The sequence below is a fragment of the Sceloporus occidentalis genome, unplaced genomic scaffold (genome assembly GCF_023333645.1).
Source record: "Sceloporus occidentalis isolate IW3139 unplaced genomic scaffold, rSceOcc1.0.p SCAF_5, whole genome shotgun sequence".
In the NCBI taxonomy this organism is placed as follows: domain Eukaryota; kingdom Metazoa; phylum Chordata; class Lepidosauria; order Squamata; family Phrynosomatidae; genus Sceloporus; species Sceloporus occidentalis.
The window spans coordinates 34806756-34928651 of NW_028316985.1; the positions used below are offsets into that span (position 1 = coordinate 34806756).

General features: G+C 39.5%; 5 protein-coding genes across 20 annotated transcripts; 2 read left to right on the plus strand and 3 right to left on the minus strand.

The window, feature by feature from the left end:
- Positions 1-23191: 23191 nt before the first annotated feature.
- KDELR3 (KDEL endoplasmic reticulum protein retention receptor 3) lies at positions 23192-33059 on the plus strand. The gene is made up of 5 exons (XM_089528184.1): positions 23192-23740; positions 28675-28775; positions 31099-31257; positions 31444-31696; positions 32731-33059. Exons 1-5 carry the CDS (start codon positions 23650-23652, stop codon positions 32769-32771), a joined length of 645 nt encoding a protein of 214 aa, XP_089384310.1. The 5' UTR covers positions 23192-23649; the 3' UTR covers positions 32772-33059.
- A 4726-nt stretch (positions 33060-37785) lies between these two features.
- On the minus strand, positions 37786-60785 carry DDX17 (DEAD-box helicase 17). Its single transcript, XM_089528167.1, has 13 exons — positions 60325-60785; positions 57355-57493; positions 53953-54052; positions 53608-53741; positions 50753-50818; positions 50495-50636; positions 49365-49525; positions 49110-49282; positions 48347-48457; positions 47497-47558; positions 46259-46318; positions 42152-42388; positions 37786-40632 (listed from the first exon to the last, which is right to left on the minus strand). The coding sequence occupies exons 1-13, from the start codon at positions 60366-60368 to the stop codon at positions 40118-40120; spliced, it is 1944 nt and encodes a 647-aa protein (XP_089384293.1). The 5' UTR covers positions 60369-60785; the 3' UTR covers positions 37786-40117.
- A 1377-nt stretch (positions 60786-62162) lies between these two features.
- On the minus strand, positions 62163-84113 carry LOC149311924 (meiotic recombination protein DMC1 homolog). Of its 10 annotated transcripts, none has more exons than XM_089528179.1 (14): positions 83993-84113; positions 78810-78900; positions 78196-78240; positions 77363-77509; positions 75897-75979; positions 74919-74971; positions 73123-73164; positions 72220-72292; positions 70975-71066; positions 68334-68407; positions 68103-68217; positions 66481-66541; positions 64609-64725; positions 62163-62640 (listed from the first exon to the last, which is right to left on the minus strand). In XM_089528179.1, exons 2-14 carry the CDS (start codon positions 78864-78866, stop codon positions 62571-62573), a joined length of 1029 nt encoding a protein of 342 aa, XP_089384305.1. In that variant the 5' UTR covers positions 78867-78900; positions 83993-84113; the 3' UTR covers positions 62163-62570. The 10 variants fall into 10 exon arrangements, with proteins under 10 accessions (XP_089384305.1, XP_089384304.1, XP_089384307.1 ...); XM_089528178.1 differs by lacking the exon at positions 83993-84113 and adding an exon at positions 83712-83814; XM_089528181.1 differs by lacking the exon at positions 83993-84113 and adding an exon at positions 82833-83119.
- Positions 84114-84506: 393 nt separating this feature from the next.
- FAM227A (family with sequence similarity 227 member A) lies at positions 84507-114628 on the minus strand. Of its 6 annotated transcripts, none has more exons than XM_089528191.1 (18): positions 114501-114628; positions 112938-113150; positions 111944-112065; positions 110697-110844; positions 109037-109122; positions 106910-106985; positions 103918-104006; positions 103611-103757; positions 102306-102407; positions 101274-101374; positions 98796-98860; positions 97397-97504; positions 96080-96150; positions 94685-94778; positions 91990-92120; positions 89474-89632; positions 88114-88262; positions 84507-86818 (listed from the first exon to the last, which is right to left on the minus strand). In XM_089528191.1, the coding sequence occupies exons 4-18, from the start codon at positions 110815-110817 to the stop codon at positions 86686-86688; spliced, it is 1632 nt and encodes a 543-aa protein (XP_089384317.1). In that variant the 5' UTR covers positions 110818-110844; positions 111944-112065; positions 112938-113150; positions 114501-114628; the 3' UTR covers positions 84507-86685. The 6 variants fall into 6 exon arrangements, with proteins under 6 accessions (XP_089384317.1, XP_089384315.1, XP_089384311.1 ...); XM_089528189.1 differs by having other exon boundaries at positions 98796-98919; positions 101274-101378; XM_089528185.1 differs by having other exon boundaries at positions 98796-98919; positions 101274-101378; positions 102276-102407.
- A 460-nt stretch (positions 114629-115088) lies between these two features.
- On the plus strand, positions 115089-121620 carry CBY1 (chibby 1, beta catenin antagonist). Of its 2 annotated transcripts, none has more exons than XM_089528192.1 (5): positions 115089-115188; positions 116037-116139; positions 116689-116794; positions 118464-118579; positions 120403-121620. In XM_089528192.1, the coding sequence occupies exons 1-5, from the start codon at positions 115154-115156 to the stop codon at positions 120481-120483; spliced, it is 441 nt and encodes a 146-aa protein (XP_089384318.1). In that variant the 5' UTR covers positions 115089-115153; the 3' UTR covers positions 120484-121620. The 2 variants fall into 2 exon arrangements, with proteins under 2 accessions (XP_089384318.1, XP_089384319.1); XM_089528193.1 differs by lacking the exon at positions 115089-115188 and adding an exon at positions 115204-115297.
- Positions 121621-121896: the final 276 nt, after the last annotated feature.

The window sequence follows — 121896 nt, forward strand, 5'->3', positions numbered from 1 at the left end:
ATGACTGGAGGTAATCTCCACTGGGAGGGGCCAACTGGCTCAATCCTATACAGTACATTTTTATTCAGATGTAAATTGCATTTTATTCAGGGGTTCACAGGATTGCACCCCTAAGCAGTGATTTCTAGGGATGGAACACAGCATGGAAGGGGGCAGAATGGAGTATATCATGGGTGCTTGTATGGGGCCATTCCCTTTTATCCTACTCTCTAAACTGTCTCACTCCAAATTTTATACAGGGGGGAAAAACCAGGATCCCAGTTGTTTCCAAACTCTGTTACACCAAACAGAATCCAAAAAGTGTATATGTAGATATTGGAGAGAAAAAGATGACACAATGCAGTATCATGTAATATATGCATCCTGTTCCTAGCACAAGCTTTGTGCCTGCATACATCAGACATTAGCTGTACTGTCCATTGTACGCTGTCATTGCATTCCTATGGACTGCCACCAGATTTGGAAGGGCAATCCATTTTGAGTCATATGGCTGAAAAGTTTATCAAGAAGCAGACAGACTTCCATCTACATTCGTATCTCAAATGTTAGAGAACGTACTTTCTTCTTCTGCACCAAACCATTTGACTTGATTCTCTTCTTATACAGGCTGGCTTACACTTTGCAAAACTCACCACCATGGACTTCATCTTACAGTACAGTATTCCTCATGGTGTCATGCATGACTGAGCCAAAAGGAGATAGATTTGCTTATACTATACTGTGTCACCAACCCAACTCATCTTTAGGCCAAATTCCCTCTCACAGAATACAAATAATTGCAGTATTATCATTACACTACTATCAAATGTGTGCATTTGGCCCTATAAAATGTCCTCTAGGCTTCATTGACTCCTAACTGGATCACCATGATCAATAATTCCAGATTAAATGGTTTGTGTCTGTGAGGCTCTCTCATTTAATCCTATATATGCAACACTAATAATTTCTAATTAGAACATCATGGTGTCATAGATTCTTTCCACCCCGTCACCATCACTACCAGAGTCAGCCATTGCAAGCATGAGAAAGGTGATACTGCTAGTGTAATGGACTTTTACACTAGTGTAGTATTTCAATAGGATACTGGCCATTGTTAACAAAACTGGGAGGCAGAAATGCTTGCTGGCAAGCGGCAGATCTCCTAAAGGTCTACTAGTACATCTAGGACCCTTTCACATTGCAGTTATAGCACTTTGATTCCACTTTACCTGACATGATAACATCATGTGGAATCCTGAGGTTTGTAGCTGTAGTGTACTGGCTTGAGTGTTAGACTAGGACAATGGGAGACCAGGGTTCAGATCCTTGCTTAGCCAGGGAAACTATTGAGGGACTTTGGCAAGTCACACTCTCTCGGCCTCAAAGGAAGGCAATGGCAAAGCCCCTCTGAACACCTTGCCAAGAAAACCCTGTGACCCATGCATAATAGCATATGTATGGAGTACATAATTTTCCACTGATAGAAAATCCATGTCCCTCAGCATTTTTATACGTTGTAGTAGAGAGACTTGGGTCTGGGTGGATGGGAGGCAATCAACCACCTTTATTCTGGATTTTCTCCAGCTTGTTGGAGTTGGAGAAGGCACTTGTTTTGACAGGCACTTTTGAAGCAGGTGGCCTAAATCTAAATGGCCTGACTTTGGTATTTAAATGGTCTTGGTCACCCTGACAGATGACCTCTTTGGGAGAGAGAAAAAGAAAAAGGGATTATGAACCTGTACATACAGTACTCCTTGAACTTTTTGCAGTTGTTTATACCAACAGTATCATCTTGTTGGAATGGTTCTGTGTATTGGGTGTCAAAAGCGTAGTGATACAGCACTTCTGCTCTTCCCTACAGGATCACCTTCAGAAGGAAGCAGTGTGTAAGGAGACAGGATGAGCAATTAGCGTGACATTTCACTACAGAGGCCCAGGAGGGTCCATCTTATCACCCATGACGTTTAATATCTATTGGATCCTTCAGACTGAAGTCATCAAAGGATATGGAATGAGGTGTCTTCAATATACTAACAGTGCCCAGCTCTTATCATCCAAGTCAACTAAGGCTATGCAGGTACTGGGAATGGGAAAGGCAGGGATGAAAAAACTAGGCAAGATTCTAAAGAGTAAAGTTTTAAAGCCCTAAATGGCTTGAGACTCAAACACCTGAAACAGAGCTTACCTCTGCCTTAAGACTGTTGGAGAAATTGTGCAAAAACAACAAAGAGAAGAGCCTTTTGTATGGTGGCACACCATTTGCAGCATAACCTGCCCTTGGAGATGTGACATTGGTGCTGATACTGTGATCTTTCAGAGCCAGCCAGCCTAGAATCTTTTGTTCATGCAGGGATTTTAATAACTTAATGCAGTTTATTGTATTTTCTTCTTTTTCTTGACTTTCTTATATATATATTTTAAACTGTAGATTGCATTATGATCCCTCATCTTGTACTGTGGTTGCATTTTCAAGGAGGAAAGCCAATTTTAAAATACTTTAATAAAGGAATAAAAAATACTTTCACTCTTTGTGTATGAACAAGACAGTCATGATCTTTCCTCCTGGAGAAATAGGCAGTTTAGATACATAGCTTGACACCGTGAATCTGCTATATTCCTCCACATTCCTCCATCAATACCATGAGTACCCCATGTGTTTTTCCTTGCAAATAGTTTCAGCTTCTTAAAGAAATGCTGAAGTTTGAAGTTACTTTATATAGATGGTATAACATCTGAAGATTCACTTCTACTACCACTAAGATACTAAGTTCAACAATCAATCAGGGTAAAACAGAAGGGTACGTGGCATCACTATAAACAGTGACTTTCTAACTACATGGAGCAGCCTGGATAGGACTGTGGGGAGAAAGAGAATATATGACAGACTGAGAGAGAGAGCTGTGCCAGTTGTAGTCCCAGAGACTAGAAATAACTTCAGCACATCTTTTAGGAGGCAGGGTCTTTGACATTTTTAGTTCCATTGTTCCAGAATTCTTTGAGCACCCTGCACATTAGAATACCCCAGTACAGATTCCTCCTACTGAAGTTATTACAGAACCCTCTGAAATTAGTATCTTGAAAACAAGCCTTAGAAGCCACCTTGAGGAAGATTTGTCTAGCCAATTGTCCAGAGGAGAAAGGAGAACTGGGTATTCATCAAGCCGGATTAAAAACATGGTCTGCAGACAAACTATTACCATGAGTACCTAACAAATTAATGCAAGAAAATATTCTTGATTCAGGGGTATAAATTTTAAAAAAGTTCCAAAAGACTTGTGGAAACTGAAATACAAAAAGATATATTGTAGTATAAGATGCTGTAGACTAGAGTCCACAAATGAAGCGATCACTAGAAAAAAATATTTTAGACAGTACAAATATGTACATGCAGACACACATACTTAGGCATAAGAAATGCATCAGATCCAACTTCAAGAAAATACATAGTACACTGTTGTTGTTGTTGTTGTTGTTGTTGTTGTTGTGTGCCTTTGAGTTATTTCCATCTTATGGCAAAACTAATGGGAAACTATTATGGGGTTTTCTTGGAAAGATTTATTGCCGTAGAGGCTAAGCTTATGTGACAAGGTCACCCACTGGATTTCCATGGCCAAGTAGGGAACTGAACCCTGGTCTCCCAGAGCTCTAGTCCAGCACTTACAGTACCATACTACACCTTACTGGTTCTCAGTTACATAGTACATAATAACAACAAATTATCTCTTACCTGGTGTTTGTTCAGCTTGTTTCCTGCAATCCTGCAAATCCAGGTTTCAAGGGAAAGATAAAAAGATGAAATTGCCTGCATGCCTTCCAGCTTGGATTACATCCCCTAAATTTGTTTTGTGCCTTGATCCATCTCTTTTGCCTGTTTTCCACATAGCTCACAACACTCTTGGTCTTGGTCCAACTTTCTTTCATTCGTTTCTTAACATGCCCCTTGGTTCCTCTTTGTTCCTGTACTTTTCTGATTTTAACATCTTGTCTTGGGAACACTTCTCATCCTTAGATTTAGAGCTTAGCTCCAGGGCTTTTGAGACAATACTTTAGAGAGTCTCCTTTTTCTCACTACACTTTACACTCCTACTGTTTCATTAACTCTTCTCTTCCCAGGGTGCTCTCTTTCTCTTTTCCTCTCCCTCTCAAATTGCTTGTTTCACTGTTTTCTGATTGCTCTGCTGTCTGTTGCTGAGAAGTCACTAACTCTGCTAAAATACCACAGCCTTCCACTACTTTAACCCATCCCTGCATGTGATCTCAGAACCATGGATACATGCTGCAGATGCAGTGATGAGGAAAGATGGGAGTGCAATCCAAAGCAATGGAAACATTAATGGAAACACGTGCGTCTGGCACTGCAGAGCCCTAGGCATCTTTGCACAGAGCACGGTGGCCTGCAAAGGTTTGGCATCTGTTCCAGAACACAGTTAAACCCAGGTTCAGAAGTTTAGTCTTTCCCTAATGATTGTACCTGAACCTATTTCAGAAAAGCACAGTTAACTCCCTTAGATTCCACCATATTCTAAAAAATTGTCTCCATGAGTCCATTACTGTGACACAACAAATACGAATAACTCAAGACTGTCTTCCAAAATTTAAATGGCTCCCCAGTCTTAATAATAAAAATGAGGCACAATCAACCAGTATGTTCTTCAGTATTAGCTTCATTAACATGAGCTGTAAAGCAAGCACTTCACTTCTCCATAGCCAGCAATTGTCCCAGTTTGGCAGGGACAATCCTAGTTAATCCCCTGTCATCCCTCTTTTTCAGTTGCTTCTAAAGCATCCTAGCTTCTCTCCTCTTCCCACCTCCCTGCTTTGTCCCGAGCTTACTTTAATTGCTGTAAACTGAATTCAAATGCAAAAGTAGTTTTCACTCAAGCAACTCAGTGTAGGACAGGAGGGGACACCATGAATTTCATACGATCAGGCAAGGAATACTCAGAAATGTTTTTACCACTTCCTTCCTCTGAAATACATTCTACAGCACCTGTTATTCTTTGACAGTCTCCCATCCAAGTACTAACCAGTGCTGACCCTGTTAGTTTCCATGTCCAGATGCAATCTGTTGCCTTTAGGCTGCCTTTCCCAGTAGGCTCCAGCAAAAGTTAACTGTTGCAGCCTCTCCTAGCTTGTGTGTTCTGCCTTATTTATATAATTTTTGCCATTTTGAGCACACTCTGATGTTACTTGGCCAAACGCGTCCCAGTTTTCATCTGTGAAACGTTAAAGGATATGCCTCTCCTAAGTCCAAGCCTTCATTACCCGGATGACCAATTTGGCTTGATAAGACTGTGGGGTTGGAAATTTTACTTTTTTGGACTACAGTCCCAAATATCTTGAGCCAACATGGCCATGTCATGTGGAGAATAAGTAATCCAAAGAAGGTTAACATTTCCAAGCTCTGGCTTTTAAATGGTTTGTGTAGTTTGTGCTAGATTGATATTCTGTTCACTGCTGAGAGAAGATGATAGAAGTGGATGAAGCAACTGTTTAAAAAAAAAGAAAAAGAAACCTGGTAACAGTTTTAAACTGTTATACCTGGTTTTAAACAGCTTTGTTTTAAATTAGCCAATTGTTTAATATGTTTTAGTCTGGTTTTATTTTTATTTTTTCTAAAAAACTGTTTTCATTTGGTTAAATTGATTTCACTGTACATGGTGCCAAGAGATTTAGATAAAGGACAGGCAATAAATACAGTATTTTAAAATAATACCTCACTAGAAGCTCAGCTTTATGTAGAGCCAGTCAACCCTCCATCACAGGCTCCACAAACTGATTTGTTAACATAACTTGACCCTAGTCCTATTTGATAGTGATTACAAGTGGTGGTTAGCCAATGTGTCACTATATGCACATGCCAAATACACTCATCTCTCTATATTTGCAGATTTGATTATTCACAGATTTGATTAATATGTTCTCTCTAGGAATATCTAGGTCCTCCAGTGCAACTCCATGGTCAACTTTAAAAGGTGCACTGAAAGATCTAGAGATTCCTAGAGAGAATACTCTACTAGGCATTTGTAGCTTCTTCTGTTCAGTTCTATGGTCAGTGTCTGTTGGACATTGACCACAAAGTTGCACTGGAGGATCTAGAGATTCCTAGAGAGGCGCCTCTTAAGTAAAAACATGGTGTTTTTGTTATTTGTGGTTTTCCCATATTCATGGGGGTCTTGTGCCCCTAACCCTCGTGAATATGGAGGGGCAAGTGTATTTCCAAACCAGAAAGGACTCAAGACATTTTGCTGCATAAGGCAAAGTACTAGTGACCTATCTCACCCATGTCTGAGTGCATGCTATCCAAATCCAGTCAAGTTATTTTGGCACTGACAACAGAAAATCACTTCATTCACTTCTCCCATCTCTAGCAGTAAGAGTATAATGACTAAGTAACTAGCAAGTTGCTATCCTTTCATAACAACTAAAATCTGCTGCTTTGCTCTGCCTAATGATACGTCCAGCACTGATCCAACAAAATGATGATGAAGAATGGAAATGATAAAGGGGTGTGGGATTGTGGTTGCCTCCCATTCTGTGTTTCCTGAGCTAAATGTTGATTGTATCATTCATATTTATCTCTCTTGTTTTTACACATTCATGTGCCCTCACATGAACACATGTCCTTTTAATTCCAAGTGATTTATATATGTTTTCTTTTTAAAATGTATTTTAATCAAGCATAGCCAAAGAACCCTCACCATAATCACATACACAACCACATAGATCATCCCTGATAGACACACTCTCTCTCTCTCTCTCTCTCTGTCACACACACACACACACACACACACCTGCTAGAGGTTGGAAATCTAATTATTTTGGACCATAACTTCCTGAGTCTGGCCATGCTGGCTGGTGGAGTAAAATACTCCAAAGACAACTTTCCCACGTTCTGCCATATATAAGGCTCTGTAGTCCCATGCACAGCTCTGTTTATACTCGCACCCCTCTAACTCTATTTACACATAAACTGACTATCTGCAGTTATTGTTCTAGTGCAGTGCAGGTGGGGGACCATCATCCTGTGGTCCATGGACCCCTAAGGGGCCATGATGTCTTCATAGAAGGTCCTCAAAGACTTGAATGCTGCTCAACACACCCCATCCCTGCAACAGAGTGGCCACATGATAGAAGCCAAGGCAAAGGCTGGTTGGCTCTGTACATTTCCATTCAATCCGCTCCAGCCGCAAACTGGCAATAAGAAGCAGGAGAAAAGTATCCCCACTGCCTCCTGTACCTCTGAGGGAAGGTTTAAGGGATGGTGTAATTGTTAATCGTTCAGGGTTTTGGCATTATTATTATTATTATTATTATTATTAGGTTCCAAATCTTGAGTAAAGTCTTAGGGATCCATGGCAACAAAAGATATTTAAAGGGGGTCCCTGGGAAAGAAAAGGTTAAGAATCACTGTTCTAGTGTTTGCATTTTCTAATGTGTCATTTCTATTATGTCTTTACTGAATATAAATTATTACATAAAATTTAATAAGCGCATCTTTTGCTCTTATTGTAGGTACTCTCACACATTTAATTCTGTCATTTCATGGATGTATATATCACCTTATAGAGAGATGCTCATATCAACACAGTATGTCAGGGCAATATAAACAATTTGATAGATCTTGTCATACCATTTCCCATGTTCTGGAGCAGAGGGTGCAAAGAAGCAGAAACACATAGGCTAAAATTAAATTTTAAGGGGAATGTATAGTCCTTCAATAAACCCATTTCCCCCATACAATGGATGTTCCTCAGAGATGTGTGCCCAGCAATCAGACTTGTAAATAAAGCCCATATATGCCTTCCATTGACCAAAATCCAAAACAAAGCATACTAAAATGCAGAATATGTAAATGAAGACTATCATGTATTATGGCAAACAGACATCTTTCATTACTTGAGAGAGCACCTCTTTGAAAAAGTGCTCTAGATCTTATCTAAATCTACTTCTAAATCATATCATATAGCTTGACCCACAGACATACAAAAAGATGATGTGCAGTCACAGCTTTAAAACAGTCCTTGAACGAAATTTAACACCATGGAGAGCTAGTCTTCTACAGGCACCATCCATATAGTTCACCAAGCTTTGCCACACCACTTGCTGGGAGTGTAGAAAAATCCCTGTTCAAGAAGCCTATCTATGACACAACTGACCCACAGAGCCAGGTGTGTTTAACAAACAGCCATACAGAAAGTAGATCTTCCGGTCTTTGTTGTATTTTATCAAGGCCACAGCAACGCAATGTGAAAGCATTTATTTACAGAAGTGTATTCATGTTAAGGGAACAATGGCAATGAGAGGAAACCAGTCTAGGCTCTCTTTTGATATTATACTGAAATTAAAATAAAGGAGGTTTTTTTGCTTGCACAAATCTTTTCATTTTAGTTTTTCAGAGGTTGCCTTTATGCTGGCTTTGTGTTCTGCTCTGCTGTGACCTTCTTTCATTATTCTCTTTTTTATTTTTGTTGTTACTGGTGGTTTTGTAAATCAGCTTGAAAGCTTTAACTAAATATATCTATTTCAAATAAAGAAATAAAATAAATAAGCCACATACAAAATCAAGAAAGTTGTGAGCCGAGAACAGCTCTTATATTACCTTTTAATCTATCATATTACCTTTTTAGCTTCAAGAAATAATTTTGAAAAAGGATGGCCCAGGCATTGGCAGGGAAAGAGGTGTATTTTACTAAAGTTCAGAAATATGAGGGAGGGTGACGGTCTACCCAAATACTACAAAGAAAAGAATGATGATAAACGATCAATCATGGTTGAAGATCTTTATGAAAGCGTACTTATTGTTTAGATCATGAACAGTTTACTGGAGGTAATCCTAAAAACATTAAAACAGAACACAGAATGTTTTGGTTAGTGAGTGGCTGGTCCAAGTCCTTTAGAGACAAAAAGATTTGGCCTTCATTCAGTGACATGTTTTGTCAAAAATTGCCTGCATCCTTTGTGCTTATACAAAAAGGAAAGATTGATGTTAAGAGAGGCACAGCATCAGTATAATAAGGAACACCGATTGCTGATCTAGTTCTTTATTTATGCTGAAACCACTATGCCACACTGGCTCTCACAGTTTTTTTTAACATAGTTAAAACAAAACCCCAAGTATCCCTCCCATATATACAGTTTCTGCCAAGGTTATATAGAGTAGATCTGCTCATCTTTCATTGTGATTGTGTCAGATAGCATGGTGAGCAAGGCAAAGTGATTCCATTCTGATTTTAAAAGGAAATATAAGTTAAAAAATATTGCACTTACTCTTTCTTTCAGTCACATCAAAAGTGATGTTCACTCACATCAAAAGAGACACCATGCCTATTGTGCCCAAGTCTTCACTTTTGTTCAACAGTTGATGACTTGTAGTTAAATGCACGACTTGAGACCAATGGAGAGCACAATGATAAAGTGATGCAAGGTGATATGAACCTTATCCATCTACAAGTTGTTTGATTTGTGATAACTTTCATTTGTGAAATGGCAATCTCTTGATTTCCACAAAAGGTGTGGGTTAACTCCACTAAAGAGCTCAGTGTTCAAGTGATGTGAGGTGACATGAAAGTTCTCTGTAGAAATATTTGATCTGCAATTACTCATTCCCACATGAAAACCATCTCTTGATCTTGCAGTCCATTAGATGATAATCATGCATGTGCAGACAAGTCCAGAAATTATTTTTAAAGTTCTGAACTTCCTAAAAGGTTTAATCTGTGGAGGTAATTATGGAGAAGTCTGGAAGAGTATAGAACTAAGGAAAACATAATTCACTTTTGTCCTCATCGCAATGTTTTTGGAAACTATAGGGCTGGTAGAGAAGGCCCTAAAGGGGCAGCTTGCCAATGTCCATTTGATTGTCAGATCAGGGCCACAGCAACCACACGTCACGGCCCTGATCCAGCATTTTTCCAGCCCCAAAAGAAGTGGCAAAATGCCACTCTTTTGGTGGGTAGAAAAAAGCTGCCGTTTCTGCCACAGTGGCACCTTTTCAGTGCTTGTGTGGTATATAAACTCCATGCCGCCAGAGCGCCACAATGCTGCCTGTCATCTGGTCAGGGGGCGGTGTGACACCAGCTTGGGAGGGGTATCTGGGCATGTGTCATCTAAACGCCACACCCCCATGCCTCCCCCAAGCCAGCATATTATGCTGGTCTATTTTGCCCCATAGTTAGCTTAAACTTGCTCAATTTTGAATGATTCAGTTAACAGAAATATAGGCACCAGACATTCTGCAGATTGTAATTGTTTTTCCCTTTAAGGTAAGCAGGGCATCAGATTCATTCATTCAGAACAGAAAAGCATCCAGTTTTGACATCTTTCAGTGTGAATCTTTTATGGTCAACAAAACCAACAAAACTTCGCCAGTGTTTAGCAAGAAAAATTAGATAAACCACACATCCAATAGTCATGTATTAATTAATTGTGCATAGAAATTTAGGAAGGAAGATGAACAATAGTAACCCATGCATAGTTCAACTGATGCATAAACTTGAATGACCATAATAAACCTCTGTTCCTTTACTCATTCCACTGTTCAAATATTTTCATATTTTTGGTGGCATCTATCAATAAGTATATACATTTGGCTTATGCTGTTGAGGGTAAGTCCATGGTGGAATTTGGAACATGAAAACTTGGTACTGGTTCACCAAAGGTAGCAACATACCCAGAAGCAGAGACTGAGATGTCAACAAGTCAGGAGCCACAAAACAGGACTAGGCAGAGGCAGGCTCTTCAGTACCTTGAACTGTTCCAAGGGAAGTAATTACAGTACTTGTTCCAAATGCTGGACTTAGGCCCCATTCCCACTGGGCAAAAAAAGCGGCTTATTTCGCTGCGATTCTGACTTGGATTTTGACACGGATTCTGACTTGAATCTGACCCATCCTTCCCATTAAAAGTGGGTGCAAACAGACACGGGTTTTTTTTACCCCTGTTTTCGTTCCCATTGATATTTTCCCTGTGGTAATTTGAAGCGGGTTATTTTGCTCCTCGTTTCCATTGCCCTTCCGGAACCTCTTTTTTAAAAAAGCAGCTGTCAGTCAAGCTCCTGAGTGCTTGATGTCACAGCCAATCAGTCGCTGAGGTGCTTTTCCCCTCCGGGAAAGGAAGAAGGATCCTCTATTCCCCTCAAATCTATTCTCTGGAAGAGAGAAGTAGCCACTATTCCTCCTAAACCCCTCTGCATCCAAGGCTATTCTGTGTCTTCCCATAGTTCCTCTGGAAGAGAGAAAGAGCCTCTAATCCCCCCCAAATCCCTTTGTCTCCCCCATCGCTCCCTGGGATGCCGGGGGGGGGGATCAAGCAGGCATGTACTTCAAAGCCCACCTGCTGCTCAGGTGCTCAGGCAGAGGCGAAAAAAGAAGAAATAATAGTTTAAAATGGTGTTCAATGGGTCTCCTCACACATCGGTCTATGAATGTGGAGCAGAGGGGAGATTGGACGGGGAGTAATGTGTTTACTGCATTTGGAGCTCAGTGTAGCGCGATCACCTTACCATGCTTCCCAGTCCAACGGGGGAAATGCTATGCAAATGGAAGAAAATGGCGCCGGTAATGCAGGAAAGAGAACAAGCGGGTGACACTCCCATGCCAGCCCCTTGAGCACTGCTCCTCTCATCCCCAAGATCCCGAATCAGACACCCTTTTGTTCCCATTCATTTGTCCCAAATCAGACTCGGGAGGCACAGGAAAACTCACTAAAAAGCCACTATTTTTTAAAACTGCTTTATCGACCTATAATTTGTGTTTTTCAAGATAAATTGAATCAGATTCTAATTTCAATGGAAACGATATCAGAGAAATGCGGATCGGATTCACGCTCAAATGGAAACGATGCATCCATGATTTGCATCCTGATCCGCATTATAAGCCAGTGGGAATGGGGCCTTAGAGTATTGGTTTTCAAATGGTACGGTGGGACTCTCAGGAGGTGCAAGAGTTGCTCAAGGGGGCGCAAGACTCGGAGGCCCTGATCCATCCTCCTCTTACCAAACCATTTTATGTGTAAAATTTACATATGCTTTGAATTAAATAGTGAATTTACTTAAATAAACCTGTTCTAATATGAGCAATGTTAGTTCCTTATAAAACGTTAAAATATGGATATACAGGTGGCCCTCCACATTTGTGGCTTTGACTTCTGAGGACTTGATTATTTGCAGTTTTGATTAATATGTCCTCTCTAGAAATCTCTAGGTCCTCCCATGGAACTTTGCCAGATATTGACCATAGAGGTGTGCTGGAGAACCTAGAGGTTCCTAGAGAAAACACTTCTCTAAGCATTTGTAGGTCCTCCAGCATGATTCGGTTATCAATTTCTGGCAGATGTTGGCCACAGAGTTGCACTGGAGGTCCTGGAGATTCCTAGAAATGTCTTCTCTTGGGTTAAAAAAATTGTGGGTTTTTTAAAAATTATTATTTGTGGTTTTTCGACATTCATGGAGGTCCTTCATCCCTAAGCTCAGTGAATGTGGAAAGACCACTGTACATGAATGTGTGAGTGAAAATACACACACTAAATAAACAAATTGTTTTTCTTCATATACTACGTCAAGTGCTGGGGTATGTGATGTCAACATGTACATATAAAGGGGAGGGGCAGAGGTCCAAAGGGTAAAAATACTACTATCTTTAAGCATTCCTCAGCCTGACTGCCTCCCCTTCACTCACTTGCTGGAGAGTAGAGATCCTTAAAAAGCAAACATTAAAGAACTAGACCGCTGGACATTCCTTTGGTGACTCTTGTTGACCACTTAGTGGCATGCAAAAGGAAGGATGTTGGCCATTGGAGAGCTACTTCTAATGGTCTGCAATTACAGAGGTTCCTGGCCCAGGATACCTAGGCTCAGAAGATCCCTGGGTTGTTGGTTCAAGTTGGATATTGTCAGGATCCAGATCCATTGAATCTGTGGGTTGTACTGCTTACCTTTCTCTTCCAACTGGTCAGTGTTCAGATCACTACACAGGTCTTAAATGAAGGAAGTGTTTGCAGTAAAAAGAGCATACTTTTCTCCTAAGGTCACAGTTTCCATAGGCAACAAGATTAGGCCAACATCTTACTTGAATTCAATTTAAGTGCATATGGCTATGGAAGGAAATCCACTTGCACAGCAATACCTGAGTATTATTATTATTAGTAGTAGTTAAATAATAATGCATATTTTATACTGTATACAAATTATACAGTATTTTATATCTTGTGATTTTAGATTGTATGTCATTGGCAAATTTAGACTCTTATCAAATGCTTAATCTTCTCTCCATAGGATGTGATTTGTTTTCTGAGATACATGGGCTATGAATGCAGAACTGAGACTTTTCACCTGTGGGAATCAGTGTGTATGGTCCTTGATGAATGTCTTAAAAGAATTATATTTGCAACACATTTCTACTTAAAGACATCATTCACTTTCTCCATCAACATTCTCCAGTCACAGCAAGCTCTATCAATCCCAGTCTGCAAGACTGAAGCCATTGGGCAAAGCAGCTGGATAGAGCACCCTTCCTGCCACCAACCTTGCTTTTTAACAGATGCTCTCTTTTTAAAGAAGCATTGAATAGTTTAACACCTATGGATAAACCACTACAGATGGTGGCAACAGCTGTTGCTAAGGAAACGTTCCCCAAAATAAACCCATTCCACCAACCTTTCCTGCTGCTAATGTTGTGGGGATGGAGGAGGTGAAAGAATGGAGGAGAAGTGGTGGCTTCTTGGAACATGACCAAAATAATAACAGAAACAAAAAAACTCATATTTAATCTGTCCCTAGTTGAAACCACCAGCTATTGTCCATCTTGAGACACTAGGAGGCCAAAGTTTGGGGGTGGAGAGCAGATGGCTGTTTTAAGAGTTCAACATCTGTGTAAAAGAGGCTACCGGGTATTGAGTAGGGGAGGGGTGGGGAAAGTGATGTCCATGATCCTACAGTCTATTGCACAACCAACATGGAGGCCTTGAGCTCATCCATTGCCTAGCAGTTAAATAGCGCGCCATCCACTAAGTCAAATGTGTGAGAGAAGGCAATGTGTGCACTTGTTGCACAGTTAGTTGCACCGAGCTCCTCACTTATTCTGAGAAAGCACCACCACTTGCGCAACTATTTTTACACCAAAGTAACAGCCCCACAGGATTCCAGTCCTAGCAGTTCCTTCTTCTCCCTGCCTCCTGTCGGGGCCTTTTGATAGTGTCTACAGTTTCCTTATGCCCTCTTGCCTCAAATTATGGAAAACATTCATACAACCTTAAGGTGATATGGTTTAGCTCCAGGCTAGATGTCAGACCTCCCCCTGCTTCCTTGATGAGGAGACTGGATGATGCACAGCCCAAAGCTTGGTTCTGGTGTAAACAGACTGGTTGGCCCAGTCAGCATCAGAAATAGGTTTTATCCTTCTTACCCCATGTTTTGAAAAGTCCCTGTTTGCTCCAAATCTTCCCAGAAGATCCAGAGCCTTCATTCTTGACATTGGGTGGCTGTTTGAAATGTGTCCTGCTGAGCCGCTCAGCCCATCGTTCCTCACTGCTGTCAGTCACTTGCTCTGAGGTCAGAACAAAGCACTCAGCCATCTTCCCGAGGAGCTCCGTCTTGTGACCCTCTTGGATACATTCAAAAAGAAATTAAAAACCTTTCTCTTTTGTCAAGCTTTCCCCCCTGAAGAATAAAGATATTTACGCTGGTAGTTTGATCCTCTGCCTTACCCTGGATATGTATGTTATATGATATGAGTGTGTTTTAATAGAGATTGTATTTTTGTACTGTTTTAGATTTTATAATAGTTCTGTAATGGTTTTATAGTCTGTAACCCCGCTTCAATTCAATGGGAAAGGCGGGGAAACATAAATAAAATTTATTATTATCATTATTATTATTATTATTATTATCTGACCATTGCTGGGTGCCTCATTGCAACCCACGGTGGACGCACAGCTCAGCCTGGTGTCAGAGTGGAAGGCTTTGCAACAGGAGAATATTGGGGCAGCTCTAGAGACAGGATACTCTGGGCTGGACTGTGTTGGTACAGACAGACTATTTCCTCATATTAACCTGCCTGGGCCCAGAGATCCTCAGGTGAGGGCCTTTTCTCAGTCCCACCACTTTCACAGGTGAGGACAAGAGATAGGACCTCTTCGTGGCTCTTCCTGGACTTTAGCACATAATTCCTAGGGAAGCAAGAATGGGACCCCACATGACGTCCTTTCATTGGCAGACAAACACTTTTTAAAAAACAAACAAATCAGTAGGCTTTTGAGAATTGAAGATTTCTAAATAAAGGGCCTTTATGGTGAAAGCTATAAAAGATCATAAAGATATACAACTGAGCATTAAAGTCATAATCATCCAAACCATTGCATTTCTCATCATCATGAATGGATGCGAGAGCTGGACGATGAAGAAAGTGGATAAGAAGAAGATCAATTCATTTGAAATGTGGTGCTGGAGAAGAGTGTTGAGGATACCATGGACAGCCAAAATACAAACACATGGATCCTTGAACAGATTGAGCTTGAAATTGCCCTGGAAGCCAAGATGGTCATCTTGAGGTTGTCATATTTTGGTCATGTCACGAGAAGGTATGACTCATTAGGGAAGACAATAATGATAGGAAAAGTGGAGGAAAGTAGAAAGAGAGGAAGATCACACACTAGATGGGTAGACTCTATTAGGGAGGTCACAGATATGAATTTACAGGATCTAAGAGCAGTGGACAATAGTGAGTCTTGGAGATGTCTCATCCACAGGGCCATCATGAGTTATTAACCACTTGATGGTAGTTAATAACAAAAACAAAAGGATGCTTTACTCTTTTCAATTGTATATTTTAACTGAGTTTAATGATTGTTTAATTCCATTTTGATGTTGAATTTCTATGTGTTTTGACTGTATTGTATCTGTTTTAATTTGTAAACCACCTTGAGTCATAGTTTTGAGCAAAGGCAGGATATAAATAAAGTTATCAAGAATAGCACAGCTGATTTTCATGGACTGAGTGGCTGATGTGACAGCCAATGTTATTGCCTACCATATACTAAAATGAATCAGGGACATTGTTTGGACACTATCACAGCTATAGCTTGTAAAGCACTTTTTAAATTTTAAATTTTTAAAAGTTCTAATGATGTAGCTTTAGCTCAGCATATGGCAAGCAGCAAAGACCGACAGCCATGCTATCAGCTTCCCCCATGACACCACAGGTGAAGTCAGTGTAGACTGACTATATATTCATAGATACAATACTTTTTATATAGGCGTTCCCTCAAACCAGAAAATTATATCAAGGGGTCCTCCAGGGTAAAAAGGTTGAAAAAAGCTGCTTCAAACACTGACAGCTTGATACAGAAAGACAGATCTTTTGTGGTACCGAATTCCTAAGTTATGAAGCACATTAAACTAAGCTTGTAAACTTTCTTTCTTTCTTTCTTTCTTTCCTTCCTTCCTTCCTTCCTTCCTTCCTTCCTTCCTTCCTTCCTTTTCTGTAGTTTTGGACTGCGTCTTACAACAGATTAAATACACTAGATAAATAAATAAATGGAACCAGTTAAAGCATAAACCACTAAACACACACACACACCCCAGCACAACAGTTGGGAAAGCCCAGCACATTGTTTAAATGGCATGGGCTTTTACAATCAACCATAAAATGCCTGTTAAAAGAGAAAAGTCTTTCCTTGTTTGTAAAAAGAAAGCAGGGCGAGTGCCAATCTAACATCTCTGGGAAGTAAGTTCCAGAGTATGGGGACAACCATTGAGAAGGCCTTCTCCTGTGTTCCCAAAAGATGTTATCTCGGAGGATGATGGGACAATCTCAAAGCTCAAGCAGGTTCATAAGGGAGAATGAGTCCTTCAAATAACCTAGACCTGAGACAATTAATTCCTGAAAACCAACACTTTCAATTGTGCCCAGAATAGCATTAATATATGAGAGAGAGATTGAGATGTGAGGTCAAGTCTGTCTCGATTCTTCTTAAGATTTTATGGTGAGCCTATTCAGAATTCAAGGACCCATGTTATACATATTGGTAGCCATCCAACTGGATTGTCTTAAAGTACAGCCAGGCTTCCATATACATGGATTTGTTATCCACAGATTCAAGCAACCACAGCTTGGAAATATTTTAAATATATATAAATTCCAAAAAGCAAACCTTGGTTTTGCCATTTTATATAAGGGTCACCATTTTACTATGCCGTTGTATATAATGGGTCTTGAGCTTCTATGGATTTTGATATCCATGGGTGAGAGGTCATGGAATCAAACCACAGTGAATACCAAGGGCCCATTCTAGTAAAAAGAAGAAGAATGAAAATTAAATTCCCCAGTTTTCTCTGGCTGAAAGAAATGTGATCCCAAGCAATGTTGTTGTAGAGGCATTTCTCAGGGTACCTCCAGATGGGTCAATAGTTTCATGAAATGTGAGAGTATTGTGTTTCTAGAGCTTTGATGGCACAACAAACTACAATCCCCAGAATTCCATAGCATCGAGCCACAGCAGTTAAAGTGGTGTCAAACCAGATTACTACTGCAGTGTGGATGCAGCCTTTGTCACCCCAGTGACAGAGTTTACCATCATGTTGACAGCCCAAGGCATTGGTGGAGTAGGGGACACCATCATGGGGGGAAAAGAGAGAGACAGTAGAAGCATCTCGGGTTATTTTAGGAGGCAGGGAGACACCTGGAGTGAAGATTTTCAGGCTTATTTTGCAGCAAATGAGGAGGTGGGGGAATGAGGAGGTTTATTTTTAATTGTTCCCACTTCATGTGCCAACTTTTCCTTTTTCATTTATTCCAAATTTGGAAACCTCAGCTCCCTTTTTTCAAGTCTGTCCTCACCCACATCCCACTCAGCCATTTTGATTGCTGGCACATGGAGGTCACATTCAAAGCCTTTCCACTGCTCACGCCTTTCGACCCCCCCTTGCTTAAGGGCTTGACCTGATGAAAACATCCCCCAGTAGTTCACAGGTGAAAATCAGGACACATGTAACCTCAGTGTCCACTCCAGATGGGGCAAGTTATTAATGAGGAAAATACAGGCAAGCTAGGAAAGGATGCATTAGTTTGCTTTTGCCTGAGCCTACTGGGAATGGCAAGATTCTTCCCTTCATTTTCTTTTCTCTCTCCTGTTCGGACTTCAGTGGGTATAAACTACTTTTGCACTTTGAACTTAATTTGCAGCAATGGAAGTAAGCTGAGGACAAAGGGGAAAGGTGGAAGGAGAAAAATCTGTGACACTGTAAAAGCTCAGAGAATGTGGGGTGACAGAGGATTGATCAGGATGGTCCCTACCAAATTGGGACATATATGAAAATGGAAGCTTAATTTAGAAGATGTTTGCATTACTTCATCTTACATTGTTTTAATATGTATACATCTTACTTGTTTTTTCAGTTAATGTGTGTTTTAACTGATGTCTTTTAACTGATGTTATTTGTCTGTTAATTGTTGTTTACCACCTCAATCCATGGGGAGAGGCAGGTAAAAATCATCATCATCATCTGGTTCTGAACCTTTATTTTGTGTGAAAACTCAGTAACAATTTTATACACATACAAACACAGCCACAATCGTATTTCTGTCTAACAGAAATTCAGCCAGCTAGTTTTTGCATGGTATGGGCTAGGGCCAGTTGCTGAATACTGTATTTGTTTGTCTTTCAATTCTTTAAGAACCCTCTAAGTCCTACAAAGTACCTAATTTGTATGCACTGCCATCATGGCTTGCTTCTGCACTGAACAAGGAGTATGGGAAAATATGGTTCAGAAGCATATTTCGCAAGGATAAAGAGAGCTACTATAACAATCAATGCAAATGCTTGCATGGGAAATTAATGCTATAGTCCTATAGTTGCTGCTGTCTTTTGTGTCTCCTTTTTGTGTGGATGGGGATGTATGTATACTGATCATTTCCAGTCTGTTACCCACCATTTTGTTTTCCATATTTGTTGACATATGTTGGTTAGCACTAGAATTGATTCTCTGTGTGTGGATTGCAGCAGTTCAATTGGAATATCATCTGTTCATAATCAGTGGCGTTCCTCGGGTTGGCATCACTCAGTGCGGTAACTCATGGTGTCACCCTTCCACTGACCTCCTCCAATTTCACACCATGCAGAATCCTTAGTAATGCTTTTTTGCACTAATGTTACTCGTAGATCATAATTCCCATATACCACTGAATGTAATGCTAATCGTTGTGATATAAACAGCTAGCAAAATTAAAACTATACCTTTAAAGCACAATATCATATGCACAGCTGAAATGCATTTATATATACATAGTGAAGATTTGGCTACAATGTGATGTTTTTAAAGAAAATTTTAAAAGAATAAAAAAATGAAAAAATTTCATTTTTTAAAAAATCAATTTGAAATTGTAATTTTAAAAAATGCTGGGGTCTCTCAGCATTTCTTCTCCTTCACTCCACTCCCACCATCTCTTGAAGAATATTTAAGGGAAGAAGGTGAGTGCCACAGCTTCTTTCTGCCAAAAGGTAGGTACTTGAGGAACAGTGTTGTCACCCCCCTTAGGGTGTCACCTGGTGTGGTCCATACCCCCAAACCCCCTAGTGACACCACTGTTCATAGTGATTTATTTTTTCCAATTTCTCTTATTGCAGCTTCCATCTCACTTTTTAGAATTTGGGGTACATATTCATGTGGATCTTCATTCCATGTTTTTCATTTTTTCATAATTTTTATTTAACTCTTCTGTGTATTTAATCCAACCTCTTTTTATTTCTTCTTAGTCTTGAACTGTATTCTTTTTATTGTCATAGAGCATCCCAGGCTTTGGTTTGAACTTCCCTTTGATTTCCTGGATTTTGTGAAGGAGGTCTCTCGTTCTTCCTTTGTTGTTGTTGTTGTTGTTGTTGTTGTCTTCTATTTTTCTGCATTGATAATTGTCATTTGCCTTTTAAAAAAGACAACAAACCATTTTTATTTTCTTTAGATTGGTCATTTCAAAGCCTGATACATTTTCTGGAGACTGACAAGAAGAGCTTTCTCTCCTATATTTCAGACTGGGCATCATTTTAAAATTTTGTCCAGTTCCCCAATTTATATGTATTTTTTTTGACTGCCCACATGGTTCTATAGCTTTTGAAGGGCTCTGTGTCATCTGATTTTACATTTGTTTGTATGCCTGAAAAACTGTGAGGGGTGGGAGGAAGACTATCTGCAGCGTCTGAGAAGTAGGGAAAAGGTGGATGAGTCTTAAAATAAGGTTTCAGAAGGGCATCTTTGATGTCACAATCAGATAAGCACTACTTGTGTTGCCATGATACCTGTAGCCTAACTCATCTTATGAATTAGTAGGACATCTCCAACTGTCCAGACCAAAGTCATGCTCCTCCAGTTAGAGCTTCTGTAGAACAAAATTTTTCCAGGTCTCTTCTAGAAGGTTATATATATTGGTTTGTTTTAGGAGGTTCTGTTCTAGAAGGTTTTATATATACTGAAGTACAGTTGGCCCTCCATTTTCGTGGGGATCCATTCCAGACCTCCTCCCACGACAACAGAGGCTCACGCATATTCAAACCCAATGGGCTTGAATGGGGCGTGCCCCCATGCGCGCGGCCCAGCCATGTGCACCTGGCATGCATGCATGCCATTGCAAATAGTTGAGGTTGCCCCTCCGCATATATCTCAGATCCGCGAGTTAGGAGGGGCGACTGTAATGGAAAATAAGGCCTGACTCCTACCTTTCAAACAAGTACTGGAGACTGAGTGTCCGATTTTTTGTTTTTATTTTGTTTTTCAGTCATCTTGGGTGGGGGGAAAACTCATCTCTCCTTCTCATCCACCCCATCACTCCAGATCACTTACTACAACCTGTTCTAAAAGAAAACTGGTACAACAGAGAGGAAAGGGAAAAGAGCTGTGGCACGGAGTGGGAGGACAATGTTTTAAGTGTGGGCTGATCATGACTCGCAGCTTCCATTATAGCCACTGCAATTGAGGGCAAATGAGAAACACAACAGAAATGAAACTCTGCACTGAAGAGGCCTCATACTCTATAAGGAAGGGTGAGTTTCAACATTGCAATGTTTCCATCCCTGCCCTTTTTTGATGCAGAGGATATCTATCATGTTGCTGTGTGCCTTGTAGTCCTGACTCCTGGTGACCCTAGTGAACCTATCAAAGGGGTTTTCTTGGCAATATTTGTTCAGAGGAGGTTTGCCATTGCCTTCTCCTGAGGCTGAGAAAGTATGATTTGCCCACAGTCAGCCAATGGGTTTCCATAGCTGAACAAGAATCAAACTCTGGTCTGTCAGTGTCCTAATCCAACATCCAAACCACTGCACCACACTGGCTCTCTATCTTATCTATCATACAGATGCTGTATCATACAGGTCCCTTGATCCTAGTGGTAGAGCAAGGCAGCTCTACCCCACTCCTCCTTCCTTTTGTGAATTTTGTGGTGGTGGTACAGGAACAGTTTGGGGAATAGCAGGTACAATGGAAGGCCACTTAGAGTGAGTACTACCACCTGTTACCCTGTTAGAAGAAAGGATGCAAATATGGACATATATATGTGGATTTCTGTGCCTGCCAGTGAGACGGTGTCAGTGTGGAGTAGTGGTTAAAATGTTAAACTAACCTGGTGACATCCAGGGTTAAATCAGCTCTCAGCCATGAATCTTACTGAACAGACACTATCTCTCAGTTTAATCTATTTCAGGAGAGAAATTAATCTTCTCTGGGTTTTAATTTAAACTTTAAAGATGCTATCCAAGGAACTAAACCCTTGCCTTGCTGACATTGGAACCCAACAGCGGCACCTACCCAAATTAAGGTGCATTATACTTAAAGTCAGTCAGGTTATTTTGACATATGAGCCAGAAAATCCCCTACATGCCTCCCTGACCATGAAAATATACAGAAACAAAAATAAAACAAAAAATAATAACAATTTGCTGCCATTTCATGATATCCCAAATCTGCAGCCTGAGGTGAGCAGCTCACTCTGCATAATGGTACAGACACTGTGAGGAAATAGCTTGCTGGGGCTAAAGAACATTGTATCCCATCATGATTTCCTTGTCTGAAGAATAGGATAAAGTAAAGGCATTAACAATGCACATATGCATAAACATATGTGCACAAATGAGAACATTAAGCCAGAGTGTTAAATCCAGGGTAGATTGACTTAATTTCCACTGAAGTCATTAGTAGTTAAACTGGAAACTAAGTCTAACTGATTTAGTCTTATCTATTTAATGTGTTTGTCATAGCCTTTGGGTAGTACAATTAACTCATAAACTATAAAACTGCCTTAGGCCCAGTACAAATTGGCATAAAGCACTGGCCTGAGGCCGATTTTAGGGCTCGGGAGAGCGGAGCGTCTGCACACTCCCAAGCCTTACCATGCACCGCAGGTGCCATCATTGCTCACCCCTGTCCATATGGGGCATGCAACGATGATGTTGTGCACTGCAGTATCCAAACAGTGCTGTGCCGTGTGGACGCCATCATTGCACATGAGCCGTACCAATGGCGCCTGACACATGATGCAAAAATAACCCAGCGGGAGTGGGTTCTTTTTATGCTTCACGGAGGCTGCAACGTTTGTCTGCTGCGGCCTACATCCGGGACAGAAAGGGGCAGCATTTCGCCACCCCTTTCTGCCCATCTGCATCCCCCCCTTACTGTTGATCTAAGCAAGATATACTGGAGCATCAGTAAAGTGGAGTCAAGTTTTATTAGAGAAAAGTTGGTTTTTGCGTGTGAAAATTTGCCTTTTATTATTCCCTAAATACATACTTTCTTTCCCAAAGTGATGTGAGCCAAGAAAAACACTATGTGACATAAATATATCCTAACAGGAAAAACACTGTAAGGAAAACTCCATCAAAATTAATAAGGGAATCTCCTCAATTCCAGTCCCTTGATTCTCTTTGCACTGCATACTAAATGGATCTGCACAGAATGCGGACAACCTTTGGGACTGGGGAAAACAGCCCCGAAATGGGCAAGATATAAACTATATTATCCAATGGGTCTTTTCCCATTTCCAAACTCCAGAGCCATTTTAATGCATTTTCTCTTGAACTTGGCAAAGGAATATCTGCCTCCTTGCTGTCTTTTCCCCTTTAAGGACATTCTTGGCTGTAACTTGAGAAGAAGGGATTCTGGAGAAAGTTTAACTAGGCCTAGTTACCCCCGCCTCTTCCTCCACCCTCTCTATGCAAGCAGCATCCACGCCACGTCACCTAGTGCTGGTACTGGGAATGCAAAGCTTAGTTTAGATTCCAGTGTTCTTCTAGTAATCTATTAGGAAGATCAGATCACCTTAGTTAGAAAAGGAACTCGCTCAGCAATATTTAACAGAAGAAGTGCACAATATAAGAAGTTGCTCTGATTCAAGCAGAGACCAGCTCTAGTATTACCAAAAGTTTGATCTGGAGGCTCATTGGCAAGCAGTGCTGCAGTTTTCTGATTAACAGAGATTGTATAAGTGCAATTCCACTGAGAGCAAGAGAAAAGGCTATTTCTTAACTATAAGAAAAGAACATCCGATGGAAAGGGGGCAGTGAATAAACTGGTGAAAGAAGAGTAACATCCCGCCTCTGAGAAAGTGTCTATCAAGAACTTCTGTAGGCATCTTCCTTCTCAAGATAATTTAACAATTTTCCTTCAGACTCATTTCAGGACATTCTTGGGATACCATGAATATATTTCGGATCCTGGGGGATGTCTCTCACCTCTTAGCTATGATCATATTGCTAATGAAGATCTGGAGGTCAAAGTCTTGCGCTGGTAAGTTTTTGTTCTTCTACTCTAACTGTACTGCTGGCAAGGTGCTGATGTGACAACCGTGCAGAACGGAAAGAAAAAAGCAGGCAAGCCTATGAAGGAACCTCCCTCCAGAGCACAAAGACTCAGGTTTTGAGTTTACTTTCAGCCTGTTTGGATCACAATTATCTTAGAGTACCGAGAAGCCAGTTGTCTTAACAATTTGCCCTTAGGCTGGCATGACAATAGGATTTTATAATGCTATAATGGATGGCTCATTCCATCTTAGATGGAAGTGTGTCTCCATTATCTTGATGGGACCACACTCCTTATGTGAGCTCCTTTCTTGTGAAACTTGTATTATGTAGGGATGGTCATTTTCACTTGTCCTTTATGCAAATCGCATAGTCATGGATTCCTAAGCCCACCTATTAAAATATCCACATCGTGGTCACTATGATTTCTTTTAAACTGAAATTTGGGGTGGTCTGTGCATTCATCTTACGCCATCTTACATCACAGGCATACCATCTTCTACTTTAAGCTGAGTAGAGATGTCCTCTGTTGAGCAGGTGAGAAAAGTATCTTCATCAGGTATTAAAGGAAATTAGGTGTAAATTTTAGGCTGGCCCTAGACATTTTCCCACTTTGCACAAAGAACAAGATCACAACCCTCCATTCTCTATTTCATGTACAGAAGGCAACTGGGCTGATAACTGAATATTTATTTGACACTGATGATGGGACAGTGACCTCCGCCACACCTAATGATACCTTAGGAACTGCATAGCAGGTTACTCCCTGCCCATAGCATCTGCCATTGGAAGTGACTAACTCATCCTATCTAATGGTAGAGCCAGTCCTGGGTAGAGTACAGAAGGACAACCAAGCAAGTCTAGGTTCTACTAACCCCTGTTTTATTCAGCAGGCATTAAAGCAGACACAGTTTATCTCTACAGCATTTCATAATATTCTCGGTAATCCTGTGTTCTGATACAGAGCTACATGTAAGTTACGCCTACTGAACAGAGTGATGCTTACTTTTGAGGAAACATAGACAGGATTGCACAGTGCGGAAATGAAAATGGGACACAACCAGACAGATATGGGCACTGTGACCAGAAAAAGGAAATACCAAAAGTGCCATTTAGGGAGAGCAGTCATGTATCAGACAATGTATATTTCTGGTTTGTTTGTTTTAAGTACTAAAAAGTAACCTGAATAAAGGCTCTTAACCTTGATCATATTACTTAACAATGTAATTCTGACTATATTCTTGAGCAAACCTCTGAATCTCTCCCTCTGCCTTGCACACCACCAAGACTGCAGTCTGCATGCTAACTTTCATGTTACCCCACCCCCTTTCTGCAGAGGTTCTTCCCTCACCTCCTTTGGAATCAGTATGTAGAGAGATCTTGTAGCACTTTTGAGACAAACTGGAAAAAAGACGTTGGCAACAAGAGCTTTCATAGACTAAAGTCTACTTCCTCAGATGCATATGCATATCTCTCTACATATTGATTCTACAGATTACATGGCTATATCTTTGAATTTTCCTCCTTTGTAATGTCTCCTTCCACTCTTAGAGTAGCTTCCTCCTTGAAAGCCCATCCCATTGCAACTCCCTCATTTGGTGGGTGGAATCACAGATGTGTTTAGGAGTGGTACAGTGATGTGGCACTCACAGCAATACACATATATCACAGTGCTTGATGTCTGTGGGGTTGTATACCCTAGCTGCACCTAGACTGTGGAATGCCCTGCCGGAAGAGATTCGACAGCTGAATACATTGTCCAAATTCAAAACAGCATTAAAGATCAGTCTCTTCCGGCAGGCTTATCGAGATGATTTTTAAACTGTGAATTTTAAATGGTGAATTTTAAATGTGGATTGTTTTAATATGTTTTGTATCTTGCCTTTTTAAATGGTATGCACGTCCTTTTTTAAAATGATGTGTATTTTAATTGATGTATTTCAACTGATGAGGTGAATTAATTGTTGTTGTTCCCTGCCTCAATCCATGGGGAGAGGCAGGCAAGAAATGTTGTTGTTGTTGTTATGAAAATCATCCAGGTAGAATCTGGGTTGAATCTTTGTTTTTTTACATGCATTTTGAATGCATCCAATTAAGTTTTGGGAGGGACTGCCCCCCAAAAAACCCATTAACCCAGTATAACTGATGTCAGATTTGTTTCCAAGGTTTTCTAAAAGATTTGGATACTTGGCTGTGTGAATAACCGACATGAATAGACCTGGGATAAACCCAGATAAAACTCTGCATGCCTTGAATGTTGGCTTATCCTGGGATAGTGATAACTGTGTAAGTTTGGAGTCAGAATAGTTGAAGCAGATCAAACTTCTTTCCCTGTACATAGAATAATTTCTACAGAACCTGTTTCTTCATAAACCATGTTGGGAGTGAAAAACAAGAGATATAGGATTATCCCTGTGAAAGAAAAGTGCAAGACCATATAATACACTGGTAATTAAACTGTGTAACAAAAATAAACACGATTGATGTTTTTGAGGTTTTTTGCCTGAGATGACCTATGACATCTGAATATTTGGACAACAGTTCTTCAATAAGAGACATGCATGGCAATACTGTTTTGCTAACTCAACATACATTTTTATTGGCAAGAAGCAGTTTCATCAAGCAGAGAGTTAGCAGCAATAACAAAATGAGCCCCATCCTTTGCTTTGCTAACTTTCCCACCTGTTTTCTCTCTCTCCTTCCTCCTCCTCCTCAGCTGTTTAATCCTTACTTCTGTACTGGCTACTACAGTGGAGAAAAATTCATAAAAACAAACTATGCAGGTGACCGTGTGGGTTTGTTAAAAGAAAAATGCAAAGAGAGGAGTCTTGCAGTATCTGAAAGAATAACAGATTTCTTTGGGCTTCCAACTGTACAATAAATCTACTATTTTTCAAGGCACAATAAGACTTTCTATTTGCAAGTTGCCACAAACAAGTGTCTTCTTTCTTTCTTGTCAATGTGGCAAATAATCTAATAATTTCAGGAAAAGAGACAAAAAGATTTGTTCAAACTTATAACAGGAGAAATGGAAATTGTGCATACGCATTGAAAACGGCAGATTGATGTCTGGTTGCAAATTGATATCTGGCTTGGTGGGAATGCAGGACATGAATATTTTCTGGCTTTGCTGGAGAATCACACAGACCGTAGAGACTGGAACATTCAACCTGATGCTATAGATGATGTGTATGGAACTATTTTCCAGTGAATACCTTCCCAAGAATGGATGTGTGAGAAGGGTTAACTAGGGACAGTGGGCAGGATTTACTGTTGTTGCCTCTCTGTGGCCAACCCATCCCATTCCATCTCAAACACATTGTCTTTCGTAGACACAAGCATGCAAAAAAAGAAGAGGAAGTGATTCCCAGCATCTGAAGAACTAGATGAAGAACTGAGGGCTGTAAAATTATTGAGATTGTGTAATTCAGTTATGTTATACTAGTGCTTTTTTAGCTCTTAACCTGATTCTACATCCATTTTGAAGTACAGCACATAATCTTCTATCATAGTTTTTTTGTGGATTTTTTGGGCTATGAGGCCATGTTCTAGAAGAGTTTATTCCTGACGTTTCGCCAGCATCTGTGGCTGGCATCTTCAGAGAATACTGGCAAGGAAGAGAGTGGGTATATATACTGTATATACTCCGTGACCCTGGATAGGGAGGAGTGCTTCCCATGTTAATCTGTGTATTGTTCTGTTGTTGATGGCAGAAGGGTGGAAGGAATGCAAAGGGGGAATAGCATTTTCTATCAGCTTGTGATCATGATTCTTGAAAGACTGTCTTCATTACATATACCTATTCTTGCCTTGATCTTCAGAGGCCCTACTCCAGGACCAGAAACAGTCTTTTCTGGATCATGTCCCTCCAGTTGCAGATGTCCTCCTGAGAAAAGGTCACCTTGTGCCTTTCCTATGGTAATTGACACCAAGTAAAAACCTTCACTAAGGGTCTTTACAATTGGTGAGGTTATTGATCTGAATCATTATGTTCCCTGATCTACAAAGTTTATTTCTTTAAAGAAAAACAAAAACAATTTACCTGCCAGGTCTTGTTCAGTATGGACCAGCTAAGAGCCAGTGATGTTTCTCAGGACTACTCTTCTTTTAGTTACTAGCTTCCTCCATGGTCTTCACCCTTCTACAAAGGTTAATTAGGTTCCTGCTCTGTTAACTGCATTTACAGCAGTCTTTATTGTCAAACAATGATTTGCAACAAACACAAAAGATTCTAAAATGTACAGTCGCCCCTCCTTTCTCACGGACTTGAGGTCAGCAGTCTTGAATATTCAGAGGGGAAACCTCCATTATTTTCAATGGGGCATGCCCCCACAGCACATTATCCATGCGCACTTGCGGGCACGCGCTCCATTCAAGCCTGAGGGCCTTGAATATTGGCAAGTCTCCATTTTTACAGGAGGTCTAGAACGGACCCCCCATGAAAACGGAGGGCTGACTGTATACAGCTAAGATGCTAATTTCTGAACATGAATAGACAAACTCTGATGACCAGTAGTGCTTTCCCACTGAGTTACCAGTTAACACCCAGTGCTGGCCTGTGGTTTTCACTCTTCCTTGTCCATCTCTCCCTTTCAAAGAGCATGTTTTCTTTTTTCATACAAGCATCAATATTTTGGTACTGGAAGTATCTTTGTGTGATAGCTTTCTTCACATAATAACCTTGAACCCTTATGCTAGTACTTCCAGTCTACCTTCTGCCTACCAGCATGTGGAACCCGGTGAACACCGAGAGTAGAACAACTGATTCATTCCTGTCTGGCATGCCTTCTTTGCTCGACCGAAGGGTCATTTCAGGTTGTTTCCATGCTACCAGATGATTCATGCTACCCTTTCTGTTGTCTGCCCTGGAATTTGTTGCTTGCAATGTTAGTTATCTGCTTCACTTTATCTTATGGTCTGCAGGTATCTCAGGGAAGAGCCAGATTCTATTTGCACTTGTTTTCACAACCCGTTACCTTGACCTCTTCACAAACTTCATCTCCATCTATAATACTGTCATGAAGGTAAGGAAAGACAAAAGGCTGTGTCCACTTCTTGCATTCCCCATTGAGTAAATCATGTGATAAACAGAAAGCAGCTCAGAAATTGATCTTGGTGGCAAGTATTAAAAGATGTGGCCACTTTTCTGTTGGGAATAGGATGGAAAATTACACTTCTCTAAGGGCCTGCTAGCAAATTGGCCTGCAGTTCTCTCTTCCTTTGCACAAAGCATCTCTATGGTAGGATGCAAAAAGTGAATTATCTGTAAGTCTCTGTAATAGTGTGGATAGATCTATACAACCATGGCCAATCATTCCAGCACATAAATTCAACCTAGATAATGAAGAAATTGAAATAAATATCTTCCATACCTTGGATCAAACACTGATCAGAATGCAGACAGCAGTCAAGAAATCAAATTAGGAATGGGAGGGGCAGCTATGAAAGAATAAAGACAAAATCCTAAGGTGTAAAGATATAAGCTGAATATTAAAGTTAGAATTGTACAAGCCACTGTATTTTCCCTTACCATGTATGGATGTGAGAGATGGACAGTGAAGAAACCAGAAAGAAACAAAATTAATTCATTTGAGATGTGGTGCTGGAGAAGAGTGCCGAGGATACACTGGACAGCCAAAAGGACAAATAATTGGGTCCTTGAACAACTCAAGCCTGAACTCTCCCTGGAAGCCAAGATGACTAAATTGAGGCTGGCCACATCATGAGAAGGCCTGACTCATTAGAAAACACAACAATGCTAGGGAAGGTAGAGGGCAGAAGAAAGAGGAAGACCACATGCCAGTTGGATAGACACAATCAGGTAGGCCACAGGTCTGGGCCTACAGGAACTGAGCACAGAGGATAGGGGGTCTTTTTCATGTCTCATTCATGAATCAAGGTTGACTTGAAAACAACTAACAACAACAACAATACTCTGGATGTCTCTGGGTGTCATGTGCCGCCTTCTGCCACTTCCAGCTCCACTCTTCCTTTTGAAAATGAGGAAGTAGGCCGCTGGGCAACGCTTGGGGTATATGATGACCTTCCCATCTTTGCCAGATATTTGAGTGATGGAATATTTATATTCCAGCTGGCCTGTAAAATGAGTAACCTTTCTTTTTCATGTGGGTGCATGTGGGAGCCCAGGAAGATGGATTAAGCTGATTCCACAATTCAAAGGTTGGGAAAAGGACATTTTGGATTATTACTCCAATAATCCTCAACCGATTGCCCATGTTGGAAACAAGATTCTTAATGTTTTTTTAAAAGGTAACTTTTCCAAGATCTGTTTTAATTCCAGTGGAAAGCACACATCTTGGCCTATTTCTCAACAAACCTCACAATTGAGAGGATTGTTTAACTAATTTGCTGTTCCTTCATCTTCAGTTGATAGTCCAGCAAAAGGGTAGTACTGAACTCATTCCTTGATACCCTTGCAGTATGAAATGACTCTTCTTTTTGCTCGGTAATGCTAAGTAAAATAAAATGACACTAGGGATTTCCACTCTTCTGCCCCTCTAGCTACTCTTTCCACTTGCACTCTTCATCAACTACGTAACAGTTGCAGCAAAGCAATAGTGAAAATGGAATCAGTGGCTGTAAGAGAAAAGGACCACATTTGTACTAATTTTAGAATAAGAGCTTATCCCCACAGCTGCTGCCACTATCTTCATCCAGCTAAGGAGGAAGGATAAGAGTGAAGTACATCTCCCCTTCTCCATCATCTCTTCTCAGAAGGGGATAGCATGGTTCAGTCCTGGTGCTAGACATTATTATGCACTGTTGCCCATGCCCAGTCATGCTTAAAAGAAGTACATCCTCACACGTTGAAACCTACCAATTATTTTCATATTGCCCTTCCTCAAGCATCTTCTTTGGGTCTGAACAAGGCGCTTGCCTTCCCATGGAACATGAACGAAAGTGATTTTAAAGCAGAGACAGTTCAGCAGTTTGGGTTCCATGTAACAATGGGCATTACAAATGGATTCCAGGCCCAGGTCACTTTTCTAGTAGGTCAGTCAAAGGAAAAATGGGATATAGTTGATAAGCTTCATGTGTGTATGTGTATTCAAGTTGCCTGCTAACTTATGGTGGCCCCATGAATTTCATGAATTTTTATCTAAGATACCAAACTAAAATATATTTAAAAGAACCCCAGAAGATAATGAGAACAACTCTGTCTGGACTTTAATCAGCCAAATAGCTACCATCAGTTCCCAAGGTTAGTGAGTTCAACCTGAAAGCATTTCCAGAAGAGAGGATGGCTCTAAAAATTCTAACTTTCCATTCTTGAAGGTTTAGCAATAAGCATTACTTTGGAAGTAACCATTTTATTTTCCTCTGCAGGTTGTTTTCTTAATTTGCGCCTATGCTACTGTTTATATGATCTATGGGAAATTCCGGAAAACCTTTGATAGTGAGAATGATTCCTTTCGTCTTGAATTTCTTTTGGTCCCTGTCACAGGACTCTCATTTTTAGAAAACTACAATTTCACTCCTTTAGAGGTAAGAAAACTATTCATATTATAGAGAAGTGGAGTGGATCACACCATGTCTCCTCATGGCTTAGATGTCTCAAACCAAATGTTTGTCATACACACTGTGTTCCATTTATCAACTGCCCACCCCATCCCCTACCATAGACTACTGACAATTTACATTTACCCAGGACTTACTTTCTTCCCTCCTCAGATCCTTTGGACTTTCTCGATCTACCTGGAATCAGTGGCTATACTTCCACAACTTTTCATGATTAGCAAAACAGGTGAAGCCGAGACAATCACTACACACTATCTTTTCTTCTTGGGCCTCTATCGTGCTCTCTATCTTGCAAACTGGATCTGGCGTTACCACACAGAAAACTTCTATGATCAAATTGCTGTGGTTTCTGGAGTCGTACAAACCATCTTCTACTGTGACTTTTTTTATCTCTACGTCACTAAAGGTAAAGATCACTGACAGCATGATAGGTAGTGTGATGGAGGCACCTTTCACAGCAAGTCATCTGTAACTTTGTCCAATTCTGTGCCCCTCTCCACTAACTTGTGGGCCTTTACGTCTATTTCCTTTAACAACTTGTTAACAGTTAACAAGCCCCTTGTGAACAGCCTCACTTAAAATACAGTGAGCATTAAAGGTTAAATGCATTTTTAAATACGACCCAGGTTATAATGCTCACGTGGTTGAGTGCTGGACAACTCTGGAGACCAGGTTTTGAAATCCTGCTCAGCCATGGAAACCCATGGGTTATTTTGGGTAAGTTCCATTCTCTCATCCTCAGAGGAAGGCAAAGCCCAACAACCTCTGAAGGTATCTTGTAAAGAAAACTCTGTGGCCTTAGGGTTGCCATAAGTTGGAACTGACCTGAAAGCACACAACATAATGTTGATTTCTAAGCAAGAAAAGGAATAGTGCACTTTGCATATTAAAGCAGTACTAAGGAAGCATATTCTTAGGGGTGTATTCCAAGGTGCTCTTCTAACAAGTATTACACCAAAACTTTTTAAAAAGAAACATCCCATCCTTTCGTTTAGACTGAGGCTACAATCTGTCCTTTCAGTGCTTTGGTCTCCTATGCCTACAAGCCCAAACCAGTATGACTAATGATAAGTGATGTGGAGAGCCTTACTCCATCAGCCCACTGCCAATCCTCTATTTACTATGAGCTTCATGATTTCATATTCTAATAAAGACTTTGCTATGCAGATCGCAATCAGTGATTTAATATATGAAAGATAATTTACTGCTTTGACTGATTTCCCACGAAGTACATTCCTTACATAGAATATTATTTTAGAAGAAGTAACATTTTATCCTGAATATGAGTTATCTATAAATGAAAATGCTGTGTAAAAGCACTGCAATTAAAAAGTTGCCATCACCATGAAAAAGGACCAAGGTGTGCACTGACAAAACAGGTGACGTTTCTGTTCCTGTCACAGAACACATACTGAGTTTATTATTATTTTTCCTATCTAGTATTAAAAGGAAAGAAGCTGAGTCTCCCAGTGCCTATCTGAAGATGTGCAGACAAGCCAAGCTCCCAAAGACCCCACTCCCAGACTGCAGGGTGTTTTCTGCTCTTCTGCCATACAGCTCCTCAGCTCAGCATTCAGAAAACCTACCTGTTTCTCTATACACTGTGATTAGCAAACTTCAGACTGTGCTTGAGAGACTGAAGTGTGGATAGTAACACTTCTGGCTTAAATTTCTTAACTATTCAGTGTTGAGCAAGACTTGAGCAATATTTGCATCTTTTGTATTGGAATATTCTTTTGGTAACTGAATCCTGCTTGTAACAAATAAAATAGTGCAAACCTTTTTAACTTCTTCAATACTGATGCAGCAGCAATAATTCCAAGGGTGAAATTTCATTGTCTTGTGCATGAGTCAGCCTAATAATTTACTTAGTTGTGCATGAAATTTTATTTATTTATTTGGGCTAAAACAGAACTGAAGGCTCAGAAAAACACATCTGCCACAGCTGGATCACTTGAGTAAGGAAACTAGGGCTCAGAATTGTATGGTCCGCCAGACGTTGAATTACAATTTCTAGAAGCTGTAGCCCACAGTCAATATTAAAGAATTCTGGGCGCTGTACTTCAATAACAGCTGGAGAACCACACAGTTTCCAATCCTGATCTGAAGTAAAACGTTCTTGGTTTTCAGAATTTTAAAATGGTGGTTCTCAGCCTTTGGGCTTCCACTTGTCTTGGACTTCAACCCCTGGAATGTCACACTGGTTACTTACAGCAAAGGTGTATTCTGGCTTGCTGAGAAGTTTCTCCTATCACTGCCCAGAGACAGGCAGGAAGTCACAGTCTCACGATACCTAAATAAAAAATTGAACTGACTTGCCAACCTGGCCATCTTAGCTTTCACTTCCCAGCCAAGCTTGCAGACACCCCACTAAAGTAATCAGTAAACAGAAAAAAGGATGAATAAGTCCCACAGACCATTGTAACCTGGAGGAAAAGGTCGTCACCAAGGGAGGGGTGGAGTCCTCATCTCAACAATTCAGAACGCACCTTCACGGTAGGTAACCAATGTGGCTTCCTCTGGGTTCGTGAAAAGGAATCCAGACATCTTAGGATTTAGTCAAGTCTTCCAAATTGCGAAGGGAGGGAAACAACCTTGTGTGTATGTGAGTGACCGTCTCTTTAATTACCCCGTAATACTCTCCTGCCAAACATGGCATTCACTGACCTGCATTTGTCAATCTTGAGGTGGCAGATGGAAGTGGGAGGCATACTCTAGGCGGCCACCTTGCAGATGCCACTGATGGGCGCATTCATGCAAAAAACTGCAGAGGTGGCTACCATTCTGTTGAGTGAGCAGTAACATTCATAAGCTGAGGAATTTTGGCATGACATAAGAATACATGCTTTGATCCAAGTTGCTATCATGGATTGAGACATCTTGCATCAGAACTGAGAATCATAGCACTGGATTAAAGAAACAAACTAAGAATCACAGCACTAGTTCTGAATGAGCTAGTTCTGCAGATATAGATCTTCAATGCTCTTTGCCATAGTTCTTCTTGTGGGTGCAATGGCAGGTAACAGAAAAGAGAATCTGCTTTAGAAGCATGAAAAGATGACAAAACCTTTGCTAGAAAGGAAGTCTGGCTGTAGAGAGAAAACATTTTCTGAACAAGAGCAAAGGCACCCTAACTGACAGGGCCACTAGCTCAATGTGGCACAGTAGCCACTAAAAAGGTTATGTGGAGCAAAAAAACACACACAAAGAAACTGTTTTGAGAGGCTCAGAAGGTGTCTGTCAGTTGCTTCAGGACTAGAAGTGGTGAATCACAAAAGAAATAAGAGTTGCTCCCCTAAAGAACCTCCTAAGTAAAAGACATGAAGAGTGTAGTCCCAGAGGCTCTAGACAAGACAGATAAGGCTACAACTTGTCTTTTCTGAGTTTTTGGACTAAGACCGAAGTCAAGTCCCCTCTGCAGAAAAGGAGATGCAAGTAAGGCTGAGTTGTATAGAATCATAGAGTTGGAAAAGACCACCAGGGCCATCCAGTCCAACCCCCTGCCATGCAGCAACTCACAATCAAAGCATCCCCGACAGATGGCCATTCAGGCTCTGTTTAAAGACTTCTAGGAAAGGAGACTCCACCACTCTCCGAGGGATAGAATCATAGAGTTGGAAGAGACCGCAAGGGCCATCCAGTCCAACCCCCTGCCATGCAGGAAATCACAATCAAAGCATCCCCGACAGATGGCCATCCAGCCTGTGCTTGAAGACCTCCAAAGAAGGAGACTCCACTACACTCCAGGGGAGTGTGTTCCACTGTCGAACAGCCCTTACTGTCAGGAAGTTCCTCCTAATGTTGAGGTGGAATCTCTTTTCCTGTAGCTTGCATTCATTGTTCTGGGTTGTTCTCTGGGGCAGAAGAAAACAAGCTTGCTCCCTCAATATGACATCCTTTCAAATATTTAAACAGGGCTATCATATCACCTCTTAACCTTCTCTTCTGTAAACATCCCCAGCTCCCTAAGTCGTTCCTCATAGGGCATGGTTTCCAGACCCTTCACCATTTTAGTCACCCTCCTCTGGACACGCTCTGGAGCTGGGCATTTGATTTGCACCACCAAATAAATGCTTTCCAAGTGGCTTCATAAATCCTAGTGGTTGGCTTTCTATGTAATGACAAAACCATTGAAATTACTGAATCAGAATAATCAAATTTCTTTAACACTCACTGTTCAGCCTCCAGGAAGGTAGCTGAAGTCAAGCCACTTCTGTGTAGTGAAGGAGTCCCTGCATCAGAAGGTCCAAGATACTGGGGAAGGTACATGGATCATAGCCAGGTGTAATACATCCAAAAACTATGGTCTCTGAGGCCAAACTGGGACTATGGGGCCTCCTCTCAACTTTCTCATTACTCTGGTGAGGAAAGGAAAGGGAGGGAAAAGATAAAGAAGAACCTGAGGCAACCTGCATCATAGTTCATCTATGCATGATACAGAATCTTGGTAGCTTGTGAAACAAATATAGCTGCTGTTAGAACATCAAACATGTCCTCCAACTAGTATAACCCTATTGGGTTTAGGCTTCATCCCCCTGGAAACAGAACATATTTGCTGAGAAAATCTGCTTGATAGATGTCCCCTGAACATACTAGGCTGTTATGGATAGATCTGACTGTTCAATCCATTTGCTAGGCCTGCCCCTGCCATCACCACTGGCCTAGGAGTGGCATTAAAAATGTTGTCTGCCTCCTTCCGTTGGGGCCTGAAAGTCTGCCTATTGACACTACAGAAAATGAGACTTAGGTCAATTTGCCTTTTTGCCAACTGAAACCAGCAGGGGGTGGGGGGTGCAGAAAAAACGAAAGCGGTGTTGTTTTTTAAATTTAACGCAAGCAGGAGAGAAAACTAAAGAAACTGAGGATGAAATCTGAGACAGAAGAGCGTGGAGATGGAACTGTGCAGTTTACTGCACAGGCGCAGAATAACCCATGTGTTTGATTCGGAGAGACCATGAAGGAGGAGGAAAACAAAGCAATGGGAAAAATTGCTCTGAGCACTGGCAGGAAAAGAATTAAAGGCTAAGATGGCTGAACTGGGAGAAATCAGTTCAATTTTTTGTTTAGATATCATGAGGCTTTATGTGACTTCCTGCCCATCTCTGGGCAGTGATAGGAAAAACATAGGATGTGCGGATTCCTCCTCCTTTCACCAACCCAGAGAATCTGTGAACACAGGCCATGCTAGTTGGGGCTTCTGGACGCTGAAGTCCAAAACACCTGGAGGACCAAAGATAACACTACTGGGTCAATCCAAAGGCCATTCTAGCCCAGTATTCTGTTCAACAATGGACAACCAGTTGTCCATGGGAAACCCACCAGTAAGGCATAAGTCTTATGAAGACACCCTTCATTTCCTGTTCCCCAGCAACGATGTACAGTGCTATCGTTTCTTTGATGCAGTGGATGATACACATCCATTGCTCTAACATCTATAAATATATAATCAACCATGTTTAAAGTTTGTAACCACCACTAACTATCTTGGATTCTATTAAATTCCACACCAGCATATTTTCTTTTGCAGCGGGTCTTTGCTGTGGATTGGTTCCATGATCCCCCCATGGATTCCAAAATCCATGGATGCTCAAGTGCCATTAAATACAATGGTATAGTAAAATGGTTTCCTTTATATAAAATGGCAAAATCAAAATTTGCTTATTGGAATTTGTATTTTTAAAAAAATATTTTCAAGCCATGGTTGGTCGATGGTTGAATCTGTGGATAAAAAATTCATGGATACAGAGGGCCAACTATATTCATCCTGACTCCTCAGCTTCACTGGAGATTGCCAGTTCTAGCATGAGAAAAACTTCAATACACTATGCATAACTGTTTAGACTTCTTCCTCTTGCCTTTCCCCCCCTCTCAGCACCCGATAATGTAGTATCTTTTTTATAAGGTACATGCTCCAGTTCCTTGATTGTTCTAGTTCTCTCTATATAATTTCTTTTTCCAGGCAGTGACCAGTACTCTTGCAGTCTCGCCACAAATTTATATAAGAGCAGTATATTTTAGGTCTGTCTCCCTTTTTCATGACATCCAAAGGGAGAATATAAATAAAAACAAATATGGAACTGACCTTTTTAAACACCTGCAAACTAGGTCAACATTTTCTTCAAACTATGCCCTACAATTGTAAGATCTCCTTCTTGGTCAGTCATTGCCAGCTCAGATCATTAGTGGGATGTATGTGGATTTTGGGAGGAAGGGGCACCAATATGCACCATTTTACACTTGTTAACAGGAAATCTAATTGCAATATTAATACCCATCTCCTAAATTTGGAGAGACTCTTCTAGAATCCAATGCAATGCATTTTTGCCCTAACCATGCAAAACTGAGTATCATCAGCAGAAGTGATCCTCACTGCTCACACCTAATACCAGATCATTTATGAACAACTTAAACAACACTGGTCCCCATATGGATACCTAAGAACCCCAATGCCTTCCTATATGCCTTTTAAATGAACAAAAAACCCAAGAAACCAACTTTTATTGACAACAGTGTTTTATTCATACCTACAAAAGAAAACAAGATGGTATCAAAAGGACAATTTACAAACTAATAATAACATAGCTTTTTAGTATGCTGTGCCTGAACACCACCGAGCTATGAATCTCTCCATTCAAGTCTTTGTTAATACATAGGAATGTATTCAAATATCAGCAAGGGTTGAAACGGAGCACTGATCCCACCCAAAGAAGCCTCTAAAGTTTAGAGTCTAAATATTTTCAACACAACAAAGCCCAAGGTGATTTATCTGAAAGGAAAGAAATGCTGGATTGGTACTTTTACAAATGTTTACTATGGAAACAATAGACATGACCATGTTGTCAGCAGGACTCTTTAGCTGGTAAGTGGAACTAAGCAGCACCAGGCAGGTCATGGGTAGTATATGCCACAGAGCATTCAATGGTTGACTAATACCCTGACAAAACATGTAAGACTCTGGGCTATAGTTGACTTCATACTATAATAAAGCACTGCAAGACCCAACACAATTTTATGCCTGCAAAGACTGCTAAATACTAAGACCGTACAGCAGTCCTGACTTTCCTAAAACTCCTTTAAGGACAATAGGAAGTATGCCTTCTCCCCACATACCCTATGCTTGTAATTAAATTCCACATGAACTCAAAATTGCTCCATACTGGTTTTTCAGGAAGGAAACAGATTACACAAGTGTTTAGAAAATGAATGTTCATTTCTTATCTTATTAGCATTGATGCTCACTGTCCAGACTTCTCCTTTTGCCAACTTACAGTTACAGAAGAGAGGCAAGAGGAATTTTAAAAACTGGCAAATGTTTCCCTCCCAGCCTGTGGCAACAACCTACCTGTATATTGTGAAGACAAACAACTGATTTATCATCCCCCAGATGGCTAAGGAACCCATATCAAAACCCCATTTTAATAAGCCAGCTCCACATTGCTGTAACAGGGCTGTCTTATTTGGCTAAGCTATTTATTTACCAAAACAGAGGGTAACACTGCATTCACAAACATCTGCGATCTCTTCCCAGGTTCTTTCAACATCCCAGGTGATGCATTACAAAAGCCAATTACTACCAACCCTTCTGCTAAGTCACAAGACATAACCCTTAATACTCAAAAGAGAATCCTGCCCCCACCCAGCCCCCAGCCCACCTAAAATCTTGCTTAGCTTGAAAAAATAACACATTAAGATTGGATGGAAGTGTTTAAAGTTCCATCCTTCCCTAACATTTCCTACAATGCTACCTACCTGTAAAAGCTGAGCATAAAGACAGCTGAAGAAATTCAATTCAAAAGCCAAGGAAAGCCCTATTCAGATCAGGATATGAATGCAGCTCCAAGACATACAGTATTAGCCATCTCTTCCTCCTCCCCAAGAAGAGGGGTTCAGATTCTATTCAAACTAAAAGAAATCTTTAAAATTTTAAACAGAAAAACGGAAATCATTTTATCAGTATAGTGGGATCTTGAACTTGGTCAATACCAAGTATTCTAGAAAGAGAGCACCCAGGTAGTATTCCTTACAAATTTTGCTGAAGTGCAAACTCAACCTCAGCAGTGGACACTTGGAGCAAGATTTCTTTTGTGATCCCGAGTGAAATTCAATTGCTAGTGATTTAAGAGCCAAAGAGAAACCCAATCAACTTAAAAATAAGATCTTGTGATTAAAACTAAAGTGAAAGTGCTTTACAACAGAAAGGAACACTCATCTCCAACACTGTTACATCCCTTTCCTAAAGGGCTGACAAGACATCCAGGAGCTGCAGAAATGCTAGCCAAATTAAATCTATCCTTTGTGTTTTCTGGGGAGTGGATGTTTGGAACAACCACAAATTGTGCCACCAATTCTAAATCCAATCTTCTGTTTGATTATTTTGTAGAAAACAAAGTCTTAAATTTAAATTGAGTAAGCAAAAATCACACCACCTTTAATATTCTGTTAAGGGAGCACCCTTTAGCACCATCTTTCTTGATGATTACAGCACGGAGAAGTTGTCCTCTCTGCAGCAAGTTTTCATACACAAGCCTCAGGCACAATGACAGTTGGACTGGGACATATCTGCTCTGTAAGAATTTTTCTTTTGAGAGAGAAAATAATCATTCCAGATTATGTAACATGCAAGGCTAAAATATGTATAAAGTAACTTTTTCCAGTCAATGCTAATTATAAAAACAAAATTGGTAATGTGGACTGGACTCTTTGTGGGTAGAATTGGGGAGGCGAATTCTACATTTAACCTGCATAGGGAAAACATCACAATGGGGAGGGGGGAGGAAGGAGGTTCTTAATTGCAAATCTTGACTGGTAACCACTAAAGCAAATGGTCTCATTTGCGTGAAGGGGGAGGGGGTGGTGGAGGAGGCGGATACTGATAGTTGGCAGTCTGTCCCATATAGCCCATCACGTTGGTGCCTGGAGGCTGAGGAAACTGTTGCGACATGAGAGGTTGTGGCTGTTGGCCCGAACGGCCCATCCCTGCATACTGCTGTTGACTGGTGCTTTGTGAGTTTCTCCCAGCGTTGGCAGTGCTGGCTCCACCATACCCAGCAGCACTATACTCTGCCGTGTAGCCAGTTGCACCATAAGCAGCTGTTCCATAAGCTCCCTGGGCATAACCATACTGGCCCTGCTGTGCCCCAAATGCAGAATTTGCACTCCCATATGCACTACCATAGCCCTTGTTGGCTCCATTAGCAAAACTGTCACCACGATCACGGTCTCGAAAGCTACTTGAATCTCTTCGGCCATCTTTAACACCCCGGAGCCTCCGTTCACACTCTTCCTGGTACATCAGATTGGGGTTATTGGAAGAATTACTGGTACGGTAACGAGAACGGCCACCTGGAATATACAGGGCTCCATTTAATATAGTGTTAAAGGGCACAGTCAAAATCTCTCTAGGAACAATTTTAATTTGCAACACTAAAACTATTTTTGTCTACACATGTAAACCATTTATTCTTTTTTCACATTATTCAGTCACCAATTCTAATCTCTAAAGATCTGCTTTCTTTTACATAATGGGAAGGGATAATCAAAAAGAGCCAAATATTTGGTGTTAACAGTTATAGTCTAAAAAGGAGAAGAAATGGACCATATTTCAGAGGACTTTGGTCTTTTAAGCAGATGTGGAAATATGCCCATCTGTGAGGAAAGTAACTTGAATTTGAACTTTTTTTTACTATGATGAAAAATAACTCCATAAAATGAATAAATGGTTTTTAAAATAGTACAGATTGGAGATCAGAGTCTTCCAGAGTCCACATGACTGTGATGTCTACTTCGGTGGTGTAATAGAAACTATCAATTGTCCCTCTTCCAGGCTAGTCTTGTAATGGCACAGTATTGGATGGCACAGTATGGACAGCTTGAATGCAGAGGCCTAACAGAACATGAACCGTTCATTAGGCTACCGTCCAGGTTCAAGGAAGGACAGCAGGGATGCTGCCAGGAATCCAAACTGCTACCTCTCAAATTTAGCCCCTTCTCTGATACAATGATGTGTGTGATTTGAAGCATTATCCCCAATTCTTTTTTCTTTTTTTGAATAATTGAGAATTCTCCAAATCATATGGCAACATTTCACAAAAGAGATGAATAACTGAATTTTTAAAGTATCCAAAACACGTTGCAGAAATAATCCAGTTTGAGACTGCTTTAACTGTTCTGGCTCAGTGCTAAGGAATCCTAGGAACTGTAGTTTGTTGTGTTAACAGACCTCTCTGACAGAGAAGGCTAAACACCTCACAAAACTACAGTTTCCGGAATTCCCTAGAACTGAACCAGGCCAGTTAAAGCGGTCTCAAACTGCTTGGACCTATAATACTCTACTTATATACAAAGCATGCCTGACCCATTTACATTTCTTTTGGCCACTAGTACAATAGGCATAACCATATGGAATACAGAGACATAGTTGGGTTAGTCTGGAATTTCAGTACACAATGAGATCATGCACTATCTCTGTGGCTAGCTAGGTGTTAGTCTCAAAAGTACTAAAGGATCCCTTTGCATATGTAAGGAAATTTATTATTATATTTTCTTATATCCTCCTTTTCACCAGTCCGCAGCTCAAGGTGGTTTAATAAAAGTTGAAACAGATACAGGAAAGGGTACAATGGAATGCCCTATAAAAGAAGCTAGCTAGGTAAAGATGAGGCAAACAGAAGCAACATTAAAAAATGATAGAAAAACTGGAGTTGACTGAACTTCTGGAACAGATAAATCACATGAACATATAAATTACCATCATAATTCTCCTTAAGATTTCAGTCAAAGAAGGAATCACTTGATAACACCTTATTTAATGCAACTATAGCTACTTAAATCCAAATAATATATAAATAGCAAAATTTATTACCTCCGCCACCACCACCACCTCTATGGTCTACAAGCTGCATCAGTTTAGGATTGATAGCTTGATTGGCTTCCTCTAATACTTTTATTAGTTCTCTAGCCTGTTTCAGATTTCCTGGTGTGAAGAATGTATAGGCAGTGCCTTTGTTGGTGCTACGGGCAGTACGACCAATTCTGTGCACGTAATCCTCCGAACTGTTTGGATAGTCGTAGTTTATCACAAACTTTACATCTTCCACATCTTGTGAAGCAACCAAGCACAGTGAAGGGTTCAGGAGAGGGTAGTGGAAGGAGGATGTGCCAACAGAAGGTGGGGAGCACAAATGCAAGTGACAGTAACAAAAGAAAAGAAAAAAGTTAGTAGTTGTTAGGAAAAATTACAGTACAGACTCTTCCCAACAGAGCAAAAGGCTAAACTGATATATGTATGCCCATGGGAACCATGAATTTGGGTTCCAAAGCTGACAAGTCAAAGCAGTTCACCATTTTTCTCAAATTCATCCATTCTTTGCTGCATGCACATCATGAAAACACACATTACATCGATGTCTGAACATCTGACTTGTGCAATACAGGCAATTTTACCCCACAACAACAGCCTATCAAAAAATGAAACAAATGTGCCACTCTTTTTACAGACACAGCAAACTGGACTGGGCAAGAGAGAGAACTGCAAATGTCTTTAACTCTGTTAGGAGAAGTCTACAAATCTAGTAACACTTACCTTATTGCCACAAAGTTTTAAGTCACAACATTTTTGTTAGAAAAAACATTAAATGCTAAAATAAGGTTTGCCTTTGCCATCTAAGTTTTAGCTGAGATAACAGTTGCCAATTTGTGACAGTAAACAGCTGGACTGTTTAAATTTTCCCTGTTCAGAGGCTCACTATAATAACTTTTGATCATAGCAATAATTCCATCTCAATTTGACTTCTATCATAGCATTGCCTATAGTTAATTTAACTATAAGGAGATAATCTCAGATACAAATATTCAAAGCCTTAAGGGGAAAAACACCTGAGATTTCAAAAGCATCCAGGTCAGAAAATAATAATGTGATGATAAAAACCTGTCATACAACATTCAGAAAAGTAATTTTACAATAAAAATTACAACTTGCACTTACAAAAACAAATCTGCATTTTACAGAGAATATTTAGATATATCCAAGATAAAACACAGATTGACTTTCCTTTTAAAAATGAGAAACATTCCCTGTTTTGTTACCAGACCGATGCACACTCCCTCCTCCTGTGGGAAATCGCTGCAGCCGATCCCGTCTCTGCCTTTTATTTTTGGCGGCCTCCTTTCGAAAACTCCGCCCTCTGACACGGGACCACTGGAGCGCGGGGAGCATGCATCAAGGGTCCATGGCAGCGAGGAGAAGTCCCCACACACGCTCGCTCTGTGAACTGGCTTAGATGCTTCTCTGTAGCCCCATTTGGTTGTCAAGCGCCTGAGAACCTGGGTTCACGTAAACGTTTCAGGTCCTCCAACGCTTGCTGTCCCCTCACAGGGCTTAAAGGGGGCAATTGTCAAAAATGAAGATGCTAAAAATTACATCCAAAAGATCAGGCTGCATCTATTGCCCAGACTGCATCAATTTCAAATAAAAGGATGGGGACTGGGGGGGCGGGGTGGATAAAAGTGGGTTGCAGTAGTGGCAAATGGGTGTCATGTCTGTTTCTTATTACACTGAGGGGGGGCTCCTCAATCTTTCCAGACTCCAAAGTCCTGAATCACACCAAAAAGTGAGAAGGCAGATTTCACAGGGGCAGCGCGAGTCTCCAGCTAGGGTGCAAGTTGGTGCAAGTATCTCAAAGGGCAAGTGTTAACATAAGGGCAGGATAATGCACTGAGTGCACTCACATCTTCACAGCTAGGATTTAGCTGGAGTCTGACAAACAGTAGGCTATGGGGCCTCAGCAAATCCCATTCTGTACATCCATTAGTAAAGTCGCTACAATGAGTATTATCAGGAAACACATTCTTGTTAGAAAGCACAGAGATCATCAGTTAACAATGAAGGCATCAATGACTGGATTTTCGTAGGAAATCCATGGGAGAACAACAAGGAAGAGAAAGAAGAGGTGAAGGCAATTTCCACCTTAGAAAGGTGTGTTATCAGATCCAGACTATCTGATGGGGGGATGAAAACACATACTAAAAAAGTTACTCACTATCTATCTTGCACTGATGTCAAGCTTCATAATATTTCTTCAGAGCTTTACAAATTCAGTTCTTGATTATTCTAAAGATAAATATATCTGACTAACTGGGGATGCATACCCACTGAGATGCCCCCCGGAAAAAGGACTGAACCTCTGAATATTAACTGGGAGGGGCAGAAAACTAACAAACACCATCATATAGAGAGCTGCTTCGACCACCAATGTAGATATGTCCCCAGACCTGCACTGAGTGATCGGCAGCTGATATCAAAGTTTCTGTTAAAGAAAACAAACAAAAAGAAATTTAATGATTTGACTTTAACAGAGTGAAGCGTAACCAATCTTTTTTTTTTAAAGTAATAACAGTGCAGAGGGGAAGTTCTTCTCGCCTGGGGATTATTCACAAAGAAGCCATTATGAGGGACTCAACTTACCTGGAAGAGTTTTCTGAGACCAATGTTCATTTGAGAAGAAGGAAAAACCCTGGTGACTCATCCAAAAAAGTGCGCGCCCCTGATCTATGTTTTAGGTAGAAGCCTTCACTTTCCAGGAACTTGGAGGAATTCGTCCAGAGTTTTGCCAGTTAGGTATCATAAGGTAGCAAACTCTGGGCCCCAAAACAAGCCAAGATGTTATTTAGTAACAAGAAACAGACTCTGGTACCTTTTCCCCACAGCCTCAGTAAAGTGGAGAAGGCAGAACGGGGAGACTGTTTTCCTTAAATAGTATCCAAAGGAGTTGTTTTGGGGAAATATGAGAAAAGGGCTGATTTTAAGTGTCTAGGCAAGATGCACAAAGAAGCTACCAGCACACAGCAAGCCTGCTTTAAAAAACACTGCCAAGGAAAATCCTTCATTAAAATAAACCTGGCCTCACCCCTTCTCCTAACAGGTCCAAGTTCTACCTGCACAGATCCAGACATGACTCCAGAGGACAGAGACTGAAATCCACATGAACACCTCTACAGAAGGGAGAATTCAAGAGATGGCATGGATGAAATTTACATTATGTGAGTGAAAGCTACCAGCTTTTTTCATATGTTCATCACATTTAAGGGGAACTAAAAACAAGCTGACTTAAGTATTTTTAAAAAACATGAATGTAATAAATTCTCATGTACTGAAAGTCCCTTTGAACAACCTATGGGGTTATTTCACTGATTCTGTGTGAGATGTGCCATGAAGTGTCAACCCACTAAAGTTTAACATTACCAAACAGATCCCATTACTAAACATTACTTTCTTCCATATTTCTCAAGTATCTACAATGACTGTAGGATCTATTCACAATTCTAATAAGGGATGTAGATCTTATTGACTAGGATAAAAATATGAAAGTGGGTTTGTTTATTCAAGCATTCAAGAGAAACAATATTTGTAATACTGAGGAAAAAAACCTTGCAGCTTTTATTAAACCTCAGCAGTCCAGTTTAGGAGGAAAAGTGAGGTACAATACTTATATGTAAAAATACAAAATATGTTCACATGCATGAAGCAGTGTTTCAGAGCTGGGGGAGGATCTGCTTATCTAACATGTTAAGGTGCAATTATGTTAGTAATGCATGTGGAGATAAAAGGGGTTTTAAAAAGCTGTTTGCTCTGCTACCCAGTAATTACAAACAAGAACTTAGTGCTTAGCCATCCAGCCACAAAAGCTGGAGCTGGATAAGGAGAGGGTGTGTTGAAACAATTGGGCTGAGTAATTGGACGTCTCTTCTCCCCACTGGCGATCGATAAGTCATGCCTAGGCCTTGCTGCAGACCAAAGCCTGTTCACTAGGAGCAGGAAGAGATTTTGAATATGAAAGAAAAAAAAGATCAATGTTAAAAAAAGGCATTTCACATGTTGGGGAAAGTCACGCTTTATAACTCGTTGAAACAGAAGTGTCAAGCTAAAGAAATGACCTGAAAAAGCAGGCCAAAGAAGCCCATGTGTACAAACCTAGCCCACGAGATGCAACATCCGTAGCAATGAGGATCGGAGCCTTTCCAGAACGAAACTCTGAAAGAAGAAATACTATCTTGATGTTTACTAGTCATAAAACCATATTTAAAGTCACAGATTTTAAGTTTAACTCAGGGGCTGTCCATATGGGGCAAAAAGTCCATGTTCTCTCTGGACTTGCATCCAAAACCACAGGGCCAGGATCAGGCCAGATTCTGGTAGGCTCGATACGGATACAGTAAACAAGGCTTAATGTGGCCATTTGCCATAGAGATTCCTGGAAACTCAATGGCAAAGCCCAATTGATTATAGACCCCAAACCACATTTTTACCTTACTCTCCTGTTGCCACTACTGAAAAGATCCATCACCACATCTGATGCAGAAACGGGGCACTTGGCCACATGGGACAGCCAGGCGCCCAGTTTCCATGTCAGATGCTGCGATGGGGAGGAGGTGTCTTTTCAGTAGTGGCAACAGGAGCCTAAGATAAGGGTCACACTACAGTATCAGGTCCATGGCATGGGGACAGGCATGAGTGTAAACATCTGCCCATCCCCACACAATCCCAGGAACCAAGCCAGGCTAGCACCCAGGCTTAGCCTGTGCTTTCCTGGCCCATCTGCTCAGGGCTTTGATTTAAGGGTTCTAGAACCAGACTTAAGATTTTAATACTGACACATCTTAGGACAGGGGAAGGCCCAGTCCTCCATTCATCTGCCATGGCCCTGTCCTCAGAAGGAAAGAGAAGGAGCAGGCACAGCTCCACCAAGCCTAGCCCAGGGACAGAAGAAGGGCCTTGTTCCAATCTTCTGCCATGGCCTTGGCCTCAGAGAGAAAAAAGAACCAACTGCTAGACTCCTTCCCCAATGACATTCCCTTCTCCTTTTGTGTCATGTCTTTTTTAGATTGTAAGCCTGAGGGCAGGGAACTATCAAATCAACAATTTGTAAACAGCTAAACTCTGAATGAATGAAGTTAATTATATGGAGCTAGCTCTGAATGTTACTTTTCAAAGCTATGTTTGTTCCTCCCCAATACTATTTCCATCAAAAAGTAGTACAATGTGTATAGCAAAACTAATATTTAAAAAAGCTAATTTAGCTTAATGCTAAGCATGTCTAGCATTTAGATAGAGTCACAGTCAGCTTACATTATACCATTTGCTGATCACACCACCTAATGACAAAACAAAGCATTCTTTGGTAAATCAGCTAGCTTCTTCCTACTACTCACCATTAAGCACCCAATCTCGCTCTGGTTGACTCTTATCTCCATGAATACACATAGCTGGCCAACTAAAAAAAAAAAGTTTTCATTAGTTTTGACTGATGCCTACCCAAGTTCCAGAAATGTTAAAGTATTATAACAAATTGAAATGGACTGATTCAATAATCAGTACTATAATTAATCAATTAACTTAGTGACTTTTAAGAACACAAACAGGGCCAATAATGGAAGACTCTTGGGCACAATGAAAAGAACACTATGAGAAAAACAACTCTACAGTTTTTTAAGAACTAGTGTGCCCTTCCCATTTGCATTTAGCTTTCAAATATTTTTAGTTAATTATCTATCAGTGCACCTTCTTTATCAACAATTTTTTGTCTTGTTTTGTTTTTGTGTTTGGTTCTGCTTTTGCCTTGTTTTGTTTTTGCTTTTGCTTTGTATTTGTTTAGCACCTCTGATTTTCCCTTTTCCCCTTTCTATCTCCTGTTTTCACTAAAAAAATGAATAAAGATTGAATATTGAATACCGAAATAGAAAATAACATAAAGGTTGATAAGGGATAAGGGAGTTGTTTTGATCACGAGATATATAACATGATGATATGTTGATTTCATTTGATTTGGTATGTTTTTTGAATATCTGTGCAATAATTAAAAAAAAAAACGATGTTAATGGACATCTCATAATTAAAAGCTGCCTGTCTTCTCCAGCAGTCCCTACAAGACAGCAGCACCATTTCTTTTATATATGAATTTTCATTACAAATCAAACACACATAGGATTGGGGTTGCAAAGGTTAAGACTTATACATTGTCAGCTGGAAAAATGCTTGTTCAAATTAGGTCCAAGGACCTACCCATCTCTACGCATTCTTCGAGTTAGGTCATCACATCTTCGTTTAGTTTCCACAAAAATAATTGTCTTGTTCTCCTTTTCAGCCATGATTTCTTCCATCAGCTGTATTAGTCTTTTTTCAAAAGTTTTTTTTTAAAAAAAAACACAAATTATACAAAAGAACAGATTAAATACAATAAATTAATTTAATGTCATTATTGAGATAAGGTCATCATTGTTAAAATCCTAACATTCATGGGTATAGTTATGCTGACTGAGGTAAAGGTAGTGGTAGTAAAAAAATGAGAGAAAAGACAACAATAATCCCACTTTTACAAGTCAGATGTTTAACAGGTATATTGGAGCTGACTCTGTTTCTCCTCTTGTTGCCTCCCTGCACAAATGCTCAGAGAAGCACTGCTCATGTAATACATAACACCAGCAGTGTATCACAATAGGATCTTGGCCTTTAATACTATTCAGTCATTTGTAAATAATTATGCACAACATTTAAATGGCATGTTAGAACTACTGGTATCTCAGTCTAGTCAGCTGAGGCAAAGTATCTTGGCTTTGTTTCTCAAATTAATGAACAATGAATATTTCAATGGGTGCCACTGTTTTATGTAGGTGACTTGAAAGCCGAACAACAAAGAAAAAACATGTAAAATCAATACCAAGTTAGATTTGGCACTTGCTAATCTCAACTTAAAAAGTAATACACTTATAAAGATGTGTGTATCTAATTTGCAAGCAAACTGAGCACAATATAACAGCATCCATACTTATGATCCTTCTCGCTTTCCATGCATACATCCACTATTTGCAGGATATTATGATTGGCGCTCAGCTCCAGATTGCCCACGTTGATCTGGACATAGTCATGCAAGAAATCCTCAGCCAACTGGCGGACCTCCTTTGGCCAAGTGGCACTCCACATTAGAGTTTGCCTATCAGGCTGAGAGAAAAGTTGGATTATTTGGATGATGCTCTTTAAAATGAGAATACAATAGAAACTAATACAGTAACGTTTTGCATACCCGTATTTGATCAACAATTTTACGAATCTGAGGTTCAAAACCCATATCCAGCATTCTGTCAGCTTCATCCAATACAAGGTATGTACATCGACGAAGGTTAGTTTTCCCTGCTTCCAAGAAATCAATTAGACGTCCAGGTGTGGCAATGCAAATTTCAACACCTTCAAGGAATATTTGGGCAAAGAGATACAGAAAAGTAAGCATTCAATTAATCTTAGACCTGTCAAGCTAAAAATCTTAACAAATATCAGAACACATATGGAAAACTGTATACACACATGCATTATATTCATCTACACAGTATTAGAAGTGTCTACATCCTATAGCAAATGTGGGCAAAGTGTGATCCATGGGCTGCATGTAGCCCTCAGGGCTCCTATAGATTAAAAAAAACCCCTTTTTACTCCAAAAAGACCCTAAATTAGCTCTACAGGGCATGGAGGGCCTTTTCACCATGTGGGCGAAACAAAATTTTGCCAACCTTTTCAGAAACTTTTTTTCTGCCTCAAATGCACACTAGGGAGCCAGGAAGGTCCAAAATCACTTTGACATTAGAAGGCTGGGGGAGGAGTAAAACGTTTTGATTTTTCGTTTTTTGCAGGAACAAGTGTGCTGGGGTGGGGGTGGTTTGCAACCCTCCAAGGAGTCCTGGGGGTTAATTTAGTCCTCACCCTCCACAGTCGCCCACCGCTATCTTATAGCTTAGAGGTTGGGAACATATAGCCCATATGCCACATGGGGTTCCCTGAAGATCCTGGGCCCACCTTTTTAAAATGTATTCAATACATAGGAAAAGGAGCTTACAAACAAAAAATGCCTCAGAAGCATAGCTTTATTCCCCAGGTCTTGCACTACAAAAAATTCTCTGGAAATCCACTGTTTTTCAGCCAATTTCAAAAACCAAACATCATATCCTATTACTTCCAGTTGTCCTGGGAGCAGGCATGAATGGCCTCAATCCCCACCTTAACTGATCTATCAACTGTTCATATAAAGTTTATCTTAAGAGACCAAGTTTCTATTACTGATCTTTTGTACTTTTTTGAATAAAACATGCACATACAGTACTGGAGATAAACACACTGATCTGATATATCCAGCATGCACAACATCAATCCACAATTAATTACCTCTTTCTAAGTCCCTGATTTGGGGACCTTTGGGTGCTCCTCCATATATACAGGTACTCTTCAGTCTTGAACATTTACCATAATCATCAGCCACCTGCTGGACTTGCTGGGCCAACTCTCGGGTAGGAGCTAAAACCAAGCACTGCAAAGGAAGCCATCCAAAATACCACATGACATTTCACCAAAGGCCCATGTGTGTAGCATGACAGAGCAGAAAGAAACATGTACATAGAAAGGAAAGCCCAAAAAGGTACTCACAATTGGACCATCCCCCCTTTCCAAATATGGCTGATGATTGATGTGAACAATTGCTGGCAATAAGTACTATAACAAAAGAGAAACAAACATCCATTAGAGGAGATAAAAATGACCAAGGCGTTGATTAGTGGCTTTTAACAATGGATATACACTTTTCCCTCCACATTCACTGGGGTTAGAGGCACAGGATGAATGTGAAAAAACTGCAAATAATAAAACACTTATGTTTTTACCTGAGAGAACACTTCTCTAGGAGTCTCTAGGTCCTCCAGTGCAACTCTGTGGTCAACATCTGCCAGACCTTGACCACAGAATTGTGCTAGAGGAGCTACAAATGCCTAATAGAGTGTTCTCTCTAGGAATCTCTAGGTCCTTCAGACCGACTTTTGGTTAAAGTTGACCTAGATATTCCTAGAGAAAACACATTAATAAAATATGTAGCCGCAAATGTGGAGGGACAAGTGTATATGTGCAGGGAGAGGCAGGAAAATACAAATAAAATTATTATTATTATTATTATTATTATTATTATTATTATTATTGCTGTTGTCCATTAATAAACTTTTAATTATAAATTACACCACCTTTTCTCAACCTTTTAATCCTGAAGGAACCCTCCAAAGAGCTTTCAGGTCTCAAGATCCTCTGAATAAAAATTATCTCTATGGCTCTGAAGATCAGCTTAATTGCTATTAGAGACACAGAAAAAATAAATCAGGGTTTGGTGTTGTTTTTTAAATTAGAGTTCCCTAGGATTCCACAAGACATTGCGACTGAAAAGTTTTTTTTATAGCTACATTGATTTTTTTTCAATCACAACTTCTTGTGGAACCCTAGGAAACCCTAGTTGGGAAAAAAAACCTGATGTATACCTTCTATATCTCCAAAGGCAATTAAGCTGATCTTCAGAGGACTGCATTAATGGAGGATGGAAGAAAGGAGAAAAATTTCTTTATTTCAGAGTTCTATGGTTCCTATATCCTCAGATCTACATAGGTTTTGCATCACCTTAAGTTTTAGACCCCTTACTGAATCCAGGTATGTGTTTCTTTTAAGAGGTCACGGACATAACAGCAACACCATCCTTCAGTCAATCAGTCAAATAGATAGACAGCAGAGAAGGACTAATATATGCTCTGTCAGCAAAGAAGAGGATGCTGCTGTTACTGTCATACCTCCGTATGAGGGAACATATTACAATCAATATATATTCAATCATAAAAAGTGATGAATATCATACAATCTGTATTTCATAAGTCAGAAGTGAAAGGGTGCTTCCTTGTTTAAGTATGATACCCGTCTAGGACTGCAATCCATCTGTACTGTCACGGATACAAGTCGAAATTAAAAAGTGGGACTTAATACATATTTGTTTATGTATACAGCATTAGGCCACATGAAACAAAATGGGAGGGGGGAATCATACCCTGCCAGATTACAGACATATGACCAAACTTCATATGAAGTTTCATAGTCAGTATACAAGATTTACAGACATTAGCCTTAGGTGGAAATTATATTTTAGGATACTCTGTGATTTGGCTCCTACAAGTGTCATATTAACTGTAACTGAATGGAATAAACTGGAACTCAATGGGTCCCTTAGAATCATAGAATTGTAGAGTTGGAAAAGATCACAAGGGCCATCCAGTCCAACCCCCTGCCATGCAGGAACTCAAAGAATACCCAACAGATGGCCATCCAGCCTCTGCTTAAAGACTTCCAAGGAGACTCCACTACGCTCCGAGGGAGTTTGTTCCACTGTCGAACAGCCCTTACTGTCAGGAAGTTCCTCCTAATGCTGAGGTGGAATCTCTTTTCCTGTAGCTTGCATCCATTGCTCCGGGTCCTAGTCTCTGGAGCAGCAGAAAACAAGCTTGCTCCCTCCTCAATATGACATCCCTTCAAATATTTAAACAGGGCTATCATATCACCTCTTAACCTTCTCTTCTCCAGGTTAAACATCCCCAGGTCCCCAAGTCATTCCTCATAGGATATGGTTTCCAGACCCTTCACCATTTTAGCTGCCCTCCTTTGGACACTCTCCAGTTTCTCAATGTCCTTTTTGAACTGTGGCGCCCAGAACTGGACACAATATTCCAGGTGCGGCTTGACCAAAGCAGAATACAGTGGCACTATTACTTCCCTTGATCTAGACACTATACTGCCGCACCACACTGTTGATTCATATTCAACTTGTGGTCTACTTGGACTCCTAGATCCCTTTCACATGTAGTCTCGTTCAGCCAGGTGTCCCCCATCCTATATCTGTGCATTTCATTTTTCTGCCCTAAGTGCAGTACCTTACATTTCTCTGTATTTAATTTCATTTTGTTAGCTTTGGCCCACTTTGTAGTTTATTCAGGTCATTTTGGATTTTGATCCTATTCTCTGGGGTATTTACAATGCCTCCCAATTTGGTGTCATCTGCAGATTTGATAAGTATGCCCCCAATTCTGTCATCCAAGTCATTGATAAAGATGTTGAATAACACTTGGTCCAGGATGGAGCCTTGTCACTTCACTCCAGGATGAAAAGGAGCCATTGCTGAGCACCCTTGCAGCCTCCCTACTTGCTACGCCTTGGCCAAAAACGTCCACTGACACTCTCAGGGTGAAATAGAACATTCTGCCCCATTTTGACTTCTGGCTTTGAAACCAGACCTATAAGTGGCTGACAAAGGGAAAATGTGGCAAAAATCCATATCATAAGTGTCCAAAGAGGGCAGAATTGGTTGTTTTTGGCCAGGACTCCAAGAACCTAACAGTGGTGGATATAGTCCTCAGATCTCTAGAAGCCACGAATCCCTGCTTTAAAGAGAAATATAGACAAAATGACCCTACAAAAATACATACTGCCAATGTTTTTCCGGAGCCAGTCTGCGCAATGCCCACCATATCACGACCGCTAAGGGCCAACGGGAAGCCCTGACATTGAATTGGAGTTGGTTCTGTAAAGTGCTGGTCCATCAAGACATCCATTACATATTCTACAAATTAAAACAGATTTGCAAACCAACAGATAAATACAGACAGAACATTTGTTATGAACTATTCTAATCAATTTGTGCCAACTAAGGCCAAAGAGTAGTTTCTCCAAGCAATATATCAAGATAATCTTTGGAGTGAATACATGCAAATTTTTGTCTTACCACCCACCAAACCCAACACTGGAGCTTAGCAATATGGCAAAATACTCACGTGGAAAGTTACACTGGTGGAAGGCAAATACTGGCTTAGGGCAACCATCAGATCCTCGAACTGTAATCTCTTTCTTTCTTCTCAGTTCGTCCACCTCATACTATTTAGAGGAGTGGAAAAGGTCAAGAAAACCTTGTGAGAAGGAACCATTTTTTTTCTTATATAAACACTGGCAAACATTAACAAACAGGTAACTCCCTTCATTTCTATAAACAGAACTGTTTCTCATCCATTTGTGTCTATCATAAACCTTCCACAACAGTTTCTTTGTTCTGACAGCTTCATCTGATACAGATTCTTTCCTCCCTTTTAAGTTTCATTTTTACAAACTTAACAAATTCCTAAACTGGAATTGGAATTCATGTCCAAAATGCCATCTAACACAGGAATGAAAAAACTCATTTAGCAAAAAAAAAAAAAAATTACACTATGAAGCATTATATATTTATTAAACATCATTCTGGTTTCAATTGGGCTGGAAGTTACTTTTCTGAATTATTGCCAGCAAAAGACAAAATTAGTTTTATTTTTATATTGAGACACAAAAGTAGTTCAAGTCACATCCTGATGAAAATTTAGTCAGCTTTTCCCCCTCTATCAACACATGAAATTTTATCCTTTTGCAGCCAACAATCTAAGAATATTAATTCCAAGGAATATTTCAAAATAGACTCTTAAAACCGGTTTGTTTGTTTTTTTGTTAAAGATTAAGTTCAAAAATGCCCTCTGAGTTTCTACACAAGAAGCTTTTTACAGAAAAGAAGTCATGCTAAAAGAAAAATGGATAACATATAGACATCTTTTGAGTATAAAAAATAAAAACAAACCAGGAACTGGAGTCAGAAGTTAATACCGTATTTTCCGGTGTATAAGACGACTGGGCATATAAGACGACCCCCAACTTTTCCAGTTAAAATATAGAGTTTGGGATATACTTGCCGTATAAGATCACCCCTCTTCCAATGCACACCAAATAAAAATTTAAAAAACATCACTGCATTTACCCCAACTCGTTCTCTAATCTTGGCTTGTTTGCTTGCTTATCTCTCTCTCTCTCTCTCCCCCTATCTATCTATCTATCTATCTATCTATCTATCTGTCTGTCTCTATCTATTTCTCTATCTATCTCCCTCTCATCTATCTATTTATCTATCTATCTCTCTCTCTCTCTCAATCTCTCGCTATCTCCCTCCCTCCCTCCCTCCCTCCCTCCCTCTCTCTATCTATTTCTCTCTCACATCTATCTATCTATCTATCTATCTATCTATCTATCTCTCTCTCTCTCTCTCTCTCTCCCTCTCTGTCCATCTCCCCCTCTCTCTCTCCCTCCCCCTCTCTCTCTATTTCTCTCTCTCTCTCTCTCATCTATCTATCTATCTATCTATCTATCTATCTATCTATCTATCTATCTATTTCTCTCTCTCTCCCTCCCTCTCTATCTCTATCTATCTCTCTGTGTCTATCTCCCTCCCTTTCTCCCTCTCTCTCTATCACTCTCTCTCTCTCATTTTTTTTTATTTTTATTTACCCCAGCCTGCCTTGCATGCAGGCAGTGCCCTGGCCTACTATAGGCCAAGTTTAGGGGGCCTGATGCCCACAAACCCCGGCTTCCAAAGGGCTCCAGAGGGCTTTGGAAGCCGGCAGCCAGGGAGGCACCCCCGTGCCAGCTTCCAAAGGGCTCCGGAGGGCTTTGGAAGCCGGCAGCCAGGGAGGCACCCCCACGCCGGCTTCCAAAGGGCTCCGGAGGGCTTTGGAAGCCGGCAGCCAGGGAGGCATCCCCCACGCCAGCTTCCAAAGGGCTCCGGAGGGCTTTGGAAGCCGGCAGTCAGGGAGGCACCCCCAGCGCCAGCTTCCAAAGGGCTCCGGAGCCCTTTGGAAGTTGGCAGGACAACCAGGTAATTGCGCTGGGTTCCTGGGGCTCTCATTACCGGCGTACAAGATGGCCCCCAACTTTTGATCCCATTTTAGAGAGTCAAAAGGTCGTGTTGTACGCCGGAAAATACGGTAGTTTTCAATGGTTTTCATGTAGACTGATATATGAACAATTCAAAATGGATGAAAAATCATTTGGTTTTGACTTGAATAAGTCTGATTTGATGATAAAACTGTATTGATTGGTAAAATGTAAAAAATGTTATTGAAAATGGATATGGAAGAAGAACAAGTAATTAAGGAATATATGATCATGGCTATGAGACTTCTGTACATGCAGAAATGGAAGAACAAGACAATTATGAAATACTGAATACTGAAATTGTTTCATTTGGCTGAGATGGATAGGATAAGCTGACTGGCCTAATTATAGAGAAATCTCAGAATAATTTTAAAATAGATTGTTTTTGTTGTGTGCCTTCCAAGTCATTTCTGACTTATGGCAACCCTATCATGGTGTTTTCTTGGCAAGTTTCTTCAGAGGAGGCTGCCACTGCAATCCTGAGGCTGAGAGAGTGTGATGTGCCCATGTTACCCAGTGGGTTTACATGGCTGAGCTGGGATTCAAACACTAGTCTCTCAGTGTCTTAGTCCAACAAACCACTACACCAAGACTGGGAACCAATAATTGCTTTCTTTCAGAAACAACAGGGGAAATGCGCAATAGTTGAAGATTAGTAGGATTAATCAACAGTAGAAATTTAAGATCAGGACTGATGATAGAGGAAGTCTGATATCATATCATATACAACAATTAGCTGAAAAGTTGGTAGTCGTTATTGCCTTTTCCCTCTTTTACTTTTGTAGATTTAGTAGCATGTTTGTAATTTTATGTTTATTTATGTTTTGTGCACATGTATTTTTTGTTTTATGTATTTCCATTATATGTAGTTTTATATATAAGGTATAAAAGATTTCTCTTAATAATTTTTTTAAAAAGAATATTCTCTTCAAAATACACATTCCAAATGTTCACATTTAGAAAAGTTAAAGCAGCTCAGGAAGCTACCACAACACATTTTGAAATGTGATTTACATATATAAACACAGATTCCAAGCATGAAGTGCAGAGGCAACAGAATCTCTTGTGGGCAAAAATGGGCTTCAAGTGACAAAGCTGTACAGGCCTTGCAAACTAGAACATGTTCTCTCCACCACAGGAAGACTGGGATAGAAATATTTTTTATAAACTTAATAAGTCAGTGAAAAAACCACTAGCTCAATGTGTAGAACGACAAAGCAATCTGTAGAAATAATTCTATTTATTTTTCATATACAAGTCTCCTTTAATTTGAATTCCGAAATATTCCTTTTTTGAAAACATTTTTCATGGGTGGTTGACTTGGCGACACTTTTGCTATCTGATGGTTCAATGCACACAAACCGTTTCATGCACAAAATTATTTAAAATGTTGTATAAAATTAACTTCAGGCTGTATGTATCAGGTGTATATGAAAAACAAAACGTACTGGAGTGAGTCTTGCCACTTCTGGATGTTCAACATAGAAGTTTTTCTCAAATTTGGGCAATTCATTCAAATCCCATTTTTTCTTACGCAGACGTTCTCCAGGGTTGCCAAATTTTTTGGGAGGAAGAGGACTGCCAAACCTTGAGGAATTACATGGAAAAAAGGTTTAAATGTTTGATGAAGACATTTCAGCAGCATTAATCTGAGGGGAAAAGTCTGAAAAATGTCTCATTTCTTCACCATCCAATGGCTGAACTTAAAGAAAACAACAAAAACTAACATTCTCCCTCTAACTACTTGCTTTGCTATAGCTCAAACTAACAAAAACCTAACCTAAGAGGAAACATAAAAATTGTTGTTTATCTAAAACAAGGAAGCTATGCTTCAGCAAATAATGACACTACCAACATATGAAATATCAAACATGAAAATATATTCTTAAATCTTTCTTAATATATCTTTCCAAAGGAAACTTCAAAACAGGCAGAATGTAAGCAACAAGCGTATATGAAAAGTCAATTTAAAAAAAGTTAACACTGTAATCTACACATCTTTTTAATGGGTTCAGCAACAACTTACTGAAAATCTAAGTACTACAATGCATTTGAATAGCAATGGGTGATACTGTCAAAGCCACAAATGCTAATTTTGAACATGTTTACTCTGAAATTATTTTCAATTAGGTTTACTGGATTTATTTCCAAGTGTGCACAGGACTGAAGCCAAACGTGTCGTAAATGGTATGTGTCAGTAAAACATAAGATGGTGCAATTTGCACTGAAGCAAATAAGCATAGGACTGTACTGTTATTAACTATACCAAAGAGCTTATCTGTAGTGCACTTCCTGAAATATGCTCATACTTCTGTAACCAGTGAAATACTGACTTTCGGGCTCCACTGCAGAAGTATTCTATCACTAAATGAGTTACTAACATTATACTCAACTGCCTTGTTTCCCTCGACCCTACAACAGTCCCACAGTATCACAGACATGTTGTAAAACAGGAGGACATCTCAACAGCACCTGCAAGTCCCAATTCCACTTTGACCACTCAAGTTATAATTAACCAGACTCAAAAGGGGGTGCTCTTGACCACCCCCCAACTGCAAAAATACTCTGAATTTAGAAGAGATGTTCCATCTTCTCCATCGCTATTTATCTCACTACAGCCTACAATGTTCACCGGAAAAAGTGCTGGTTACCACTTTGGAAGTTAATTCGTGAAGAGGAAGTGAAAGTTTCAAAATGTCAAGTGAGAAGTGCCTTGGGCCCAAGATGCCATTCTCAAGAATCTTCTCCCAAGACTAATTTTATTGAGTTCTATTTTAAAATTTCATTTTGCCTATTTTCTAAGGAGAATTGGGGCCAATAAAACTGCTCTTATGTTTTATTATTTTTGTTTCAAAATGTTTGTCTGATATAATAAAATAACAATAGTACACACACTTACTCCACTTGATCTTAGCCATACTAGTTATAATTCTGCCATACTCTTTTTGAGTATCAACACGCATTCTGAAGACAGAGGACTTCAGTCATATGTACATCTACCTTGGAATAACCATTAACCACCTTTGGCCATACTTATGAATTAATATGTTTATAAAGTTTCTGTGAAGAGTGCTCACAGAAGTGTTTAAAAATCTGAATATCAAATGCACAAATTAAGCCTGTTCCACATCTACAAAGTACACAAGAACAGAGCTGGGTTCCACCCTAACGGCTGCAAGTTTTGCTGCCAACAAAGCAAAAGCAGTACTAACCCGTTACCGTAAGATCAACAACTATGACAAGTATCTCTCAAGGTACCATAACACTTGAATTGATGTTGTTGTTGTTGGACAAGCTAATCCTATAACTTTTGTACCTCAAAATACTGCAGTAAGATGATCACTAGTGCTAAATGACTGCTGATCCACAGCATATTTACTTAGTTAAACCTCCTCGATTTCAACGCTTGTTGGTGCGTGTGCCTTCAAGTTGTTTCCACTTTCAGGGTACCCTAAACTGACTCTGTCAGAAGGTTTTCTGTGGCTGGGAGTGTGCGACTTGCCGAAGGTCATCCAGTGCATTTCCATGGCTGAGCAGGGAATCGGATCCTGCTCTTTGGAGCCCTAGTCCAATGTTCAAGCCACTCAAGCACACTCTGTATAATAATTTAACATGCCTAACTGGGATAGTAGCAAAAGTAAAACATAAGCAGCAAATGAGATGTGAATTAAACCATTTAGTGTTTCATGATACAAACATGAATGGGCTCCCATCCCAAATAAGACACACAAGAATGGTTTCAGCAGCAGCAGAGCAGAGTCACAATGAAGCCACAGGGCCTTTCCCCATAATCTAAGGCCCAAAACACTCCCCTTTGAGACTGCTTTAAGTGCCCTGGCTCAGCGCTAGGGAATCCTGGGAAGTGTAGTTTCATGGGGCCTCCTCTGTCAGAGAGAGTTCTGGTACCACAATAAACTACAGTTCCCAGGATTAACTGAAGGCAGGGCAGTCAAATAGGGTGATGATGTCTGCAGTGTTTGGAGACCCAGAGCCTCCTGGGAGGCTTTCTAGATCATCCGAGCAGCTAATGGGAAAAACCCAGAGGGCAAGCAACCTTTCTCCCGGAGCCCTTATCTCCCTCCTCCCGAGGCCTCCCGCTTGCTTCCCTCCCGGATCTCTCCGCCCTTCCTGGGCCCAAGCCCTCCCTCCCTCCCTCCCTCCGACCCAGGCTCCCAAGGCAAGGCGCCGGGGAAAGCCTGGCTCTGCCTGGTGCAGCAGTTCCAGCCATGCAGAAATAACCCAGTTCGAGACCGCTTTAAGTGCCTTGGCCCAGTGCTGGGGAATCCCGGGAATTGTAGTTTATTGTGGCCCCAGAGAAGGCTCAACGTCTCACAGAACTACAGTTCCCAGAATCCCCTGGCACTGGGCCAGGGCAGTTAACGCGGCCTCAAACGGCAGCCTTCCCGGGCCGGACTTACCCTCCGCGGTCCCGGTCGCGGCCTCGGTCTCCGAAGCCTCGCATGTCGCCAAGGGCGGGAAGGGGCTCTCTCTGCTGGGGCGGATAGCGAGGCCGAAGGGCCCTAAGAAGCCCAAAAGGAGGCTTTGGCGGCTAAATCTCCACCGAAGCAGCCCAGAGGCCTTATTCCCGGACTACAGAGCCGGATGGGCCCGGTTCCCGAAGCCTCCGCGGGCCGAGTGGAGCCAGGAGCCGCTGAGAGCAGAAGAAGGGCCCTTCTTTCTTCTCCGGCCTCCTGACACAAAATGGCGGCCGTCACCCGAACTCGCCTCTTCTTACGTTAGACGTCTAGCCGGCAGTTGCGTAAGTGACGTCCTTGAATAGCCGGGAAAGGGAGGAGGCGCGGGGTTTGCTCCGTTTGCGCCCCGAACGGCACTTTCTCACGCAATTCTATTCGGCTACGGAAGCTGCGTAAGGAATGCCAACGTTAGCCCTATTCTCCAACGACAAGCAGCGTAACCTCGGCCTACGTAACCTCCGCTACTTCTCCGCCGGTTTTCGCGCAAAGAAGTGGTTTCGAGCAGAGTTACGTAGCCTTTGTAGCGTAAAGTGGTTTGGAGAATACCGTCTTCCAACTGGACAGTGAAGGGGCGGGTTGGTGTGAAAGAATGAGTTCCTTTCGTAGCCGGCCGTAATTTTTGACACACAAACACAAACACACAACGTTTTGCCTTTGGCCTTCCCAAAAATACAAATACAGTATTTCTCTCTTGAACTTCACCTCGTTTTTGTTAACTGCTGAATGGTTCTGGACTTTGATTCCTGTGGAGATTTGTTTGTGAATACAGACACATAGATGTATATGTGTGTGTGTGTGTGTGTGTGTGTGTGTGTATTTAATGCTTAAAAAGCATCCTCAAATACTCTTAAAATGTGCCCATCATAACAGATATAATTCTATGGCTGCATCCGCATGCATAAATAATCCACTTTGACATCACTTTAACTGCCAACATGGCTCAAAGCTGTGGGATTCTGGGATTTGTAGTATGTCGTGGCACCAGAGCTTTCTGACAGAAGGCTGAATGCCTCACAAAGCTATATAGTTCCCTGAATTCCACAGCATCAAGCCATGGCAGTTCAAGTGGTGTCAACCTGGATCATTTCTGCAGTGTGGCTACAACCTCTGGGGTTGGCGGTTGAGACAAAAATATGAGACAGCAGCAGGGATAAAGGTGTTTTTCCTTTCTACCAAGCCTTTAGGAGTGGCAGTTAACGTGGTTTGGGGCAATTTTTGCTGCTCACAATTGGCACATGAGGTGGCTTTGGATGGCCTGGTAGGCCAAAGAAAAGGCCCTCGCAGGTTACATGCCTCTATGGATCAGTTTCCCAACCCCTCCTTCAATCATTGGGACGGCCACTAGCCAAATCCTGAAAACTGTAATTCTCCATCAGTTGGTTGGGTTCAGCTCTAATCCTGAAACAGGTTAGCATTAGCAAACAAGCCCCCTCCCATCTTCTTCACGGCTGTGAGCAAGAAATCAGGGACATCTGCTTCCATTTTAAACTAACTACAGTTTGAACTGGGGACTGCGATTAGTTTTAACTATGATGTAGGTGTGTAAATAAAATTAGGCATGAGGCATGCGCATGTGATGCTATCTAAACCCTTTCTCTGTGTTTGGAGGTGCTCAACATCACCTTCAGGTAACAGTTGTTAGAAGAATGTAGAGTATCATGACAAGGATTAATCTGCTGGTATGGAGTGCAGAAAAGTAACAGGCCACTGGGGAGGATTGCTTGTTAAAAATGAACAAATGGAAGAGATACTGTAGTTTAATGCATTATCAAGTCAGAAAATGTGGCAACGTATTATTTATTAAAAGCAGAAATACATTCCATTCTCAGTGAAAGAAATCTGTCAAGTCTCATGCAATTTAAAAAACTTTACTAAGAATTACTGTTCCTCCCACATAAACGATTTCCATTTTCCCATACCACTCTGGTTTGCCTGGAAACTACAAGTATCAAGTACAGTTCTTAAAATGGTGGTCAACTCATATAAGTTCATTTTGGTAACATTTGAGGCTGTTCATTTTCTACCTTACACACATACATAGTAAAACTGCAAACATAAACAGGGGTGTCCTTATAATAGTTTGAAAAAAATGAAATTCAGAAGGGTCTAAATTTGATACAGTGAACATAAGGAACTGAAAGAAGGCTGAAGCAATGGAAGTGCCCCAGCTGTTCTCCACCAAGGTCTGGCTACTCTTTGGCGTCTCCAATTCCTCCAGCAGTTATTGCAAACGTGGCTTCGTTTTCAGGCATTTCAGGACTGAGAAAATACAGAAATTAATTCCACTTTCAGTACAGATCTAGATATTACGTGCAGAAAAATTAAACTAAAGTCCTGTGCACACATTAGATTTCATTTTTACTCAAAAATGGTATAAACGTGCTTAAAGCTTTTATGGGTGTCTTGAGTCCCTAACCCCAGCGAATGTGGAGAGACAAGTCTAGTAATTACACAGGCCTGCATTGAAATAAAACCTTTTTAAAATATTGTAGCTGTTTTTAATGTATTTTGGGGTGCTGGATTCAAAAAGCAGAATAAGTGTTGTACCACACACAGTTTTTTCCCCCACAAATTTGATATTTTTTATCTATGCTTTGGTTAGGTACAGATGATGATGTTTCAGTGCAATTTCTTTTAGTGCTTTTGAACTGATTTTTGTGTTTCATATCAGCGAATTAAAATGTTTTGGAACTCTATTAGAAGACTCTAGCCCCTTTCTTACTCTGCATTCATTCAGTCATGTATTACTACATAAAAATGTCAAAACAAGTTGTGGGGGAAAATGTATATGATGGAGTAAATCTGACATCGTTTTTGGATTTAGAATGCCAAGTTCCTAAGCATTTTTTAAAAGTTTTTATGACCCTCAATTTTTCAGGCCTGTGTTACCCAAATTTTTCTTTTGCTTTACTTTGACTAAATCACCAGTGTTTAATCATCATACACACTCACAATTAGCTTTAGATTTCCTCAGGTCCAGGTTATTTAAAGGACTGCATTCTCCCTTATGAACCTGCTCACATTTTAAAATATGCCAGAGAGGTCCTTTTCACTGTCCTACTATCTTCATAGTTATACCTGGCGTGAACCTTGGTGGCTGCCCCTGGCTTTGGGACTCCCTTCCCAGAGAGGTTAGACTAGCACACTCCCTATTCTTGTTTCACAGTCAAGTGAAGACCTTTGCAGCCCAAAATGCACAGGCCAAATAAAGTGGCTTCTGGACACTTTGAGGGTGTGGCATTTACCTGACGCACCCCCCCCCCCAAGTGGCTGGAAACTGCTCTGAGGCTGCGCTAAGGCAGCAAGAGCTGGACCTTTTAGGAGCGGATTAAATCCACTCCTGCTGGCTGCCGCTTGGAACTACAGTGGGAGTGGTTCCCCGCTTTTGGTAGAGGGGGATGAGAAATTATTATTATAGTTAATTATTTCCTGTTATTTGAAATGTAAATCTTAATTTCAAAACAAAGTGCCTAATTTATTCACTGTTTTATTTTTTCCATCCATTCAGAAACAAGTCACACATGTAGGGTTTACAGTACTGTATAACTAACAAGAGGGGAGGGAAACACTGGATAAACTGTAATACTAATTGTAAAGAATGTACCGAAGACATATCATTACTTGCAAAATATATATATCTGTAAGGTAAATATTGAATTCAATAGTGGTATACAAATCTTGAAACACATTCAACATGAAGCCAGCTGTAGGAAATAACTCTTCTGAATCTTTTTGAATATAAATAATAGTCCCAACAATAGAAGTAGAGTATCCAAAGTGTCAGCAGTAGCAATATTCTGCTGTTTCACAAAAAATGTCCAATCCAAAACATGAAAGGAATTATTTGTAGTACTTATTGTCTAGGTAGCATGAAGATAAACTGTATATTTTTCAATAGTAGCAAAGTCCTTGACGGCTACCTCCGGAGTAATGTGTGGCCGTTTCGACTCGCAGAAGTCTTCATCAGCATTACAACACCATTCTATGCCGGATTAGTGTCTCAATCTGTAATCCCATGCTTCTAAACCATAGTTCAGCTTGATTTAACAATTGCAAAGTTCCTGGTTGAATTCAATATTTACCTTACAGATATATATATATTTTGCAAGTAATTATATGTCTTCGGTACCTTCTTTATAATTAGTAGTACAGTTTATCCAGTGTTTCCCTCCACACACATGCATTTTGTAACAGGTATTCTAGTATGATACTCAGATTCTACATTACCTATCATATATTTTGGCAATACGCAGCTCTCCTCTTCCTTTACGCAAGCTAATCCTTGTTGTAGAAGCATGAGCAAGGATGTGGCCCCCAATTGGCTTCTTGGGGTCTGCCTGAAAGCTGAATCAAACAAACAAGCAAAACAACTAAACTGTTAAGGTGATTATTGTTGACTGATGATCAAGATCCATTCTGATATACATATGCATTAAAGATCTTACACCATGTAATTTAAGCTTTCCTGATTAGCTGGAACTTTATACAGATGATCCCAGATGGGACACATCCAAAGACTGAGTTCAGAGCAGACTTGAAAGCAACAGTAGTGGGACTCCAGCAAAACCAACATTAGCCCTCCAGCTAGAGATAAGAAGCTATACATAATTTGGAGGTGGGGGAAGTCCATACAAAGCATCTACCAGGGATGGCCTCTTTTCTGTAGAGTATGAATCCTGTCATTATGGGATGAGGTGTGCTTCTGTTTGGATTACAGACTGCCAATGGGTTCTCCATTTTGTGCTTCATGGATGAGAATGTATGAACTATGTGGCATAAACATACTTTTTAATTCATAGATTCCACATACTGGTATATATTGTTGGATTTTTTTAACAACACTAATTTATTATTGAAGAGTTCTCAGAAAAGATCCCAGTCTTTATTCAAACAAAGTATCTCAAAAGAAAAAAGACACAAGAAGAAAACTGTATGCCATTTACTTTTTAGAAAATTTTACAGCTTCTTTTAGTCAAAGTGCTACAATTAGCTTGATTTTCTGAAACTGCTTCAGATTGGGTGTGTTTGTTAGAGATGTTAAAAATACATATTTTCTTCTGATTAGAAACAGCTCACCTTCAGCTCCTCAGCTAAAGCAATTTGAATTTCAAATAATCCACAATTTAAAGTTAACTTTTACATCTTGTGTGGCCCTGACATATATTTTGCCACCTGAAGACTGTTGGCACTCAGCTCACAGACTTCCCCACAATCATTGACAAGTACAGCTAGAAACAAGACTGATGGCAACTGCACTTTCCCCTTGTAACTTGAGTTGACATATTCTGAGAGAAGTCAAAAGATGTTCCAATGCTTGTGTGTGACCTGTCAATTTATGGTGACCCCATGAATTTCATGGGGTTTTCTTAGGCAAGGAATACTTAAGAGGTGGTTCTGCCATTTCCTTCCTCTGAAATCTAGCCTACAAAACCTGGTTTTTGTTGGTAGTCTTCCATCCAAGTACTAACCAGGGCTGACCCTGCTTAGCTTCCAAGATCAGATGCAAAATGCATTTAGACTAGACTAAACCAGACTACAGTATTCATAAAATTAGACTGTATACTATATGGATAAAAAGTAGATTGTGATTTTGCTTATCTGCCAGCTGGCCTCACAGTTCACTTGGTAAATACTGTAAATTATATGAACTGACCTACACATGTACATCAGTATACACCCGTGGTGGTGTGTGTCTTGAAAGCATTTCTGATTTACGCATCCTTAAGGTAACCCTATCACAGGGTTTTCTTGGCAAAATTTGTTTAGAGGGGTTTTGCCATTGCCTTCTTCTGAGGTTGAGAGTGTGTGACTTGCTAAGGTCACCCGGTGAATTTACATGGCTGAGAGGGATTTGAATTCTATTCTGTCAGAGTCTTAGTCCAGCATTCAAACCACTACATCACATTGGCTCATATATAGCCTGACACCCTGTGAAAGCACAAGTGGCAGGGAAATAGGGCAAACCCCACAATGTTTCTTGTGTGCTCTTGCAAGTAAACCTGACTCATAAATTTCCACCTAAATTTCTGCCCAAGAATACCTTAGTTTTTATTTTCGTGGTTTGTAATATAAGGGAAAATAAATAAATAATTTGCTTACGTCATAGTTGCTCCTGGGTCAGCAGTCATCTGATTTGTCATAAACACAGCCACATTATATTCTGCAGGAGAAAAGCCCAAGGAAACAGAATAAATATGAAGACAGAAACCCCACTTAACCAGCATTCTCATCAGGATCCTTCTTCAACATTTTTAGTAATAGTACAACTATTATTTCCTCATGCACCCTACGAATTGGGCTGCAGTCAACAGAAGCTTATGCCAGATAAAACTTGTTACTCTTTAAGGTGCTGCAGTTGACTAATACAGCTATCTCCCTGAAAATAGTAACACTGGGGAAATGTGTTTATGAGAAATTCCATAGCATTGGAAAATCCTGAAAGGCAGTATCTAGTAATCCTGTCAAGATCATTCAGTCAGCTGCTACATTTTATTACATTATATCTAATACATTTTAATGTAAATGTATTGTATTTTCATCCCACTTTCCATCAAATGACTTTCGAACAAGGTCTTGGTGATTATTTATTTATTTAACATGTGCTGCCTTTCAAAACAAAATCTTTCACAAAGTGGTTTACAATCTGTGCAATAATAGCATTCAAAACCAGGAGCTACAAAGCTACAATTCTTTAAATTGCAAGAACCAGAATAAAGCCATTCCTAATTCCTAACCAAAAAACAGCATGACAGTCTGAAACAGAAAGAACCGTTTAATACCCAAACCATCATTTTTAAACACGGGAAATTGAAATAAAATGGTATTCACAGACCATTTAAAAGCAAACAGAACATCGCTTCTCGGCCTTTTGGCTAAGATCAAGTGTAGTAAAAGCAAACAGAAGAGGAACCGTCTATACATCTGTTGGAAGATGATTTCAGAGATGTTGGGGCCATCACAGAAAAGGTCCTATCTCTTGTGCCAACCAGTCAAATTGACCTTACATGCATGGCCTTATTTTATTCTCACATGAGTCCTGTAAAACATCTTAGGCCGAGAGAGTCGGGGTGTCTCCAGATGGGTAAAACTTACTGAGCATTGAGACTTCCTGATATTTTTTCTACCTGTATAAGAATGGGTTTGCATCCAGTTTCTTTCTTCAAGAAAGAAAGGTTTCTTTCCCTCCCGCTTCCCAGTCCCATTCATCATGTGTCACATCCAGACTCATGCAACATTTCAGTAACTTATTTTCAACAATTTCTACTGAGCCTTTTTATTATTCAAGAGTTATAGTCAAAGTGCTAACTTGTTTCAGAAATATTACACTAGCACACATGCAAACACAAATATAATTCATTTTGGAAAGTACAGTACTGGAGAGTAGAAATTAAAATATCAGGGAAGTGGTAATTAAGTCTCTGGTAATACAGGGAGCTCCCAGGAAATAATTTGCAATGAAGAGAACGTCATGTGGATCTCCAAAATAAAGTTGGCTTGTACAGGAACAAAACCTGGAATTTCTAGATACCTTTTCCCCCTTCTGGAGGTACCCTTAACCAATGATTTATAATAACATGGAGATCTGAATATGAATTTTTCACAACTCTGTTGGTATTTAATGAATATGCTGTAGCTTTCAAAAGTATTAATAGACTATATAAAAACCCCTTTTTATGAAGGAAACCATCAATATATTATTCTATCTGTCATATTTATCCTACCTTCTGATATTTTCTGCAGCCTCGACAGCATCTGAGCAAGTTTCTGTTGCCTTTCAGCCAGTTCCCCACGACCAGTGAAGTCCACACGGAACAGGGCCATAATGGAATCTATGATCTGCAGCAGTCATTGTGTGGCAGGAAAACACGTTTAAGAGAAGATATTACTTTCAAAACTCGCAGTATATATATTAAGGATGTAGAGCAAATAACTAAGATGATTATCAAATATACCAACAGTTTGAAGATGCCAGGTTCTTCATGGAATTTGGCGGCAACGTAGTCTAGCAGTTCCATCTGATGCTCACCTTGTAAGGAGGAGTTATCATAGAAGAATATTTTAAAAAACAGGAAAAGTAGATTGAAACCAATGTGAAAGTGGAAGAAAGAACACAAATAATTTGCCAAGAAATACAGCAGCATACCAGTGGCCTCATGGTAGCTTGGGAATTTTATATCCAGACCCTAAAACCCCTAAAACACTATATCTAAACCTAGGGTTGCCATAACCCGGCGGCCCCCGTGACAATCACGGTTTTGGGGGGGCTCTCCCGGTCCCGGTCCGGTTTGGGCCCCCACCCGTGCCTTGTTCCCGGTTAGGGGGCCCGCTCTGGCCATTGCCGCTGCGGCTGCTGCGGCGCCAACCCACCTCCTCCTCCAGCTCCGCCTTCCTCCTCTTCCTCGGCGGCAGAAGCGCCGCCGCCACCGCACCCCCACTGTGAGGGCTTGCGCACCGCCCAGGCCTCAGCAGGGGCCAGTGGCAGCGCGCGCGCCTGCCCCGCTTTCATCCACACGCGTGCGCGCCTGCCCTGCTTCCCTCCGCGCGCGGAGAAGGAGGAGGGGAGAGAGGAGGAGGAGGAAGGAGCCAGAGGAAGGGTGCCTGAAGGCCAGGGCAGAATTGGGCCAGAGGAGGAGGAGGAGGAAAGCTGAGTCAGTGGCCATTAGGTCTGCCTTGGTATTTTGGGGTTTTTAAATTATATTTAAAAATATAAAATACTTATTTTATTTATTTTTTTTAATTTTTATTATTGCTTTTTATTTTTTATTTTATTAATTTTTATTATTGCTTGTTTTTATTTTATTTCATTAATTTTATTATTGCTTGTTATTGTTTTATTTCATTAATTTTTATTATTGCTTGTTTTTGTTTTATTTCATTAATTTTTATTATTGCTTGTTTTTGTTTTATTTCATTAATTTTATTATTGCTTGTTTTTGTTTTATTTTATTAATTTTTATTATTGCTTGTTTTTTATTTTATTACATTAATTTTTATTATCAAATATATACACCCCTGCCTTGTTTTTTATTTATTTTTTCATTATTTTTTATTATTAAATATATGCAAGTGCATTTTTTGTGTATTTATGGTGCTTTGAATGCTAACAAGTCTGCCTTTCTTGGCCAATTATAGTAGTGGTGGTGGTGATGATAATGATGATGATGATGATGGTGATATTGATATCAACAAGCCTCTGAGGCATGGCCAATGTAACTTGCTGTAATTTTTACAAACTCATGCACAGTGAAGAAAAACCACAGTCCCTTGCCCAAGTACACACTTCTGAGAAGTAAAGTTGAACCCGAGGGCAAGTACATTTCTGCCATCTGTCTAAGAATAATGCCAAAATGTCCTCCATTTTGATCATGCCTAAAAACATGCATTTATATTAACATTTTTTTTAAAAAAACTCAATTTTTTTGCGTGTCCTCCATTTTTATAAAATGTGTCCTACATTTGAAAATGTTGCCCTACATTTGTCCTACATTTGTCCCGGTTTGGAGGTCCTCACTTATGGCAACCCTATCTAAACCTTCAAATGGAATGAAAAATAATTTCGAGGTAACCTAAATATCTGGCCAGTAAAAAGTGTTGAAAACAGTGAAGAGACAAGCTCCATGTGCTCTGAGATGGTCAACTGTTTTTATTCAGTATTTTTTAAAGTGCTCAACACATTTTAGCCACCATGAGGAAAGGCCTTCTTCAGCAGCCTCCAAAAGAAATCACTAGTTGAAAACGCTCTCCAAAACACAGGACCATAGAAACATAATATAGAAACTGTGTATTACTTAACATAAAACCATCACATAGGCGGGGTACAGACCGCCCAAAAAGGGCGGCCTGCCAGCGCCTGGTTTTCTGCTGGAGAGAAGCCTCAGCCACCAAACAGCGAGGTTTCCTGCCAGTGGAAAAAGAACCCGCAAAAAGCGGGTTCTTTCTACGCCGCAGTGGTGATGTAACAAGTGCACCACTGGTGTACTCGTTATGCAAGTGCCGTGCAGATGCCACGCGGCGCTTGCATAACAATGGTGGTGCCCGTGTATACAGGTGCCGCCATTTTGACGCCCTCATCATGTGCTAGGGTTGAGGGGCGTGTGGAACCACCACCCCGAGGCAACTCTAGCACGTGACGAGGGTGTCTTAAAGGGTTGGTATGTACTGGATCATACTATCTTAATTCTACTTTTTTCTGGGTAACTTCCATTTTTAATGCTACATACAAAGCCCATAGCTTGATGAATGCTTTGATATATTTTCAGTGGAAAGTGTCATAAAGTTATATCAGTTTTTATGGAAAAATAATACTGCAGATCTGAGTAAGTCTTATATTGTGACATTAAACATACTTGATGAAAAGAGTTCCTCTGGAATTTATTTTCATTACTTATTGGAGTTCCAAGTAAAATAATAGTATATGGAATTTATAAGGACCACTTGCCTTGAGCATAATCATTACAGAAAACACAAAGTGAAGAGTAGTTTTTAATGTTTAAAAACATTATCAGGTTCCTGAAAAACCTTTGGTACTGAACTAGCAATTAGTTAATCTCAAAGCAGGGAGGATTTCCAGGTCCAGTTCAGTTGCAGTCTTACTAGTATATGCCCGTGCATACAAGACATTGTCAAGAACTGCATCATGGTCTGCATTGAAGCGATCAGCGATGTCACGAAGACGGTCTGGACGACTATAATGTTTTCATGTTAAGGAATCTCTTTTCTAATCCAGTTTCTCGGATGTAGTTGGTGGGGTCCAATATACACATGCAAATGTCTTAACTATAAGTTTTTCATGTAGTAAAAATGAATTACTTTTTTGGTCTCCACATTGTTCCTCCCCTCAATAAATCTCGGCTTTAATTTTTTTAAAAATGGCTCTGTTCCTCAAACCTCTGTTCTTCTCATTATAGTCCAAAATACACTGCAGAAATAATCCAGTTTGAGACCACTTTAACTTCTTGGCTCAGTGCTGGGGAATCTTGGGAATTGGAGCTTATTGTGGCATGCATCAGAGCTCTATGACAGAGAAGGCTCAGTGTCTCACAAAACTACAATTCCCAGAATTCACTAGCATTGAGCAAGGGCAGTTAAAGTGGTCTCAAACTGAATTATTCTGCAATGTGTTCTGAGCTATGTCATTGTTGGTTGCCAAGTGCCTTCAAATCAACTTCAAATTATGGTGACTCTATGAAGGAGAGACCTTCAAGTCTGTCCTCTACAGCCCTGTACTGATCTTGCTGATTAAAGGCCCTAGATTCCCTGTCTGAGTCTATCCATTTGAAATGTGGTCTTCCTCTTTTCCTACCCCCCTTATCAAGCATTATCATCTTTTCTAGTTAGTTGTGTCTTCTCATTATATGGCCAAAGTACAACAGCCTTAATTTAGTTATCTTGGCATCTAGAAAGTTCATATCTGATTTGCTCTGTTGTTGTTGTGTGCCTTCAAGTCATTTCCAACATGGTGAAACTATTATGGGGTTTTCTGGGGCTGAGAGTGTTACTTGCTCAATGCCACCCAGTGGGTTTCCATGGCTGAGTGGAAATCAAATTCTGGTCTCTAGGATTGTAGTTGGACACTCAAACCACTACACCATGCTGGCTCTAATTTGCTGTTATTTTTCTTTTTAGCAGCCCACAGTATCTGAAGAACTGTTCTCTAGTACCACATTTTAAATGATTTGATTTTCTTTCTATCAGTTTTCTTTGAATTACATCATAGAAATGGGGAATATGATAGCATGGACCATCCATGGCTATAGATCACTGATTTTGTTGTATTATTAATATTAAAAAAACCTTCTGAAACATTGTTACAATACAATGTCTTAAAAGAAAGGATACAAAGTGTTTTCTGTGTCAATGAAAATAATCTTCCCACCAGTATAGCCATCAGGTCCTGGAAGCTGGGCTGAGACTATATACATAAAATTAAACTAGCAAATCTAACAGACAGGTAACTATTCCACTGAAACTTACAGTCCTATCTCAAGAAATCATAATTATGTATTTGTTATTGTGGCAACATAAGAGATACACATAAAACAGTCCTCAGAGTCAAACTAGATGTTAAGAGGAATGGGAGTGCATTAATGTGTTTTTCTCTGCTGGAACATAGTTCCACAGAAATACATGTCGTAATAAGATTTGAAAATTAAGCCTGTGTTTACAATGATTAATCACAATAGCTAAGTAAAATGCATGCAAGTGAGGGAAGACATGCTGTGACAAACAGACATCTTTCATTACTTGTGGGCTCACCTCTTCTAAATACGTGCTGTGGTAATGGGCTTTCCCATTATCTGGGCAACACAGCTGAGGGTAAAATCTCTCCTGCAGATACACAAAGGGTTAATGAAGTGTTTGCTTAAAGTTGCATCACAGAGAAGCAACAGAGAAATCAGAGGAGACAACTGCTCACTGCTGATAAACAGTCAGGCAGAAGTGTGAAAGCTTCAAGATGCTTCCCAGTGAGATGCTTCCCAATTTAGTCTTCCCTTTCAACAAGCTCTGGTGCCACAACAAACTTCAAATCCCAGGAATCCACAGAATGGAGCCATGGCACTGAAAGTTATTGAAACTGGATTATTTCTGCAGTGTGGATGCAGCCTGAGTTAAGTGGGATAAAGTGGGGGCAGCTAAATGATCTTCAGGGATTCTATATCCTAATCAGGAGCAGGAATGGGACCATTACACATGACAAGCACACCTGGTCTGACCTTCAGTTTGATTGCTATATATACATACCACATAGAGTATGGGCGAGCTGAGTTTTGCCTGTTCGGAATTCTAATAAAAAGAAGTTCAAAAACAGAAATACATTTGAGCACTAAAAAGGCTCACCTAAATATTTTCAACAATCAGTACAACTATAAATAATGAACTACACCTCTGGAGAGTGATAGTAATCCAATGTATAAGTGATCTTGAAAAAGTCCTCCCCATAAAAGGTTTAAGAGCTTATTACGCAAGAGTGTTATATCACAATAGTGATAAGACTGTACTATTTTCAGTTGCACAATGTCTTCTCCTGCTGTTCTCCCAGCAGCAGAAGACTGTTTTAAAAGCACCTATTTCCAACCTGAAATTATCTGATAATGACCTACTTTCCCACTACTTTCTGCTAGTGTCTCTGATGTGAAAGACACATTTCAAATTACAGTACAGGGCTTTTGGATGGTCAGAGTGTTTCTGTAGGTGTGGTTCAGGTGTTTCTAGCATGGATTCCAATTTCGGTCTACAGTATTTGGTTCCCTTCCTCTCCCTATCCACTTTTTTTTTCAGCAATGAGTTGTACTCCACTTTCTCAGTCACTGTTATTCTGCTTAGATTGTCTTTGTTGACTTATGGGGTTGTTGCAAAAAGCTTTGAATTTTGCATAAATGAGAAGTGGCACAGTATTCATACCCTGCAATAGCTGCATTAACAAATTAATGGGGGAGCAGTTGGGAAAAAATAGAAATAATGGGGGAAGTATTTTTAAATTGATTTTAAAAATCTGGCAGTGGAGAGGCAGAGGAGCTAGAAAGGAACAGGATAATGCAACTGCACTCTGTAGGGTGCTGGTATTATAGGAGTTAAGGATATTTATTACCGTCAAAGGTGCTTTATGTCTATTAAGCTACCTGCCTTAGGTCAGGACTCTTCATAGCTCAATCTTCCCAGATGCCTAACACAGTCTTCCTGTGCAGAAAACTCACAGACCCAGTCAATAACAGGGTTTGGAGTAGGCTCCTTAAAGGCACCAGATCCTGTCTCAACAAGCAGGGGCAGCCCTGGTTAGTACTTGGATGGGAGACAAATACTAGGTGCAGTAGGCTATATTTCAGAGGAAGCACCTCTGAGGATTTGTTGCCTAAGAAAATCCTGTGATAATAATAATAATAATGTTTATTTATATACCGCTTTTCCAAATTAGATCAAAGCGGTGTACAACAGGAAGTACAATACAAAGTCAAAATAAAACATAACAGGCCTCTCTCCCCCTCAAGATGGTGGTCAGAAGGAGGGCTCTTAGTCTTTCAGGCCAGGCCTCTCTCCCCCTCAAGATGGTGGTCGGATATTCATGAGATCACTATCAGTTGACAGGCCACACATAGACACATACAGACAAGGCAATTGCAAAGTTACAGCTTCCAGTTTTTAAAAGAGAACACACTGTGCCTGTGCCAAACATTGCCCAGCTGCTATCAATCACAAGAGAGAAGGCGTGATCAAGAATAACCAGAGAGCTAGGAAAGCAGAAACAGGAAACAGCACCATCATGCTGCCATTGCACTGAAAAGTCCTCTTGCCCTCCCGCTGCCTTCCCAAGTAGCATAAAGTGCTCTGCAAGTGAGAGAATGGCTTGTGGGTGAGGTCCTTAAGGCATAACTTAATATGACCTTTCATTTAAAATTATCACATAAACCCTTGTGCTCAGCCCCTCCACAAGTTAACATGGTACATACTATACTAACAGAAATGCTTTAAAAAATGACTCTCAAACACTGCCCAGAAAAACAACAAAGTAAAGCACAGTAAACCCATCCACCCACACTCACCTCCAAAGGCTTCTGTGATTGCCATGCTTTCAATCCCTCCACCCAGGAGTTTACTGAGAACAGATGAAACAAAGAAAAAATTAGCAAAATAGACTATAAAGCCAAAAAAGCAATGTGACATTATTATTATTTTGCTTCATATAATATTTAACTATACTGAAAGTCTCTACATTTGATTTTTGTACTATGTAGGGAATAGCATGTGTTGATATTAGTTGGTGGTCCTTCATACAAGTACTGACCAGGGCTGACCCTGCTTAGCTTTCAAGATCAGACAAGATCTTGTGCATTTATATTAGACTACTATACTATACAGCATAGTGTAGTGGTTTGAGCATTGGACTATGACTCTGGAAACTAGGGTTTGAATTCTGGCTTGGCCAAGAAAACGCATTGGGTGACCTTGTGCAAGTAACCCTCTCTCAGCCTTGGAGGAAGGCAATGGCAAACCCTCTCTGAAGAAACTTGCCAAGAAAATCCTATGATAGGGTTGCCATAAGTCGGAAACAACTTGAAAGCACACAACAATAACAATACTATACCATCAGCCCTCCATATCCATGGAATCTTTCCATTTTAAATACAGGACACTCTTTTACTATGCGATTCTATTTAACGTAACTTGAGCACCCATGGATTTTGGTATCCATGAGTGTCTTAGAACAAAACCCTAGTGGATATCAAGGACCTGCAATGTTAATAAAAACAGATTTTATATTATATTAATAAAAAGTAGATTGTGCTTTTGCTTATCAGTCAATTGGCCTCACAGGTCACTTGGTTAAAAATTTAAATTTCAGCTGGTCCATGTTTCTTATCTTACTGGGTACAAGTCAACATGGCAGTGGCATCTTTAGGTGTTTAACAATTAAACTGCACTTGGAAACAGAACTTATTAGAAAAACAAAACCAACAGAGCAACAACATCAAAAACTTGCACAGAGAAGGTTAAATAGAAAATATTTAACGTTTACTAACTCAAATTCCTGGCTTCCAGTGGTGATATGGAATACCATCTTCCGCTTCTCACTGTACTCAAAAGCAGTTAAAAATCCTGGTTCCTGGGTGGGTGGAGAACAAACCAATTGAAACAGATTATGACCCAAAGGGAAAATATTGTGAGTAAAGAATTTTGAAATTGTTTGCATAATGAAATGTGCGATGACAGTAATGAAACATAACTATACTGGATTTTTAAATCAAAACTTATTATTTTCTTCACAGCTGACTCATGATGCAGCATAATCCTATGCATGTTCACTCAGAAGTAAATCACATAGTGTTCAGTCTGCATGGGATTCACTCCAAACAAGGGTGTATGCAGCCTGAATGTATTTAGAATCAGAAAATCTTGACAATTTAGTTGCTATTTACTTTTTAAAAGTCAATTAAATTTTAATATTTACAGCCTGATCAGAGGTCCACTTCAAATTACTGAACTAGTAAATTAATTATTATACATAGTGGGCCCTCCACATTCGCTGGGGTTAGGAGTGCAGGACCCCTGTTAAAGTGGAAAAGCCACAAATTAAAAAACATTATTATTTTTATCTGAGAGAACAGCTCTCTATGAATTTGTGGGTCCCCTAGTGCATCTCTGGGGCCAGCATCCACCAAAAGCTGACCACAAAATTGAACTGGAGGACTTACTAATGCCTAGGGAAGTGTTTTCTCTAGCCCTCCAGCGTGACTTCTGGTGAGCATTGACCACAGAGTCATGCTGGAGGATCTAGAGATTCCTAGAAAGAACATATTAATCAAATCTGTGAATAACCAAATCTGTAAAAGTCAATGCCACAAATGTGGAGTGCCGACTGTATTTTCCTTGCATGTTTACATGCACCTCAAAAAGTAATTATTCCTGTATTTGCTTCGGAGGTGAACATGCCACGAGATACAGCTGTTTTTACTTCCAGAAAAAGAAAGAAAAGAGGTGTGATTTGGACTTCAGGTCTTTGGGTAGAAAAGTGTTCCACATGGACTGCTCCAACAATTACACCATCAAAAGGAACAGAACCACTGTCAGGGTGACATTTTGGCCATGATCCTGTAGACTTTTGTGCATCTAATTGTACAACAGATGCCATGGCCTTGAGCTTACCTGTTATGCAACAGTAAATTAGTCCTCTACTCATGTAGTAAACGGTACAAGAGAAAATTGTCTTCGTACTCACAGAATTATCAACTGGAGTAGGGACCATAGTTATGCAGTCTAAGAAACTTAACAGTCCATGCAACTATGTTTATCCTAGTGTAGTATCATGACAGAATTCTAGCCTACATTGGCTTGCTGAGCACATTAACTATTACATATATTTAACATGTGGATTTCAAGACATCAATTATGGATTTTGCAAAATAATTATATTTAATGTTACCAATGGGAAATGTCAAAAGGACCACTGAACTGATAATCTTCCTTATGAGGAATAGAGTTTTCTTACTATAAGCTTGTTGGCAGCCTCTTTTATCTTCTCCACTTTGGCCTCTGAAAGTCCCTTCACATTGCATAGTGCTCGTCTTGTTGTCATCTGAATCCCTTTGATTGTACAAATTCCCACCGATTTTAACTTTTTAATATCAGCCACATTCTATGAAGGAAGAAAATGGGATTTGAATCGACTACAATCTTGTTTGACATTAGAAACAGAGGTTTTAGAAAGGATTTCTGATATGGAAATTATTTGTTTTGTTTGAGAGTGCTGATTTTGTTGTTCAAACACATATTTTATGTCTAGGTGAATAAAAAGTCTTCACTTGTTCCCAAAAACACCACAAAGAAGGCTCCAGGCAAGCCTTTTTAGGGAGGTGATGCCATAACCAAGATGCTACCATCAAGGGAGCCCTTTCTTTAGTGCCCCATCCACTTCACTTCATTTGGAAGAAGCACATAGTAATTTGGTTTGTGCTGGATTTTATCATTAAGTTTATTTTCAATGTTCTGCTATAGTGTAATTTTAGCCTGTTTTTTCCCCTGATGAAATTGCAGAGAAACACATTCAGGGTGGATGGAGAATATGTGAGGGGCTGCATGCCAGCAGTGGTTAACAGGACCAGCCCCCTTTTTTCTCACTTTCTGTGTCACAGCCTTCTGTTTCCTCCCTTTCCTTTTTTGACAGCATCTAGTACCCCGCATCTTTCTGTCCAATAGGTAGCCAAAGGAGGTACAGATTGCTCTTTCCAGAGGTCTGAAATTGTTAAGGATTTTAAAATTTTGACAGATGGTCTTGGCTGGCCATATTTGTATGAATAAAGATACATTTTAAAATGTACTTACAATTCCATGTTTCTGTAACAGATCAATGTCCTGGAAAAAGGATTCCTGTAGGAATATAAAAACAATATCTTGGTTATTTTGATGTTCAAGTTGAAACAGGCATAGTTCCCTACCTCCATCTCTTTAGACTGAAGGACTGAGAGTTCTTTGCTACCTGTCAGATAATCTATAACTGTTGGAAGTCCCTTTCATCACACTCTGGTTGCCTGGGCTTCCAAAACGCAAACTGGTATAGTGTGAACAAGCAAAGTGTATGAACAACCCACTTATGCTCTCTTAAGAACAGTACTGAAATCTCAGGCTGTTGAATATGGGAGAATGAGCTGATTCTGTCATTCTTTTGTGCTACTTCATCATACAGATATAGAAATATACACTACATTATGTATAAATATAAAAATATATTGTATGTCTTATCCATACCTCAGCCCTTTTAATTATTTATAGCAATAATTATATTTTTATTACACGTGCATGTATATCTACAGTTAGTTTTTACTCAGCGATGGACCAATAATTCTATGATTTCTTCATTCTTTTTTACATATTATTTGCAATCAATACGGCAAAGAAGGATGCTGAGAACTGGCACTTAATCAATTTTGAACCCTTACCTCATCATCCTGGTATCCTAGATCTTCCTGTACAACTTGATCTTCCATAGATTTCATTGTGATGGAAACAGTCCTATGTTTTCAATATGTACTGCAGAAAGCAATTATATCATGTCAAAAACTTTGTCACTCTCTTATGGTTCTGAAATGTGCATTGCCTTATGCCATAATAAGAATTCAATTTTAGCCCACTATAACCTGGCCCAGAAGGAGCTTGGTAAACAGCAAAAATAAATTATCTCTGCTGGAAAGCGTTTCTGTAAGAGAAAGAGAAAAATCACCAGATGCTGTGGTGAATGTGTTTTGAAACTGGTATTGCTCTAGGTACTTTTCAGCTCAATGACAGGGAAAAATATCGATCATGAAGTCTTTTTCAAAAGAAGAGTTACAATGAGATAAACCCAAATTTAAGACATTGTCCTTGCCATGTCAGCCTTTCAAATTAATATAGCTTACTGTATATATTTGACTATAAGTCGACCTCATGTATAAGACAAGGGCAGGTTTGGGGGCCAAAATTATGGATTTTTATATGACCCATGGATACATCAAGGGTAAAACTTAGGGCCATGTAGCAAAGGATCTTAAGGATGAAGCAGGGGAAAACAATGCCAAAGAACTTACAAAAATCTTGTAGGTATAACTGTGCGCTCTAAATGCTGGACGGATGAGAAAAATGAGAAGGATCAGTGGTTCCAACACAGACTACACTCTTGACTTTCACCAGGGGATAACTCCTTTTTAAATAAGAGCTAAAAGTATACTACATATATTGACCCATAGATAAGTCAACTCAGAGTTTTGGGGTTAATTTTTTGACTAAAATTTCTAGACTTATACATGAGTATATAAAGTACTTCACCTCCTTTGAGTTCACTGTACTTAGGAATATTAGTGACTATTGTTACGAGAGTCATCAGCCACTCTTCATACTACTGGGCTTCCGCAAACTGAATAATTGTGTGTGGAGTACCACACATACAAGCTAAAGTTGTTCACTTCCATTGAGCCCCAATATTTCTTTAATTTTAAAGCAGTAATAAGAAGGTTTTTCAGAACAGAATGGTAGATTCTCTTCTCTAAACCACAGAAACATCTGATACTTCAACCTAACACATTTTTATATGGCACTGTTTCAAAGTGCTTCCCACATGAAAACTAGACAATCAAATTGTTATGAGAAAATAAAAATAAAGATGGTAGATCTCACCATCTCAAAAAATAAATGTGACCTTCAGTATATATTATTCACTTGTAACTGTGGAATATTTGCATCTGAAGACAAAAGAATGACACTTGTTACTCAATCACTCAGTTTCAGTTCAATGAGATGCAGTTGATGTGACAAGTGGCATTACATCAACATAAGGGAACACTTCTTTAGGAATCTCCAAGTCCTCCAATGCTCCAGGCTTACAATCTAAAAAAAACCCCTCACACAAAATGAAAAGGAATGGCACAAACATGCAAAGAGTTTCCATGCAATTGAGATTCTGTTTATCAATCAATCAATCAATCAATCAATGTGGAACTATATCCTGTCTGGGTCTCAAGATGACTTATGAAAAAACTAAAAAAGGTACAGCTAATAAATTTACCTTGGCCAAGTCACTCTCTCAGCCTCAGAGGATGCCAATGGCAACCTCCCCCTGAAGAAAACCCCATGATAGGTTATTGCATTACGGTTGCCATAAGTCGGAGATGACTTGAAGTCACACAACAGCAAAATAAATTCACATCATACAAAAGTTAAAAGTATAATGGAAATTACCACTGGAATTAAAAGCAGTTCAAAACATGACCATTCAAAGAAAAACAACAATATTTTATGATGATTAGTTTATAAGGATAATTTAATACCCAAGAATAATACTTTATGACTGGTTTCTAAGGATAGCAGAGATGAACTTTTAAATTGTATTTTGTTCTCTTAATATGTAACTTGTTTTGTTATTGTAATAATTTAATTCTATTTTAATGAGCTATTTTTGTATGCTTTCAATTGTCCTGTTTATTAATGTTGTGAGCTGCCCTGAGTCCCAGTTTTGGGGAAGGATATAATAATAATAATTACACAACAACAACAACAAGCCTCAGGACCCACAAAACTTGTTCACTTGCTTTTCCTAAGGTACAGAAAAGAGGCTGTATATGATTAGGTGAGGTACAACTGCAACCATGAAGGTTTCCCATCAGAAAATGAGGCAATCATATAAATTATATGATTTTATGGAGACACACAAATTGACCTGTTTAATAAGGAATGAAACAGTGAAGAAATATGTGAAAGAGTGGTGTATTTTATACAGTTATATTAGTGTGGGGGGAGCTGTAATTGGACTGACGGAATAAATATGCAAGAAGGTTATGGTTCTTGATCATGAAGATTATTTTTTTGTAAATATGTGTGTGTGTGTCAGTATTATTAAAGTAAATAATAGTGTAAATAATTATATAATTAAAGTAAATAATTAAATAAATAATAATTAAAGTAATTAATTAGTAAATAAAGCTATGATAACTGAAATAAAGAAAAATAAAAAATGAAGACACTGATAAATATTATAAGGATATACAACAAAAAATTAGCTTATGTATACATATAGATTAAAAAAACATGAATAAGGAAGTCAAATATAAATCACAAACATTCAAAGAATGGCAGATGGAAGTCATCTTATGTATGTGTAGTCGTGTAATGTGTGTCTAATTGTATGTAAGGTGTGTTTTTAGTGTGTGAAGTAACCTGTCTTGTTTTTTTTAAAACGGAGAAAATAATAATAAAAATATATTTTAAAGAAGAAAATGAGACAGGGCCTTCTGCCACTCCTTATTTCCAGTGCAGGATCATTCCCCTTTCTGAAGTGTTTTATAACCTACATTTATGATGTATGTGGAGATTTCTAACTCATCAACACTGCTATCGAATGAAAGAAAAATATACAAAAGGATATGTGTTGGGGAAAGAGCTTTTACATTTCAAAAACAAGGCTGAGGCCTGGCGAGGAATGGCTTGCTTCCCTCACTTCTGTCCCCTCAGCCTCATATTTGCCTCTTTCCCTCACTTAACCTGAAAAGAAAGCAACCTCTCCCAAAAAAAAGTTTCAGCACCAAATTTGACGAATCTTGGGGTAAAAGTTGTAATTAAGAATAAATTATGTTTTTGTTTTAACAGTTTATTATTATATGCCTCCAGTGCGACCAAATGGTCTATTTTCCCTTGACAGGCCTTTTTTTCAGCCTTTTGGCCAGGAAGAATGTGCTAGATTTTTGTTGAATATTTTGTGGTGCCTTGTCCTCCTTTACAATTAGGACATCTGGTCACCCTAACTGCCTTGAATCCCTTTTTTTTTAAGGGGGGGATGTAAATCTATTACACAAACTGGTAAAATATGTGATAGGGAGCCAGCATGGTGTAGTGGTTTGAGCGTTGGACTATGACTCCAGAAGCCAGGGTTCGAATCCTGACTTGGACATGAAAGCCCATTGGGTGACCTTGGGCAAGTCACATTCTCTCAGCCTCAGGGGATGGCAATGGCACATACACACCTCGAACAAATATTGCCCCCAAAAAAACCCTGTCATAAGTTTGTGTCAGGGTCATCATAAGTTGATAATAACTTGAAAGTACAATAGTTTTAAAAGATTTAAATTGTGTGATATACTTTATGAATAATTGTTCTGAACCACAAACCCTGCTAGAAAACTGAGGTGGCATTAATAATACATTTTATATAGATAGTCTCTTAACAAAACGTAACTCACTGCTTTCTTTTAGGCTCACGTTGTGAGGATTGCCTCACAAACAATGCTGGTAGTAGACATTTGCCATGCCCCAGCAAGCCAAATCTCCCTCCTCTTTTTCTAAACTAATTTTTGGGGGTCACTTTTTCATCATGATGTTTCTCCAAAAAAATCAGGGAGGCATAGAAGCCTTTCTCTTCTCACAGCATCCCTCTGTGATAAATTAGATTGTAAAACAGTTTAAGCTAAATTTATTTCCCCTCAGCCTTTCCTTTTCACCTTCACTTCAACTTCCAGCTGGGTTACAATACAAGAAGTTAATGTAAATGAGAGGAAGCACCAGATAAATAGGTTATGGAGATGTAAGAAAAGTGCACAAGGGTCTGTGCGTGTGAGATTTTTTTTTACTCATATGTGACTTTTATGCAAACAAATTAGGTACTCCTATACCACATCCTCAGCTTTATATGTTGGACTGGCCCAGATTTAAACAAATAGGTTTGCTGCTGCAACTAAGGTTGCGTCTACACAGCAGAATTGTTGCAGTTTGACACCGCTTTAACTGCCATGGCTCAATGCTATGGAATTCTGGGATGTGTAGTTTTGCAAAATGTTTTGCTTTCTCTGTCAGAGAGCTCAACAAAGTACAAATCTCAAGATTCCATAGGATGCAGCCATAATAATTAAAGCATTGTCAATCTGCATTAATTCTGCATTGTGACCTACGTTCACACTATGCTATTGAAGGGCAACGTTACAGCCGTAGGAGGCCAAGCTGATAGATCCAAGGGGGGGAAAAGGGTCTAACCTGGCTTAGAGAATAAGACAAAGGTGCTTTCAATTGGGAAGATACAAAGAGTTCCAATGAAGGGCCAGAGTAGAAATATAGGCCCTTTATTGTCTTGTTTGTCTGTGTGGCTAGAAAACCAAACACTTGTTACTGTATAAAAAGTAATAAGGTATGAGGGTTATTCTCTTCCTTCTTAAAAGATAAAGAAGTTTATGAATCAGTTATGCCACAGCTTAGATCATATTCAAACTTGGAATTTTGTCTGCCTAAATCATAACACATCCATATGAATTTGATCTTAGTCCTAAATTACATTGGTTCTCATTTGACATGATTTAAAATAGGCTAGGCCATAACTAATAACATACATTTCTACAGGTGTAGAGTAAATGTAAATTCTGGTTCATCCATATAAATCCACTGGGTGATTTTAGGCAATTTACACTCTCTCAGCCTCAGAATATGGCAATGGCAAACCCCCTCTGAAGAAAATTGCTAAGAAAACCCTGTGATGGAGTTGTAATGTAGAAGAGTGGTTTTTAAGCTTTCTGATGTGAGGAACCAATGGTTTTCGTCCAATGGGCCAAAGTTCAATAACATATTTATTATGTCTGCTGGCTCTATTTGTTTCCTTATTTCCTGGACCCACCAGATGACAAAAGCTGATGTCTTGTAGATGAACACTGGTCCATAGACTACCACTTCAAATTGTCCTGATGCAGAAGGTGAAGGAAGTTTGTTTTCTGGTGCTCCAGAAACCATATGAACCAATAGATTCAAATTATATGAAAGAAGATTCAGGAGAACATCTTGACAGTAAGAGCTGTTCAACAGCAGAATAAACTACTCCAAGAATGTAGCAGACTCTCCTTTACTAAGGGTTTTAAACAAGTACTGGGTGATCATCTCCCAAGGTGCTTTAACAGTGGATTACTACATGGCAGGAAGTTGAATTAGATGGTAGATGGTCCATGGAGTGCCTTTCAACATCATAATTCTAGTTCCTATGAATAACAGTATAAAACACATGCTCCTCTCAGCAAATCAGAAGGGTGTGTGTATTTGTGAGAAATGTCCAGCTTGTGTCCTTTCAAATAATTGGAAGAGAAGAAGAAACAGTGAAGATTGGGGCCCTTGTTTGAAATGATTATTTATTTTCCAGATGTATAAACTGCGTTTAAAAATAAATTACAAGAAATCACCAACATTATAATCAAAACCAAATATATATTACAACTAAATTGATTAAGCATTGTAATCAATGCAAAGAACATAACCATCGAACTGCAAGTATTTCGTAACTACCACTGTTTGCTTGAAGGGCTAAAATCAGATAATCTGACTCCTGAAAATGTAGTCAGTGCTGAAAGACTTGTCTGTCACCTGTATGGTCACAGTAATGCAGTATACAGTACTAGTACATAGTGAAACATGACACCAATGCTTTAGATACTGAACACACTACAATGTCTGAAAAGAGTTCATTATCAGAACATGGTGTGGAAGTGGGATTGTACACCAACGTTTGTCCTTTCAAGTCCTGAAGACAAGAGAGAGACACTTGAAAAGAGAGGGCTGAATCCTGCGCTGATTATAATTAATATCACAATGGCGGGTTATAAACCGCCAAAAAGTACACGCAGAGTGCATACTAGGGTTAGGAAGGGGCGGTGCTTCCGCACCCGTCTAACCCTAGTGCGCGCTCTGCGCGCACAAAATGGCAGCGACCGTTCCACACAGCCGCCGCCATGATTATGTCACAACCACGCCGCCTCCACACGAGGTGGCACAGTTGTGACGTATTGAGGCCACGCCGCGGTGCATAGTGCACCTTTTCGCCAGCCCCGGAAGGAGCGCGATTTCCACGCTCCTTCCTCTGAGCGTCCGGGAGCCCTGCAGTGTGGCAGCTGCGGCTCCCAGACGCCGCAAGTGGCAGCGGCAGGACAGCGCTGCTTCTCGGCGGTATGTAACCCGCCTTTGTAATCCTACAAAAGACTTCGCATTGCAAGTGCAAGAAGGGATGTTCCATCAGTGGAAGTATAGAAACAAACTGAGGGACATCATAAACAGTAAATGCAGTCTTGAAGGTAGTACATGTATTAACACATCAGTGGACTAAATCTTAATTTAGAACTCTGGTTTGCTAACCAAAAAGATGCACAGAAACATTTTAATAGGAAACAATAAAGTACCTTTTAACTGAAACATCATGTATAATTTTAGAACACTTCATGCATGCTATGTTTGCTGCTGTTTTTGTGTGCTTTCAAGTCATTTCTGACTTATGGTGGCCCTAAGGCTGTGTAGTGACAATTTAGGCCTCATTCCCACTACATTTTGAACCGGTTTGCAAACTGGTTTGAAATAGTTTAAATGACCCTTGTTCGCCCTTGAGCCGAATCACTGAAGCGGTTTGGAGAGGGGGGCTATGTGCTAGACCCATTTAACGCACTTCTTTTTGACATTAATTTTTTCCGTGCCTTTTGCAATAAATTGATTCAGCACAAGTGTGAACGGGATGCAGATCGGAATAGATTTTTTGAATGACGTGATTAGATGATCGTCCACTGAAGAAGGTCCTTTTGGAATCGAATCATTGGTCAATGTGAATGAGAACTGGGTTATTTTACAACAAGAAAATGCAATTGGGGCAAATGCACTGTGAACCACACTCCACTGTTGAATCAATCCATTGATTTGGATCGCAAGCTAGTTTATTTGTAACTGGGAATGAGGCCTATATATTGTTTCAATAAATAAAAAATGGTTTTATGGGACAAAGTATATTTAACCTAGTACTGCTGGTGTGTGTGAAACACAATATGATTTCTGAAGAAGTATTTCAATTTTTTGAGAATTGTGTAGGTCACAACTTTTACATTACCACAAATAGACTTTCTTTGTAGAAAAATAAAAGGACTATTTTTGTTGTAAAAAAACTATTTCTAAGACACCAGCAAAATTAGGGATGAAAAAGTATGGCAAACTACATTTCAAGAGTCAACATATTTTAACATAAGAAACATCAAATGCCATTAATTCCTCAAAAATGCTGTCAACAAAATTTTCTTGGCCCTTTTGAAAATTCCTACTCTTAAAACAGCATCATCTTCTGTTGCTTTTGAATCGCAAATGTTTCAAAACTGGCAGTATATGTGTGTGTGTGTGTGTGTGTGTGTGTGTGAAATCTAGTTCTATTTTTTATATATATTCTTTCTGTAAACCAGACTGGAATTACAGCTACACAAGCCAATCTCAAATATTTTTAATTTGAATTTAAATCAACACACTAATTCAATTTTAAAAAGTGGTGTAATAAGTGTTGTTACGACCCCATATGAATTAAGCTGGCAATATAAACGAGACTCTTGGAAGATGGGTTGAACTCTTTTCTGAACTACCCAGTACTTCTGCATTGAGCAACTCTTTCTGCTTTTGGGCTTGCCTTCTTTTCATCTCTTCCTGCATCTCTTGCCTACAGAGATAAAGTGACAACAGCAAAAGTGAAATTAATTATATTTGAAATTAGTTTAAGCTTATTATTATGAAGAAAGAGGGATGACGTCAACAGAAAATAGTTAAACAGAACCCCAGAATCTGACTACATCGCAGAAAACATTTTTTCTGTCTTCAGCTAAAGGTTCTTTAGGGTAAGATTTGGCAAAGTGGATTTATGAACCCCAAGATGGTTTAAATGGCTTCCAACCTCCAGATCCTCCTGGCCTGTCCCTTTTCTAGTAAAAAAAGGTAAATGCCTTCTGGAAACCTCTAGGGGCAGAAAATCACACATTGCTGCCACCTCCTGTACTAACATTTAAAAAAAAACACATTAAAAAAAAACAGAAGTAGACTTCTGGGCACTTCTGATTTTGTTATCCTACCCACTTTTAAATAAAAAGTATGTGCAACCTCCAGAGGGTCTCAGTTCTGAAATTGCTTTAGGATCCCTGCATTTCAGCAATGTGATACTCTATACACTGTTTTCCTACACCATATACATGTAATGGGTGGTGGTGACAAGAGTCAACTATGTTGTATAGGATGACACTGCTACTTCTTCTTGCTATTGTTAATCCTGTAAAGAAATGGACACACTGAGCCCTTCAAGTACAAGAACTGGGAAAGCACATAATGATGCAGTTGCCCAAGCATGTGTAGGGAAAGTTGTGGTGGTCATGACAAAAGATATTTGTAGGTTTATATATGCATTTATATTTAGATTTTTCATATTTAAATATGTTTTCAAGTGCTGGGAAACTGCACAAAATGATTGCAATATGGAGGGAAAACTTATGGACTGTGCACAATAAATACACAAGTTGATTTAACTGTAGGCCATTGCAATGTAAAGCAATATAAACAAAATAATGGATAGATAATAACAATAGCAATAGTTATAGCCTTTAAATTTCTATACCACATGTCAGTGAACTCAGCACTCTACGTGCTTTACAATCTGTAAGACAATTGCCGCCAACAAGCTGGATACTCATTTTACCAATCTATGAAAGGATGGAAGACTGAGTCAACCTTGGAGCCCTCCCTGGGATTGAACTCACAACCTTGTGGCTGCAATACCAGCATATAACCACTGTGCCACCAGGGCTCCTTACTGGTAGTTAAAATAATTAATTGTCCCAAGTATTTAAATGTGAATAAATACTGGAGAAGAAACTGCTAATGGGAAGGCCTTTAGGGAGTCCTCCTAATTTCCTTACTTTGAGATGGTGATGCCAGAATAAAATTATACCCTGTAAACTCTTTTAGTACCTGAAAAGTTCTTGGTTATCCTTGCACTGCTGATCAAAATTCCTCATTTCCCTCTGGTGTCTCAAATAGGTTTTTGTGAAAGCCTTGTGCCTCTGATGGAGAATATCAAAACTGTCCTTGATCACTTCTGCATATGTCTGGGCAGACTCTGTAATTTGGTGTGTAAAGGAAACTCCTACTCCAATTTTCATAGGAAACAACTATTAGAACTTTAAAAAAATTAAATGCAACAATAAAACTCAGTAATGGCAAGCCTACACATGACAGAAAATTATGCCTAGCTATTTATTACACACACACTTTCTCAATATACATACAGGTTGAGTCTCCCTTATACAAAATAGTTGGGACCAGAAGTCTTTTGGTTTTTAGTTTTTTGCATTTTGGCCCATTTGCACATACATAATGAGATATCTTGGAGAGAGGACCCAAGTCAAATCATGAAATTAATTTATGTTTCATTTACACTGTGTACACATAACCTGAAGGTAATTTTATACACAATATTTTAAATATTTTTGTACTTTTGTATACACTGAACTACCTAATAAAGGAAAAGTGTCACTATCCCAGCCATCCATGTGGACAATTTTGGATTTTTGAATATTTCAGATTTTGGAATTCTAGATAAGGGAGACTCAACCTGTATACTGTGGTATCAGCTACAAGCTATAAGAAACATCAGCAGGCAAGGGGGGGGTGGGGGCGCTTTGTGAAGGTTGGATTATTCTTCCAAAGACCTGCCATGACTGATAGATTCAGTAGCAGAATCACAGCTGGAACACCTAAGGATGGGTGAGAGGAGTACTTTGATTTCTCAGTAGTTTCTGTATTTGTCATAGGGAGCTGCAACAGAAGCAAAAAAACACTGAAGAACACTGCCCAGTGAGGGACTCTAATATGTATTTTAAATTATATTATAGGCTGGTTTAGCTAGGTGGAGTATTAATATTTCAAACACTAAATCCAATTGTTATTTTCCATTAGAACAGACCCACTGAATGAATGAGATTAGTTAGGCCAAAATTAAAGTCCCAGTTATTCTAGGCATATACTTTTGTGGGGAATACCAACTGAATTTAGTAGCAAATAGTTAACTAAAATTAACACAAAGGCTATTGAAATCAATAGGCTTCAATGTGCTTAACTAAGCAGAGTAGACTGTGACTATTAATCACTCAAGTGTAATGTAGACAATGAAGATTCAGGGCAGGATCTTATAACTAATTGCTTAAGGCCGCAAACACAGGGATAAGAACTCCAGCTCTTTATTCCATTTGTATTTAAAGTTTGGTTTGAATGGACCACTAAAGTCAAATGGATCTCCATTCTCACTTCCTGTATGTATGCCATAAGGATATGGTATTGGTTTGCAGATCTCTCTCCTAGGCAAGAAGATGTCACAGCCACCCTTTGACAGAGCATGCCGTTTTTCAAGGAAGTGTTGAATTAGCGGGCTGTGTCCACGGATATTCAAGTGATGCCAGGTGAATTCAGGACCACAACAGGCTGGGTGTGACTACAAGATAAACAAGGACAGCTATCACTTACATAAAACCTAGATTTGGAAATACAGCATTTTACAGCTATAATGATTTTCATCCTGGGTGAAATCATTCAATAAAGTTGAAATCATTCTACTTTTAAAACTATGTAAAACACTGGTGTTCTCTTGTTTTGCTCTGATCATCTAACCAAATTGTTTATGTGCACCAGAAATGTATGTGCCGACAGAAGGAAGAGTTATACAGTGGACCCTTGTTATATGCTGGGGTTTGGTTCCAAGATCCCCTGTGTATAACAAAATCCGTGTATGCTCAAGTCCCATTAAATATAATGACATAGCAAAATGGTGTCCCTTATAAAAATGGAAAACCAAGGTTTGATATTTGAAATTTATACTTTTTTTGAAAATTTTCAAACCGTGTGTGCTTGAATCCGTGTATAAAAAAATCAGTGTATAAGAAGGGCCGACTGTACTTGATAATAACAGACAATTAGATTATTAGATTTGATATGCAACACATACCTTTATCTTTATGCAATGTAATTTATCAGATTTTCTGCCAAGGCGCATATTCATTGAGCAAATAAGGTTAAGTGGCAAATTTAAATCAGTAAATTTTCAAATAATTGGGTCTTATTTCAACTCTCAGATCTTAGCACTGAAAGTGTGTGGATCAGTTCCAAATGTCATAACTAAATCTAAATTTAGATATCTGAAATTTAAATTTCATTTTGAATGTCTATTTTTCCCAATATATTTTATTAGAGGTATACAAAATACTCTGTTGAATTCCTAATTTGATTTCCTGAAAACTACTCAACCACTTAATAACGTAACAATATCCCCTGCAGATCTTGCTTATATATGACAGCAGTCCACATATTTCTTATAGTGGTCAGGGCTGTTACTGTTTCCTGCCTTGGCAGCAGTCACATAGAGATCCAACACATGCATATGATGTCTGTGATCATGGTAGCACATTTCTGACATACTCATAATCAAGCAAATTGTTGCAGCCATATATGAAGTTGCCACATGAAAGTTCACACAGTGACTGCAGTCAGACATTACTGTACAATGAACTAAACCTTTCTTTAGGCATAGACAACACACTGCTCAAAAGGCAACATGTGGCCCCTGGAGCCTCTCTCTCTCATACACACACACACAATTATTTTCATGCACAAACATGAGAATCACACTTGCAGGAAGAGTAATTCTCCTCTTAAATAAGCTATGGGCTGCCCCACAGATTGTTTAGCAAAACATCTAATGTTTTAAAAACTGGAAGTAACATTTCAGTTTGTGAGGTCGAAGGCTTTCATGGCCGGCATCCATAGTTTTTTGTGAGTTTTTCGGACTATGTGGCCATGTTCTAGAAGAGTTTCTTCTAGAACATGGCCACATAACCCAAAAAACCCACAAAAAACTAAACATTTCAATTACTTCCAATTTTTCCAAGAAAAGCTGGCCTGCCCTGCAGTGGATAAAGGGATGTTAGAAAATGACTCCTGGATCCTCTGATGTTGTTCACTCCTGGTTTACCCGAGTGTAAACAAGCTCAAGTGAACATAAGGCTCACACTCTCCTCCTCTAGGGGTGGATTCTAGAACTTTCACTTCTGTTTTTAATTAACTGTGTCTTACAATGTCTGTACCTAACAGTGATTAATCCTAATTAAACAAGCCAATTTCAAATGCCAGATATGAAGCTGGCTTGTTTCAAACAAACTGTAATTAAGATGAACTCAGTTTAGATTTTACTATAATGCTAAACTGTAGTTAAATTTTTAAATGTAAGCAGAAAATAATAGTCAGCATTGTATAATGGTTTGAATGTTGAACTATGTCTCTGGAGATCTGGGCTTGAATCGCTGCTTGTCTTTGGGCAAGTTACATTCTGTCAGCCTCAGAGAAAGTGAAAGGCAACATCACCTTCAATAAATCTTGCAAAAAAAACCCTAACATGATAGACTTGCCTTAAGGTTGCCATTAAGTCAAAAATGACTTGAAGGCACACAACAACAAGAAGCAGCTTTCAAACTCCTCCTTAGAACTGGATGAAGGGAAACTGAGCAAGTCAAATATCCACCAACGCTCAATGTTGTCATGGTAAACCATGTTTTCTAGTGAAATCCAAACAAAGCCAGCCTCTCTACACAAGTGAAGGCTTATTGTTACCTTAGTTTTTCCTCCCCATATGTCAACTACAAAATAGATCATTTTGAATGCTGTCTGATTTACAGAACATGTGTGAATCAGTTCCTTCAAGATTATCAAAGGGATACTGGTGTCAGAAGTAAGACATTCTTATTTCACCCAGATCCAGTAGTATTTGTGGCATATTAGTTTCTCCTGTCTCTAAATTACCTCTCGAGGAAGCAAAGCAATCTTCAATTTCTTCTTTTTTTGTGAGCTCTGTTGTTTGTTCCATGAATCCTTTTGCCCATCTTCCTTAACCTGGTATTCACTTGACACAAACTGAGAAAGGGGTTCCTCTTCTGGAAAAAAAAATCCACCATTTTGATATATGTTAATCAATTGTGCTGTAAAATGTCTTTTAATAAATAAAAATGATATAACTGAATATTATGTCAACAAATAATAGGCACATGTATCTGAACTAAACCATCTTCACTAGGATCATGGCATGTTGCAACAAATTCAGTGCTCATAGATCTAAACAGCATCATTTGTTAAATACAAAATCCCAGAGAACAGATTGTGTGATTTAGGCCTAGACATGACACAAAATCTATATTCTCAAGTTCCAACAGAAATGTGATGTCCCCAGATGGCAGGGAAAGTCAAAACAATCCAGCAATCTTGTTCCCCAAATTATATGCATTTATGTACACTTTGGCAGCACTGGCGATTATGGACAGCACTGTAGGCCCAGTTTCATTCCCTTTCCCAGAATCTCTTATTCTGCTCATTCTTGATTAAACATCAAAAAGCACCATTTAAAATGGGACATTAGGCACTCACTGTGAAGATCCATTCTTCTGAGGTGTTGAGGGAAAATCCCTTGTACTACCCAGAAAGAGGCCTTTGGAATCTTGTTGTCCTTGATAACCACTTAATAGCTATTCTTGTTGTTTTTAAATGGTAGCTGCTTCCTGATTTGACATTGCTAATAAGTGGAAAAAACTTATCCCTTAAAAGCTGGTGGTCTAAAATCTGGTACATTGCCCTTATGGAAAGACTGACATCTGATTCTACAACATCTCAAGAAAGCAGAGATGAGGAAGATTTATGGGACACATAAATTGTTTTATTCAGTACATAAATACACACAATAGCTCTGAATATCCACCAGTAATATAAGCAATATTTTGCATGGAAATCTGCTGGACACCTATAGGCTTCTTGGATCTTGTTGTTTTATTAGTGACCTCCTCAAGATAATGATCCATTCTGCATCATGTACCTTGCCTGTGGTCCAAAAAGAAGAATACTCATTGGATTCTATCTGCAATATTTTCTTAATATCAAGTCATGCCTAATTTTAGTTATTGTTTATACTCCACAAATGTTAGTAAAAAAACCGACCAAAGAACCCTAGGTTGACTTATCCACAGGTCAGTGTAAGTACTGTACCTTAATTCTTATTTTTAAAAAAGGAACCATCTCCTACTCTGAACAGAGTGACAAAAGGCTTAGTCCATCCTGGGAGAACCTAAAATTTGAGACCCAGAACGAAACTGAACCTGTACTGCATTCACTGAATACTGATGGCCTGCAGCTGCCAAGGCTTTGAATTGATGGCTCCAATGATCAAAAGATGGCCAATGGCTTCAGACATAAACTTCTACTTTTCTATGATCTTGAATTTCAGGGATATGAGAAACCTGTCTTTGGTCTTATTTGCAAAGCCTATTTTGTAATTTTAAGTCAATGTCTTTAGCACCCATTTGTCTGAAGTCACATTTCCCAAAAGAAGACTGAAGGAGAGAAACCTCTTTCCTAATGGAAGAGAATTAATGTCAGAATTATTGCTGCTTTCCAACTTGGGAAGGGTGCTGGGCACCCTCTAACCTTGCTGAAAATTATGAAGCCAGTATTTTTGCTTTGTTTTTAAGTAGTGGAAGAACAGAAATAAAACAGAAAAGATGTAACATGAATTATAATTAATTATACATACCTTACAACTAAACAGAATAAAAAACAGAGAAAAGAGAACCCCTTAGATTAAATGTTTTAGGTGAAAGCATGAGAGGAAGAACACTATTCAGAAAGGGTGGAGAGCCAAGAGCAAGATTCCAAATGTTATGTTACTCCTCTCTTTGTTCCTGGGTAGTGCAAGGGACAATCCACGAGGCAGATTGATCCTCAATATACTCCAGAGAACAATATCATTTCATTCCTGGTCTTTGGAGTACATAGGAAAGTGATCTAGCCAAGGATGCAAGGTCTGTTAAGAGGTCTGGTAGCCAAAATACTGTACCACCAGTCAGAGGGTCAAAGGGCTGATCAGCCAGGGAGCTGACCAGGAGACTACTAGAACTAGAAATAAGGAACAGTTCCACTGCAGTATTGCACTAGCAGCTTCTAAGCAGTTGCTGAGATTTTTTTTTTTAACTTAAACACCTTTAACTACAGTTAAAGATTTTTCCTCCTAAGCAAATCTTTGAAATAGGATTCCTTGTGCAGGAAGGCAAGACACTACACTTTCAGATCTAGCTTTAGAGAGTTTTACTGTCTCTAAAGTCAGGGGACCTTACATCCTATTCATGTGAATAGATGAACAGGAAGATTTAGGAGTGGGGATGGAGAATTACAAACAAAAATGTATTATTCCATGTTACTGTTCACACTTGCATTTATTTCCAACATTGGCAGCTGTATAATGTTAACTTCACATGCAAGCAAACCTGACTAATTCACTCTTCTTTTTCTTTTAAATCATGGGGTAAGCACTGGTTAAAGTAAAAATATGACAAAATATGAAAACCTACAAATTGAAGAAACTATATTGGATTAATGCTGCTGTATTAGTTGAGGGGATGTTATGGATGACTCTTTTAAACAAGTCTTATAGAAAACTCATAATATAATATATTACTTTTGGAATGCTGCTGTTGAGCTTTTTTCTCAGAGACAGGCCTCTTGGTTTTTTTAATGGACTTGCTAACAACCTTCCTTGAAGAGCTGCCACTCTAAACCAAAAGAAGAAAGATGAAAATACTTTGTATCACATTTTATCAAATATCTCTTCTTGGTTTTGGAGGAGAGGAATGAATGTGAAGTAGTATATGTTACCACGTGGTGCATGGACTGGCACAATGCATAAAGGAAAAGAAGAGATCTTGTAGCTTTGTGACTGAAAGAAGCTGTAGCATAAGCTTTCATAGGATGTTATCAGACAAGGGAAATTGGAAGTATAATCCAATGGCAATCCGAATACAATCATGGGGTTTAACATTATTGTGTGACAGACTACCACAATTTCGGGCAATGGGAAGTCAGTACGTACGCAAACATGGGGTTTCACGTTATTGCATGAGAGGTGATCACATGCAATTTCGGGCAATAGTAAGCTATTTTCGGGCAATGGGAAGTCAGTTCGAACGCAATTCAAATTCACATAAATTCTCTGAAATAGCGAATTCACGTGAATGTGTTCTGGCTCCACTTTCTTTTCATTTGAAATTAAGAGAAATTCTTCCTGTGTGATAAACTCCACAGACTTAATAGATACACTGCCAAAATGCTATGAAAGTTTATGCCACAATTTCTTTCTCTCATTTAGTCTCAAAGGTGCAATAACATCCCTTTGAATACTGATATTCCAGTTCAACACAGCTGTCTCTTTGAATTCTACACCAAAGAAAAAGAAGGTTTAAAATAGAAAAATGGGAAAGACGCACTACCAGAACGGCAGATTTTTCTTTCTTTTCAAAGGACTGTGTGAGCATTTGCCAATTCAAGTGGATCAATGCTCACAATTTTTCATACTTAATACTGTATTCTCAAACTGTGTCAAGCAAAGTGTGTTGTTTGTCATAAGTCAGAGCTGCGATCCAACAAGTGCCTATGACAAAATCAAAGGAGTGGTAAGTACAACATGCAACACTAGTAATGTTAATGATACAGCCACCAGAAAGCACTTGCAACAAACTCTGGCCATGACATAGCAATCTGAGGGCCCCTGCTGATGGAATACAGCATTCAGCAAACACTTTCCCATAAATATTTTAGTTTGTCTTCAAGATTCCTTAGAGAACTGAGCTATGCTTTCCATTTCCCTTTTCTTTCTTGCTCTGCCTCTTGCTGCTGTAAAAGCTATCAGTACTATTTTCTTAAAATCATAGCATTACAGGGCTCACTGATACGAATCCAAACTGATAGTCAGGCAAGATATTTCTACTCTCCAAAACACAAACAGAATCCAACCCAGTGCCCATTATTAATGGCTGTTTCCTCACCACTAATGGGTGTAAATTCAGTAATTACTTACCTTTTGGAACTGCAAAGAGGGTTTCCCCAAAGTACTGCATAACATGTCGCTAGTAAAGGAAACATCACAGCCTATGGAAATGAAAAATACATGTCAAAAATTATTTTATCTAAAACCTAAGACTGATTCAGGATGGAGAATTCACTTTCTGCCTGGGTCACAAGACACTCTTTACAATAGATGTATTTTAAATTTTACACTGTATGCTGACAGGAATATTTTCCCCACAACCATGATGAACATTTATCCAGTGAAAGGTAATGTTCTGCCATTACTTACAGAACTGGATCATAACTATCTTCCCTCTCATACAAGTGAAAACAACTAAATGGTGTGGGATCTAGCGTAAAGCAATTCTGCATTAGTGAAGTCTGTACTAAAGAACTACGTGCTTGTCTATTATTCTCTTCCAGGAGAAAATATATCCCACAAAAATTAAGAAAGGGAATAATTAGTTGGATACCAGATCCTAGGCGATAGTATACACTTCTGCTGTATTTCCATTACTGACCTCAGGATTCTTATTAGATTTGACTCTTTCCTTCTCTTTCTTCCATTCATCTGTAACATTTTTGTTTGGAGAGCTAGTTTTATTTTTTGGTTTAACTACAGCAGCTCCTGGTTCACCAGTGGCTCCACATCGTCCATTTCACTTCCACTGGATGTTACAAAAATGTTTCCAGATTCAATTGTCTCCTCAGACTCGCGGGTTGGCAGCCATTTGGGGATGCAGCTTTTTTGTTGTTGGTTTTCCTGATGCAGTTTTATTTATTTGCCCTTTCTTTTCCTTTTCCTGTGCTGCCTTTTTTCTTCTTCTCTATCTCTATCCATAATTTCCCTATTTACTGGTGTCATTTGGCTGGGAAGACAAATGCGACTTGTCAATGTGCGGGACTGGCATGTGGGAAGTACCCATCAGTCATGGATTGATCCTATATGCCATCCCATGAATATGCTTCTGCTGTTTCAAGCTATTGGTCCATCTAGCACTGTACATGAACACTGCAGACTTGGTTTTCTCTGCCTAGCCTGAGATGCTTTTAACTGGAACCTCTTATATATAAAGCATGGTCTATACCATTCAGTTATGGCCTCTCTAATTCCAAGTCAGTTTCATCCAATTTATTCATACACTCGGCATATAATGGAAGGAGGGAGTTTAGCACATGCCTTCAAATGTATTGGTCATTTTCTGTCTTCACAGCAGAGTACTTGCCTTGACAATGATATCTCAAAGACATGGTACTTTATTTAAATTAGTAGAAATGTTTATCCAACTATGCAGCAGAAGAAGGTCAGTAGGGTCAAGTGTCTTACCAGTTCTAAACTGTCTCTTTCCTGACAGCAAATTTTCTCTCCTAGATCGCTCTGGTTCCAGTTCAGAATAATCCCATTTATTGAAGCTACCTGGAGCATGCAATGTACCTATATTGTGGGGCAGATTGGAAGAAAGATTTGATAGTGAGAAGCAAAGTAATGATATGTGATCATTTATGTAAAATTCTTAATTATTAGACACTGTTATACTGTATAAGACTTTGTTTTCATGTAAGAAAAACTAAAATACGAACTGCAAGGAGCTGAACATGGGTGGAAAAATATGTCTTCTTTAAAATAATTTAAAGAGCTATTAAAATGAATGAGTGGTTAAATGCTATCTGAGTTTATTTGTTACATATATACATGCTCTCTTGCTCTGTGACTCTCTTGAGCTTGGGATAGAAATGGTCAACCTATGGCACTCCAGATATAGTTGGGCCACAGCTCCCAACAGCCCTGGACAGTATGGTCAAAAATGAAGGATTGTAGGAGTTACCACTCAACTGCATCTGGAAGGCTGCACATTACCTATTCCTGGCTAAAAGCTTACTTACTGTTCCCAGGCAATCTACATTCAAACAGCCAACAGGGACAGACCTTGCTTAGCTTCTGTAGTAGAAGTGCATAATGTTCATCTCAGACAGTGAACATCATCAGCTTATAATGAGAAAAATCCTTCTAGATACATACACCCAGGAGCAATCCAACCCAGCTGAAGCAGTCCAAATGGTTGTCTACCCTGGTAATATTTCAAATGTTCTAGGTCAGTTAGAAAATTACTGAAAAAGAACACAACTCATATCAAACCCTTAGTTAGCTATATAAAAAAAATCTTTCCTAGTTTTCTCTAAAGTGCACCCTCTTTCCCCTTATTGCACACAAATACATGGAGCAAAAGTCCTTTTTTCTCTACTAATGTATGTCAAATGCGGGAAAGGGGTGTGACAGAAAAAACCCTTGAGAAGGAAACCAGTTAAACACTACGAGGATCCCGTGAGCTATTTTTGGCATGCTGAGGAGCTGCCAAAAAGGGAGCCAGCATGTTGTAGTAGTTTTGAGTATTGGACTAGGACTCTGCAAGGCCAAGGTTCAAATTCCCACTCAGTCATGGAAACCTACTGAGCAACTTTGGGCAAGTCACACTCTCTCAACTTTAGAAGATGGTAATGGTAACCCCCCTCTAAAAACTGTTCCAAGAAAACCCTGCAATAAGTTTGCCTTCTTGTCAGAAATAATTTAAGGCACACAGTCAGCAATAACAACGACTAAAGTTTGCTAGATGGAATTCTAGACTTTCATCCCTTTAAATAGAAGACTTCCCCATGCCACAACAGGAAATAATCAACAAGGGCCAATGCAGTCCATTCAGTGAGCATGTAGAAGAAGGGCATCTCACCTCCAAGCCACTCAGAGAATACATCGCAGAGATGAGCCTTGAATTCATGTGTATTGAACCAGGACCTTGGGAAACAGCAGCAGAAGCAGGTATACACAGCTTGACTCAACAATGATGGGAAAAACTAAAGACTCGAGCAAAAAGAGAAAAAATATCTTATCTAAAATAGTTCCAGAAAATGAACACTATTACATGAATGGTTGTCAAACGCACAGAAGAACACAGCGCCCACCCCAAAGCCAAAGTAGTGCAAATGCAAAAGAAGTTATCATATGAGTATGTACTCTTTGTAGTCTAGAGTTTGAATTAGCATCCCTGCACATGCGCAGTGAGGGAAGAATCGGATCGTGACCTTTTTACACTTCCAGTGGGGCTTGCCTCCAGTTCCCGTGGTTTTGCCTTGTTTCACATTATTTTTCATTCATTACCCTTTATTTCATATTATTATGCAATTTGTATTACTTGTTCATTCATTACCCCTTATTTCACATTATTTAGGCAATTCACACTATTTAGTCATTCATTACCCTTTATTTCACGTTATTTAGGCAATGCACTTTATTTGTGCATTCATTACCCCTCATTTCACATTATTTAGGCAATTCATCAATTCAAAATCAGTCAAAGCAACCTTGCGCTTGGTTTGAGCACTGGACTATGACTCTAGAAGGTAGGGATGTAATCCCACTGGGTGACCTGGTGCAAGTCACACTCTCTCAACCTCCTCAGAAAATGGCAATGGCAAAGCCTATCTGAATCAACCTGCCAAGAAAACCCAAAAAACAGGGTGGGGGTCTTCAGATGGTTGTATGTGTGAGACTGTGTCTGCGCCTTTATGTCTCCAGCTATGGAGGGAATGAGGGAAGAGAAAGAGTTCCTCTATTTGGGAGAGTTTTGCTGCAGCCAGGTTGTGGGGAGCCTGGGTCCTCTCTAGTTCTAACCTGGCCCATTGGGAGTCCCATTGAAGGCAATGGCGCTGCCTCCTCGCCATGAGTCGGAGGAGGAGGGGAAAGGGGAGAGGAAGGTGGGCAGGAACCAGAGGCGACTAAGACTACAAATCCACACTGGAGAAATAACCCAGTGTGGCATGGCTTTAACTCTTTGTGGCTCAAGGCTATGGAATTGTGGGAGTTGGAGTTTGTTGTGAGTCCAGAGTGCTGCCCCTGAGGGGAGGAAAACAGACCCGCATTCCCTAGGCTGCCCCACTCCATCATCCCCCAAAGGAGGAGGAATGAAGGAAGAAGAACAACTCTTTGGGGCTAATAAAAAAGGGGGGGATTTTTCTCTCTTTTTGAAGCCCCCTGGCCCTGGAGGAAGGCTGGGAGGGAGGCAAAAATGTCCTTGAGGGGCACAAGGGGCCAGGAGCAGGGCAAGTCCCAAGCCCACCGTTTTGGGTAGAGAGAGAGCTTGCAGGGCACCTCATGGAGAGCCACTCTTTCCTGTCAAAAACAGCTGCTTTTCCACCCGGCTGCCAGGGAAGACCTAGGAGCCCCGGAAGCCAAAACAAAACGGAGGATCATGGGAATTGATGCGGGGAATACCAGGGCCACAGCAGACATGCATATCACACCCAAATGACATGGCACTGAATGTGAAGTAGCCTGGGAATAGGATTTGTGAATTCCCTAGTTTGCTGAATTTACTTAAGTGTGGATTGATTCATGATTGCGTTTGGAGTGCGTTCGGAATGCCAGCAAATGCGTCTGATAACCTTTCGCACAATAATGTGAATAAGCATGATTGCATTTGGGATGACACTGGATTATACTTCCAATTTCAGTTGTGTGATAACAACCTATGTGTTGATTATTCAAATATCCAATCCAGTATAGTTTTTTGTGGGTTTTTCGGGCAATATGGCCATGTTCTAGAAGAGTTTCTTCCTCATGTTTTGCCAGCATCTGTGAAGATGCCGGCTATGAAAGCCTTTGACTCCAATCTAGTATGGTTGCCACTGCTGTTTTTCTAAACTATATTCCAGAAACCCTGGCAGTCAGGTTATTTTTTGTTACTAATCCTATCCAGCAAAACACTACCACAAGACTACTGTGTGTGATTCATCATATTTTCAGTTCATACAGGGCCTCACTGAAGCCCATCAGACCAGGTCAGGGAGCAAACATAAACTGCTAAATTGTAGAATCTTCTACAGTGTTCTGTCAACATGCCACAGCATATGGCAAACATTTGCTGTGGCATGTTGACAGAACACCTCCACTTTCTTCATACTTATTTCTCCGGTATAGATTTTGAGTATATCAAGGATGAAATAGCATAATTTAAGAATATAATTAGAAATTCATCAAGGCTAATAGCAACAAGTTATAAATATTTCAAAGTTCTTCCAGTATTTATAAACTCTAAAGCATCACATGAGGCTTTAAGGTAATGTGTTTCCTATACAAGGCTATCGAATACCATTTCCCTATCTGAAGTCGAATACCTATCTCCTCCTTTTTCAGATGTGTGCATACTCACTGTAAAGATGTGCTCTGGGTTGGAAACCTTGTGACAGCCCAAGAGAGTGCGGGAATAATTTTCTGCAATGCGTTCAAATAAATGTCCTTGAATTTCTCGATCTGGCTATTGGGAGAGAAATAAATGGAAGGCTTAACAAGGAGGCATGTCTTTACCCAACATGCCATGGTGATGGGGTTCTAGGAAAACAATCTATCACAAATGAACTTCTACTTATAAATGCAGCAGCCTATCTGTAACTTCAGCTGGATCAAAATACAGCTGCTGAGACCATTCACTGGAGCTTACAGTAGTGATTATACCACTTCAGTATTGATACACATTGTGTGGTTTCTAGTTTATTGCATGGTGCAATTCAAACTGCTAGTGATGTATGAGTCCTAAACTGTGTAGGACTCAAGCATCTCAAAATCTCCAACATTCATTTTAATGACAGGTCAAATCTGTCCTATGTTTTTAAGTTTTTAATTAACATCACTGACTATTGTCATATATTCCTGTGTTTTATAAATGTAGCTGTATTTTAGTATTTAGAATTTGGATGGTTTTTATTGTGATAAATTTTAATGTTTATTACAAGTTTCCTTGAACATGCTTTATAAACAGCAGCACAGGAATATCAAGGTTTTCTTCTGGTGCCCTGATGATTGATGATCAGCTGGACTGTGAGGAGAAAGGGGTGGAATATGAATTGGGAACAGCAAAGAGCTGCGCTGCTGCTTTTAAGAGGGGCACTCTTACTTTTGTAAACCATTATCTCTTAGCCAAGCCTACTTCATAGGAGTGTTGTGAAAATAAAGGGCCATTCTGAATCTCTTGGTAGAATAGTGGAATACAGTAAGTTGGAAATTATTTGAAAGCACACAACAACAACAACAACAACAACAACAACAACAACAACAAAAGGATTGATTATAGTAAAATACATCATTCTGAGAGAAACAGAGCAGTCAGAAGCTTAGGCAACCAGAAGTGAAAAAGTATAACAAAAAAAGAATTTACCAACACCCAAATAGTCAGCTGCTTTCTTACATGATACAAGTGTAGAAACTGCCACCAGAAACTGTCTAACAAAATAGCCTGGATGCATGGAGCACTGAGAAACTTGTGCAACATCTTCACTGACCATCTTGTCTGTAAAGAAAGCAAACAGTAAAAATTTTGCAGCATTTTCATTTAGGGAAAAAGTCAATGGAAATAATAGTATTTGGCACTTCCCTGTTTGTATTTTTTTTACTCCCCAATGGAACCAGGCTTCATTAAAAGAGTTAAAGAGTAAACTGATAGGATAATGCACTTTAAATAGCAGCACACCAGCTCAAATAAGAAGCAGAGTGAGCTATATATCCAGAATATGAGTCCATGTTAAGTAGCCAGGGTTTGAGTCTGACAAAGACACTTAAAACTCACAGGCACAGTTCAGATATATTGATTTCAGTCTAATAATCCATTTTTAATGAGACTCCACCAGCTCTGGACATTTATACAGCCCCCAGTGGATTCAACATGGGCTAATGTGGCCTGATCCCAAACACTGCCCAAACTGTATTATAGTGAGAACTAAAGTTTACCTATGCTCTCTCTTTCACTCTCCCATGTAATATAATTTAAAATATCTGCCATTTGTTAAAGCACAGTTTCTTATTACATCCAAACTGGGAAACTGGCCCTGTCTCAGACTACAAGCCAACAAAGTATCTCTCTCTCTCTCTCTTGATTTCATATTCTGATATTAGACTACAGTTTTCCACTTTGGGTGTAATAAGAAACTGTGCTTTAACAAATAGAAGTTTTCAATTGCAGTATGAGAAAGAAAGGAGATTGGAAGAGAAGGGGGAACACTCAGGCACATTGCCAACTTTCAATCAATAAACCATGGTGTATTAGATCAAAATAATTATGTCTGAACCATCCACCAAGGTTCTGGACCAAGTGTCTTCTGCCCCCCCCCCCCCCCCAGCTCTATTAGTGGTCTTATCCAGCTACAGTGGCAGAGTAGGGGTTGGATTACATAATGCTTGGTCCTTTCCAACCTAAACTGTATGGTTTTCTCTCCAGGCAGCTGGGTCAGGTCACCCTTTTATGAAGAAGGGTGTCTATAGCCAGCTATCTGGCAATGTTCAGAGTGCTAAACAAGAAAAAAGGCGTGCCAAAGGAAGGTATGAAGTTGTATCAGCCGCCTGAGGATACCAGGTACTGATGCCAGCCCTATCATAAACTCTTGTACCATGTAAGCACATATCAAACAAGCATGCACATGCATACATAATTCACCCATCCTTACCAGCCCCTTCCAGACTTTCATATACCCCTGGAGATTTGAGATAGGTAGCATACCTTTCCAATTAATGTTTTTCTCTGGGCCCGAATCACCTTCTGCAAAATTTCATCTAGGTCTACTCCATTTGGCAGTGGTGTTGGTTCTTCCTTAGTGTATCCTGGGTACTGGTACAGCTCCACAAGTTTATCTTTTTCTGCTACAAACTAGGGGCAAAAATGATGTAATGGATGAACAACGTAGATTTATTCAATAGGTACTTAGCTCATGTTACGCCAGAGCTTACAGTTCCTGACCATTTACAGTTATGCTAAATTAAACATTCACAGGAATGGCTGACTTCTGAAACGTGATATGCCACTTTACCTTCTTCTGAGAAATTTTGCCCATAGTTATGGAAGGATCAACCTCTGAGCCACGCCCACTAGATTTTTGTATCACCTTCTGGTCTCTCTCTGTAAGATAAGAAAAAAAGGGTCATATTGAACATCTGAATAGCATCTCCAAACAATGCACAACTATGCCCTGGAAATTCTTAAGTGAGAATACTGGGTTTGTGGTTTGTAAATATTAACCATCTGCCACAAGCTAATTAAAGCTGCATCTTACACAGGCATACCTCAGTTAACAAAGCCTCTGACAAAGAAGCTCCTTTTTACAAAGTCTTTTTGGGAGCCCAGCCCAAGCCCTGCTTTCCTTGTCTAGCTGGAAATTTTCTTATAAAATCAACATCAGGAGGATGGTGAAAGAGACCTGGAGAAAGACCTTCAATGGCTGCATCCACACTGCAGAAATAATCCAGTTTGATACTACTTTAACTGCCATGGCTCAATGCTATGGAGTTCTGGGAACTGTAGTTTGTTATGCTACTAGAGCTCTCTGACAGAAAAGGCTAATTGTCTCACAAAACTACAATTCCCAGGATCCCATAGTATTGAACCATGCCAGCTAAAGTGGTGTCAAACTGGATTATTTCTGCAGTGCTGATGCAACCATTACTGAGCTGCAGCAGTATGCCTGCAGTAAATAATGCAATCAAGGTTGACCTGAGAATGAATGGGATTCTGCTCTGGGTGCTCCTACTGCAGCTGTGTGTGCTTACGTACAACAAGCAAGGTGAACAGTTGCTTCCAAAATTTTTATTGACCATGTGTGAAGAACAAAACAGAAAGAAAAAGAGAAAGCAGGTTAGTCTACCTCACCAGCCACCCTGGCGTGTTGCAAAAGCATTTCCTCACCAAAATGGAAATCATAAGAAAAGTTGAAAGAAAAAAATAAATCATCTCAGGATGCATTTTGGAAGAATCCTTTTGAATCCACTTGAATAAATCCTTTTAAGTGGCCTCTACAAAATTCACAATGTTTTTGTTTACTTATGAAAGGCTTACTTGATCTGTTTTTTTTCCTTTTCATTTTTCATGTGTATATTGTTAGTTTTAAAGGGGGGGGGGGAAGGTGCTGAAACATTTTTAACTGCTCTTCTTTTTTATGATGTAAGCACATAGCCCCATTTCTATCCATGTTATTTCTACTTCTGGTATTAACGTTTCTGTTAAAGAAGTAAAGCACATTGACTTAACTAACTGAGGTATACCTGTATCCACAAACTCAAACAATTCTTGTTTAAAGAACAAAAATGAATGCAGGCCACTGCATCTCATTTAAGTCAAGTACTACTGAGATTTACACTACAACCCTAAATGTGTGATGTTGGTAGCATGTCCTGTCAAGTTCAATGGTACTTACAACTCAGGCTGAGTTCCACTGAGAAATTTTTATGTATTCACATGTAAAACAATTGATTGACATTATATCTTAAGCTATGCCATGTGATTTGAAACTGCATTGCCAATTACTCATTATGATACGGTGTCTGAATTCTTGATAAACCTACAGGGGTCTTTCTTTTACAGTACCCAATGGAATACACAATGGAGACAAGAACTGCTCAACTTCAAAAAAACTGTTGCAATTTATTATTTGATTTACATCCTACCTTTCCCCCACGGTTGCAAGACAACTTCCAAAATGTTTAAAAGGCTCCAATAAAAACACAATAAATTGCATTTATTCAAATACACATACATTATACTATTAAACTCTTATTATTTTTATAAACCTACTTATTATTAATAAGAACAATAAAATATTTAAAAGGTATGTTGTTGAGGGCCTGCCTGAATAGAAATGTCTTCAACTGCAGGAAGAAGAAAAACAGGAACTTTACATGGAGGGAATTCCATAATCTGGAGTCCATAATCTCAGAAGTCTCTTTCATCTGCATCAAATGTACCTCTGAAGGTGGAGGGACTAAGGCTCTGTACAGACAGGCCTGAAAGGCTTGCTTGAGGGCAGAGTCATGGTGTCATGTCCAGATGACGCACGTCCCAACGCTTCCCCCAGGGCGCCATGATGCTGTGCACCGCTCCACACAGCGCTCAGCATCATGGTGCTCCTCTGGCACTGTGTCCATACAATGCAGCGCCAAAGGTGCACTATAGAGCTGTGCTGAGGCGGCTATGGAGGGGTACAGACGACAGAAAAGGGGTGGTCTGCAGCCGACCCTTTTCTTGCTGGGTTGGAGGCAGAGCAGCCTCACCAGCAGCCCCTGCGGCTCCAACCTGGCACTTTTCCAGGCCGTGGGGAAACGGCAAAACGCCACTTCCCCATGGCCTGGAAAAGGGTGTCCATGGGGCTTCATGCCCCATGGACACCCCGACAGGAGCAGCTGCAGGTTCCAATGGCGCTTCAAAGGCAGGCTTACACAGAGTATGTTATAGTAATCCAAATAAGATATAACTAAGGTTGTCTTTCACTTTCATCAGATCAAATATCTTTCAGGAATGGGTTGAGCTGGTATACTAACTTTAGTTGTGTAAATGCACTCCCAACCAACTCCAACGTTGGGGACTAGCACAGGTTGGATGATTTCTTCATGATCTGGAATCCAAGTGATCAGAAGCATATTTTTGGGGGCGGGGGTCTGACTAATCTTCAATTTATTAAGCCTCATTGCTGACAAAGATATTGGTTTACAACTAAAACAGCTCTCTCTGATGTAGATTGAAAGAAAAGTTGGGTATCATCAGCCCTTATGCACGTTTGAAGCATAGTATGGGAGGATAGGAGGGGAAAACAGACAAAGAGTTCTAAAGCAATGTTTCGTTTTTGCATTGCAGAAACTTCAGCTATGGTATGGGATCCTAAATATGTTTAGTGTAAACCACTGAACTGGCATTACATTTGAAATCAGTGTAATGACCAGCTAGAAAATTACTCTTTTAAATTATATGCCAATTAAAACTTCTTTTGGAAGAAGTCAGAGCAAAGTTTAATAATCATGAACAATTAAGCCTACCTTTCACTTTGACTGACACTCTTTTTTTAAAACCCCTTTGCACTACATGTCTCTTTGGTGCTGCATCCTCAATCACCTTCGAAGGCAAAGTAACAGAAAAGGATAGTTACACACCAATTATCTAAAAAATACTGGAATGCAATTTCTTTGTGATAGACTGGAAAAGCAATGGTACATATAGAGGTACAGGTTGAATCTCCTTTATCTGTAAAGCTTGAGACAAGAAGTGTTTCAGATTTTGAAGTTTTTTGGATTTTTGGAATATTTGCATATACTTAATGAGATGTCTTGGAGATGGAACCCAAGTCTAAATATGAAATTAATTTCTATTTCATATACACCTTATACACACAGTGTGAAGATAATTTCACAAACAATATTTTAAATAATTTTGTGCATGAAACAAAGTTTGAGTACACTGGACCATCAGAAAGCAAAAATGTCACTATCACAGCCATCTATGTGGGCAATTTTGGATTTTGGAATATATACAGAATTCAGGATAAGAGAAACAACCTGTGTAAATTCTCCGGCTATTTTTTAATTTCTCTTACATGATAATTGAGTCCTAATTTTCAGGAATGTCACATAATACTCCTGGGCCAGCAAGGGGTTTTATGAATTCCAGTAATTAGGTTGCAATTCCAATCAGATATATTCAGAAATAAACACAACAGGACACATGAGCTTACATCTGAGGAAACGTGCATAGAATAGCACTGAACATCTGTTTCTTCCTTTTGCTTTTTCTAACACTTCAGCGCTTTACAGACTGCCCGAAAAGGGCGGTCTCCCACCACCCTCATTTGTTGCGCAAGGGAGCCGCAGCAGCCAAACCGCACGGCTCCCTCGTGCAACAAAAAGAAGCTGCAAAATGCAGCTTCTTTTTGCGGCGCCATTATGACGCCACAAAGCGCCATTGGCGCACTTGCGGCATCATAATGGTGCTGAGACGTGTCAAAATGATGGTGCCCATGTAGAATGGGCGTCACCATTTTGTACGTGCTCAGCACGTACTAGGGTTAGGGGTGTCCGGAAAGGACGCCCCTTCCTAACCCTAGTACATGCAGAGCACGTACTTTTTGGCAGTGTGTAACCCGCCTTCCTTCGTTTTCCCCACTGCTTTCCCATTTCTCTGACCCTCCCTCACTTGTTTCTTCACTTTAAAGAAGCCACCTATTCAAGAAATATGGGAATCAATTTAAAAATAGAAATGCATTATTCATGAATATAATATTCATGAATATGCTGGCCACCATTAAAAGTCAAGTACTATTATGGGACACTGATTTCAAATGAAGGGTGCATCTACCTGTGGTTCCCAAACTCTGGCCTTCCAGGGATTTCGGACTTCGGCTGCCAGAATCCTAGGCCATTAGCTAAGAGGACTGAGGCTTCTGGAAGTTGAAGTCCAAAAACCTAGAGGAGTAAAGTTTGGGAACCACTGAATTCTACACAGTAGAAATAATCTACATAGTTTGGTACCACTTTAAGTGTTATAGCTCCATCCTACAGAATGCTGAGATTTGTCACAAAACTACAAATCCCAGGATTCTATAGGACTGAGCAGTTAAAGTGGTGCCAAACTGCATTATTTCTACAGTGTAGATGCACCCAAAAAGTGAAAATACTAAAATCTCTTCCAGTGAAATCAACAGGAAATCAAATGGTTATCTTTGCTGAGATCATGCACTCACTCAGTTTTGGTTTCTGTTCATTTTTCTTTTTTTTTTCAGGCTTTAATAAATGTGCACTTTTATAAGCTGAGTATGTACAGTTTGATAAAACTCTGCTCAGCTTGGTTGTTTTATTTGAAGAGCAACTGATACAAACAGACATCACCTTTACCTTGATCAGAACACCTGGCATCTACTTTTTTTTGCCTTTGATTTGCTATGAATGCCTGTGTATGAAGTACATGCAAGTTCAGTTAGATCTAATTAATGCAAGAGTAACACTACATGATATAACCACACACAGCTGCAAAAGTACCAGCATCTGACTTCCCCTCCACTTAAAAAATGACATTGATTTTGACTTGTTCAGAAGACAAAAGTTATTCTGACAAGCTGCGTTTTGCTAGAATAAGAATCAGAAAAACTCTAACATTTCTTACACAACACTTACTACGTCGCTACTGTCGTATCTTTTCGGTCCAAGTTCTAAATGAGCAATTTTCTGGTTCACTTTTCGTATACTGCCAATGACATACACTAATAGTTGCTGGTTAAGGAATATTTTGAAACATTTTACAAAAGTATTTATTATTATTATTATTATTATTATTATTATTATTATTATTATTTATTATTAACCTTTATTTATGAAGCGCTGTAAATTTACACAGCGCTGTACATACAATCTTTATTATTAGACAGTTCCCTGCCCTCGGGCTTACAATCTAAAAAGACATGACACAAAAGGAGAAGGGAGTGGTGGAGGGAAAGGGGATGAGGTCCAGCAATTACTCTCTACCTCCCATTAGTATGCTGATGATCTCTATTCACCTCTACTAACCTGTTTCTTTTGATAGTCTGTTTTCCACCATCACTAGCCATTTTAAAACTACAGTATGTATAATTTCTGATACGGTGCCTGAGATTTCTTGTTCTCCTTTACCTCCCCAGTTTTCCTTTTGGGTCATGTCTTCTTAGAGTACAAGCCCAAAGACAGGTTTGCGTTTATTTTTTTTGCAAGTCTCTCTGAGGGCTGTTCTAGATGAGGAGCAAGAAGTAAATGCTTTAAACTAATAAATAAATCTTACAACAATTTTTTGGGTTTGGGGTTGTTGTTTTGGGGTTTTGGTTGTTGTCATTGTTTTGCAAGAATTAGTAATTTGATGGAGTAGAAAGCTGATCAGACAGAACAGTGACCCAGATCAGTTCCAGTTCCAGATGTTAATGTCACAAAGCTGATGGAAGGTGTATGTTGAAAAATACAGCCGTGTTGACACAACAAGTCAGGTTTCATTACAAGCCAAGTTTTACATGAATCTATTGGTTGCTGTGTTGCAATAACACATCCTATGTGTTCTGGAAAGAGGAGGAACACTTTAGGAAATATAACTGTTAGCTTCTGTTCCTGATTCCAGACTCTGTGATGAAAGTGAGTAGGACTATTTTTCTTTCTTTTTATAGATTTCTCTTGGATCCACTGATGATCATTTAATAGCCACAGATAGCTCACAATCTCCTAACTGATCACCACTATTTTTTTTACCATGTCCTATATCAAATGCGCAGGGTAAACAATAAACAGACTCTATTCATACAATGTGTATGGCTGGTTGAACTTATTTCTGTTTTTCATGACAAGAATCTATGATGGGAGATGGTGAGCTACTTAAGATTTTCCCAGATTTATTCTATCATCCCTTTAAACATGGGTTGGAGGAGGTACCGGATAACTATTTGGATAACAGCAGTCACCTTCAAATTAAATCAAAACTAAAACATAATGATTGAGAATGTGGTAGCTAGTTGTGATGGATTAACAAGACGTATAAAATATCCTGAATAGTATGATTAGAGATTTGGCATATCATCATCTATGCAAACAAATTAATTCATGGAAAATCCCCTATCAATTGGTTTTCATATGGTAGAAAGACACATTATGATGAGCTCTAGATCCAATGGAACATAACTGCAATATATTAAATGTTAAATTCATGAGTATGTTTTTTTTTTATCATTTTGAAAATAAAATGCAAAATAAAATAAAACAGAGATGTATGTGTATACAAACAACATCTTTATTCAATGTTTACTGTGGAAACAAAGGATACAACGTGGTTTGTCATCTAATTTACAAGTGATGCCATCTCTTTTCTTTTCTTGGTTTCCCGATGGCAATGTCAAGAACCCTTTTAAAGGACTCACAAATGATTCTGTAGCTATAAATTCCATCTTCCCTCTTAAAATAAGAACTAAACCCTAAAGGTAGGGGAAATGACACTTTTCCATTAGGAACACGATTTAATGGAGCCTTTCTCAGCAAAACACAATCATTGTATGATAAACTTTACCTATCATAATTATCTATCATGGTTAGCTACAGTGATATTTTATAATTCCTCATATGGAAACTAAAGTAGCTGCCAAGAAAAAAAAAACAACACTTTCCCCTAATTATAAAACTTAGTGAATAAAAGAAAAGGTAATCTACAGTAAGGAAAATCCTTTTAATTTTTCATAGTTAAAGCACCCAGGAAAGAAACAGAAGTACAGTATGCAGTTCTAGAAGTTTACATATTCTCACAAGAAATTCTAAGGCAGAGCACCAAAAATGCTAACAGTTCAAAAGGTACTGGAAGAATGTTGTCTTTCTAGCACAGCACTAACTCTGCTGCTGTACTTCAGTTTGAGTCAAACATGCAAAAAAGTTCCACATGGGTGGGGATATTTGTAAATGAATCCTCTTCATTATAATTTTAAAGCATCAAAACTAGACATTTTACCATTGCATTGCTACAATCCTAGACATATTTGCCTTGAAGTAAACAAATCTTGTTGTGGTTGTGGTTGTATGCCTTCAAATAATTTCCGATTTATGGCGATCCTAACAATTAGTGGGCCTCCATGGTGTGCACTTCCAAATCCAGCCCTCTGTGGTTATGACAAAAGATATTACACTTTTGTATGGATTTTCTCCCATTCTGAAACACTGAAACCTCTCCTAAAACTCTCTTATTGGCAATAAAAGATTTAGGATAAAATATGATATCATATTTGTTTCTGCATTTGGCCACATCCATCCCTGGAATATGCCCCTCCGAAAGTCTTTAAACTGAGCCTGGCCCTCAGGAAAATCCCTATTTTTCTTAAATAGTTCTGTGGCTGAAAATAAAAGAAAGGAAGTGGTTACAGGGGTCTAGACCTGACATAAAATCCTAGGAATGAGGGACTGAAATTACAAATTAAACCTTCCTTATGTCCAGTTGAGGTCAGTGGAGGTTTTGTGTAAAAGCATGTATCATAATGAATAAGTTTTGAAAACCCATAAATACCAACCAGGCTGCAAGTATAGGCTTACCTTCACTTTACAGCATTTCGCTAATATGGCACTTTTCCATAACACAGTACAACAGCGCCGTTTTGTTACTCACGCTCAATTCTCTTACAGCATTTGTGCGCTTCAGGTCTCAGTCTCATATGCTAAAAAAAATTACAATATTTTTACTTTTGCATCTTTCTTTAGGTCTAGCACTACTGCACACTTAATAATACTTTAAACATTTCTTAGACTTTTATATCCACTGGCAAGAGGGGAAAAAATCTTGTTATCAGAAATCTTTTGTGCATCTCAATACATTTGCTGTTAACTACCTTTGAGTCGATCTCGACTCATGGCGACCCTACGGATGAGACATCTCCAAGACACTCTGTCCTCCGCTCCTCTGCTTAATTCCTGCAACCCCATAAAACCTGTGACCTCCTGAATAGAGTCCATCCATCTGGCATGTGGTCTTTCTCTCTTCCTACTTCCCTCCACCTTTCCTAGGATTATTGCCTCCGCTCAGTGATGAGTCCTTCCTTCTCATGATGCGTCCCAAGTACAACAGCCTCAGTTTGGTCATCTTGGCTTCTAGGGAGGTTTTTGGCTTGATCTGTTCTAGGACCCATTTTTTTATCCTTTTGGCTATCCATGGTGTCCTCAGCACTCTTCTCCAGCACCACATCTCAAATGAATGGATTTTCTTCCTATCTTCTTTCTTAACTGTCCAGCTCTCACATCCATACATGGTAATAGGGAATACGATGGCTTGTATGATTCTAACTTTTGTGCTGAGTTGTCTATCTTTGCATTTTAGAATCATTTCTAGGTCTTTCATAGCCACCCTCCCCATTCTTAATCTTCTTCTGATTTCCTGACTGCAGTCCCCATTTCTATCAATGTTGGATCCCAGGTATGGGAATTCTTTTACTGTTTCTATTTCTTCATTGTCTAGGTTGAACTTGTGAAAGTCCTCGGAGGTCATTATTTTTGTTTTCTTTGTGTTCAACATTAACCCTGCCTTTGCACTTACTTCTTTGATCTTCCTTAGTAGGTCTTCCAGGTCTGTGAGGTTTTCTGCTAGTATTATGGTGTCATCTGCATATCTTGGATTGTTGATATTCCTTCTTCCTATTTTCACTCCTTCTTCTTCTGTGAACAAGCCTGGTTTTCTCATAATATGCTACACTATAACTTTGTTTATTTTAATTAATACTAGTTGCCTTATTCCCAAGTGAGAATATATCTACAAAATAAAGAAGAAATCACTGTTTATCTCCTTCTCATCATATTATCGCTATTAAATCAGAACATGTCTACACCTGTCTACATTACATTTTACGCAAACTGTTTTAACACTTATTTCAGGCTTTAAACTGTAGAGAGATCTTGTAGCACTTATAAGACTAACTGAAAAAAATAAGTTGGCAGCATGAGCTTTCGTAGACTAAAGTCTACTTCTTCATAAGCTTTTGGTGGAGAGCTCATGCTGCCAACTCCAGACTAACACGGCTATGTCTTTGAGGAAAAACCCTGAGATAGGCTCGCCTTAAGGTCACTATAAGTCAAAAATCACTTGGAGGCACATGACACATGAACTACAACAACAAGTGTGGATTAGTGGTTTGAGTGCTGGACTATGACTCTGGAGACCGTGGTTCGAATCTCACTGATGGAAAATAAAGGGGGAAAACAAAGGAGAAGATTTTGAGAGGAATATGGGAAGAAGAATTAGGATGTAAAAGATGTGATAAGGAATGGGATAGAATTTGGGAACAAAGACATTTGAAGAATCTATATTATTATTATTATTATTATTATTATTATTATAAATTGATATGAAAATGGTATTTGACGCCAGTGAGATTACATAATATCGATAAGAATAATTTGAAAAAATTGCTGGTTGTCAAGATGTAGGGTCATATATAAGGTCATATATATATATATATATATATATATGGCAGCAATGTAAATATATACAAGAATTTTGGGGGACAGTGATTATAGAAAGTATTATGAATATAAAAATAGATAGAAGTCTGAATATAGTATTGTTATCACTGTATAATTCAGAGAAATGGAAAGAAAGAAGAAAAAGATTTGATAACAAACTTGCTTACGGCAGCGAGATTAATCATAGCAAGAGGCTGGAAAACCAAAATAACTGTACAATTGGAGGAGAGGAATAAAGAAGTATGGAAATTAGTGACATGGTAATGTTATTATTATGCTTATTTATACCCGCCTTCCTCCCAGTAAAGGGACTAATGTAGAAAATATGTATATGGAATTATATGTTGTATAAAACTTATATGGATGAACTTTAGTTTATATATATATATATATATATATAGGGCAAGTCATACACTCTCAGCCTCAGAGTTGAAGGCTGCATCCACACTGGAGAAATAAGCCAGTTTGGCACCGCTTTAAGTCTTTGTCTGGCTCTTTGCTATGGAATTCTGGGAGTTGGAGTTTGTTGTGGGGCCCCACAACAAACTCCAACTCCCAGAATTCCATAGCAAAGAGCCAGAAAGACTTAAAGCGGTGCCAAACCGGCTTATTTCTCCAGTGTGGATGCTGCTTTACCTACCACAGCACCTCCCTTTCTTTTCCAGAGGCCTCAATCCTCCATTGACCCAGTCGAGGCCTAGGCCGCAACTGGACGCCCCTCGATTTATTTTGCGTCCGTCTATCACCTAGGCAACCATATTGGGGCAAACCATTATTTTCCTCCCTAAAAGATAAACGGCGTTGCTTTTTATCACTCATAAGCGAACTGTGGGCATTATTATATACGTTTTCGCATTCAACACAACGTAATTATTCATTGTAGTTGGGTTTTCTCCCCTTAAAAATCCCTTTTGTTCCCCCCCCCAGTGATATGCAGATGGTACAATCTAGTTTAGTAGAGACGCCATTTTAGCTCCTCCGTTGGCGGCGGTTTAGGACGCTACCATTGCCTCAGAAAGGGGTGTGCTTTCTGATAACGTGGTGAATAAGTCTTTATATTTCTCCCTTTTTAAAATGGCGGTTAGTTATTTTCAGTGTTTTAAGAGGTGCTGTTAGCACTAAAGTTCCAGTTGTTGGTGTTTTATAGACCGAGGGTGTCCTCTTTTGGCGCGTGGTGGAATCTGACCCCCCTGTTTTTAGATGGTATCGTCCGCAGTGCTGGCAGCAGGCTTCCTCTAGCGTCCTTCGGTTACCGAGGGTCGCGAAGTTGTCAAACGTTGGGTCGGAGTGCGCATGCGCAGATCGGTCCCAGAGACTATAATAGGGGGGTAAGGGACTGTCCTGCTTTAAGGACTAGAAACATGTTTTAGGAAGCTTGATTTCCCTGTTTGATGATTGTATTTTAGTTAAGGGATGAAGGATGGGATTTTAGTTTCTGTGTGTTAAGTATTGTTTAAGTATTTTATGTATTTGTTTATGTCATTTTGTAAATCGCCTTGATCCTTTGGAAAGGCGGTATATAAATAAAATTTATTATCATCATCATCATCATCATCATCATCATCATCATCCTCCAGGGGTGGCCACAGAGCAAAGTACAGCAACATGCACAATGTAAAATGTGGGCTAGACAATGCAAAAATGTGGCTGGGTTAGTGATTGGTCGACTGGCTTGAACCCAAAGGGTTTTCATCCTGCTCTTTGCTGCTCCTTTTGCAACCAAGATCTCGGTTTAATTTCCCCCCATTCCTTGGAGTACTAACTGTTTTAACATGGGAACTAAGGAATTGGGAATTGTGGAGGGTTGAGGATGTGTGTTTAGGAGATGAGGCATGATGACTGCATATTGAATATCTAGTGTGGAAGTAGCATTAGACAAAGTCTGTAACAGAAATATTTCCATTTTAGTTTTACAAAATCCAGTTTTTAAAGGTTGGGGTGATGGAGATGAATTTGTTTTACCTGCTCTTCAAATCTAGGAGGGCTAGAAAGTTGTTTCAGAAAAATGGCAGTTATTATTTTCATGCTTTTGATAAGCCCTCTTTAGGCCAAGCTGCATCTCTTCACAGGCCATGCATCATCATCTTCATCTTCATCGTTCAGCTACTTTTTCATCTAGAATTATTGTGATAGGATAAAGTGGTGATCTTTGATTCTTGTGCTTTCTCTCAACCAGAGCAAGGGCTGTAGGCCGAGAAGCCATGCCACTTTTTGGAAACACGTTCAGTCCAAAGAAAACTCCACCCAGAAAATCCGCTTCACTTTCCAACCTGCACTCGGTAAGTTCTGGCATCAGGAAGAGGCGAGCTTCAGGCTTATGGTACCATATACTTTTAATCCAGAACCTACATTTCTCCTAGCCACAGTCAATCACAGGTTGCCTGGGGAGCCAGTTCCAAAATGGATGCTTATAGAGAGGCAAACGCAGTTACTGTTAATGTGCTACACCCCATGAGCCATAAAGATAAAGTAGCTGATCTGCCTATACAACTAACCCGCTTTGATCTCCTTTGGAAAAGCGGGCTATAAATAAACAGTATCATCATCATCATCATTATTATTATTATTATTATTATTAACTATAATTACTATAATTCCACAGTTGCTATAGGTATGGCATCCTAATGTAAAACTACACTACACAAGATATATATATACTGTACTTGATTGCATGCACCCAGACAACATTTCTTTTTTAAAAGTGAGGAGCACTAAGTGAAGCAGTACAAATGTGTCTTAACATTCAGAAAATGAAGATAGGGGAGTCGGGGAGAACAAAACTGAAATACAACACTTAGGAAAATGCTGAGTTGGCTTTTTTTCTACAGTTGGACAGATCTACGCGTGAGATTGAGCTGGGTCTAGAATATGGCAGTCCTGTCATGACCCTTACAGGACAAAGTCTGAAGTTTGAGAATGGCCTATGGATAACAGGTGAGAAGGAGCAGCAGTTTTGTTGGGCAAGGTATAAAAGCAGTTCTACCCAAGGTCATTCCCATCCAGTACCTTAGAAGATGCAGCCATTTTGTATCTGTGTGTGTGTGCATATATGTTTCTACCTCTTAGTACTCTTGGGTCTTATCTCAGATAGAGAGATTCCACGTGACTCAGACTGAACTTACCTCACATAGAGAGGCTCCACAACAGTCTATGCCCCCCTTTTGTATTTCATCTCAAAATGCTATTCACATAATCAAATCTTGGTGTCCCCCACCCCTGCCATGCCAGGAAAGGCTTTTTCAAAAGATATTGAAAGTCACTAGGCCCAGAATGAAATTTATATATAGCTTTCAAAAAAGGAGGCCTTTTCTGGGCCCCAAACAGCCTGGAGGCTGGGAAGGGGGCTTTAAAACATAACAGAATTGCCCTATGTGGCCCCTACAGTATATGTAGGTCATTTTTAATATTTGAAAAACAATAAATTCTTGAATTGTTGGGTTTGGGAAGTATAGAAAATTCCTTGGGGGGTTGCATCTGGGCCATGAGCCACACTTAACCCTTGTTTTAGATTTTAATGATTTTTCCTATGTTCGCTGTGTAGTTTGAGTTCTTTAACCTTTGAAAGGGGAGTATGTTCAGGAGAACTAAAGGGCTTTTCTCCCACCCAGGGTTCCTGTTTGATTTACCCTCACAAGCTGTGTCAGTTAGTGCTTGAATTTGGGCGAGGTGTGACTTTTGCATTGCAGTCTTTGGGTAAAACAAACAGGCTAAATAAAGCAGTTTCTAGCCACTTTGAAGGCAGGGTGTTTGGATGACGCATGCCTTGAAAGCAGCTGGAAAACATACTGAAGATGCGCTCTGGGGCTAAAAACTAGAACAAAAAGAAGCCAGGATATTCCAGCATAGCCTAGAAAATGCGCATATTTGTTGCTGCACATAAATGCCCCAATGTGAGTATGGGGCTGCAACAAAGCAAAGAAATAAAGATGCAATAATTCCAATATGCACAAACCAGACATTCCAACCAGGGGACATGGGGTGAAGGGGGCTTGTAGGGAGTGCCTTCATGATTGTGCTTTGCTACTGTATCACTCGGCATACCAATGCACCGATGCCCTGTACAGGTGGAACATTTCATTTGTGACTGTGTGGCTAACGAAAGGGGCAGCTGTGCAGTGGGATGGCATCTGGGCAGATATGGGAGATACTTGGAGGTCGTAGGTGGTGCCTTGGTTTGACAGTGTGCATACATGGTGGGGAGGCAACAAAAAAATTACCCAGTGGCACTTCTTGATGCCACGACGTGCAGTTGGCCCGTGCTTATTCAGTCTGCTTTGGGAGCAAGCCATGCAGGCAGCAAAGTTTCGAACAGCTTCAGGAAAAAGCAGGATCGAGCCACCTTTTCCTGCTCAACTGTTCCTGGCCCTAGTCAGCTTGATTGCTAAGTTATTTCTTGTTCTATCAAACCTCATTAAAAATCACATCACTATTGAGTTTCCTTCTTCTTAGAAGACATGTAATAAAATCACTTAATGCATAGCAGGGTGTCTGCACATCTGCAGCATTGCATTACTTTTGTGCCACACAGAGCTATTGGAAGGCCAGATCTTGGACATATCAGTTGTAAAGTGGGATGATTATAGTTCCAGCCTCTGTCTTCCAGAATCATTAGGAAGCACTGGGGACCGGCGGGAGACACAGCGTCTTCGCAAACGGAACCAGCAGCTGGAAGAAGAGAACAATCTGCTACGGTTGAAAGTGGACCTTTTGTTGGATATGGTGAGAATGGGGCCATATGCCTATCTTTCTCTTATTCTGTTGCAAGTATTGACAATGCCAGTACATTTATATTATCATCAGCACAGCTTTATAAATGGTCCCTGTAGTATTTAAATTCTAATGCAACTGTCTCAAATAGGTATATCTTTAATTTCATTTCCATCTAATCTCTCCATTCATATTCCCCCTCACACAGAACCATTCATATACCTGAGACTGAAGACAACATTTCATATATTGAGTCCATGAAATCATGCCATAATAAATTTGTTCTCTTCAGAATTGTAACTTTGGGGATCCCTCATCAATGGCTGTACTGGCTGGCTAGGGCTGAAGGGAGTTAATCTGGAGGGCCAGAGTTGTCTTCTCCAAGGTTAACATTGCTGTTCTACTGGTGGTGGTGTATTAATCTGGTTTTCTAATGCAGTATTAAAGAAATTGCAATGGTGAGGCAAACACTGCATGTGTATTCTATGTGTGTCCTTGGTGGCTGATCCCAGACTTTGGAGTTCCTTCCATCCATACTCTCCTTCTGCCTGCAAGTTAAAACATTTTTATGTCTTCAGACTTTCAGAAACTGTTTGGAAGGTGTGTGTGTAAGTAAATATAGCTTCTTCACAAGTGACTTGAAGGCATATAACAACAACATGAAATGTAATGGTTTTAACTTTAAAAATTCTTTGTTTTTAAATAACTTTTATATTCAAATTTTTATTGGAGTTTTTGTAGTTTTTAATCTGTATTCTTTTAAAATACATTACTAGCTGTTTTGAGTATCAATATTGGGAGAAATAATAGAAAATAATAATAACAACAACCATACTAATTTTTAATGAAGTTTCTGATTTAAAATCTTAATTGGTTCAGGGTCAAATTACTAGAAGAGGCAGTTCTTCCTATCTGCCTGCTTTTCAAAGATCAGCTGTTGCATTCCTTTTGCTTATGCCATTGCCTTCTGAGAGTATTGGTGACAGAGAAAGTATGTTACTCTTCTTTCCTTCCTGTTTTTCACTGACAGTTGAAGATATTTCTCTTTAAGCATGTACGTCACTGAATTTACTGTATTGATTGTTAGGTTTGGCCTTTGTTTTCTTGCTTTTTGTCTGTTCTCCCTTAAAATATCTGCATCTTGCTAGCTGAGCCCTTGAATATACTAACTGTAGTATGATACTATTCCAGCATAGATACATACCACTTTTTTGAACTTCATCCAGAATTATGGGTGGGTTTCATTCCACTGTAGATTTGCAGAGAGAAAAAAATCTGACCTAAATTTAACTGGGTAGTACTTCATCACGTTCAAAGTTGTTTCTGGAAACCCTGCTTTCCTTTTGGAGAAACCAGTAATGGTAGAAAAACACAATGTCCAGAAAATAGGTCTTCCCTGGTAATGCGAAAGCTACAAATTGGTGCTTCTCCAAGCCTAACTTCAGATGTTAGATGTCTTCTGAAGGGCATCTTTTACAGTAGTGTAGAGGATAATAGCTATGTCCAGTGTTCCATAGTAACTGAGAATATTTGCTCAAGAATAAATGCAGAGGTTCTTGGAGGGGTGAACTGTTGTAGAAATAACCAAGAGCCTTCTAACACCTTAAATACTAAAATGTTTCATATGTCTTAAGCATCTGGCAACTGCATCTTGTTTCTTCAGGTTCAGTTCCTTTCAAAACTTATGTAAAAAGAGATCCCTTAGGCTATCAAGTCTGAATTGTACAGCTTCAGAGTGAAAAGGGGAGGAGAGGAGCAATATATCTTTTCCCAGCACTCATGTACTATAAGAAATAGGTATGTTATGTCATTGTCATGTCTGCTTTTGTTTTTAGCTTTCTGAGACAACTGCAGAGTCCCACCTCATGGAGAAGGAATTAGAAGAATTGAAAAATTACAGCCGAAGAAGGAAGTGAACAGGAAGACAGAAGACAGGGAAGGAAAGAGCAGGAGATTATGGTCAAAAGGGACCACGTTAAGAAGTGGTGAAGCCACATCTACCTTGGAAGATTTTGCTGTCTTTGTCCTTATATATGTAGCCAAGATTCCCAGTGCAAAATATTAATAAGTTCTCTAGTCCTAGAAGTAGTTACTCTTTTTATTCCTTCTGGAGCTTCTGTCCAAATTTCTTAAACATATATTTGCAGAACAGCAATCCAATAGCTGGTGACATGCTTAGAAAATAATATATGTCTTTCTATCTACCCACAAAAGGCAATTCTGGAGTTGTGCGAGAGGGACATAGACAGGAAAAATGGAAAAGGAGAGAACAGTCTCACCATATATCTCCATGATCTTAGTGGCTAATTTTGATAATCACATTTTGGTTCATTAGATTAGGATATGCATTCATAGGATACATTTTCCTGTAACTTTTGTGTTGCCACATTATTCCACCCTATCTGCAAGCAACAAAAAAAGGAAGACCATTGGCCTTAATCATCACTTCTCATATCTAAATGAGAAGTTATGGTTTAACAGTTTATGTATCTTGGGGGCCTAGCATGCTAATGTTTGAGGAGAAGTCCAGTTATGGACTTGAGTAATGAGGCAGAGCAACATCACAAATCTCTAGCTTTGCAGTGTCTGTTAGTTAAGGAAACTGGTGGTACTTGAGCATCAATAATATGAAACACTTTGACATTTGGTTTAAAGTTACATACTGTAGTCAGTTTACAATCTTGAATATCAGCTGTACTGACTGTAAAGTTGGCTGACAGTATGGGAACAGAAAACTGCAGAAATTTCTTCTTTCTTGTTTGGTCCCATCCCAGTACTCTGTTGTCCCATTAGTATGGATAAACTTCACACTAACAGCTGATCCCTATTATTATTGACCATACCAATAATATAGTTTCATTAATTTTACCTTTGCTATATTTTTATTTTGTCTTGGCGAAGACATCTTAAATAATTTACCCTTTAAGGTACAGGTATTTATATTTTTTTTATATATTGATCACTTCCGTTCATACCAGTTATGTAGAATGTTGGGGTAAATTACTCTATGTCTATTTTTATACTTTAAAAATAAAGTTACTACATTGTTTCTATTGCTTCTGTGTGTGTGTGTATTTTATTACATAATCAGGGGATGGTTTGTTTGTTTTTTAAGTTCCCCCAGTCAAGTTAAGAAAGCGCTTGGCTGTCTTTTAAAATTATTTTTGTAAAAGTATAATCCTCACTAACTTGCGTGTTAACATGTTTTGCGTTTTAAGAATCTTTATCCTTAGGAAGGGCTAGAGCTCCAGGTGCACATGCATTTTTGGAGTGAGGTACATCTTCATTTTGTGTGCCCATGTCATGTTCATTACCTTTATTTGAGAATG

Coding starts and splice junctions, on each gene's coding strand:
- KDELR3 (XM_089528184.1), top strand. CDS start 23,650: ATGAATATATTTCGGATCCTGGGGGATGTCTCTCACCTCTTAGCTATG. Junction 23,741..28,674: donor GAGGTCAAAGTCTTGCGCTG/GTAAGTTTTTGT, acceptor TATGGTCTGCAG/GTATCTCAGGGAAGAGCCAG. Junction 31,258..31,443: donor ACAATTTCACTCCTTTAGAG/GTAAGAAAACTA, acceptor TTCCCTCCTCAG/ATCCTTTGGACTTTCTCGAT.
- LOC149311924 (XM_089528179.1), bottom strand. CDS start 78,866: ATGAAATCTATGGAAGATCAAGTTGTACAGGAAGATCTAGGATACCAG. Junction 73,165..74,918: donor AATCACAGAAGCCTTTGGAG/GTGAGTGTGGGT, acceptor TCTTTTTATTAG/AATTCCGAACAGGCAAAACT. Junction 72,293..73,122: donor GCTCGCCCATACTCTATGTG/GTATGTATATAT, acceptor TTATGTATATAG/TCTCAGCCCAGCTTCCAGGA.
- FAM227A (XM_089528188.1), bottom strand. CDS start 110,817: ATGGAATTTATAGCTACAGAATCATTTGTGAGTCCTTTAAAAGGGTTC. Junction 102,408..103,610: donor GAAAAACATTAATTGGAAAG/GTATGCTACCTA, acceptor CTTTCTTTACAG/ACAAGATGGTCAGTGAAGAT. Junction 96,151..97,396: donor AAAGAGACAGTTTAGAACTG/GTAAGACACTTG, acceptor TCATTTCCATAG/GCTGTGATGTTTCCTTTACT.
- DDX17 (XM_089528167.1), bottom strand. CDS start 60,368: ATGCGAGGCTTCGGAGACCGAGGCCGCGACCGGGACCGCGGAGG. Junction 54,053..57,354: donor AAGTGGCAAGACTCACTCCA/GTACGTTTTGTT, acceptor TCCTCTAAATAG/TATGAGGTGGACGAACTGAG. Junction 50,637..50,752: donor AAAGGGGGGATGGTCCAATT/GTGAGTACCTTT, acceptor CTTCCTTTGCAG/TGCTTGGTTTTAGCTCCTAC.
- CBY1 (XM_089528192.1), top strand. CDS start 115,154: ATGCGCAGATCGGTCCCAGAGACTATAATAGGGGG. Junction 116,140..116,688: donor CACTTTCCAACCTGCACTCG/GTAAGTTCTGGC, acceptor TTTTTTCTACAG/TTGGACAGATCTACGCGTGA. Junction 116,795..118,463: donor GAATGGCCTATGGATAACAG/GTGAGAAGGAGC, acceptor TCTGTCTTCCAG/AATCATTAGGAAGCACTGGG.